Genomic DNA, 142854 nt, shown 5'->3' with positions numbered 1-142854 from the left:
CCGCCCCCCTCGCAGCTGACTGGTGTCACAAGTGTTCCCTGGCAGGGGGAATTCCGCTAATTACCTCCCCTGTCCCGGCGGAGGCACTAGATGCTACCTGCATTTCCAGCCCAACCCCCGCCTTTCCCCGGCAGCCCGCACTGGGAGGCACTCGGGGAAGACACGCGAAGGGCTCCTAGGTGATCCCGGGTGCAGCAGACAGATGACGGAACCTCCCCACACTCAGAATTCCGGAAGACGTCTGACTGTGTGGGGGAGGTTTGGGGCCGCCCCCCTCGCAGCTGCCTGTTGTCACAGGTGTGCCCTGGCAGGGGGAAGTCCGCTAATTACCTCCCCTGTCCAGGGGGAGGCACAAGATGCTACCTGCATTTCCAGCCCAACCCCCGCCTTTCCCCTGCAGCCCGCACTGGGAGGCACTAGGGTAAGACACGCGAAGGGCTCCTAGGAGATCCCGGGTGCTGCAGTCCGAAGACGGAACCTCCCCACACTCAGAATTCCGGAACACGTCTGACTGTGTGGGGGAGGTTTGGGGCCGCCCCCCTCGCAGCTGCCTGTTGTCACAGGTGTTCCCTGGCAGGGGGAAGTCCGCTAATTACCTCCCCTGTCCAGGGGGAGGCACTAGATGCTACCTGCATTTCCAGCCCATCCCCCGCCTTTCCCCGGCAGCCCGCAATGGGAGGGACTCGGGGAAGACACGCGAATGGTTCCTAGGTGATCCCGGGTGCTGCAGACAGATGACGGTAACTCCCCACACTCAGAATTCCGGAACACGGCTGACTGTGTGGGGGAGGTTTGGGGCCACCCCCCACGCAGCTGACTGCTGCCACAGGTGTTCCCTGGCAGGGGGAAGTCCGCTAATGGCCTCCCCTCTCCAGCTGGAGGCACTAGAAGTTACCTGCATTTCCAGCCCAACCCCCGTATTTCCCCGGCAGCCCGCACTTTGAGGCACTCGGTTAAGACACGCGAAGGGCTCCTAGGTGATCCCGGGTGCTGCAGACCGAAGACGGAACCTCCCCACACTCAGAATTCCGGAACACGCCTGTCTGTGTGGGGGAGGTTTGGGGCCGCCCTCCACGCAGCTGCCTGGTGTCACAGGTGTTCCCTAGCAGAGGGAAGTCCGCTAATTACCTCCCCTGTCCAGGGGGAGGCACAAGATGCTACCTGCATTTCCAGCCCAACCCCCGCCTTTCCCCTGCAGCCCGCACTGGGAGGCACTCGGGTAAGACACGCGAAGGTCTCCTAGGTGATCCCGGGTGCTGCAGACAGATGACGGTAACTCCCCACACTCAGAATTCCGGAACACGGCTGACTGTGTGGGGGAGGTTTGGGGCCACCCCCCACGCAGCTGACTGGTGCCACAGGTGTTCCCTGGCAGGGGGAAGTCCGCTAAATACCTCCCCTCTCCAGCTGGAGGCACTAGAAGTTACCTGCATTTCCAGCCCAACCCCCGCCTTACCCCGGCAGCCCGCACTGGGAGGCACTCGGTTAAGACACGCGAAGGGCTACTAGGTGATCCCGGGTGCTGCAGACCGAAGACGGAACCTCCCCACACTCAGAATTCCGGAACACGTCTGACTGTGTGGGGGAGGTTTGGGGCCGCCCCCCTCGCAGCTGACTGGTGTCACAGGTGTTCCCTGGCAGGTGGAAGTCCGCTAATTACCTCCCCTGTCCAGGGGGAGGCACTAGATGCTACCTGCATTTCCAGCCCAACCCCCGACTTACCCCGGCAGCCCGCAAAGGGATGGACTCGGGGAAGACTCGCGAATGGCTCCTAGGTGATCCCGGGTGCTGCAGACAGATGACGGTACCTCCCCAAAGTCAGAATTCCGGAACACGGCTGACTATGTGGGGGAGGTTTGGGGCCGCCCCCCTCGCAGCTGACTGGTGTCACAGGTGTTCCCTGGCAGGGGGAAGTCCGCTAATTACCTCCCCTGTCCAGGGGGAGGCACTAGATGCTACCTGCATTTCCAGCCCAACCCCCGCCTTACCCCGGCAGCCCGCAATGGGATGGACTCGGGGAAGACTCGCGAATGGCTCCTAGGTGATCCCGGGTGCAGCAGACAGATGACGGAACCTCCCCACACTCAGAATTCCGGAAGACGGCTGACTGTGTGGGGGAGGTTTGGGGCCGCCCTCCACGCAGCTGACTGGTGTCACAGGTGTTCCCTGGCAGGGGGAAGTCCGCTAATTACCTCCCCTGTCCAGGGGGAGGCACTAGATGCTACCTGCATTTCCAGGCCAAACCCCGCCTTTCGCCGACAGCCCGCACTGGGAGGGACACGGGGAAGACACGCGAAGGGCTCCTAGGAGATCCCGGGTGCTGCAGACCGAAGACGGAACCTCCCCATACTCAGAATTCCGGAACACGTCTGACTGTGTGGGGGAGGTATGGGGCCGCCCGCCTCGCAGCTGCCAGATGTCACAGGTGTTCCCTGGCAGGGGGAAGTCAGCTAATTACCTCCCCTGTCCAGGGGGAGGCACTAGATGCTACCTGCATTTCCAGCCCAACCCCCGCCTTTCCCCGGCAGCCCGCAATGGGAGGGACTCGGGGAAGACACGCGAATGGTTCCTAGGTGATCCCGGGTGCTGCAGACAGATGACGGTAACTCCCCACACTCAGAATTCCGGAACACTGCTGACTGTGTGGGGGAGGTTTGGGGCCACCCCCCGCGCAGCTGACTGGTGACACAGGTGTTCCCTGGCAGGGGGAAGTCCGCTAATTACCTCCCCTCTCCAGCGGGAGGCACTAGATGTTACCTGCATTTCCAGACCAACCCACGTATTTCCCCGGCAGCCCGCACTGGGAGGCACTCGGTTAAGACACGCGAAGGGCTCCTAGGTGATCCCGGGTGCTGCAGACCGAAGACGGAACCTCCCCACACTCAGAATTCCGGAACACGCCTGACTGTGTGGGGGAGGTTTGGGGCCGCCCTCCACGCAGCTGCCTGGTGTCACAGGTGTTCCCTGGCAGGGGGAAGTCCGCTAATTACCTCCCCTGTCCAGGGGGAGGCACTAGATGCTACCTGCATTTCCAGCCCAACCCCCGCATTTCCCCGGCAGCCCGCATTGGGAGGCTCTCGGGGAAGACACGCGAAGGGCTCCTAGGTGATCCCGGGTGCAGCAGACAGATGACGGAACCTCCCCACACTCAGAATTCCGGAAGACGGCTGACTGTGTGGGGGAGGTTTGGGGCCGCCCTCCACGCAGCTGCCTGGTGTCACAGGTGTTCCCTGGCAGGGGGAAGTCCGCTAATTACCTCCCCTGTCCAGGGGGAGGCATTAGATGCTACCTGCATTTCCAGCCCAACCCCCGCCTTTCCCCGGCAGCCCGCAATGGGAGGAACTCGGGGAAGACACGCGAATGGTTCCTAGGTGATCCCGGGTGCTGCAGACAGATGACGGTAACTCCCCACACTCAGAATTCCGGACACGGCTGACTGTGTGGGGGAGTTTTGGGGCCGCCCCACACGCAGCTGACTGGTGCCACAGGTGTTCCCTGGCAGGGGGAATTCCGCTAATTACCTCCCCTCTCCAGCTGGAGGCACTAGATGTTACCTGCATTTCCAGCCCAACCCCCGTATTTCCCCGGCAGCCCGCACTGGGAGGCACTCGGTTAACACACGCGAATGGCTCCTAGGTGATCCCGGGTGCTGCAGACAGATGACGGTACCTCCCCAAACTCAGAATTCCGGAACACGGCTGACTATGTGGGGGAGGTTTGGGGCCGCCCCCCTCGCAGCTGACTGGTGTCACAAGTGTTCCCTGGCAGGGGGAATTCCGCTAATTACCTCCCCTGTCCCGGCGGAGGCACTAGATGCTACCTGCATTTCCAGCCCAACCCCCGCCTTTCCCCGGCAGCCCGCACTGGGAGGCACTCGGGGAAGACACGCGAAGGGCTCCTAGGTGATCCCGGGTGCAGCAGACAGATGACGGAACCTCCCCACACTCAGAATTCCGGAAGACGGCTGACTGTGTGGGGGAGGTTTGGGGCCGCCCTCCACGCAGCTGACTGGTGTCACAGGTGTTCCCTGGCAGGGGGAAGTCCGCTAATTACCTCCCCTGTCCAGGGGGAGGCACTAGATGCTACCTGCATTTCCAGGCCAAACCCCATCCTTCGCCGACAGCCCGCACTGGGAGGGACACGGGGAAGACACGCGAAGGGCTCCTAGGAGATTCCGGGTGCTGCAGACCAAAGACGGAACCTCCCCACACTCAGAATTCCGGAACACGTCTGACTGTGTGGGGGAGGTTTGGGGCCGCCCCCCTCGCAGCTGCCTGTTGTCACAGGTGTGCCCTGGCAGGGGGAAGTCCGCTAATTACCTCCCCAGTCCAGGGGGAGGCACAAGATGCTACCTGCATTTCCAGCCCAACCCCCGCCTTTCCCCTGCAGCCCGCACTGGGAGGCACTAGGGTAAGACACGCGAAGGGCTCCTAGGAGATCCCGGGTGCTGCAGTCCGAAGACGGAACCTCCCCACACTCAGAATTCCGGAACACGTCTGACTGTGTGGGGGAGGTTTGGGGCCGCCCCCCTCGCAGCTGCCTGTTGTCACAGGTGTTCCCTGGCAGGGGAAGTCCGCTAATTACCTCCCCTGTCCAGGGGGAGGCACTAGATGCTACCTGCATTTCCAGCCCAACCCCCGCCTTTCCCCGGCAGCCCGCAATGGGAGGGACTCGGGGAAGACACGCGAATGGTTCCTAGGTGATCCCGGGTGCTGCAGACAGATGACGGTAACTCCCCACACTCAGAATTCCGGAACACGGCTGACTGTGTGGGGGAGGTTTGGGGCCACCAACCACGCAGCTGACTGCTGCCACAGGTGTTCCCTGGCAGGGGGAAGTCCGCTAATGGCCTCCCCTCTCCAGCTGGAGGCACTAGAAGTTACCTGCATTTCCAGCCCAACCCCCGTATTTCCCCGGCAGCCCGCACTTTGAGGCACTCGGTTAAGACACGCGAAGGGCTCCTAGGTGATCCCGGGTGCTGCAGACCGAAGACGGAACCTCCCCACACTCAGAATTCCGGAACACGCCTGTCTGTGTGGGGGAGGTTTGGGGCCGCCCTCCACGCAGCTGCCTGGTGTCACAGGTGTTCCCTGGCAGGGGGAAGTCCGCTAATTACCTCCCCTGTCCAGGGGGAGGCACAAGATGCTACCTGCATTTCCAGCCCAACCCCCGCCTTTCCCCTGCAGCCCGCACTGGGAGGCACTCGGGTAAGACACGCGAAGGTCTCCTAGGTGATCCCGGGTGCTGCAGACAGATGACGGTAACTCCCCACACTCAGAATTCCGGAACACGGCTGACTGTGTGGGGGAGGTTTGGGGCCACCCCCCACGCAGCTGACTGGTGCCACAGGTGTTCCCTGGCAGGGGGAAGTCCGCTAAATACCTCCCCTCTCCAGCTGGAGGCACTAGAAGTTACCTGCATTTCCAGCCCAACCCCAGCCTTACCCCGGCAGCCCGCACTGGGAGGCACTCGGTTAAGACACGCGAAGGGCTCCTAGGTGATCCCGGGTGCTGCAGACCGAAGACGGAACCTCCCCACACTCAGAATTCCGGAACACGGCTGACTATGTGGGGGAGGTTTGGGGCCGCCCCCCTCGCAGCTGACTGGTGTCACAAGTGTTCCCTGGCAGGGGGAATTCCGCTAATTACCTCCCCTGTCCCGGCGGAGGCACTAGATGCTACCTGCATTTCCAGCCCAACCCCCGCCTTTCCCCGGCAGCCCGCACTGGGAGGCACTCGGGGAAGACACGCGAAGGGCTCCTAGGTGATCCCGGGTGCAGCAGACAGATGACGGAACCTCCCCACACTCAGAATTCCGGAAGACGGCTGACTGTGTGGGGGAGGTTTGGGGCCGCCCTCCACGCAGCTGACTGGTGTCACAGGTGTTCCCTGGCAGGGGGAAGTCCGCTAATTACCTCCCCTGTCCAGGGGGAGGCACTAGATGCTACCTACATTTCCAGGCCAAACCCCATCCTTCGCCGACAGCCCGCACTGGGAGGGACACGGGGAAGACACGCGAAGGGCTCCTAGGAGATCCCGGGTGCTGCAGACCAAAGACGGAACCTCCCCACACTCAGAATTCCGGAACACGTCTGACTGTGTGGGGGAGGTTTGGGGCCGCCCCCCTCGCAGCTGCCTGTTGTCACAGGTGTTCCCTGGCAGGGGGAAGTCCGCTAATTACCTCCCCTGTCCAGGGGGAGGCACTAGATGCTACCTGCATTTCCAGCCCAACCCCCGCCTTTCCCCGGCAGCCCGCAATGGGAGGGACTCGGGGAAGACACGCGAATGGTTCCTAGGAGATCCCGGGTGCTGCAGACAGATGACGGTAACTCCCCACACTCAGAATTCCGGAACACGGCTGACTGTGTGGGGGAGGTTTGGGGCCAACCCCCACGCAGCTGACTGCTGCCACAGGTGTTCCCTGGCAGGGGGAAGTCCGCTAATGGCCTCCCCTCTCCAGCTGGAGGCACTAGAAGTTACCTGCATTTCCAGCCCAACCCCCGCCTTACCCCGGCAGCCCGCACTGGGAGGCACTCGGTTAAGACACGCGAAGGGCTCCTAGGTGATCCCGGGTGCTGCAGACCGAAGACGGAACCTCCCCACACTCAGAATTCCGGAACACGTCTGACTGTGTGGGGGAGGTTTGGGGCCGCCCCCCTCGCAGCTGACTGGTGTCACAGGTGTTCCCTGGCAGGGGGAAGTCCGCTAATTACCTCCCCTGTCCAGGGGGAGGCACTAGATGCTACCTGCATTTCCAGCCCAACCCCCGACTTACCCCGGCAGCCCGCAAAGGGATGGACTCGGGGAAGACTCGCGAATGGCTCCTAGGTGATCCCGGGTGCTGCAGACAGATGACGGTACCTCCCCAAACTCAGAATTCCGGAACACGTCTGACTATGTGGGGGAGGTTTGGGGCCGCCCTCCTCGCAGCTGACTGGTGTCACAGGTGTTCCCTGGCAGGGGGAAGTCCGCTAATTACCTCCCCTGTCCAGGGGGAGGCACTAGATGCTACCTGCATTTCCAGCCCAACCCCCGCCTTACCCCGGCAGCCCGCAATGGGATGGACTCGGGGAAGACTCGCGAATGGCTCCTAGGTGATCCCGGGTGCAGCAGACAGATGACGGAACCTCCCCACACTCAGAATTCCGGAAGACGGCTGACAGTGTGGGGGAGGTTTGGGGCCGCCCTCCACGCAGCTGACTGGTGTCACAGGTGTTCCCTGGCAGGGGGAAGTCCGCTAATTACCTCCCCTGTCCAGGGGGAGGCACTAGATGCTACCTGCATTTCCAGGCCAAACCCCGCCTTTCGCCGACAGACCGCACTGGGAGGGACACGGGGAAGACACGCGAAGGGCTCCTAGGAGATCCCGGGTGCTGCAGACCGAAGACGGAACCTCCCCATACTCAGAATTCCGGAACACGTCTGACTGTGTGGGGGAGGTATGGGGCCGCCCGCCTCGCAGCTGCCAGATGTCACAGGTGTTCCCTGGCAGGGGGAAGTCAGCTAATTACCTCCCCTGTCCAGGGGGAGGCACTAGATGCTACCTGCATTTCCAGCCCAACCCCCGCCTTTCCCCGGCAGCCCGCAATGGGAGGGACTCGGGGAAGACACGCGAATGGTTCCTAGGTGATCCCGGGTGCTGCAGACAGATGACGGTAACTCCCCACACTCAGAATTCCGGAACACTGCTGACTGTGTGGGGGAGGTTTGGGGCCACCCCCCGCGCAGCTGACTGGTGACACAGGTGTTCCCTGGCAGTGGGAAGTCCGCTAATTACCTCCCCTCTCCAGCGGGAGGCACTAGATGTTACCTGCATTTCCAGCCCAACCCACGTATTTCCCTGGCAGCCCGCACTGGGAGGCACTCGGTTAAGACACGCGAAGGGCTCCTAGGTGATCCCGGGTGCTGCAGACCGAAGACGGAACCTCCCCACACTCAGAATTCCGGAACACGGCTGACTATGTGGGGGAGGTTTGGGGCCGCCCCCCTCGCAGCTGACTGGTGTCACAAGTGTTCCCTGGCAGGGGGAATTCCGCTAATTACCTCCCCTGTCCCGGCGGAGGCACTAGATGCTACCTGCATTTCCAGCCCAACCCCCGCCTTTCCCCGGCAGCCCGCACTGGGAGGCACTCGGGGAAGACACGCGAAGGGCTCCTAGGTGATCCCGGGTGCAGCAGACAGATGACGGAACCTCCCCACACTCAGAATTCCGGAAGACGGCTGACTGTGTGGGGGAGGTTTGGGGCCGCCCTCCACGCAGCTGACTGGTGTCACAGGTGTTCCCTGGCAGGGGGAAGTCCGCTAATTACCTCCCCTGTCCAGGGGGAGGCACTAGATGCTACCTGCATTTCCAGGCCAAACCCCATCCTTCGCCGACAGCCCGCACTGGGAGGGACACGGGGAAGACACGCGAAGGGCTCTTAGGAGATCCCGGGTGCTGCAGACCAAAGACGGAACCTCCCCACACTCAGAATTCCGAAACACGTCTGACTGTGTGGGGGAGGTTTGGGGCCGCCCCCCTCGCAGCTGCCTGTTGTCACAGGTGTTCCCTGGCAGGGGGAAGTCCGCTAATTACCTCCCCTGTCCAGGGGGAGGCACTAGATGCTACCTGCATTTCCAGCCCAACCCCCGCCTTTCCCCGGCAGCCCGCAATGGGAGGGACTCGGGGAAGACACGCGAATGGTTCCTAGGTGATCCCGGGTGCTGCAGACAGATGACGGTAACTCCCCACACTCAGAATTCCGGAACACGGCTGACTGTGTGGGGGAGGTTTGGGGCCAACCCCCACGCAGCTGACTGCTGCCACAGGTGTTCCCTGGCAGGGGGAAGTCCGCTAATGGCCTCCCCTCTCCAGCTGGAGGCACTAGAAGTTACCTGCATTTCCAGCCCAACCCCCGCCTTACCCCGGCAGCCCGCACTGGGAGGCACTCGGTTAAGACACGCGAAGGGCTCCTAGGTGATCCCGGGTGCTGCAGACCGAAGACGGAACCTCCCCACACTCAGAATTCCGGAACACGTCTGACTGTGTGGGGGAGGTTTGGGGCCGCCCCCCTCGCAGCTGACTGGTGTCACAGGTGTTCCCTGGCAGGGGGAAGTCCGCTAATTACCTCCCCTGTCCAGGGGGAGGCACTAGATGCTACCTGCATTTCCAGCCCAACCCCCGACTTACCCCGGCAGCCCGCAAAGGGATGGACTCGGGGAAGACTCGCGAATGGCTCCTAGGTGATCCCGGGTGCTGCAGACAGATGACGGTACCTCCCCAAACTCAGAATTCCGGAACACGGCTGACTATGTGGGGGAGGTTTGGGGCCGCCCCCCTCGCAGCTGACTGGTGTCACAGGTGTTCCCTGGCAGGGGGAAGTCCGCTAATTACCTCCCCTGTCCAGGGGGAGGCACTAGATGCTACCTGCATTTCCAGCCCAACCCCCGCCTTACCCCGGCAGCCCGCAATGGGATGGACTCGGGGAAGACTCGCGAATGGCTCCTAGGTGATCCCGGGTGCAGCAGACAGATGACGGAACCTCCCCACACTCAGAATTCCGGAAGACGGCTGACAGTGTGGGGGAGGTTTGGGGTCGCCCTCCACGCAGCTGACTGGTGTCACAGGTGTTCCCTGGCAGGGGGAAGTCCGCTAATTACCTCCCCTGTCCAGGGGGAGGCACTAGATGCTACCTGCATTTCCAGGCCAAACCCCGCCTTTCGCCGACAGACCGCACTGGGAGGGACACGGGGAAGACACGCGAAGGGCTCCTAGGAGATCCCGGGTGCTGCAGACCGAAGACGGAACCTCCCCATACTCAGAATTCCGGAACACGTCTGACTGTGTGGGGGAGGTAAGGGGCCGCCCGCCTCGCAGCTGCCAGATGTCACAGGTGTTCCCTGGCAGGGGGAAGTCAGCTAATTACCTCCCCTGTCCAGGGGGAGGCACTAGATACTACCTGCATTTCCAGCCCAACCCCCGCCTTTCCCCGGCAGCCCGCAATGGGAGGGACTCGGGGAAGACACGCGAATGGTTCCTAGGTGATCCCGGGTGCTGCAGACAGATGACGGTAACTCCCCACACTCAGAATTCCGGAACACTGCTGACTGTGTGGGGGAGGTTTGGGGCCACCCCCCGCGCAGCTGACTGGTGACACAGGTGTTCCCTGGCAGGGGGAAGTCCGCTAATTACCTCCCCTCTCCAGCGGGAGGCACTAGATGTTACCTGCATTTCCAGCCCAACCCACGTATTTCCCTGGCAGCCCGCACTGGGAGGCACTCGGTTAAGACACGCGAAGGGCTCCTAGGTGATCCCGGGTGCTGCAGACCGAAGACGGAACCTCCCCACACTCAGAATTCCGGAACACACCTGACTGTGTGGGGGAGGTTTGGGGCCGCCCTCCACGCAGCTGCCTGGTGTCACAGGTGTTCCCTGGCAGGGGGAAGTCCGCTAATTACCTCCCCTTTCCAGGGGGAGGCACTAGATGCTACCTGCATTTCCAGCCCAACCCCCGCATTTCCCCGGCAGCCCGCATTGGGAGGCTCTCGGGGAAGACACGCGAAGGGCTCCTAGGTGATCCCGGGTGCAGCAGACAGATGACGGAACCTCCCCACACTCAGAATTCCGGAAGACGGCTGACTGTGTGGGGGAGGTTTGGGGCCGCCCTCCACGCAGCTGCCTGGTGTCACAGGTGTTCCCTGGCAGGGGGAAGTCCGCTAATTACCTCCCCTGTCCAGGGGGAGGCACTAGATGCTACCTGCATTTCCAGCACAACCCCCGCCTTTCCCCGGCAGCCCGCAATGGGAGGAACTCGGGGAAGACACGCGAATGGTTCCTAGGTGATCCCGGGTGCTGCAGACAGATGACGGTAACTCCCCACACTCAGAATTCCGGACACGGCTGACTGTGTGGGGGAGGTTTGGGGCCGCCCCACACGCAGCTGACTGGTGCCACAGGTGTTCCCTGGCAGGGGGAAGTCCGCTAATTACCTCCCCTCTCCAGCTGGAGGCACTAGATGTTACCTGCATTTCCAGCCCAACCCCCGTATTTCCCCGGCAGCCCGCACTGGGAGGCACTCGGTTAACACACGCGAATGGCTCCTAGGTGATCCCGGGTGCTGCAGACAGATGACGGTACCTCCCCAAACTCAGAATTCCGGAACACGGCTGACTATGTGGGGGAGGTTTGGGGTGCCCCCCTCGCAGCTGACTGGTGTCACAAGTGTTTCCTGGCAGGGGGAATTCCGCTAATTACCTCCCCTGTCCCGGCGGAGGCACTAGATGCTACCTGCATTTCCAGCCCAACCCCCGCCTTTCCCCGGCAGCCCGCAAAGGGATGGACTCGGGGAAGACTCGCGAATGGCTCCTAGGTGATCCCGGGTGCTGCAGACAGATGACAGTACCTCCCCAAACTCAGAATTCCGGAACACGGCTGACTATGTGGGGGAGGTTTGGGGCCGCCCCCCTCGCAGCTGACTGGTGTCACAGGTGTTCCCTGGCAGGGGGAATTCCGCTAATTACCTCCCCTGTCCAGGGGGAGGCACTAGATGCTACCTGCATTTCCAGGCCAAACCCCGCCTTTCGCCGACAGCCCGCACTGGGATTGACACGGGGAAGACACGCGAAGGGTTCCTAGGAGATCCCGGGTGCTGCAGACCGAAGACGGAACCTCCCCACACTCAGAATTCCGGAACACGTCTCACAATGTGGGGGAGGTTTGGGGCCGCCACCCTCGCAGCTGCCTGTTTTCACAGGTGTTCCCTGGCAGGGGGAAGTCCGCTAATTACCTCCCCTGTCCAGTGGGAGGCATAAGATTCTACCTGCATTTCCAGACAAACCCCCGCCTTTCCCCTGCAACCCGCACTGGGAGGCACTCGGGTAAGACACGCGAAGGGCTCCTAGGTGATCCCGGGTGCTGCAGACCGAAGACGGAACCTCCCCACACTCAGAATTCCGGAACACGTCTGACTGTGTGGGGGAGGATTGGGGCCGCCCTCCACGCAGCTGACTGGTGTCACAGGTGTTCCCTGGCAGGGGGAAGTACGCTAATTACCTCCCCTGTCCAGGGGGAGGCACTAGATGCTACCTGCATTTCCAGCCCATCCCCCGCCTTTCCCCGGCAGCCCGCAATGGGAGGGACTCGGGGAAGACACGCGAATGGTTCCTAGGTGATCCCGGGTGCTGCAGACAGATGACGGTAACTCCCCACACTCAGAATTCCGGAACACGGCTGACTGTGTGGGGGAGGTTTGGGGCCACCCCCCACGCAGCTGACTGCTGCCACAGGTGTTCCCTGGCAGGGGGAAGTCCGCTAATGGCCTCCCCTCTCCAGCTGGAGGCACTAGAAGTTACCTGCATTTCCAGCCCAACCCCCGTATTTCCCCGGCAGCCCGCACTTTGAGGCACTCGGTTAAGACACGCGAAGGGCTCCTAGGTGATCCCGGGTGCTGCAGACCGAAGACGGAACCTCCCCACACTCAGAATTCCGGAACACGCCTGTCTGTGAGGGGGAGGTTTGGGGCCGCCCTCCACGCAGCTGCCTGGTGTCACAGGTGTTCCCTGGCAGGGGGAAGTCCTCTAATTACCTCCCCTGTCCAGGGGGAGGCACAAGATTCTACCTGCATTTCCAGCCCAACCCCCGCCTTTCCCCTGCAGCCCGCACTGGGAGGCACTCGGGTAAGACACGCGAAGGTCTCCTAGGTGATCCCGGGTGCTGCAGACAGATGACGGTAACTCCCCACACTCAGAATTCCGGAACACGGCTGACTGTGTGGGGGAGGTTTGGGGCCACCCCCCACGCAGCTGACTGGTGCCACAGGTGTTCCCTGGCAGGGGGAAGTCCGCTAAATACCTCCCCTCTCCAGCTGGAGGCACTAGAAGTTACCTGCATTTCCAGCCCAACCCCCGCCTTACCCCGGCAGCCCGCACTGGGAGGCACTCGGTTAAGACACGCGAAGGGCTCCTAGGTGATCCCGGGTGCTGCAGACCGAAGACGGATCCTCCCCACACTCAGAATTCCGGAACACGTCTGACTGTGTGGGGGAGGTTTGGGGCCGCCCCCCTCGCAGCTGACTGGTGTCACAGGTGTTCCCTGGCAGGGGGAAGTCCGCTAATTACCTCCCCTGTCCAGGGGGAGGCACTAGATGCTACCTGCATTTCCAGCCCAACCCCCGACTTACCCCGGCAGCCAGCAAAGGGATGGACTCGGGGAAGACTCGCGAATGGCTCCTAGGTGATCCCGGGTGCTGCAGACAGATGACGGTACCTCCCCAAACTCAGAATTCCGGAACACGGCTGACTATGTGGGGGAGGTTTGGGGCCGCCCCCCTCGCAGCTGACTGGTGTCACAGGTGTTCCCTGGCAGGGGGAAGTCCGCTAATTACCTCCCCTGTCCAGGGGGAGGCACTAGATGCTACCTGCATTTCCAGCCCAACCCCCGCCTTACCCCGGCAGCCCGCAATGGGATGGACTCGGGGAAGACTCGCGAATGGCTCCTAGGTGATCCCGGGTGCAGCAGACAGATGACGGAACCTCCCCACACTCAGAATTCCGGAAGACGGCTGACTTGTGGGGGAGGTTTGGGGCCGCCCTCCACGCAGCTGACTGGTGTCACAGGTGTTCCCTGGCAGGGGGAAGTCCGCTAATTACCTCCCCTGTCCAGGGGGAGGCACTAGATGCTACCTGCATTTCCAGGCCAAACCCCGCCTTTCGCCGACAGCCCGCACTGGGAGGGACACGGGGAAGACACGCGAAGGGCTCCTAGGAGATCCCGGGTGCTGCAGACCGAAGACGGAACCTCCCCATACTCAGAATTCCGGAACACGTGTGACTGTGTGGGGGAGGTATGGGGCCGCCCGCCTCGCAGCTGCCAGATGTCACAGGTGTTCCCTGGCAGGGGGAAGTCAGCTAATTACCTCCCCTGTCCAGGGGGAGGCACTAGATGCTACCTGCATTTCCAGCCCAACCCCCGCCTTTCCCCGGCAGCCCGCAATGGGAGGGACTCGGGGAAGACACGCGAATGGTTCCTAGGTGATCCCGGGTGCTGCAGACAGATGACGGTAACTCCCCACACTCAGAATTCCGGAACACTGCTGACTGTGTGTGGGAGGTTTGGGGCCAACCCCCGCGCAGCTGACTGGTGACACAGGTGTTCCCTGGCAGGGGGAAGTCCGCTAATTACCTCCCCTCTCCAGCGGGAGGCACTAGATGTTACCTGCATTTCCAGCCCAACCCACGTATTTCCCCGACAGCCCGCACTGGGAGGCACTCGGTTAAGACACGCGAAGGGCTCCTAGGTGATCCCGGGTGCTGCAGACCGAAGACGGAACCTCCCAACACTCAGAATTCCGGAACACGCCTGACTGTGTGGGGGAGGTTTGGGGCCGCCCTCCACGCAGCTGCCTGGTGTCACAGGTGTTCCCTGGCAGGGGGAAGTCCGCTAATTACCTCCCCTGTCCAGGGGGAGGCACTAGATGCTACCTGCATTTCCAGCCCAACCCCCGCATTTCCCCGGCAGCCCGCATTGGGAGGCTCTCGGGGAAGACACGCGAAGGGCTCCTAGGTGATCCCGGGTGCAGCAGACAGATGACGGAACCTCCCCACACTCAGAATTCCGGAAGACGGCTGACTGTGTGGGGGAGGTTTGGGGCCGCCCTCCACGCAGCTGCCTGGTGTCACAGGTGTTCCCTGGCAGGGGGAAGTCCGCTAATTACCTCCCCTGTCCAGGGGGAGGCACTAGATGCTACCTGCATTTCCAGCCCAACCCCCGCCTTTCCCCGGCAGCCCGCAATGGGAGGAACTCGGGGAAGACACGCGAATGGTTCCTAGGTGATCCCGGGTGCTGCAGACAGATGACGGTAACTCCCCACACTCAGAATTCCGGACACGGCTGACTGTGTGGGGGAGGTTTGGGGCCGCCCCACACGCAGCTGACTGGTGCCACAGGTGTTCCCTGGCAGGGGGAAGTCCGCTAATTACCTCCCCTCTCCAGCTGGAGGCACTAGATGTTACCTGCATTTCCAGCCCAACCCCCGTATTTCCCCGGCAGCCCGCACTGGGAGGCACTCGGTTAACACACGCGAATGGCTCCTAGGTGATCCCGGGTGCTGCAGACAGATGACGGTACCTCCCCAAACTCAGAATTCCGGAACACGGCTGACTATGTGGGGGAGGTTTGGGGCCGCCCCCCTCGCAGCTGACTGGTGTCACAAGTGTTCCCTGGCAGGGGGAATTCCGCTAATTACCTCCCCAGTCCCGGCGGAGGCACTAGATGCTACCTGCATTTCCAGCCCAACCCCCACCTTTCCCCGGCAGCCCGCACTGGGAGGCACTCGGGGAAGACACGCGAAGGGCTCCTAGGTGATCCCGGGTGCAGCAGACAGATGACGGAACCTCCCCACACTCAGAATTCCGGAAGACGGCTGACTGTGTGGGGTAGGTTTGGGGCCGCCCTCCACGCAGCTGACTGGTGTCACAGGTGTTCCCTGGCAGGGGGAAGTCCGCTAATTACCTCCCCTGTCCAGGGGGAGGCACTAGATGCTACCTGCATTTCCAGGCCAAACCCCATCCTTCGCCGACAGCCCGCACTGGGAGGGACACGGGGAAGACACGCGAAGGGCTCCTAGGAGATCCCGGGTGCTGCAGACCAAAGACGGAACCTCCCCACACTCAGAATTCCGGAACACGTCTGACTGTGTGGGGGAGGTTTGGGGCCGCCCCCCTCGCAGCTGCCTGTTGTCACAGGTGTGCCCTGGCAGGGGGAAGTCCGCTAATTACCTCCCCAGTCCAGGGGGAGGCACAAGATGCTACCTGCATTTCCAGCCCAACCCCCGCCTTTCCCCTGCAGCCCGCACTGGGAGGCACTAGGGTAAGACACGCGAAGGGCTCCTAGGAGATCCCGGGTGCTGCAGTCCGAAGACGGAACCTCCCCACACTCAGAATTCCAGAACACTTCTGACTGTGTGGGGGAGGTTTGGGGCCGCCCCCTCGCAGCTGCCTGTTGTCACAGGTGTTCCCTGGCAGGGGGAAGTCCGCTAATTACCTCCCCTGTCCAGGGGGAGACACTAGATGCTACCTGCATTTCCAGCCCAACCCCCGCCTTTCCCCGGCAGCCCGCAATGGGAGGGACTCGGGGAAGACACGCGAATGGTTCCTAGGTGATCCCGGGTGCTGCAGACAGATGACGGTAACTCCCCACACTCAGAATTCCGGACCACGGCTGACTGTGTGGGGGAGGTTTGGGGCCACCCCCCACGCAGCTGACTGCTGCCACAGGTGTTCCCTGGCAGGGGGAAGTCCGCTAATGGCCTCCCCTCTCCAGCTGGAGGCACTAGAAGTTACCTGCATTTCCAGCCCAACCCCCGCCTTACCCCGGCAGCCCGCACTGGGAGGCACTCGGATAAGACACGCGAAGGGCTCCTAGGTGATCCCGGGTGCTGCAGACCGAAGACGGAACCTCCCCACACTCAGAATTCCGGAACACGTCTGACTGTGTGGGGGAGGTTTGGGGCCGCCCCCCTCGCAGCTGACTGGTGTCACAGGTGTTCCCTGGCAGGGGGAAGTCCGCTAATTACCTCCCCTGTCCAGGGGGAGGCACTAGATGCTACCTGCATTTCCAGCCCAACCCCCGCCTTACCCCGGCAGCCCGCAATGGGATGGACTCGGGGAAGACTCGCGAATGGCTCCTAGGTGATCCCGGGTGCAGCAGACAGATGACGGAACCTCCCCACACTCAGAATTCCGGAAGACGGCTGACAGTGTGGGGGAGGTTTGGGGCCGCCCTCCACGCAGCTGACTGGTGTCACAGGTGTTCCCTGGCAGGGGGAAGTCCGCTAATTACCTCCCCTGTCCAGGGGGAGGCACTAGATGCTACCTGCATTTCCAGGCCAAACCCCGCCTTTCGCCGACAGACCGCACTGGGAGGGACACGGGGAAGACACGCGAAGGGCTCCTAGGAGATCCCGGGTGCTGCAGACCGAAGACGGAACCTCCCCATACTCAGAATTCCGGAACACGTCTGACTGTGTGGGGGAGGTATGGGGCCGCCCGCCTCGCAGCTGCCAGATGTCACAGGTGTTCCCTGGCAGGGGGAAGTCAGCTAATTACCTCCCCTGTCCAGGGGGAGGCACTAGATGCTACCTGCATTTCCAGCCCAACCCCCGCCTTTCCCCGGCAGCCCGCAATGGGAGGGACTCGGGGAAGACACGCGAATGGTTCCTAGGTGATCCCGGGTGCTGCAGACAGATGACGGTAACTCCCCACACTCAGAATTCCAGAACACTGCTGACTGTGTGGGGGAGGTTTGTGGCCACCCCCCGCGCAGCTGACTGGTGACACAGGTGTTCCCTGGCAGGGGGAAGTCCGCTAATTACCTCCCCTCTCCAGCGGGAGGCACTAGATGTTACCTGCATTTCCAGCCCAACCCACGTATTTCCCTGGCAGCCCGCACTGGGAGGCACTCGGTTAAGACACGCGAAGGGCTCCTAGGTGATCCCGGGTGCTGCAGACCGAAGACGGAACCTCCCCACACTCAGAATTCCGGAACACACCTGACTGTGTGGGGGAGGTTTGGGGCCGCCCTCCACGCAGCTGCCTGGTGTCACAGGTGTTCCCTGGCAGGGGGAAGTCCGCTAATTACCTCCCCTGTCCAGGGGGAGGCACTAGATGCTACCTGCATTTCCAGCCCAACCCCCGCATTTCCCCGGCAGCCCGCATTGGGAGGCTCTCGGGGAAGACACGCGAAGGGCTCCTAGGTGATCCCGGGTGCAGCAGACAGATGACGGAACCTCCCCACACTCAGAATTCCGGAAGACGGCTGACTGTGTGGGGGAGGTTTGTGGCCGCCCTCCACGCAGCTGCCTGGTGTCACAGGTGTTCCCTGGCAGGGGGAAGTCCGCTAATTACCTCCCCTGTCCAGGGGGAGGCACTAGATGCTACCTGCATTTCCAGCCCAACCCCCGCCTTTCCCCGGCAGCCCGCAATGGGAGGAACTCGGGGAAGACACGCGAATGGTTCCTAGGTGATCCCGGGTGCTGCAGACAGATGACGGTAACTCCCCACACTCAGAATTCCGGACACGGCTGACTGTGTGGGGGAGGTTTGGGGCCGCCCCACACGCAGCTGACTGGTGCCACAGGTGTTCCCTGGCAGGGGGAAGTCCGCTAATTACCTCCCCTCTCCAGCTGGAGGCACTAGATGTTACCTGCATTTCCAGCCCAACCCCCGTATTTCCCCGGCAGCCCGCACTGGGAGGCACTCGGTTAACACACGCGAATGGCTCCTAGGTGATCCCGGGTGCTGCAGACAGATGACGGTACCTCCCCAAACTCAGAATTCCGGAACACGGCTGACTATGTGGGGGAGGTTTGGGGCCGCCCCCCTCGCAGCTGACTGGTGTCACAAGTGTTCCCTGGCAGGGGGAATTCCGCTAATTACCTCCCCTGTCCCGGCGGAGGCACTAGATGCTACCTGCATTTCCAGCCCAACCCCCGCCTTTCCCCGGCAGCCCGCAAAGGGATGGACTCGGGGAAGACTCGCGAATGGCTCCTAGGTGATCCCGGGTGCTGCAGACAGATGACGGTACCTCCCCAAACTCAGAATTCCGGAACACGGCTGACTATGTGGGGGAGGTTTGGGGCCGCCCCCCTCGCAGCTGACTGGTGTCACAGGTGTTCCCTGGCAGGGGGAATTCCGCTAATTACCTCCCCTGTCCAGGGGGAGGCACTAGATGCTACCTGCATTTCCAGGCCAAACACAGCCTTTCGCCGACAGCCCGCACTGGGATTGACACGGGGAAGACACGCGAAGGGTTCCTAGGAGATCCCGGGTGCTGCAGACCGAAGACGGAACCTCCCCACACTCAGAATTCCGGAACACGTCTCACAATGTGGGGGAGGTTTGGGGCCGCCACCCTCGCAGCTGCCTGTTTTCACAGGTGTTCCCTGGCAGGGGGAAGTCCGCTAATTACCTCCCCTGTCCAGTGGGAGGCACAAGATTCTACCTGCATTTCCAGACAAACCCCCGCCTTTCCCCTGCAACCCGCACTGGGAGGCACTCGGGTAAGACACGCGAAGGGCTCCTAGGTGATCCCGGGTGCTGCAGACCGAAGACGGAACCTCCCCACACTCAGAATTCCGGAACACGTCTGACTGTGTGGGGGAGGTTTGGGGCCGCCCTCCACGCAGCTGACTGGTGTCACAGGTGTTCCCTGGCAGGGGGAAGTCCGCTAATTACCTCCCCTGTCCCGGGGGAGGCACTAGATGCTACCTGCATTTCCAGCCCAACCCCCGCCTTTCCCCGGCAGCCCGCACTGGGAGGCACTCGGGGAAGACACGCGAAGGGCTCCTAGGTGATCCCGGGTGCAGCAGACAGATGACGGAACCTCCCCACACTCAGAAATCCGGAAGACGGCTGACTGTGTGGGGGAGGATTGGGGCCGCCCTCCACGCAGCTGACTGGTGTCACAGTGTTCCCTGGCAGGGGGAAGTACGCTAATTAACTCCCCTGTCCAGGGGGAGGCACTAGATGCTACCTGCATTTCCAGCCCAACCCCCGCCTTACCCCGGCTGCCCGCAATGGGATGGACTCGGGGAAGACTCGCGAATGGCTCCTAGGTGATCCCGGGTGCTGCAGACAGATGACGGTACCTCCCCAAACTCAGAATTCCGGAACACGGCTGACTATGTGGGGTAGGTTTGGGGCCGCCCCCCTCGAAGCTGACTGGTGTCACAGGTGTTCCCTGGCAGGGGGAATTCCGCTAATTACCTCCCCTGTCCCGGGGGAGGCACTAGATGCTACCTGCATTTCCAGCCCAACCCCCGCCTTTCCCCGGCAGCCCGCACTGGGAGGCACTCGGGGAAGACACGCGAAGGGCTCCTAGGTGATCCCGGGTGCAGCAGACAGATGACGGAACCTCCCCACACTCAGAAATCCGGAAGACGGCTGACTGTGTGGGGGAGGTTTGGGGCCGCCCTCCACGCAGCTGACTGGTGTCACAGGTGTTCCCTGGCAGGGGGAAGTCCGCTAATTACCTCCCCTGTCCAGGGGGAGGCACTAGATGCTACCTGCATTTCCAGCCCAACCCCCGCCTTTCCCCGGCAGCCCGCAATGGGAGGGACTCGGGGAAGACACGCGAATGGTTCCTAGGTGATCCCGGGTGCTGCAGACCGAAGACGGAACCTCCCCACACTCAGAATTCCGGAACACGTCTCACTGTTTGGGGGAGGTTTGGGACCGCCACCCTCGCAGCTGCCTGTTGTCACAGGTGTTCCCTGGCAGGGGGAAGTCCGCTATTTACCTCCCCTGTCCAGGGGGAGGCACTAGATGCTACCTGCATTTCCAGCCCAACCCCCGCCTTTCCCCGGCAGCCCGCAATGGGAGGGGCTCGGGGAAGACACGCGAATGGTTCCTAGGTGATCCCGGGTGCTGCAGAGAGATGACGGTAACTCCCCACACTCAGAATTCCGGAACACGGCTGACTGTGTGGGGGAGGTTTGGGGCCACCCCCCACGCAGCTGACTGGTGCCACAGGTGTTCCCTGGCAGGGGGAAGTCCGCTAATTACCTCCCCTCTCCAGCTGGAGGCACAAGATGTTACCTGCATTTCCAGCCCAACCCCCGTATTTCCCCGGCAGCCCGCACTGGGAGGCAGTCGGTTAAGACACGCGAAGGGCTCCTAGGTGATCCCGGGTGCTGCAGACCGAAGACGGAACCTCCCCACACTCAGAATTCCGGAACACGCCTGACTGTGTGGGGGAGGTTTGGGGCCGCCCTCCACGCAGCTGCCTGGTGTCACAGGTGTTCCCTGGCAGGGGGAAGTCCGCTAATTACCTCCCCTCTCCAGCTGGAGGCACTAGATGTTACCTGCATTTCCAGCCCAACCCCCGTATTTCCCCGGCAGCCCGCACTGGGAGGCACTCGGTTAAGACACGCGAAGGGCTCCTAGGTGATCCCGGGTTCTGCAGACCGAAGACGGAACCTCCCCACACTCAGAATTCCGGAACACGCCTGACTGTGTGGGGGAGGTTTGAGGCCGCCCTCCACGCAGCTGCCTGGTGTCACAGGTGTTCCCTGGCAGGGGGAAGTCCGCTAATTACCTCCCCTGTCCAGGGGGAGGCACAAGATGCTACCTGCATTTCCAGCCCAACCCCCGCCTTTCCCCTGCAGCCCGCACTGGGAGGCACTCGGGTAAGACACGCGAAGGGCTCCTAGGTGATCCCGGGTGCTGCAGACAGATGACGGTAACTCCCCACACTCAGAATTCCGGAACACGGCTGACTGTGTGGGGGAGGTTTGGGGCCACCCCCCACGCAGCTGACTGGTGCCACAGGTGTTACCTGGCAGGGGGAAGTCCGCTAAATACCTCCCCTCTCCAGCTGGAGGCACTAGATGTAACCTGCATTTCCAGCCCAACCCCCGTATTTCCCCGGCAGCCCGCACTGGGAGTCACTCGGTTAAGACACGCGAAGGGCTCCTAGGTGATCCCGGGTGCTGCAGACCGAAGACGGAACCTCCCCACACTCAGAATTCCGGAACACGTCTGACTGTGTGGGGGAGGTTTGGGGCCGCCCCCCTCGCAGCTGACTGGTGTCACAGGTGTTCCCTGGCAGGGGGAAGTCCGCTAATTACCTCCCCTGTCCAGGGGGAAGCACTAGATGCTACCTGCATTTCCAGCCCAACCCCCGACTTACCCCGGCAGCCCGCAAAGGGATGGACTCGGGGAAGACTCGCGAATGGCTCCTAGGTGATCCCGGGTGCTGCAGACAGATGACGGTACCTCCCCAAACTCAGAATTCCGGAACACGGCTGACTGTGTGGGGGAGGTTTGGGGCCACCCCCCACGCAGCTGACTGGTGCCACAGGTGTTCCCTGGCAGGGGGAAGTCCGCTAAATACCTCCCCTCTCCAGCTGGAGGCACTAGATGTTACCTGCATTTCCAGCCCAACCCCCGTATTTCCCAGGCAGCCCGCACTGGGAGGCACTCGGTTAAGACACGCGAAGGGCTCCTAGGTGATCCCGGGTGCTGCAGACCGAAGACGGAACCTCCCCACACTCAGAATTCCGGAACACGTCTGACTGTGTGGGGGAGGTTTGGGGCCGCCCCCCTCGCAGCTGACTGGTGTCACAGGTGTTCCCTGGCAGGGGGAATTCCGCTAATTACCTCCCCTGTCCAGGGGGAGGCACTAGATGCTACCTGCATTTCCAGGCCAAACACAGCCTTTCGCCGACAGCCCGCACTGGGATTGACACGGGGAAGACACGCGAAGGGTTCCTAGGAGATCCCGGGTGCTGCAGACCGAAGACGGAACCTCCCCACACTCAGAATTCCGGAACACGTCTCACAATGTGGGGGAGGTTTGGGGCCGCCACCCTCGCAGCTGCCTGTTTTCACAGGTGTTCCCTGGCAGGGGGAAGTCCGCTAATTACCTCCCCTGTCCAGTTGGAGGCACAAGATTCTACCTGCATTTCCAGACAAACCCCCGCCTTTCCCCTGCAACCCGCACTGGGAGGCACTCGGGTAAGACACGCGAAGGGGTCCTAGGTGATCCCGGGTGCTGCAGACCGAAGACGGAACCTCCCCACACTCAGAATTCCGGAACACGTCTGACTGTGTGGGGGAGGATTGGGGCCGCCCTCCACGCAGCTGACTGGTGTCACAGGTGTTCCCTGGCAGGGGGAAGTACGCTAATTACCTCCCCTGTCCAGGGGGAGGCACTAGATGCTACCTGCATTTCCAGCCCAACCCCCGCCTTACCCCGGCTGCCCGCAATGGGATGGACTCGGGGAAGACTCGCGAATGGCTCCTAGGTGATCCCGGGTGCTGCAGACAGATGACGGTACCTCCCCAAACTCAGAATTGCGGAACACGGCTGACTATGTGGGGTAGGTTTGGGGCCGCCCCCCTCGAAGCTGACTGGTGTCACAGGTGTTCCCTGGCAGGGGGAATTCCGCTAATTACCTCCCCTGTCCCGGGGGAGGCACTAGATGCTACCTGCATTTCCAGCCCAACCCCCGCCTTTCCCCGGCAGCCCGCACTGGGAGGCACTCGGGGAAGACACGCGAAGGGCTCCTAGGTGATCCCGGGTGCAGCAGACAGATGACGGAACCTCCCCACACTCAGAAATCCGGAAGACGGCTGACTGTGTGGGGGAGGATTGGGGCCGCCCTCCACGCAGCTGACTGGTGTCACAGTGTTCCCTGGCAGGGGGAAGTACGCTAATTACCTCCCCTGTCCAGGGGGAGGCACTAGATGCTACCTGCATTTCCAGCCCAACCCCCGCCTTACCCCGGCTGCCCGCAATGGGATGGACTCGGGGAAGACTCGCGAATGGCTCCTAGGTGATCCCGGGTGCTGCAGACAGATGACGGTACCTCCCCAAACTCAGAATTCCGGAACACGGCTGACTATGTGGGGTAGGTTTGGGGCCGCCCCCCTCGAAGCTGACTGGTGTCACAGGTGTTCCCTGGCAGGGGGAATTCCGCTAATTACCTCCCCTGTCCCGGGGGAGGCACTAGATGCTACCTGCATTTCCAGCCCAACCCCCGCCTTTCCCCGGCAGCCCGCACTGGGAGGCACTCGGGGAAGACACGCGAAGGGCTCCTAGGTGATCCCGGGTGCAGCAGACAGATGACGGAACCTCCCCACACTCAGAAATCCGGAAGACGGCTGACTGTGTGGGGGAGGTTTGGGGCCGCCCTCCACGCAGCTGCCTGGTGTCACAGGTGTTCCCTGGCAGGGGGAAGTCCGCTAATTACCTCCCCTCTCCAGCTGGAGGCACTAGATGTTACCTGCATTTCCAGCCCAACCCCCGTATTTCCCCGGCAGCCCGCACTGGGAGGCACTCGGTTAAGACACGCGAAGGGCTCCTAGGTGATCCCGGGTTCTGCAGACCGAAGACGGAACCTCCCCACACTCAGAATTCCGGAACACGCCTGACTGTGTGGGGGAGGTTTGGGGCCGCCCTCCACGCAGCTGCCTGGTGTCACAGGTGTTCCCTGGCAGGGGGAAGTCCGCTAATTACCTCCCCTGTCCAGGGGGAGGCACAAGATGCTACCTGCATTTCCAGCCCAACCCCCGCCTTTCCCCTGCAGCCCGCACTGGGAGGCACTCGGGTAAGACACGCGAAGGGCTCCTAGGTGATCCCGGGTGCTGCAGACAGATGACGGTAACTCCCCACACTCAGAATTCCGGAACACGGCTGACTGTGTGGGGGAGGTTTGGGGCCACCCCCCACGCAGCTGACTGGTGCCACAGGTGTTCCCTGGCAGGGGGAAGTCCGCTAAATACCTCCCCTCTCCAGCTGGAGGCACTAGATGTAACCTGCATTTCCAGCCCAACCCCCGTATTTCCCCGGCAGCCCGCACTGGGAGTCACTCGGTTAAGACACGCGAAGGGCTCCTAGGTGATCCCGGGTGCTGCAGACCGAAGACGGAACCTCCCCACACTCAGAATTCCGGAACACGTCTGACTGTGTGGGGGAGGTTTGGGGCCGCCCCCCTCGAAGCTGACTGGTGTCACAGGTGTTCCCTGGCAGGGGGAAGTCCGCTAATTACCTCCCCTGTCCAGGGGGAGGCACTAGATGCTACCTGCATTTCCAGCCCAACCCCCGACTTACCCCGGCAGCCCGCAAAGGGATGGACTCGGGGAAGACTCGCGAATGGCTCCTAGGTGATCCCGGGTGCTGCAGACAGATGACGGTACCTCCCCAAACTCAGAATTCCGGAACACGGCTGACTGTGTGGGGGAGGTTTGGGGCCACCCCCCACGCAGCTGACTGGTGCCACAGGTGTTCCCTGGCAGGGGGAAGTCCGCTAAATACCTCCCCTCTCCAGCTGGAGGCACTAGATGTTACCTGCATTTCCAGCCCAACCCCCGTATTTCCCCGGCAGCCCGCACTGGGAGGCACTCGGTTAAGACACGCGAAGGGCTCCTAGGTGATCCCGGGTGCTGCAGACCGAAGACGGAACCTCCCCACACTCAGAATTCCGGAACACGTCTGACTGTGTGGGGGAGGTTTGGGGCCGCCCCCCTCGCAGCTGACTGGTGTCACAGGTGTTCCCTGGCAGGGGGAATTCCGCTAATTACCTCCCCTGTCCAGGGGGAGGCACTAGATGCTACCTGCATTTCCAGGCCAAACCCCGCCTTTCGCCGACAGCCCGCACTGGGAGGGACACGGGGAAGACACGCGAAGGGCTCCTAGGAGATCCCGGGTGCTGCAGACCGAAGACGGAACCTCCCCACACTTAGAATTCCGGAACACGTCTCACTGTGTCGGTGAGGTTTGGGGCCGCCACCCTCGAAGCTGCCTGTTGTCACAGGTATTCCCTGGCAGGGGGAAGTCCGCTAATTACCTCCCCTGTCCAGGGGGAGGCACAAGATGCTACCTGCATTTCCAGACCAACCCCGGCCTTTCCCCTGCAACCCGCACTGGGAGGCACTCGGGTAAGACACGCGAAGGGCTCCTAGGTGATCCCGGGTGCTGCAGACAGATGACGGTAACTCCCCACACTCAGAATTCCGGAAGACGGCTCACTGTGTGGGGGAGGTTTGGGGCCGCCCTCCACGCAGCTGACTGGTGTCACAGGTGTTCCCTGGCAGGGGAAAGTCCGCTAATTACCTCCCCTGTCCAGGGGGAGGCACTAGATGCTACCTGCATTTCCAGCCCAACCCCCGACTTACCCTGGCAGCCCGCAATGGGAGGGACTCGGGGAAGACACGCGATTGGCTCCTAGGTGATCCCGGGTGCTGCAGACCGAAGACGGAACCTCCCCACACTCAGAATTCTGGAACACGTCTGACTGTGTGGGGGAGGTTTGGGGCCGGCCTCCACGCAGCTACCTGGTGTCACAGGTGTTCCCTGGCAGGGGGAAGTACGCTAATTACCTCCCCTGTCCAGGGGGAGGCACTAGATGCTACCTGCATTTCCAGCCCAACTCCCGCCTTACCCCGGCAGCCCGCAATGGGATGGACTCGGGGAAGACTCGCGAATGGCTCCTAGGTGATAACGGGTGCTGCAGACAGATGACGGTACCTCCCCAAACTCAGAATTCCGGAATACGGCTGACTATGTGGGGGAGGTTTGGGGCCGCCCCCCTCGCAGCTGACTGGTGTCACAGGTGTTCCCTGGCAGGGGGAATTCCGCTAATTACCTCCCCTGTCCCGGGGGAGGCACTAGATGCTACCTGCATTTCCAGCACAACCCCCGCCTTTCCCCGGCAGCCCGCACTGGGAGGCACTCGAGGAAGACAGGCGAAGGGCTCCTAGGTGATCCCGGGTGCAGCAGACAGATGACGGAACCTCCCCACACTCAGAAATCCGGAAGACGGCTGACTGTGTGGGGGAGGATTGGGGCCGCCCTCCACGCAGCTGACAGGTGTCACAGGTGTTCCCTGGCAGGGGGAAGTCCGCTAATTACCTCCCCTCTCCAGCTGGAGGCACTAGATGTTACCTGCATTTCCAGCCCAACCCCCGTATTTCCCCTGCAGCCCGCACTGGGAGGCACTCGGTTAAGACACGCGAAGGGCTCCTAGGTGATCCCGGGTGCTGCAGACCGAAGACGGAACCTCCCCACACTCAGAATTCCGGAACACGCCTGACTGTGTGTGGGAGGTTTGGGGCCGCACTCCACGCAGCTGCCTGGTGTCACAGGTGTTCCCTGGCAGGGGGAAGTCCGCTAATTACCTCCGCTGTCCTGGGGGAGGCACTAGATGCTACCTGCATTTCCAGCCCAACCCCCGCCTTTCCCCGGCAGCCCGCACTGGGAGGCACTCGGGGAAGACAAGCGAAGGGCTCCTAGGTGATCCCGGGTGCAGCAGACAGATGACGGAACCTCCCCACACTCAGAATTCCGGAAGACGTCTGACTGTGTGGGGGAGGTTTGGGGCCGCCCCCCTCGCAGCTGCCTGTTGTCACAAGTGTTCCCTGGCAGGGGGAAGTCCGCTAATTACCTCCCCTGTCCAGGGGGAGGCACTAGATGCTAAATGCATTTCCAGCCCAACCCCCGCCTTTCCCCGGCAGCCCGCAATGGGAGTTACTCGGGGAAGACACGCGAATGATTCCTAGGTGATCCCGGGTGCTGCAGACAGATGACGGTAACTCCCCACACTCAGAATTCCGGAACACGCCTGACTGTGTGTGGGAGGTTTGGGGCCGCCCACCACGCAGTTGCCTGGTGTCACAAGTGTTCCCTGGCAGGGGGAATTCCGCTAATTACCTCCCCTGTCCAGGGGGAGGCACAAGATGCTACCTGCATTTCCCGCCCAACCCCCGCCTTTCCCCTGCAAACCGCACTGGGAGGCACTCGGGTAAGACAAGCGAAGGGCTCCTAGGTGATCCCGGGTGCTGCAGACCGAAGACGGAACCTCCCCACACTCAGAATTCCGGAAGACGGCTGACTGTGTGGGGAAGTTTTGGGGCCGCCCTCCACGCAGCTGACTGGTTTCACAGGTGTTCCCTGGCAGGGGGAAGTCCGCTAATTACCTCCCCTGTCCAGGGGGAGGCACAAGATGCTACCTGCATTTCCAGCCCAACCCCCGCCTTACCCTGGCAGCCCGCAATGGGAGGGACTCGGGGAAGACACGCGAATGGCTCCTAGGTGATCCCGGGTGCTGCAGACCGAAGACGGAACCTCCCCACACTCAGAATTCCGGAACACGTCTGACTGTGTGGGGGAGGTTTGGGGCCGCCCCCCTCGCAGCTGCCTGTTGTCACTGGTGTTCCCTGGCAGGGGGAATTCCGCTAATTACCTCCCCTGTCCAGGGGGAGGCACTAGATGCTACCTGCATTTCCAGGCCAACCCCCGCATTTCCCCGGCAGCCCGCAATGGGAGGCACTCGGTTAAGACACGCGAAGGGCTCCTAGGTGATCCCGGGTGCTGCAGACCGAAGACGGAACCTCCCCACACTCAGAATTCCGGAACACGCCTGACTGTGTGGGGGAGGTTTGGGGCCGCCCCCCTCGAAGCTGACTGGTGTCACAGGTGTTCCCTGGCAGGGGGAATTCCGCTAATTACCTCCGCTGTCCTGGGGGAGGCACTAGATGCTACCTGCATTTCCAGCCCAACCCCCGCCTTTCCCCGGCAGCCCGCACTGGGAGGCACTCGGGGAAGACAAGCGAAGGGCTCCTAGGTGATCCCGGGTGCAGCAGACAGATGACGGAACCTCCCCACACTCAGAATTCCGGAAGACGTCTGACTGTGTGGGGGAGGTTTGGGGCCGCCCCCCTCGCAGCTGCCTGTTGTCACAAGTGTTCCCTGGCAGGGGGAAGTCCGCTAATTACCTCCCCTGTCCAGGGGGAGGCACTAGATGCTAAATGCATTTCCAGCCCAACCCCCGCCTTTCCCCGGCAGCCCGCAATGGGAGTTACTCGGGGAAGACACGCGAATGATTCCTAGGTGATCCCGGGTGCTGCAGACAGATGACGGTAACTCCCCACACTCAGAATTCCGGAACACGCCTGACTGTGTGTGGGAGGTTTGGGGCCGCCCACCACGCAGTTGCCTGGTGTCACAAGTGTTCCCTGGCAGGGGGAATTCCGCTAATTACCTCCCCTGTCCAGGGGGAGGCACAAGATGCTACCTGCATTTCCCGCCCAACCCCCGCCTTTCCCCTGCAAACCGCACTGGGAGGCACTCGGGTAAGACAAGCGAAGGGCTCCTAGGTGATCCCGGGTGCTGCAGACCGAAGACGGAACCTCCCCACACTCAGAATTCCGGAAGACGGCTGACTGTGTGGGGAAGTTTTGGGGCCGCCCTCCACGCAGCTGACTGGTGTCACAGGTGTTCCCTGGCAGGGGGAAGTCCGCTAATTACCTCCCCTGTCCAGGGGGAGGCACAAGATGCTACCTGCATTTCCAGCCCAACCCCCGCCTTACCCTGGCAGCCCGCAATGGGAGGGACTCGGGGAAGACACGCGAATGGCTCCTAGGTGATCCCGGGTGCTGCAGACCGAAGACGGAACCTCCCCACACTCAGAATTCCGGAACACGTCTGACTGTGTGGGGGAGGTTTGGGGCCGCCCCCCTCGCAGCTGCCTGTTGTCACTGGTGTTCCCTGGCAGGGGGAATTCCGCTAATTACCTCCCCTGTCCAGGGGGAGGCACTAGATGCTACCTGCATTTCCAGGCCAACCCCCGCATTTCCCCGGCAGCCCGCAATGGGAGGCACTCGGTTAAGACACGCGAAGGGCTCCTAGGTGATCCCGGGTGCTGCAGACCGAAGACGGAACCTCCCCACACTCAGAATTCCGGAACACGCCTGACTGTGTGGGGGAGGTTTGGGGCCGCCCCCCTCGAAGCTGACTGGTGTCACAGGTGTTCCCTGGCAGGGGGAATTCCGCTAATTACCTCCCCTGTCCCGGGGGAGGCACTAGATGCTACCTGCATTTCCAGCCCAACCCCCGCCTTTCCCCGGCAGCCCGCACTGGGAGGCACTCGGGGAAGACACGCGAAGGGCTCCTAGGTGATCCCGGGTGCAGCAGACAGATGACGGAACCTCCCCACACTCAGAAATCCGGAAGACGGCTGACTGTGTGGGGGAGGATTGGGGCCGCCCTCCACGCAGCTGACTGGTGTCACAGGTGTTCCCTGGCAGGGGGAAGTACGCTAATTACCTCCCCTGTCCAGGGGGAGGCACTAGATGCTACCTGCATTTCCAGCCCAACCCCCGCCTTACCCCGGCTGCCCGCAATGGGATGGACTCGGGGAAGACTCGCGAATGGCTCCTAGGTGATCCCGGGTGCTGCAGACAGATGACGGTAACTCCCCACACTCAGAATTCCGGAAGACGGCTGACTGTGTGGGGGAGGTTTGGGGCCGCCCTCCACGCAGCTGACTGGTGTCACAGGTGTTCCCTGGCAGGGGAAATTCCGCTAATTACCTCCCCTGTCCAGGGGGAGGCACTAGATGCTACCTGCATTTCCAGCCCAACCCCCGCCTTACCCTGGCAGCCCGCAATGGGAGGGACTCGGGGAAGACACGCGAAGGGCTCCTAGGAGATCCCGGGTGCTGCAGACCGAAGACGGAACCTCCCCACACTCAGAATTCCGGAACACGTCTCACTGTTTGGGGGAGGTTTGGGACCGCCACCCTCGCAGCTGCCTGTTGTCACAGGTGTTCCCTGGCAGGGGGAAGTCCGCTATTTACCTCCCCTGTCCAGGGGGAGGCACTAGATTCTACCTGCATTTCCAGCCCAACCCCCGCCTTTCCCCGGCAGCCCGCAATGGGAGGGACTCGGGGAAGACACGCGAATGGTTCCTAGGTGATCCCGGGTGCTGCAGACAGATGACGGTAACTCCCCACACTCAGAATTCCGGAACACGGCTGACTGTGTGGGGGAGGTTTGGGGCCACCCCCCACGCAGCTGACTGGTGCCACAGGTGTTCCCTGGCAGGGGGAAGTCCGCTAATTACCTCCCCTCTCCAGCTGGAGGCACAAGATGTTACCTGCATTTCCAGCCCAACCCCCGTATTTCCCCGGCAGCCCGCACTGGGAGGCACTCGGTTAAGACACGCGAAGGGCTCCTAGGTGATCCCGGGTTCTGCAGACCGAAGACGGAACCTCCCCACACTCAGAATTCCGGAACACGCCTGACTGTGTGGGGGAGGTTTGGGGCCGCCCTCCACGCAGCTGCCTGGTGTCACAGGTGTTCCCTGGCAGGGGGAAGTCCGCTAAATTCCTCCCCTCTCCAGCTGGAGGCACTAGATGTAACCTGCATTTCCAGCCCAACCCCCGTATTTCCCCGGCAGCCCGCACTGGGAGTCACTCGGTTAAGACACGCGAAGGGCTCCTAGGTGATCCCGGGTGCTGCAGACCGAAGACGGAACCTCCCCACACTCAGAATTCCGGAACACGTCTGACTGTGTGGGGGAGGTTTGGGGCCGCCCCCCTCGCAGCTGACTGGTGTCACAGGTGTTCCCTGGCAGGGGGAAGTCCGCTAATTACCTCCCCTGTCCAGGGGGAGGCACTAGATGCTACCTGCATTTCCAGCCCAACCCCCGACTTACCCCGGCAGCCCGCAAAGGGATGGACTCGGGGAAGACTCGCGAATGGCTCCTAGGTGATCCCGGGTGCTGCAGACCGAAGACGGAACCTCCCCACACTCAGAATTCCGGAACACGTCTGACTGTGTGGGGGAGGTTTGGGGCCGCCCCCCTCGCAGCTGACTGGTGTCACAGGTGTTCCCTGGCAGGGGGAAGTCCGCTAATTACCTCCCCTGTCCAGGGGGAGGCACTAGATGCTACCTGCATTTCCAGCCCAACCCCCGACTTACCCCGGCAGCCCGCAAAGGGATGGACTCGGGGAAGACTCGCGAATGGCTCCTAGGTGATCCCGGGTGCTGCAGACAGATGACGGTACCTCCCCAAACTCAGAATTCCGGAACACGGCTGACTGTGTGGGGGAGGTTTGGGGCCACCCCCCACGCAGCTGACTGGTGCCACAGGTGTTCCCTGGCAGGGGGAAGTCCGCTAAATACCTCCCCTCTCCAGCTGGAGGCACTAGATGTAACCTGCATTTCCAGCCCAACCCCCGTATTTCCCCGGCAGCCCGCACTGGGAGGCACTCGGTTAAGACACGCGAAGGGCTCCTAGGTGATCCCGGGTGCTGCAGACCGAAGACGGAACCTCCCCACACTCAGAATTCCGGAACACGTCTGACTGTGTGGGGGAGGTTTGGGGCCGCCTCCCTCGCAGCTGACTGGTGTCACAGGTGTTCCCTGGCAGGGGGAATTCCGCTAATTACCTCCCCTGTCCAGGGGGAGGCACTAGATGCTACCTGCATTTCCAGGCCAAACCCCGCCTTTCGCCGACAGCCCGCACTGGGAGGGACACGGGGAAGACACGCGAAGGGCTCCTAGGTGATCCCGGGTGCTGCAGACAGATGACGGTAACTCCCCACACTCAGAATTCCGGAAGACGGCTCACTGTGTGGGGGAGGTTTGGGGCCGCCCTCCACGCAGCTGACTGGTGTCACAGGTGTTCCCTGGCAGGGGAAAGTCCGCTAATTACCTCCCCTGTCCAGGGGGAGGCACTAGATGCTACCTGCATTTCCAGCCCAACCCCCGACTTACCCTGGCAGCCCGCAATGGGAGGGACTCGGGGAAGACACGCGATTGGCTCCTAGGTGATCCCGGGTGCTGCAGACCGAAGACGGAACCTCCCCACACTCAGAATTCCGGAACACGTCTGACTGTGTGGGGGAGGTTTGGGGCCGCCCTCCACGCAGCTACCTGGTGTCACAGGTGTTCCCTGGCAGGGGGAAGTACGCTAATTACCTCCCCTGTCCAGGGGGAGGCACTAGATGCTACCTGCATTTCCAGCCCAACCCCCGCCTTACCCCGGCAGCCCGCAATGGGATGGACTCGGGGAAGACTCGCGAATGGCTCCTAGGTGATAACGGGTGCTGCAGACAGATGACGGTACCTCCCCAAACTCAGAATTCCGGAACACGGCTGACTATGTGGGGGAGGTTTGGGGCCGCCCCCCTCGCAGCTGACTGGTGTCACAGGTGTTCCCTGGCAGGGGGAATTCCGCTAATTACCTCCCCTGTCCCGGGGGAGGCACTAGATACTACCTGCATTTCCAGCACAACCCCCGCCTTTCCCCGGCAGCCCGCACTGGGAGGCACTCGAGGAAGACAGGCGAAGGGCTCCTAGGTGATCCCGGGTGCAGCAGACAGATGACGGAACCTCCCCACACTCAGAAATCCGGAAGACGGCTTACTGTGTGGGGGAGGTTTTGGGCCGCCCTCCACGCAGCTGACAGGTGTCACAGGTGTTCCCTGGCAGGGGGAAGTCCGCTAATTACCTCCCCTCTCCAGCTGGAGGCACTAGATGTTACCTGCATTTCCAGCCCAACCCCCGTATTTCCCCTGCAGCCCGCACTGGGAGGCACTCGGTTAAGACACGCGAAGGGCTCCTAGGTGATCCCGGGTGCTGCAGACCGAAGACGGAACCTCCCCACACTCAGAATTCCGGAACACGCCTGACTGTGTGTGGGAGGTTTGGGGCCGCCCTCCACGCAGCTGCCTGGTGTCACAGGTGTTCCCTGGCAGGGGGAAGTCCGCTAATTACCTCCGCTGTCCAGGGGGAGGCACTAGATGCTACCTGCATTTCCAGCCCAACCCCCGCCTTTCCCCGGCAGCCCGCACTGGGAGGCACTCGGGGAAGACACGCGAAGGGCTCCTAGGTGATCCCGGGTGCAGCAGACAGATGACGGAACCTCCCCACACTCAGAATTCCGGAAGACGTCTGACTGTGTGGGGGAGGTTTGGGGCCGCCCCCCCCGCAGCTGCCTGTTGTCACAAGTGTTCCCTGGCAGGGGGAAGTCCGCTAATTACCTCCCCTGTCCAGGGGGAGGCACTAGATGCTAAATGCATTTCCAGCCCAACCCCCGCCTTTCCCCGGCAGCCCGCAATGGGAGTTACTCGGGGAAGACACGCGAATGATTCCTAGGTGATCCCGGGTGCTGCAGACAGATGACGGTAACTCCCCACACTCAGAATTCCGGAACACGCCTGACTGTGTGTGGGAGGTTTGGGGCCGCCCACCACGCAGTTGCCTGGTGTCACAGGTGTTCCCTGGCAGGGGGAATTCCGCTAATTACCTCCCCTGTCCAGGGGGAGGCACAAGATGCTACCTGCATTTCCAGCCCAACCCCCGCCTTTCCCCTGCAAACCGCACTGGGAGGCACTCGGGTAAGACAAGCGAAGTGCTCCTAGGTGATCCCGGGTGCTGCAGACCGAAGACGGAACCTCCCCACACTCAGAATTCCGGAAGACGGCTGACTGTGTGGGGAAGGTTTGGGGCCGCCCTCCACGCAGCTGCCTGATGTCACAGGTGTTCCCTGGCAGGGGGAAGTCCGCTAATTACCTCCCCTGTCCAGGGGGAGGCACAAGATGCTACCTGCATTTCCAGCCCAACCCCCGCCTTACCCTGGCAGCCCGCAATGGGAGGGACTCGGGGAAGACACGCGAATGGCTCCTAGGTGATCCCGGGTGCTGCAGACCGAAGACGGAACCTCCCCACACTCAGAATTCCGGAACACGTCTGACAGTGTGGGGGAGGTTTGGGGCCGCCCTCCACGCAGCTACCTGGTGTCACAGGTGTTCCCTGGCAGGGGGAAGTACGCTAATTACCTCCCCTGTCCAGGGGGAGGCACTAGATGCTACCCTCATTTCCAGCCCAACCCCCGCCTTTCCCCGGCATCCCGCACTGGGAGGCACTCGGGGAAGACACGCGAAGGGCTCCTAGGAGATCCCGGGTGCTGGAGACCGAAGACGGAACCTCCCCACACTCAGAATTCCGGAACACGTCTGACAGTGTGGGGGAGGTTTGGGGCCGCCCCCCTCGCAGCTGCCTGTTGTCACTGGTGTTCCCTGGCAGGGGGAATTCCGCTAATTACCTCCCCTGTCCAGGGAGAGGCACTAGATGCTACCTGCATTTCCAGGCCAACCCCCGCATTTCCCCGGCAGCCCGCAATGGGAGGCACTCGGTTAAGACACGCGAAGGGCTCCTAGGTGATCCCGGGTGCTGCAGACCGAAGACGGAACCTCCCCACACTCAGAATTCCGGAACACGCCTGACTGTGTGGGGGAGGTTTGGGGCCGCCCTCCACGCAGCTGACTGGTGTCACAGGTGTTTCCTGGCAGGGGGAAGTCCGCTAATTACCTCCCCTGTCCAGGGGGAGGCACAAGATGCTACCTGCATTTCCAGCCCAACCCCCGCCTTTCCCCTGCAGCCCGCACTGGGAGGCACTCGGGTAAGACACGCGAAGGGCTCCTAGGTGATCCCGGGTGCTGCAGACCGAAGACGGAACCTCCCCACACTCAAAATTCCGGAAGACGGCTGACTGTGTGGGGGAGGTTTGGGGCCGCCCTCCACGCAGCTGCCTGGTGTCACAGGTGTTCCCTGGCAGGGGGAATTCCGCTAATTACCTCCCCTGTCCAGGGGGAGGCACAAGATGCTACCTGCATTTCCAGCCCAACCCCCGCGTTTCCCCGGCAGCCCGCAATGGGAGGGACTCGGGGAAGACACGCGAATGGTTCCTAGGTGATCCCGGGTGCTGCAGACAGATGACGGTAACTCCCCACACTCAGAATTCCGGAACACGGCTGACTGTGTGGGGGAGATTTGGGGCCACCCCCCACGCAGCTGACTGGTGCCACTGGTGTTCCCTGGCAGGGGGAAGTCCGCTAATTGCCTTCCCTCTCCAGCTGGAGGCACTAGATGTTACCTGCATTTCCAGCCCAACCCCCGTATTTCCCCGGCAGCCCGCACTGGGAGGCACTCGGTTAAGACACGCGAATGGCTCCTAGGTGATCCCGGGTGCTGCAGACAGATGACAGAACCTCCCCAAACTCAGAATTCCGGAAAACGGCTGACTGTGTGGGGGAGGTTTGGGGCCGCCCCCTCGCAGCTGACTGGTGTCACAGGTGTTCCCTGGCAGGGGGAAGTCAGCTAATTACCTCCCCTGTCCAGGGGGAGGCACTAGATCCTACCTGCATTTCCAGCCCAGCCCCCGCCTTACCCCGGCAGCCCGCAATTGGATGGACTCGGGGAAGACTCGCGAATGGCTCCTAGGTGATCCCGGGTGCTGCAGACAGATGACGGTACCTCCCCAAACTCAGAATTCCAGAACACGGCTGACTATGTGGGGGAGGTTTGGGGCCGCACCCCTCGCAGCTGCCTGTTGTCACAGGTGTTCCCTGGCAGGGGGAATTCCGCTAATTACTTCCCCTGTCCCGGGGGAGGCACTAGATGCTACCTGCATTTCCAGCCCAACCCCCGCCTTTCCCCTGCAACCCGCACTGGGAGGCACTCGGGTAAGACACGCGAAGGGCTCCTAGGTGATCCCGGGTGCTGCAGACAGATGACGGTAACTCCCCACACTCAGAATTCCGGAAGACGGCTCACTGTGTGGGGGAGGTTTGGGGCCGCCCTCCACGCAGCTGACTGGTGTCACAGGTGTTCCCTGGCAGGGGAAAGTCCGCTAATTACCTCCTCTGTCCCGGGGGAGGCACTAGATGCTACCTGCATTTCCAGCCCAACCCCCGAATTACCCTGGCAGCCCGCAATGGGAGGGAATCGGGGAAGACACGCGATTGGCTCCTAGGTGATCCCGGGTGCTGCAGACCGAAGACGGAACCTCCCCACACTCAGAATTCCGGAACACGTCTGACTGTGTGGGGGAGGTTTGGGGCCGCCCTCCACGCAGCTACCTGGTGTCACAGGTGTTCCCTGGCAGGGGGAAGTACGCTAATTACCTCCCCTGTCCAGGGGGAGGCACTAGATGCTACCTGCATTTCCAGCCCAACCCCCGCCTTTCCCCGGCAGCCCGCACTGGGAGGCACTCGGGGAAGACACGCGAAGGGCTCCTAGGTGATCCCGGGTGCAGCAGACAGATGAGGGAGCCTCCCCAAACTCAGAATTCCGGAACACGTCTGACTGTGTGGGGGAGGTTTGGGGCCGCCCCCCTCGCAGCTGACTGGTGTCACAGGTGTTCCCTGGCAGGGGGAAGTCCGCTAATTACCTCCCCTGTCCAGGGGGAGGCACTAGATGCTACCTGCATTTCCAGCCCAACCCCCGCCTTACCCCGGCAGCCCGCAATGGGATGGACTCGGGGAAGACTCGCGAATGGCTCCTAGGTGATAACGGGTGCTGCAGACAGATGACGGTACCTCCCCAAACTCAGAATTCCGGAAGACGTCTGACTGTGTGGGGGAGGTTTGGGGCCGCCCCCCTCGCAGCTGCCTGTTGTCACAAGTGTTCCCTGGCAGGGGGAAGTCCGCTAATTACCTCCCCTGTCCAGGGGGAGGCACTAGATGCTAAATGCATTTCCAGCCCAACCCCCGCCTTTCCCCGGCAGCCCGCAATGGGAGGGACTCGGGGAAGACACGCGAATGATTCCTAGGTGATCCCGGGTGCTGCAGACAGATGACGGTAACTCCCCACACTCAGAATTCCGGAACACGCCTGACTGTGTGTGGGAGGTTTGGGGCCGCCCACCACGCAGTTGCCTGGTGTCACAGGTGTTCCCTGGCAGGTGGAATTCCGCTAATTACCTCCCCTGTCCAGGGGGAGGCACAAGATGCTACCTGCATTTCCAGCCCAACCCCCGCCTTTCCCCTGCAACCCGCACTGGGAGGCACTCGGGTAAGACAAGCGAAGGGCTCCTAGGTGATCCCGGGTGCTGCAGACCGAAGACGGAACCTCCCCACACTCAGAATTCCGGAAGACGGCTGACTGTGTGGGGAAGGTTTGGGGCCGCCCTCCACGCAGCTGACTGGTGTCACAGGTGTTCCCTGGCAGGGGGAAGTCCGCTAATTACCTCCCCTGTCCAGGGGGAGGCACAAGATGCTACCTGCATTTCCAGCCCAACCCCCGCCTTACCCTGGCAGCCCGCAATGGGAGGGACTCGGGGAAGACACGCGAATGGCTCCTAGGTGATCCCGGGTGCTGCAGACCGAAGACGGAACCTCCCCACACTCAGAATTCTGGAACACGTCTGACAGTGTGGGGGAGGTTTGGGGCCGCCCTCCACGCAGCTACCTGGTGTCACAGGTGTTCCCTGGCAGGGGGAAGTACGCTAATTACCTCCCCTGTCCAGGGGGAGGCACTAGATGCTACCTTCATTTCCAGCCCAACCCCCGCCTTTCCCCGGCATCCCGCACTGGGAGGCACTCGGGGAAGACACGCGAAGGGCTCCTAGGAGATCCCGGGTGCTGCAGACCGAAGACGGAACCTCCCCACACTCAGAATTCCGGAACACGTCTGACTGTGTGGGGGAGGTTTGGGGCCGCCCCCCTCGCAGCTGCCTGTTGTCACTGTTGTTCCCTGGCAGGGGGAATTCCGCTAATTACCTCCCCTGTCCAGGGGGAGGCACTAGATGCTACCTGCATTTCCAGGCCAACCCCCGCATTTCCCCGGCAGCCCGCAATGGGAGGCACTCGGTTAAGACACGCGAAGGGCTCCTAGGTGATCCCGGGTGCTGCAGACCGAAGACGGAACCTCCCCACACTCAGAATTCCGGAACACGCCTGACTGTGTGGGGGAGGTTTGGGGCCGCCCTCCACGCAGCTGCCTGGTGTCACAGGTGTTTCCTGGCAGGGGGAAGTCCGCTAATTACCTCCCCTGTCCAGGGGGAGGCACAAGATGCTACCTGCATTTCCAGCCCAACCCCCGCCTTTCCCCTGCAGCCCGCACTGGGAGGCACTCGGGTAAGACACGCGAAGGGCTCCTAGGTGATCCCGGGTGCTGCAGACCGAAGACGGAACCTCCCCACACTCAAAATTCCGGAAGACGGCTGACTGTGTGGGGGAGGTTTGGGGCCGCCCTCCACGCAGCTGCCTGGTGTCACAGGTGTTCCCTGGCAGGGGGAATTCCGCTAATTACCTCCCCTGTCCAGGGGGAGGCACAAGATGCTACCTGCATTTCCAGCCCAACCCCCGCGTTTCCCCGGCAGCCCGCAATGGGAGGGACTCGGGGAAGACACGCGAATGGTTCCTAGGTGATCCCGGGTGCTGCAGACAGATGACGGTAACTCCCCAAACTCAGAATTCCGGAACACGGCTGACTGTGTGGGGGAGATTTGGGGCCACCCCCCACGCAGCTGACTGGTGCCACTGGTGTTCCCTGGCAGGGGGAAGTCCGCTAATTGCCTCCCCTCTCCAGCTGGAGGCACTAGATGTTACCTGCATTTCCAGCCCAACCCCCGTATTTCCCCGGCAGCCCGCACTGGGAGGCACTCGGTTAAGACACGCGAATGGCTCCTAGGTGATCCCGGGTGCTGCAGACAGATGACGGAACCTCCCCACAGTCAGAATTCCGGAAAACGCCTGACTGTGTGGGGGAGGCTTGGGGCCGCCCCCTCGCAGCTGACTGGTGTCACAGGTGTTCCCTGGCAGGGGGAAGTCAGCTAATTACCTCCCCTGTCCAGGGGGAGGCACTAGATCCTACCTGCATTTCCAGCCCAGCCCCCGCCTTACCCCGGCAGCCCGCACTGGGAGGCACTCGGGGAAGACACGCGAAGGGCTCCTAGGTGATCCCGGGTGCAGCAGACAGATGACGGAACCTCCCCACACTCAGAATTCCGGAACACGTCTGACTGTGTGGGGGAGGTTTGGGGCCGCCCCCCTCGCAGCTGACTGGTGTCACAGGTGTTCCCTGGCAGGGGGAAGTCCGCTAATTACCTCCCCTGTCCAGGGGGAGGCACTGGATGCTACCTGCATTTCCAGCCCAACCCCCGCCTTACCCCGGCAGCCCGCAATGGGATGGACTCGGGGAAGACTCGCGAATGGCTCCTAGGTGATAACGGGTTCTGCAGACAGATGACGGTACCTCCCCAAACTCAGAATTCCGGAACACGGCTGACTATGTGGGGGAGGTTTGGGGCCGCCCCCCTCGCAGCTGACTGGTGTCACAGGTGTTCCCTGGCAGGGGGAATTTCGCTAATTACCTCCCCTGTCCCGGGGGAGGCACTAGATGCTACCTGCATTTCAAGCACAACCCCCGCCTTTCCCCGGCAGCCCGCACTGGGAGGCAATCGGGGAAGACAGGCGAAGGGCTCCTAGGTGATCCCGGGTGCAGCAGACAGATGACGGAACCTCCCCCCACTCAGAATTCCGGAAGACGGCTGACTGTGTGGAGGAGTTTTGGGGCCGCCCTCCACGCAGCTGACTGGTGTCACAGGTGTTCCCTAGCAGAGGGAAGTCCGCTAATTACCTCCCCTGTCCAGGGGGAGGCACTAGATGCTACCTGCATTTCCAGGCCAAACCCCGCCTTTCGCCGGCAGCCCGCACTGGGAGGGACTCGGGGAAGACACGCGAATGGTTCCTAGGTGATCCCGGGTGCTGCAGACAGATGACGGTAACTCCCCACACTCAGAATTCCGGAACACGGCTGACTGTGTGGGGGAGGTTTGGGGCCACCCCCCACGCAGCTGACTGGTGCCACAGGTGTTCCCTGGCAGGGGGAAGTCCGCTAATTACCTCCCCTATCCAGCTGGAGGCACTAGATGTTACATGCATTTCCAGCCCAACCCCCGTATTTCCCCGGCAGCCCGCACTGGGAGGCACTCGGTTAAGACACGCGAAGGGCTCCTAGGAGATCCCGGGTGCTGCAGACCGAAGACGGAACCTCCCCACACTCAGAATTCCGGAAAACGCCTGACTGTGTGTGGGAGGTTTGGGGCCGCCCTCCACGAAGCTGCCTGGTGTCACAGGTGTTCCTTGGCAGGGGGAAGTCCGCTAATTACCTCCCCTGTCCAGGGGGAGGCACTAGATGCTACCTGCATTTCCAGACCAACCCCCGCCTTTCCCCGGCAGCCCGCACTGGGAGGCACTCGGGGAAGACACGCGAAGGGCTCCTTGGTGATCCCGGGTGCAGCAGACAGATGACGGAACCTCCCCACACTCAGAATTCCGGAAGACGGCTGACTGTGTGGGGGAGGCTTGGGGCCGCCATCCACGCAGCTGACTGGTGTCACAGGTGTTCCCTGGCAGGGGGAATTCCGCTAATTACCTCCCCTGTCCAGGGGGAGGCACTAGATGCTACCTGCATTTCCAGGCCAAACCCCGACTTTCGCCGACAGCCCGCACTGGGAGGGACACGGGGAAGACACGCGAAGGGCTCCTAGGAGATCCCGGATGCTGCAGACCGAAGACGGAACCTCCCCACACTCAGAATTCCGGAACACGTCTGACTGTTTGGGGGAGCTTTGGGGCCGCCCCCCTCGCAGCTGCCTGTTGTCACAGGTGTTCCCTGGCAGGGGGAAGTCCGCTAATTACCTCCCCTGTCCATGGGGAGGCACTAGATGCTACCTGCATGTCCAGCCCAACCCCCGCCTTTCCCCGGCAGCCCGCAATGGGAGGGACTCGGGGAAGACACGCGAATGGTTCCTAGGTGATCCCGGGTGCTGCAGACAGATGACGGTAACTCCCCACACTCAGAATTCCGGAACACGCCTGACTGTGTGTGGGAGGTTTGGGGCCGCCCTCCACGCAGCTGCCTGATGTCACAGGTGTTCCCTGGCAGGGGGAAGTCCGCTAATTACCTCCCCTGTCCAGGGGGAGGCACAAGATGCTACCTGCATTTCCAGCCCAACCCCCGCCTTTCCCCTGCAACCCGCACTGGGAGGCACTCGGGTAAGACAAGCGAAGGGCTCCTAGGTGATCCCGGGTGCTGCAGACCGAAGACGGAACCTCCCCACACTCAGAATTCCGGAACCCGTCTGACAGTGTGGGGGAGGTTTGGGGCCGCCCTCCACGCAGCTACCTGGTGTCACAGGTGTTCCCTGGCAGGGGGAAGTACGCTAATTTCCTCCCCTGTCCAGGGGGAGGCACTAGATGCTACCTGCATTTCCAGCCCAACCCCCGCCTTTCCCCGGCATCCCGCACTGGGAGGCACTCGGGGAAGACACGCGAAGGGCTCCTAGGTGATCCCGGGTGCAGCAGACAGATGACGGAACCTCCCCAAACTCAGAATTCCGGAAGACGGCTGACTGTGTGGGGGAGGTTTGGGGCCGCCCTCCATGCATCTGACTAGTGTCACAGGTGTTCCCTGGCAGGGGGAAGTCCGCTAATTACCTCCCCAGTCCAGGGGGAGGCACTAGATGCTACCTGCATTTCCAGGCCAAACCCCGCCTTTCGCCGACAGCCCGCACTGTGAGGGACACGGGGAAGACACGCGAAGGGCTCCTAGGAGATCCCGGGTGCTGCAGACCGAAGACGGAACCTCCCCACACTCAGAATTCCGGAACACGTCTGACTGTGTGGGGGAGGTTTGGGGCCCCCCCCCCTCGCAGCTGCCTGTTGTCACTGGTGTTCCCTGGCAGGGGGAAGTCCGCTAATTACCTCCCATGTCCAGGGGGAGGCACTAGATGCTACCTGCATTTCCAGCCCAACCCCCGCATTTCCCCGGCAGCCCGCAATGGGAGGCACTCGGTTAAGACACGCGAAGGGCTCCTAGGTGATCCCGGGTGCTGCAGACCGAAGACGGAACCTCCCCACACTCAGAATTCCGGAACACGGCTGACTGTGTTGGGGAGGTTTGGGGCCACCCCCCACGCAGCTGACTGGTGCCACAGGTGTTCCCTGGCAGGGGGAAGTCCGCTAATTACCTCCCCTGTCCAGGGGGAGGCACAAGATGCTACCTGCATTTCCAGACCAACCCCAGCCTTTCCCCTGCAACCCGCACTGGGAGGCACTCGGGTAAGGCAAGCGAAGGGCTCCTAGGTTATCCCGGGTGCTGCAGACCGAAGACGGAACCTCCCCACACTGAAAAATCCGGAACACGTCTGACTGTGTTTGGGAGGTTTGGGGCCGCCCTCCACGCAGCTGCCTGTTGTCACAGGTGTTCCCTGTCAGGGGGAAGTCCGCTAATTACCTCCCCTGTCCAGGGGGAGGCACTAGATGCTACCTGCATTCCCAGCCGAACCCCCGCTTTTCCCCGGCAGCCCGCACTGGGAGGCACTCGGGGAAGACACGCGAAGGGCTCCTAGGTGATCCCGGGTGCAGCAGACAGATGACGGAACCTCCCCACACTCAGAATTCCGGAAGACGGCTGACTGTGTGGGGAAGTTTTGGGGCCGCCCTCCACGCAGCTGCCTGGTGTCACAGGTGTTCCCTGGCAGGGGGAAGTCCGCTAAATACCTCCCCTGTCCAGGGGGAGGCACTAGATGCTACCTGCATTCCCAGCCCAACCCCCGCTTTTCCCCGGCAGCCCGCACTGGGAGGCACTCGGGGAAGACACGCGAAGGGCTCCTAGGTGATCCCGGGTGCAGCAGACAGATGACGGAACCTCCCCACCCTCAGAATTCCGGAAGACGGCTGACTGTGTGGGGAAGGTTTGGGGCCGCCCTCCACGCAGCTGACTGGTGTCACAGGTGTTCCCTGGCAGGGGGAAGTCCGCTAATTACCTCCCCTCTCCAGGGGGAGGCACTAGATGCTACCTGCATTTCCAGCCCAACCCCCGCCTTACCCTGGCAGCCCACAATGGGAGGGACTCGGGGAAGACACGCGAATGGCTCCTAGGTGATCCCGGGTGCTGCAGACCGAAGACGGAACCTCCGCACACTCAGAATTCCGGAACAAGTCTGACAGTTTGGGGGAGGTTTGGGGCCGCCCTCCACGCAGCTACCTGGTGTCACAGGTGTTCCCTGGCAGGGGGAAGTACGCTAATTACCTCCCCTGTCCAGGGGGAGGCACTAGATGCTTCCTGCATTTCCAGCCCAACCCCCGCCTTTCCCCGGCATCCCGCACTGGGAGGCACTCGGGGAAGACACGCGAAGGGCTCCTAGGTGATCCCGGGTGCAGCAGACAGATGACGGAACCTCCCCAAACTCAGAATTCCGGAAGACGGCTGACTGTGTGGGGGAGGTTTGGGGCCGCCCTCCACGCATCTGACTGGTGTCACAGGTGTTCCCTGGCAGGGGGAAGTCCGCTAATTACCTCCCCTCTCCAGGGGGAGGCACTAGATGCTACCTGCATTTCCAGGCCAAACCCCGCCTTTCGCCGACAGCCCGCAGTGGGAGGGACACGGTGAAGACACGCGAAGGGCTCCTAGGAGATCCCGGGTGCTGCAGACCGAAGACGGAACCTCCCCACACTCAGAATTCCGGAACACGTCTGACTGTGTGGGGGAGGTTTGGGGCGGCCCCCCTCGCAGCTGCCTGTTGTCACTGGTGTTCCCTGGCAGGGGGAAGTCCGCTAATTACCTCCCCTGTCCAGGGGGAGGCACTAGATGCTACCTGCATTTCCAGCCCAACCCCCGCATTTCCCCGGCAGCCCGCAATGTGAGGCACTCGGTTAAGACACGCGAAGGGCTCCTAGGTGATCCCGGGTGCTGCAGACCGAAGACGGAACCTCCCCACACTCAAAATTCCGGAAGACGGCTGACTGTGTGGGGGAGGTTTGGGGCCGCCCTCCACGCAGCTGACTGGTGTCACAGGTGTTCCCTGGCAGGGGGAATTCCGCTAATTATCTCCCCTGTCCAGGGGGAGGCACAAGATGCTACCTGCATTTCCAGCCCAGCCCCCGCCTTACCCCGGCAGCCCGCAATTGGGTGGACTCGGGGAAGACTCGCGAATGGCTCCTAGGTGATCCCGGGTGCAGCAGACAGATGACGGAACCTCCCCACACTCAGAATTCCGAAAGACGGCTGACTGTGTGGGGGAGGTTTGGGGCCGCCCCCCTCGCAGCTGACTGGTGTCACAGGTGTTCCCTGGCAGGGGGAATTCCACTAATTACCTCCCCTGTCCCGGTGGAGGCACTAGATGCTACCTGCATTTCCAGCCCAACCCCCGCCTTTCCCCGGCAGCCCGCACTGGGAGGCACTCGGGGAAGACACGCGAAGGGCTCCTAGGTGATCCCGGGTGCAGCAGACAGATGATGGAACCTCCCCACACTCAGAATTCCGGAAGACGGCTGACTGTGTGGGGGAGGTTTGGGGCCGCCCTCCACGCAGCTGACTGGTGTCACAGGTGTTCCCTGGCAGGGGGAAGTCCGCTAATTACGTCCCTTCTCCAGCTGGAGGCACTAGATGTTACCTGCATTTCCAGCCCAACCCCCGTATTTCCCCGGCAGCCCGCACTGGGAGGCACTCGGTTAAGACACGCGAAGGGCTCCTAGGAGATCCCGGTTGCTGCAGACCAAAGACGGAACCTCCCCACACTCAGAATTCCGGAACACGTCTGACTGTGTGGGGGAGGTTTGGGGCCGCCCCCCTCGCAGCTGCCTGTTGTAACTGGTGTTCCCTGGCAGGGGGAAGTCCGCTAATTACCTCCCCTGTCCAGGGGGAGGCACTAGATGCTACCTGCATTTCCAGCCCAACCCCCGCCTTTCCCCGTCAGCCCGCAATGGGAGGGATTCGGGGAAGACACGCGAATGGTTCCTAGGTGATCCCGGGTGCTGCAGACAGATGACGGTAACTCCCCACACTCAGAATTCCGGAACACGTCTGACTGTGTGGGGGAGGTTTGGGGCCGCCCCCCTCGCAGCTGCCTTTTGTCACAGGTGTTCCCTGGCAGGGGGAAGTCCGCTAATTACCTCCCCTCTCCAGCTGGAGGCACTAGATGTTACCTGCATTTCCAGCCCAACCCCCGTATTTCCCCGGCAGCCCGCACTGGGAGGCACTCGGTTAAGACACGCGAAAGGCTCCTAGGTGATCCCGGGTGCTGCAGACCGAAGACGGAACCTCCCCACACTCAGAATTCCGGAACACGCCTGACTGTGTGGGGGAGGTTTGGAGCCCGCCCCCCTCGCAGCTGCCTGTTGTCACAGGTGTTCCCTGGCAGGGGGAAGTCCGCTAATAACCTCCCCTGTCCAGGGGGAGGCACTAGATGCTACCTGCATTTCCAGCCCAACCCCCGCCTTACCCCGGCTGCCCGCAATGGGATGGACTCGGGGAAGACTCGCGAATGGCTCCTTGGTGATCCCGGGTGCTGCAGACAGATGACGGTACCTCCCCAAACTCAGAATTCCAGAACACGGCTGACTATGTGGGGTAGGTTTGGGGCCGCCCCCCTCGAAGCTGACTGGTGTCACAGGTGTTCCCTGGCAGGGGGAATTCCGCTGATTACCTCCCCTGTCCCGGGGGAGGCACTAGATGCTACCTGCATTTCCAGCCCAACCCCCGCCTTTCCCCAGCAGCCCGCACTGGGAGGCACTCGGGGAAGACACGCGAAGGGCTCCTAGGTGATCCCGGGTGCAGCAGACAGATGACGGAACCTCCCCACACTCAGAATTCCGGAAGACGGCTGACTGTGTGGGGGAAGTTTGGGGCCGACCTCCACGCAGCTGACTGGTGTCACAGGTGTTCCCTGGCAGGGGGAAGTCCGCTAATTACCTCCCCTGTCCAGGGGGAGGCACTAGATGCTACCTGCATTTCCAGGCCAAACCTCGCCTTTCGCTGACAGCCCGCACTGGGAGGGACACGGGGAAGACACGCGAAGGGCTCCTAGGAGATCCCGGGTGCTGCAGACAGATGACGGTAACTCCCCAAACTCAGAATTCCGGAACACGTCTGACTGTGTTTGGGAGGTTTGGGGCCGCCCCCCTCGCAGCTGACTGGTGTCACAGGTGTTCCCTGGCAGGGGGAAGTCCGCTAATTACCTCCCCTCTCCAGCTGGAGGCACTAGATGTTACCTGCATTTCCAGCCCAACCCCCGTATTTCCCCGGCAGCCCGCACTGGGAGGCACTCGGTTAAGACACGCGAAGGGCTCCTAGGTGATCCCGGGTGTTGCAGACCGAAGACGGAACCTCCCCACACTCAGAATTCCGGAACACGCCTGACTGTGTGGGGAAGGTTTGGAGCCCACCCTCCACTCAGCTGCCTGGTGTCACAGGTGTTCCCTGGCAGGGGGAAGTCCGCTAATTACCTCCCCTGTCCAGGGGGAGGCACAAGATGCTACCTGCATTTCCAGCCCAACCCCCGCCTTTCCCCTGCAACCCGCACTGGGAGGCACTCGGGTAAGACACGCGAAGGGCTCCTAGGTGATCCCGGGTGCTGCAGACCGAAGACGGAACCTCCCCACACTCAGAATTCCGGAACAAGTCTGACTGTGTGGGGGAGGTTTGGGGCCGCCCCCCTCGCAGCTGACTGGTTTCACAGGTGTTCCCTGCAAGGGGGAAGTCCGCTAATTACCTCCCCTGTCCAGGGGGAGGCACTAGATGCTACCTGCATTTCCAGCCCAACCCCCGCCTTACCCCGGCTGCCCGCAATGGGATGGACTCGGGGAAGACTCCCGAATGGCTCCTAGGTGATCCCGGGTGCAGCAGACAGATGACGGAACCTCCCCACACTCAGAATTCCGGAAGGCGGCTGACTGTGTGGGGGAGGTTTGGGGCCGCCCTCCACGAAGCTGAATGGTGTCACAGGTGTTCCCTGGCAGGGGGAAGTCCGCTAATTACCTCCCCTCTCCAGGGGGTGGCAGTAGATGCTACCTGCACTTCCAGGCCAAACCCCGCCTTTTGCCTACAGCCCGCACTGGGAGGGACTCGGGGAAGACACGCGAATGGATCCTAGGTGATCCCGGGTGCTGCAGTCAGATGACGGTAACTCCCCACACTCAGAATTCCGGAACACGGCTGACTGTGTGGGGGTGGTTTGGGGCCACCCCCCACGCAGCAGACTGGTGCCACAGGTGTTCCCTGGCAGGGGGAAGTCCGCTAATTACCTCCCCTCTCCAGCTGGAGGCACTAGATGTTACCTGCATTTCCAGCCCAACCCCCGTATTTCCCCGGCAGCCCGCACTGGGAGGCACTCGGTTAAGACACGCGAAGGGCTCCTAGGTGATCCCGGGTGCTGCAGACCGAAGACGGAACCTCCCCACACTCAGAATTCCGGAACACGCCTGACTGTGTGTGGGAGGTTTGGCGCCGCCCTCCACGCAGCTGCCTGGTGTCACAGGTGTTCCCTGGCAGGGGGAAGTCCGCTAATTACCTCCCCTGTCCAGGGGGAGGCACTAGATGCTACCTGCATTTCCAGCCCAACCTCCGCCTTTCCCCGGCAGCCCGCACTGGGAGGCACTCGGGGAAGACACGTGAAGGGCTCCTAGGTGATCCCAGGTGCAGCAGACAGATGACGGAACCTCCCCACACTCAGAATTCCGGAAGACGGCTGACTGTGTGGGGGAGGTTTGGGGCCGCCCTCCACGCAGCTGACTGGTGTCACAGGTGTTCCCTGGCAGGGGGAAGTCCGCTAAATACCTCCCCTGTCCAGGGGGAGGCACAAGATGCTACCTGCATTTCCAGCCCAACCCCCGCCTTTCCCCTGCAGCCCGCACTGGGAGGCACTCGGGTAAGACACCCGAATGGCTCCTAGGTGATCCCGGGTGCTGCAGACCGAAGACGGAACCTCCCCACACTCAGAATTCCGGAAGACGGCTGACTGTGTGGGGGAGGTTTGGGACCGCCCCCCTCGCAGCTGACTGGTGTCACAGGTGTTCCCTGTCAGGGGGAATTCCGCTAATTACCTCCCCTGTCCAGGGGGAGGCACAAGATGCTACCTGCATTTCCAGCCCAACCCCCGCCTTTCCCCGGCAGCCCGCAATGGTAGGGACTCGCGGAAGACACGCGAATGGTTCCTAGGTGATCCCGGGTGCTGCAGACAGATGACGGTAACTCCCCACACTCAGAATTCCGGAACACGGCTGACTGTGTGGGGGAGATTTGGGGCCACCCCCCACGCAGCTGACTGGTGCCACAGGTGTTCCCTGGCAGGGGGAAGTCCGCTAATTGCCTCCCGTCTCCAGCTATAGGCACTAGATGTTACCTGCATTTCCAGCCCAACCCCCGTATTTCCCCGGCAGCCCGCACTGGGAGGCACTCGGTTAAGACACGCGAATGGCTCCTAGGTGTTCCCGGGTGCTGCAGACAGATGACGGATCCTCCCCAAACTCAGAATTCCGGAAAACGGCTGACTGTGTGGGGGAGGTTTGGGGCCGCCCCCTCGCAGCTGACTGGTGTCACAGGTGTTCCCTGGCAGGGGGAAGTCCGCTCTTTACCTCCCCTGTCCAGGGGGAGGCACTAGATGCTACCTGCATTTCCAGCCCAGCCCCCGCCTTACCCCGGCAGCCCGCAATTGGATGGACTCGGGGAAGACTCGCGAATGGCTCCTAGGTGATCCTGGGTGCTGCAGACAGATGACGGTACCTCCCCAAACTCAGAATTCCGGAACACGGCTGACTATGTGGGGGAGGTTTGGGGCCGCCCTCCACGCAGCTGCCTGGTGTCACAGGTGTTCCCTGGCAGGGGGAAGTCCGCTAATTACCTCCCCTGTCCAGGGGGAGGCACTAGATGCTACCTGCATTTCCAGCCCAACCCCCGCCTTTCCCCGGCATCCCGCACTGGGAGGCACTCGGGGAAGACACGCGAAGGGCTCCTAGGTGATCCCGGGTGCAGCAGACAGATGACGGAACCTCCCCAAACTCAGAATTCCGGAAGACGGCTGACTGTGTGGGGGAGGTTTGGGGCCGCCCTCCACGCAGCTGCCTGGTGTCACAGGTGTTCCCTGGCAGGGGGAAGTCCACTAATTACCTCCCCTGTCAGGGGGAGGCTCAAGATGCTACCTGCATTTCCAGCCCAACCCACGCCTTTCCCCTGCAGCCCGCACTGGGAGGCACTCGGGTAAGACACGCGAAGGACTCCTAGGTGATCCCGGGTGCTGCAGACCGAAGACGGAACCTCCCCACACTCAGAATTCCGGAAGACGGCTGACTGTGTGGGGGAGGTTTGGGGCCGCCCTCCACGCAGCTGACTGGTGTCACAGGTGTTCCCTGGCAGGGGGAAGTCCGCTAATTACCTCCCCTGTCCAGGGGGAGGCACTAGATGCTACCTGCATTTCCAGCCCAACCCCCGCCTTTCCCCGGCAGCCCGCACTGGGAGGCACTCGGGGAAGACACGCGAAGGGCTCCTAGGTGATCCCAGGTGCAGCAGACAGATGACGGAACCTCCCCACACTCAGAATTCCGGAAGACGGCTGACTGTGTGGGGGAGGTTTGGGGCCGACCTCCACGAAGCTGCCTGGTGTCACAGGTGTTCCCTGGCAGGGGGAAGTCCGCTAATTACCTCCCCTGTCCAGGGGGAGGCACTAGATGCTACCTGCATTTCCAGCCCAACCCCCGCCTTTCCCCGGCAGCCCGCACTGGGAGGCACTCGGGGAAGACACGCTAAGGGCTCCTTGGTGATCCCGGGTGCAGCAGACAGATGACGGAACCTCCCCACACTCAGAATTCCGGAAGACGGCTGACTGTGTGGGGAAGTTTGGGGCCGCCCTCCACGCAGCTGACTGGTGTCACAGGTGTTCCCTGGCAGGGGGAAGTCCGCTAATTATCTCCCCTGTCCAGGGGGAGGCACAAGATGCTACCTGCATTTCCAGCCCAACCCCCGCATTACCCTGGCAGCCCACAATGGGAGGGACTCGGGGAAGACACGCGAATGGCTCCTAGGTGATCCCGGGTGCTGCAGACCGAAGACGGAACCTCCGCACACTCAGAATTCCGGAACAAGTCTGACAGTTTGGGGGAGGTTTGGGGCCGCCCTCCACGCAGCTACCTGGTGTCACAGGTGTTCCCTGGCAGGGGGAAGTACGCTAATTACCTCCCCTGTCCAGGGGGAGGCACTAGATGCTTCCTGCATTTCCAGCCCAACCCCCGCCTTTCCCCGGCATCCCGCACTGGGAGGCACTCGGTTAAGACACGCGAAGGGCTCCTAGGTGATCCCGGGTGCAGCAGACAGATGACGGAACCTCCCCAAACTCAGAATTCCGGAAGACGGCTGACTGTGTGGGGGAGGTTTGGGGCCGCCCTCCACGCATCTGACTGGTGTCACAGGTGTTCCCTGGCAGGGGGAAGTCCGCTAATTACGTCCCCTGTCCAGGGGGAGGCAGTAGATGCTACCTGCATTTCCAGGCCAAACCCCGCCTTTCGCCGACAGCCCGCACTGGGAGGGACATGGGGAAGACACGCGAAGGGCTCCTAGGAGATCCCGGGTGCTGCAGACCGAAGACGGAACCTCCCCACACTCAGAATTCCGGAGCACGTCTGACTGTGTGGGGGAGGTTTGGGGCCGCCCCCCTCGCAGCTGCCTGTTGTCACTGGTGTTCCCTGGCAGGGGGAATTCCGCTAATTACCTCCCCTGTCCAGGGGGAGGCACTAGATGCTACCTGCATTTCCAGCCCAACCCCCGCATTTCCCCGGCAGCCCGCAATGGGAGGCACTCGGTTAAGACACGCGAAGGGCTCCTAGGTGATCCCGGGTGCTGCAGACCGAAGACGGAACCTCCCCACACTCAAAATTCCGGAAGACGGCTGACTGTGTGGGGGAGGTTTGGGGCCGCCCTCCACGCAGCTGACTGGTGTCACAGGTGTTCCCTGGCAGGGGGAATTCCGATAATTATCTCACCTGTGCAGGGGGAGGCACAAGATGCTACCTGCATTTCCAGCCCAACCCCCGCCTTTCCCCGGCAGCCCGCAATGGGAGGGAATCGGGGAAGACACGCGAATGGTTCCTAGGTGATCCCGGGTGCTGCAGACAGATGACGGTAACTCCCCACACTCAGAATTCCGGAACACGGCTGACTGTGTGGGGGAGATTTGGGGCCACCCCCCACGCAGCTGACTGGTGCCACAGGTGTTCCCTGGCAGGGGGAAGTCCGCTAATTGCCTCCCCTCTCCAGCTGGAGGCACTAGATATTACCTGCATTTCCAGTCCAACCCCCGTATTTCCCCGGCAGCCCGCACTGGGAGGCACTCGGTTAAGACACGCGAATGGCTCCTAGGTGATCCCGGGTGCTGCAGACAGATGACGGAACCTCCCCAAACTCAGAATTCCGGAAAACGGCTGACTGTGTGGGGGAGGTTTGGGGCCGCCCCCTCGCAGCTGACTGGTGTCACAGGTGTTCCCTGGCAGGGGGAAGTCCGCTAATTACCTCCCCTGTCCAGGGGGAGGCACTAGATGCTACCTGCATTTCCAGCCCAACCCCCGCCTTTCCCCGTCAGCCCGCAATGTGAGGGATTCGGGGAAGACACGCGAATGGTTCCTAGGTGATCCCGGGTGCTGCAGACAGATGACGGTAACTCCCCACACTCAGAATTCCGGAACACGTCTGACTGTGTGGGGGAGGTTTGGGGCCGCCACCCTCGCAGCTGCCTGTTGTCACAGGTGTTCCCTGGCAGGGGGAAGTCCGCTAATTACCTCCCCTCTCCAGCTGGAGGCACTAGATGTTACCTGCATTTCCAGCCCAACACCCGTATTTCCCCGGCAGCCAGCACTGGGAGGCACTCGGTTAAGACACGCGAAAGGCTCCTAGGTGATCCCGGGTGCTGCAGACCGAAGACGGAACCTCCCCACACTCAGAATTCCGGAACACGCCTGACTGTGTGGGGGAGGTTTGGAGCCCGCCCCCCTCGCAGCTGCCTGTTGTCACAGGTGTTCCCTGGCAGGGGGAAGTCCGCTAATAACCTCCCCTGTCCAGGGGGAGGCACTAGATTCTACCTGCATTTCCAGCCCAACCCCCGCCTTACCCCGGCTGCCCGCAATGGGATGGACTCGGGGAAGACTCGCGAATGGCTCCTTGGTGATCCCGGGTGCTGCAGACAGATGACGGTACCTCCCCAAACTCAGAATTCCGGAACACGGCTGACTATGTGGGGTAGGTTTGGGGCCGCCCCCCTCGAAGCTGACTGGTGTCACAGGTGTTCCCTGGCAGGGGGAATTCCGCTGATTACCTCCCCTGTCCCGGGGGAGGCACTAGATGCTACCTGCATTTCCAGCCCAACCCCCGCCTTTCCCCAGCAGCCCGCACTGGGAGGCAATCGGGGAAGACACGCGAAGGGCTCCTAGGTGATCCCGGGTGCAGCAGACAGATGACGGAACCTCCCCACACTCAGAATTCCGGAAGACGGCTGACTGTGTGGGGGAGGTTTGGGGCCGCCCTCCACGAAGCTGAATGGTGTCACAGGTGTTCCCTGGCAGGGGGAAGTCCGCTAATTACCTCCCCTCTCCAGGGGGTGGCACTAGATGCTACCTGCACTTCCAGGCCAAACCCCGCCTTTCGCCGACAGCCCGCACTGGGAGGGACTCGGGGAAGACACGCGAATGGTTCCTAGGTGATCCCGGGTGCTGCAGACAGATGACGGTAACTCCCCACACTCAGAATTCCGGAACACGGCTGACTGTGTGGGGGTGGTTTGGGGCCACCCCCCACGCAGCAGACTGGTGCCACAGGTGTTCCCTGGCAGGGGGAAGTCCGCTAATTACCTCCCCTCTCCAGCTGGAGGCACTAGATGTTACCTGCATTTCCAGCCCAACCCCCGTATTTCCCCGGCTGCCCGCACTGGGAGGCACTCGGTTAAGACACGCGAAGGGCTCCTAGGTGATCCCGGGTGCTGCAGACCGAAGACGGAACCTCCCCACACTCAGAATTCCGGAACACGCCTGACTGTGTGTGGGAGGTTTGGCGCCGCCCTCCACGCAGCTGCCTGGTGTCACAGGTGTTCCCTGGCAGGGGGAAGTCCGCTAATTACCTCCCCTGTCCAGGTGGAGGCACTAGATGCTACCTGCATTTCCAGCCCAACCCCCGCCTTTCCCCGGCAGCCCGCACTGGGAGGCACTCGGGGAAGACACGTGAAGGGCTCCTAGGTGATCCCAGGTGCAGCAGACAGATGACGGAACCTCCCCACACTCAGAATTCCGGAAGATGGCTGACTGTGTGGGGGAGGTTTGGGGCCGCCCTCCACGCAGCTGACTGGTGTCACAGGTGTTCCCTGGCAGAGGGAAGTCCGCTAAAAACCTCCCCTGTCCAGGGGGAGGCACAAGATGCTACCTGCATTTCCAGCCCAACCCCCGTCTTTCCCCTGCAGCCCGCACTGGGAGGCACTCGGGTAAGACACGCGAATGGCTCCTAGGTGATCCCGGGTGCTGCAGACCGAAGACGGAACCTCCCCACACTCAGAATTCCGGAAGACGGCTGACTGTGTGGGGGAGGTTTGGGACCGCCCCCCTCGCAGCTGACTGGTGTCACAGGTGTTCCCTGTCAGGGGGAATTCCGCTAATTACCTCCCCTGTCCAGGGGGAGGCACAAGATGCTACCTGCATTTCCAGCCCAACCCCCGCCTTTCCCCGGCAGCCCGCAATGGGAGGGACTCGCGGAAGACACGCGAATGGTTCCTAGGTGATCCCGGGTGCTGCAGACAGATGACGGTAACTCCCCACACTCAGAATTCCGGAACACGGCTGACTATGTGGGGGAGGTTTGGGGCCGCCCTCCACGCAGCTGCCTGGTGTCACAGGTGTTCCCTGGCAGGGGGAAGTCCGCTAATTACCTCCCCTGTCCAGGGGGAGGCACTAGATGCTACCTGCATTTCCAGCCCAACCCCCGCCTTTCCCCGGCAGCCCGCACTGGGAGGCACTCGGGGAAGACACGCGAAGGGCTCCTAGGTGATCCCGGGTGCAGCAGACAGATGACGGAACCTCCCCAAACTCAGAATTCCGGAAGACGGCTGACTGTGTGGGGGAGGTTTGGGGCCGCCCTCCACGCAGCTGCCTGGTGTCACAGGTGTTCCCTGGCAGGGGGAAGTCCGCTAATTACCTCCCCTGTCAGGGGGAGGCACAAGATGCTACCTGCATTTCCAGCCCAACCCACGCCTTTCCCCTGCAGCCCGCACTGGGAGGCACTCGGGTAAGACACGCGAAGGACTCCTAGGTGATCCCGGGTGCTGCAGACCGAAGACGGAACCTCCCCACACTCAGAATTCCGGAAGACGGCTGACTGTGTGGGGAAGTTTGGGGCCGCCCTCCACGCAGCTGACTGGTGTCACAGGTGTTCCCTGGCAGGGGGAAGTCCGCTAATTACCTCCCCTGTCCAGGGGGAGGCACTAGATGCTACCTGCATTTCCAGCCCAACCCCAGCCTTTCCCCGGCAGCCCGCACTGGGAGGCACTCGGGGAAGACACGCGAAGGGCTCCTAGGTGATCCCAGGTGCAGCAGACAGATGACGGAACCTCCCCACACTCAGAATTCCGGAAGACGGCTGACTGTGTGGGGGAGGTTTGGGGCCGCCCTCCACGAAGCTGACTGGTGTCACAGGTGTTCCCTGGCAGGGGGAAGTCCGCTAAATACCTCCCCTGTCCAGGGGGAGGCACAAGATGCTACCTGCATTTCCAGCCCAACCCCCGCCTTTCCCCTGCAGCCCGCACTGGGAGGCACTCGGGTAAGACACGCGAAGGGCTCCTAGGTGATCCCGGGTGCTGCAGACCGAAGACGGAACCTCCCCACACTCAGAATTCCGGAAGACGGCTGACTGTGTGGGGGAGGTTTGGGACCGCCCCCCTCGCAGCTGACTGGTGTCACAGGTGTTCCCTGTCAGGGGGAATTCCGCTAATTACCTCCCCTGTCCAGGGGGAGGCACAAGATGCTACCTGCATTTCCAGCCCAACCCCCGCCTTTCCCCGGCAGCCCGCAATGGGAGGGACTCGCGGAAGACACGCGAATGGTTCCTAGGTGATCCCGGGTGCTGCAGACAGATGACGGTAACTCCCCACACTCAGAATTCCGGAACACGGCTGACTATGTGGGGGAGGTTTGGGGCCGCCCTCCACGCAGCTGCCTGGTGTCACAGGTGTTCCCTGGCAGGGGGAAGTCCGCTAATTACCTCCCCTGTCCAGGGGGAGGCACTAGATGCTACCTGCATTTCCAGCCCAACCCCCGCCTTTCCCCGGCAGCCCGCACTGGGAGGCACTCGGGGAAGACACGCGAAGGGCTCCTAGGTGATCCCGGGTGCAGCAGACAGATGACGGAACCTCCCCAAACTCAGAATTCCGGAAGACGGCTGACTGTGTGGGGGAGGTTTGGGGCCGCCCTCCACGCAGCTGCCTGGTGTCACAGGTGTTCCCTGGCAGGGGGAAGTCCGCTAATTACCTCCCCTGTCAGGGGGAGGCACAAGATGCTACCTGCATTTCCAGCCCAACCCACGCCTTTCCCCTGCAGCCCGCACTGGGAGGCACTCGGGTAAGACACGCGAAGGACTCCTAGGTGATCCCGGGTGCTGCAGACCGAAGACGGAACCTCCCCACACTCAGAATTCCGGAAGACGGCTGACTGTGTGGGGAAGTTTGGGGCCGCCCTCCACGCAGCTGACTGGTGTCACAGGTGTTCCCTGGCAGGGGGAAGTCCGCTAATTACCTCCCCTGTCCAGGGGGAGGCACTAGATGCTACCTGCATTTCCAGCCCAACCCCAGCCTTTCCCCGGCAGCCCGCACTGGGAGGCACTCGGGGAAGACACGCGAAGGGCTCCTAGGTGATCCCAGGTGCAGCAGACAGATGACGGAACCTCCCCACACTCAGAATTCCGGAAGACGGCTGACTGTGTGGGGGAGGTTTGGGGCCGCCCTCCACGAAGCTGACTGGTGTCACAGGTGTTCCCTGGCAGGGGGAAGTCCGCTAAATACCTCCCCTGTCCAGGGGGAGGCACAAGATGCTACCTGCATTTCCAGCCCAACCCCCGCCTTTCCCCTGCAGCCCGCACTGGGAGGCACTCGGGTAAGACACGCGAAGGGCTCCTAGGTGATCCCGGGTGCTGCAGACCGAAGACGGAACCTCCCCACACTCAGAATTCCGGAAGACGGCTGACTGTGTGGGGGAGGTTTGGGGCCGCCCCCCTTGCAGCTGACTGGCGTCACAGGTGTTCCTTGTCAGGGGGAATTCCGCTAATTACCTCCCCTGTCCAGGGGGAGGCACAAGATGCTACCTGCATTTCCAGACCAACCCCCGCCTTTCCCCGGCAGCCCGCAATGGGAGGGACTCGGGGAAGACACGCGAATGTTTCCTAGGTGATCCCGGGTGCTGCAGACAGGTGACGGTAACTCCCCACACTCAGAATTCCGGAACACGGCTGACTGTGTGGGGGAGATTTGGGGCCACCCCCCACGCAGCTGACTGGTGCCACAAGTGTTCCCTGGCAGGGGGAAGTCCGCTAATTGCCTCCCGTCTCCAGCTGGAGGCACTAGATGTTACCTGCATTTCCAGCCCAACCCCCGTATTTCCCCGGCAGCCCGCACTGGGAGGCACTCGGTTAAGACACGCGAAGGGCTCCTAGGTGATCCCGGGTGCTGCAGACCGAAGACGGAACCTCCCCACACTCAGAATTCCGGAACACGCCTGACTGTGTGTGGGAAGTTTGGCGCCGCCCTCCACGCAGCTGCCTGGTGTCACAGGTGTTCCCTGGCAGGGGGAAGTCCGCTAATTACCTCCCCTGTCCAGGGGGAGGCACTAGATGCTACCTGCATTTCCAGCCCAACCCCCGCCTTTCCCCGGCAGCCCGCACTGGGAGGCACTCGGGGAAGACACGTGAAGGGCTCCTAGGTGATCCCAGGTGCAGCAGACAGATGACGGAACCTCCCCACACTCAGAATTCCGGAAGACGGCTGACTGTGTGGGGGAGGTTTGGGGCCGCCCTCCACGCAGCTGACTGGTGTCACAGGTGTTCCCTGGCAGGGGGAAGTCCGCTAAATACCTCCCCTGTCCAGGGGGAGGCACAAGATGCTACCTGCATTTCCAGCCCAACCCCCGCCTTTCCCCTGCAGCCCGCACTGGGAGGCACTCGGGTAAGACACGCGAATGGCTCCTAGGTGATCCCGGGTGCTGCAGACCGAAGACGGAACCTCCCCACACTCAGAATTCCGGAAGACGGCTGACTGTGTGGGGGAGGTTTGGGACCGCACCCCTCGCAGCTGACTGGTGTTACAGGTGTTCCCTGTCAGGGGGAATTCCGCTAATTACCTCCCCTGTCCAGGGGGAGGCACAAGATGCTACCTGCATTTCCAGCCCAACCCCCGCCTTTCCCCGGCAGCCCGCAATGGGAGGGACTCGCGGAAGACACGCGAATGGTTCCTAGGTGATCCCGGGTGCTGCAGACAGATGACGGTAACTCCCCACACTCAGAATTCCGGAACACGGCTGACTGTGTGGGGGAGATTTGGGGCCACCCCCCACGCAGCTGACTGGTGCCACAGGCGTTCCCTGGCAGGGGGAAGTCCGCTAATTGCCTCCCGTCTCCAGCTGGAGGCACTAGATGTTACCTGCATTTCCAGCCCAACCCCCGTATTTCCCCGGCAGCCCGCACTGGGAGGCACTCGGTTAAGACACGCTAATGGCTCCTAGGTGATCCCGGGTGCTGCAGACCGATGACGGATCCTCCCCAAACTCAGAATTCCGGAAAACGGCTGACTGTGTGGGGGAGGTTTGGGGCCGCCCCCTCGCAGCTGACTGGTGTCACAGGTGTTCCCTGGCAGGGGGAAGTCCGCTCTTTACCTCCCCTGTCCAGGGGGAGGCACTAGATGCTACCTGCATTTCCAGCCCAGCCCCCGCCTTACCCCGGCAGCCCGCAATTGGATGGACTCGGGGAAGACTCGCGAATGGCTCCTAGGTGATCCTGGGTGCTGCAGACAGATGACGGTACCTCCCCAAACTCAGAATTCCGGAACACGGCTGACTGTGTGGGGGAGGTTTGGGGCCGCCCTCCACGCAGCTGACTGGTGTCACAGGTGTTCCCTGGCAGGGGGAAGTCCGCTAATTACCTCCCCAGTCCAGGGGATAGGCACTAGATGCTACCTGCATTTCCAGCCCAACCCCCGCCTTTCCCCGGCAGCCTGCACTGGGAGGCACTCGGGGAAGACACGCGAAGGGCTCCTAGGTGATCCCAGGTGCAGCAGACAGATGACGGAACCTCCCCACACTCAGAATTCCGGAAGACGGCTGACTGTGTGGGGGAGGTTTGGGGCCGCCCTCCACGCAGCTGACTGGTGTCACAGGTGTTCCCTGGCAGGGGGAAGTCCGCTAAATACCTCCCCTGTCCAGGGGGAGGCACAAGATGCTACCTGCATTTCCAGCCCAACCCCCGCCTTTCCCCTGCAGCCAGCACTGTGAGGCACTCGGGTAAGACACGCGAAGGGCTCCTAGGTGATCCCGGGTGCTGCAGACCGAAGACGGAACCTCCCCACACTCAGAATTCCGGAAGACGCCTGACTGTGTGGGGGAGGTTTGGGGCCGCCCCCCTCGCAGCTGACTGGTGTCACAGGTGTTCCCTGTCAGGGGGAATTCCGCTAATTACCTCCCCTGTCCAGGGGGAGGCACAAGATGCTACCTGCATTTCCAGCCCAACCCCCGCCTTTCCCCGGCAGCCCGCAAAGGGAGGGACTCGGGGAAGACACGCGAATGGTTCCTAGGTGATCCCGGGTGCTGCAGACAGATGACGGTAACTCCCCACACTCAGAATTCCGGAACACGGCTGACTGTGTGGGGGAGATTTGGGGCCACCCCCCACGCAGCTGACTGGTGCCACAGGTGTTCCCTGGCAGGGGGAAGTCCGCTAATTGCCTCCCGTCTCCAGCTGGAGGCACTACATGTTACCTGCATTTCCAGCCCAACCCCCGTATTTCCCCGGCAGCCCGCACTGGGAGGCACTCGGTTAAGACACGCGAATGGCTCCTAGGTGATCCCGGGTGCTGCAGACAGATGACGGAACCTCCCCAAACTCAGAATTCCGGAACACGTCTGACTGTGTGGGGGAGGTTTGGGGCCGCCCCCTCGCAGCTGACTGGTGTCACAGGTGTTCCCTGGCAGGGGGAAGTCCGCTAATTACCTCCCCTGTCCAGGGGGAGGCACTAGATGCTACCTGCATTTCCAGCCCAACCACCGCCTTACCCCGGCAGCCTGCAATTGGATGGACTCGGGGAAGACTCGCGAATGGCTCCTAGGTGATCCTGGGTGCTGCAGACAGATGACGGTACCTCCCCAAACTCAGAATTCCTTAACACGTCTGACTGTGTGGGGGAGGTTTGGGGCCGCCCTCCACGCAGCTACCTGGTGTCACAGGTGTTCCCTGGCAGGGGGAAGTACGCTAATTACCTCCCCTGTCCAGGGGGAGGCACTAGATGCTACCTGCATTTCCAGCCCAACCCCCGCCTTACCCTGGCAGCCCGCAATGGGAGGGACTCGGGGAAGACACGCGAATGGCTCCTAGGTGATCCCGGGTGCTGCAGACCGAAGACGGAACCTCCCCACACTCAGAATTCCGGAACACGTCTGACTGTGTGGGGGAGGTTTGGGGGAGCCCTCCACGCAGCTGCCTGGTGTCACAGGTGTTCCCTGGCAGGGGGAAGTCCGCTAATTACCTCCCCTGTCCAGGGGGAGGCACTAGATGCTACCTGCATTTCCAGCCCAACCCCCGCCTTTCCCCGGCAGCCCGCACTGGGAGGCACTCGGGGAAGACACGCGAAGGGCTCCTAGGTGATCCCGGGTTCAGCAGACAGATGACGGAACCTCCCCACACTCAGAATTCCGGAAGACGGCTGACTGTGTGGGGGAGGTTTGGGGCCGCCCTCCACGCAGCTGACTGGTGTCACAGGTGTTCCCTGGCAGGGGGAAGTCCGCTAATTACCTCCCCTGTCCAGGGGGAGGCACTAGATGCTACCTACATTTCCAGCCCAACCCCCGCCTTACCCTGGCAGCCCGCAATGTGAGGGACTCGGGAAAGACACGCGAATGGCTCCTAGGTGATCCCGGGTGCTGCAGACCGAAGACGGAACCTCCCCACACTCAGATTCCGGAACACGTTTGACTGTGTGGGGGAGGTTTGGGGCCGCCCTCCACGCAGCTACCTGGTGTCACAGGTGTTCCCTGGCAGGGGGAAGTCCGCTAATTACCTCCCCTGTCCAGGGGGAGGCACTAGATGCTACCTGCATTTCCAGCCCAACCCCCGCCTTTCCCCGGCAGGCCGCAATGGGATGGACTCGGGGAAGACACGCGAATGGTTCCTAGGTGATCCCGGGTGCTGCAGACAGATGACGGTAACTCCCCACACTCAGAATTCCGGAACACGGCTGACTGTGTGGGGGAGGTTTAGGGCCACCCCCCACGCAGCTGACTGGTGCCACAGGTGTTCCCTGGCAGGGGAAGTCCGCTAATTGCCTCCCCTCTCCAGCTGGAGGCACTAGATGTTACCTGCATTTCCAGCCCAACCCCCGTATTTCCCCGGCAGCCCGCACTGGGAGGCACTCGGTTAAGACACGCGAATGGCTCCTAGGTGATCCCGGGTGCTGCAGACAGATGACGGAACCTCCCCAAACTCAGAATTCCGGAAAACGGCTGACTGTGTGGGGGAGGTTTGGGGCCGCCCCCCTCGCAGCTGACTGGTGTCACAGGTGTTCCCTGGCAGGGGGAAGTCCGCTAATTACCTCCCCTGTCCAGGGGGAGGAACTAGATGCTACCTGCATTTCCAGCCCAGCCCCCGCCTTACCCCGGCAGCCCGCAATGGGATGGACTCGGGGAAGACTCGCGAAAGGCTCCTAGGTGATCCCGGGTGCTGCAGACAGATGACGGTTCCTCCCCAAACTCAGAATTCCGGAACACGGCTGACTATGTGGGGGAGGTTTGGGGCCGCCCCCCTCGCAGCTGCCTGTTGTCACAGGTGTTCCCTGGCAGGGGGAAGTCCGCTAATTACCTCCCCTGTCCCGGGGGAGGCACTAGATGCTACCTGCATTTCCAGCCCAACCCCCGCCTTTCCCCGGCAGCACGCACTGGGAGGCACTCGGGGAAGACACGCGAATGGTTCCTAGGTGATCCCGGGTGCTGCAGACAGATGACTGTAACTCCCCACACTCAGAATTCCGGAACACGTCTGACTGTGTGGGGGAAGTTTGGGGCAGCCCTCCACGCAGCTGCCTGGTGTCACAGGTGTTCCCTGGCAGGGGGAAGTCCGCTAATTACCTCCCCAGTCCAGGGGGAGGCACTAGATGCTACCTGCATTTCCAGCCCAACCCCCGCCTTACCCTGGCAGCCCACAATGTGAGGGACTCGGGGAAGACACGCGAATGGTTCCCAGGTGATCCCGGGTGCTGCAGACAGATGACGGTAACTCCCCACAATCAGAATTCCGGAACACGGCTGACTGTGTGGGGGAGGTTTGGGGCCGCCCCCCACGCAGCTGACTGGTGCCACAGGTGTTCCCTGGCAGGGGGAAGTCCGCTAATTACCTCCCCTCTCCAGCTGGAGGCACTAGATGTTACCTGCATTTCCAGCCCAACCCCCGCCTTTCCCCTGCAGCCCGCACTGGGAGGCACTCGGGTAAGACACGCGAAGGGCTCCTAGGAGATCCCGGGTGCTGCAGTCCGAAGACGGAACCTCCCCACACTCAGAATTCCGGAACACGTCTGACTGTGTGGGGGAGGTTTGGGGCCGCCCCCCTCGCAGCTGCCTGTTGTCACAGGTGTTCCCTGGCAGGGGGAAGTCCGCTAATTACCTCCCCTGTCCAGGGGGAGGCACTAGATGCTACCTGCATTTCCAGCCCAACCCCCGCCTTTCCCCGGCATCCCGCAATGGGAGGGACTCGGGGAAGACACGCGAATGGTTCCTAGGTGATCCCGGGTGCTGCAGACAGATGACGGTAACTCCCCACACTCAGAATTCCGGAACACGGCTGACTGTGTGGGGGAGGTTTCGGGCCATCCCCCACGCAGCTGACTGGTGCCACAGGTGTTCCCTGGCAGGGGGAAGTCCGCTAATTACCTCCCCTCTCCAGCTGGAGTCACTAGATGTTACCTGCATTTCCAGCCCAACCCCCGTATTTCCCCGGCAGCCCGCACTGGGAGGCACTCGGTTATGACACGCGAAGGGCTCCTAGGTGATCCCGGGTGCTGCAGACCGAAGACGGAACCTCCCCACACTCAGAATTCCGGAACACGCCTGACTGTGTGGGGGAGGTTTGGGGCCGCCCTCCACGCAGCTGCCTGGTGTCACAGGTGTTCCCTGGCAGGGGGAAGTCCGCTAATTACCTCCCCTGTCCAGGGAGAGGCACAAGATGCTACCTGCATTTCCAGCCCAACCCCCGCCTTTACCCTGCAGCCCGCACTGGGAGGCACTCGGGTAAGACACTCGAAGGGCTCCTAGTTGATGCCGGGTGCTGCAGACCGAAGACGGAACCTCCCCACACTCAGAATTCCGGAACACGTCTGACTGTGTGGGGGAGGTTTGGGGCCGCCCTCCACGCAGCTACCTGGTGTCACAGGTGTTCCCTGGCAGGGGGAAGTCCGCTAATTACCTCCCCTGTCCAGGGGGAGGCACTAGATGCTACCTGCGTTTCCAGCCCAACCCCCGTATTTCCCCGGCAGTCCGCACTGGGAGGCACTCGGTTAAGACACGCTAATGGCTCCTAGGTGATCCCGGGTGCTGCAGACAGATGACGGAACCTCCCCAAACTCAGAATTCCGGAAAACGGCTGACTGTGTGGGGGAGGTTTGGGGCCGCCCCCCTCGCAGCTGACTGGTGTCACAGGTGTTCCCTGGCAGGGGGAAGTCCGCTAATTACCTCCCCTGTCCAGGGGGAGGAACTAGATGCTACCTGCATTTCCAGCCCAGCCCCCGCCTTACCCCGGCAGCCCGCAATGGGATGGACTCGGCGAAGACTCGCGAATGGCTCCTAGGTGATCCCGGGTGCTGCAGACAGATGACGGTTCCTCCCCAAACTCAGAATTCCGGAACACGGCTGACTATGTGGGGGAGGTTTGGGGCCGCCCCCCTCGCAGCTGCCTGTTGTCACAGGTGTTCCCTGGCAGGGGGAAGTCCGCTAATTACCTCCCCTGTCCCGGGGGAGGCACTAGATGCTACCTGCATTTCCAGCCCAACCCCCGCCTTTCCCCGGCAGCACGCACTGGGAGGCACTCGGGGAAGACACGCGAATGGTTCCTAGGTGATCCCGGGTGCTGCAGACAGATGACTGTAACTCCCCACACTCAGAATTCCGGAACACGTCTGACTGTGTGGGGGAGGTTTGGGGCCGCCCTCCACGCAGCTGCCTGGTGTCACAGGTGTTCCCTGGCATGGGAAGTCCGCTAATTACCTCCCCAGTCCAGGGGGAGGCACTAGATGCTACCTGCATTTCCAGCCCAACCCCCGCCTTACCCTGGCAGCCCACAATGTGAGGGACTCGGGGAAGACACGCGAATGGTTCCCAGGTGATCCCGGGTGCTGCAGACAGATGACGGTAACTCCCCACACTCAGAATTCCTGAACACGGCTGACTGTGTGGGGGAGGTTTGGGGCCGCCCCCCACGCAGCTGACTGGTGCCACAGGTGTTCCCTGGCAGGGGGAAGTCCGCTAATTACCTCCCCTCTCCAGCTGGAGGCACTAGATGTTACCTGCATTTCCAGCCCAACCCCCGCCTTTCCCCTGCAGCCCGCACTGGGAGGCACTCGGGTAAGACACGCGAAGGGCTCCTAGGAGATCCCGGGTGCTGCAGTCAGAAGACGGAACCTCCCCACACTCAGAATTCCGGAACACGTCTGACTGTGTGGGGGAGTTTTTGGGCCGCCCCCCTCGCAGCTGCCTGTTGTCACAGGTGTTCCCTGGCAGGGGGAAGTCCGCTAATTACCTCCCCTGTCCAGGGGGAGGCACTAGATGCTACCTGCATTTCCAGCCCAACCGCCGCCTTTCCCCGGCAGCCCGCAATGGGAGGGACTCGGGGAAGACACGCGAATGGTTCCTAGGTGATCCCGGGTGCTGCAGACAGATGACGGTAACTCCCCACACTCAGAATTCCGGAACACGGCTGACAGTGTGGGGGAGGTTTGGGGCCATCCCCCACGCAGCTGACTGGTGCCACAGGTGTTCCCTGGCAGGGGGAAGTCCGCTAATTACCTCCCCTCTCCAGCTGGAGGCACTAAATGTTACCTGCATTTCCAGCCCAACCCCCGTATTTCCCCGGCAGCCCGCACTGGGAGGCACTCGGTTAAGACACGCGAAGGGCTCCTAGGTGATCCCGGGTGCTGCAGACCGAAGACGGAACCTCCCCACACTCAGAATTCCGGAACACGCCTGACTGTGTGGGGGAGGTTTGGGGCCGCCCTCCACGCAGCTGCCTGGTGTCACAGGTGTTCCCTGGCAGGGGGAAGTCCGCTAATTACCTCCCCTGTCCAGGGGGAGGCACAAGATGCTACCTGCATTTCCAGCCCAACCCCCGCCTTTACCCTGCAGCCCGCACTGGGAGGCACTCGGGTAAGACACTCGAAGGGCTCCTAGTTGATGCCGGGTGCTGCAGACCGAAGACGGAACCTCCCCACACTCAGAATTCCGGAACACGTCTGACTGTGTGGGGGAGGTTTGGGGCCGCCCTCCACGCAGCTACCTGGTGTCACAGGTGTTCCCTGGCAGGGGGAAGTCCGCTAATTACCTCCCCTGTCCAGGGGGAGGCACTAGATGCTACCTGCGTTTCCAGCCCAACCCCCGCCTTTCCCCGGCAGCCCGCACTGGGAGGCACTCGGGGAAGACACGCGAAGGGCTCCTAGGTGATCCCGGGTGCAGCAGACAGATCACGGAACCTCCCCAAACTCAGAATTCCGGAACACGGCTGACTGTGTGGGGGAGGTTGGGGGCCACCCCCCCACGCAGCTGACTGGTGCCACAGGTGTTCCCTGGCAGGGGGAAGTCCGCTAATTACCTCCCCTCTCCAGCTGGAGGCACTAGATGTTACCTGCATTTCCAGCCCAACCCCCGTATTTCCCCGGCAGCCCGCACTGGGAGGCACTCGGTTAAGACACGCGAAGGGCTCCTAGGTGATACCGGGTGCTGCAGACCGAAAACGGAACCTCCCCACACTCAGAATTCCGGAACACGCCTGACTGTGTGGGGGAGGTTTGGGGCCGCCCTCCACGCAGCTGCCTGGTGTCACAGGTGTTCCCTGGCAGGGGGAAGTCCGCTAATTGCCTCCCCTCTCCAGCTGGAGGCACTAGATGTTACCTGCATTTCCAGCCCAACCCCCGCATTTCCCCGGCAGCCCGCACAGGGAGGCACTCTGTTAAGACACGCGAATGGCTCCTAGGTGATCCCGGGTGCTGCAGACCGAAGACGGAACCTCCCCACACTCAGAATTCCGGAACACGTCTGACTGTGTGGGGGAGGTTTGGGGCCGCCCCCCTCGCAGCTGCCTGTTTTCACTGGTGTTCCCTGGCAGGGTGAGGTCCGCTAATTACCTCCCCTGTCCAGGGGGAGGCACTAGATGCTACCTGCATTTCCAGCCCAACCCCCGTATTTCCCCGGCAGCCCGCACTGGGAGGCACTCGGGTAAGACACTCGAAGGGATCCTAGTTGATCCCGGGTGCTGCAGACCGAAGACGGAACCTCCCCACACTCAGAATTCCGGAACACGTCTGACTGTGTGGGGGAGGTTTGGGGCCGCCCTCCACGCAGCTACCTGGTGTCACAGGTGTTCCCTGGCAGGGGGAAGTCCGCTAATTACCTCCCCTGTCCAGGGGGAGGCACTAGATGCTACCTGCATTTCCAGCCCAACCCCCGCCTTTCCCCGGCAGCCCGCACCGGGAGGCACTCGGGGAAGACACGCGAAGGGCTCCTAGGTGATCCCGGGTGCAGCAGACAGATCACGGAACCTCCCCAAACTCAGAATTCCGGAACACGGCTGACTGTGTGGGGGAGGTTTGGGGCCACCCCCCCACGCAGCTGACTGGTGCCACAGGTGTTCCCTGGCAGGGGGAAGTCCGCTAATTACCTCCCCTCTCCAGCTGGAGGCACTAGATGTTACCTGCATTTCCAGCCCAACCCCCGTATTTCCCCGGCAGCCCGCACTGGGAGGCACTCGGTTAAGACACGCGAAGGGCTCCTAGGTGATACCGGCTGCTGCAGACCGAAAACGGAACCTCCCCACACTCAGAATTCCGGAACACGCCTGACTGTGTGGGGGAGGTTTGGGGCCGCCCTCCACGCAGCTGCCTGGTGTCACAGGTGTTCCCTGGCAGGGGGAAGTCCGCTAATTACCTCCCCTGTCCAGGGGGAGGCACTAGATGCTACCTGCATTTCCAGCCCAACCCCCGACTTACCCTGGCAGCACACAATGTGAGGGACTCGGGGAAGACACGCGAATGGTTCCTAGGTGATCCCGGGTGCTGCAGACAGATGACGGTAACTCCCCACAGTCAGAATTCCGGAACACGGCTGACTGTGTGGGGGAGGTTTCGGGCCGCCCCCCACGCAGCTGACTGGTGCCACAGGTGTTCCCTGGCATGGGGAAGTCCGCTAATTACCTCCCCTCTCCAGCTGGAGGCACTAGATGTTACCTGCATTTCCAGCCCAACCCCCGCATTTCCCCTGCAGCCCGCACTGGGAGGCACTCGGGTAAGACACGCGAAGGGCTCCTAGGAGATCCCGGGTGCTGCAGTCCGAAGACGGAACCTCCCCACACTCAGAATTCCGGAACACGTCTGACTGTGTGGGCGAGGTATGGGGCCGCCCCCCTCACAGCTGCCTGTTGTCACAGGTGTTCCCTGGCAGGGGGAAGTCCGCTAATTACCTCCCCTGTCCAGGGGGAGGCACTAGATGCTACCTGCATTTCCAGCCCAACCCCCGCCTTTACTCTGCAGCCCGCACTGGGAGGCACTCGGGTAAGACACTCGAAGGGATCCTAGTTGATCCCGGGTGCTGCAGACCGAAGACGGAACCTCCCAACAATCAGAATTCCGGAACACGTCTGACTGTGTGGGGGAGGTTTGGGGCCGCCCTCAACGCAGCTACCTGGTGTCACAGGTGTTCCCTGGCAGGGGGAATTTCGCTAATTACCTCCCCTGTCCAGGGGGAGGCACTAGATGCTACCTGCATTTCCAGAACAACCCCCGACTTTCCCCGGCAGCCCGCACTGGGAGGCACTCGGGGAAGACACGCGAAGGGCTCCTAGGTGATCCCGGGTGCAGCAGACAGATCACGGAACCTCCCCAAACTCAGAATTCCGAAAGATGGCTGACTGTGTGGGGGAGGTTTGGGGCCGCCCTCCACGCAGCTGACTGGTGTCACAAGTGTTCCCTGGCAGGGGGAAGTCCGCTAATTACCTCCCCTGTCCAGGGGGAGGCACTAGATACTACCTGCATTTCCAGGCCAAACCCCGCCTTTCGCCGACAGCCCGCACTGGGAGGGATACGGGGAATACACGCGAAGGGCTCCTAGGAGATCCCGGGTGCAGCAGACCGAAGACGGAACCTCCCCACACTCAGAATTCCGGAACACGCCTGACTGTGTGGGGGAGGTTTGGGGCCGCCCTCCACGCAGCTGCCTGGTGTCACAGGTGTTCCCTGGCAGGGGGAAGTCCGCTAATTACCTCCCCTGTCCAGGGGGAGGCACAAGATGCTACCTGCATTTCCAGCCCAACCCCCGCCTTTACTCTGCAGCCCGCACTGGGAGGCACTCGGGTAAGACACTCGAAGGGATCCTAGTTGATCCCGGGTGCTGCAGACCGAAGACGGAACCTCCCCACACTCAGAATTCCGGAACACGTCTGACTGTGTGGGGGAGTTTTGGGGCCGCCCTCCACGCAGCTACCTGGTGTCACAGGTGTTCCCTGGCAGGGGGAAGTTCGCTAATTACCTCCCCTGTCCAGGGGGAGGCACTAGATGCTACCTGCATTTCCAGCACAACCCCCGCCTTTCTCCGGCAGCCCGCACTGGGAGGCACTCGGGGAAGACACGCGAAGGGCTCCTAGGTGATCCCGGGTGCAGCAGACAGATCACGGAACCTCCCCAAACTCAGAATTCCGAAAGATGGCTGACTGTGTGGGGGAGGTTTGGGGCCGCCCTCCACGCAGCTGACTGGTGTCACAGGTGTTCCCTGGCAGGGGGAAGTCCGCGAATTACCTCCCCTGTCCAGGGGGAGGCACTAGATACTACCTGCATTTCCAGGCCAAACCCCGCCTTTCGCCGACAGCCCGCACTGGGAGGGATACGGGGAATACACGCGAAGGGCTCCTAGGAGATCCCGGGTGCAGCAGACCGAAGACGGAACCTCCCAACACTCAGAATTCCGGAACACGTCTGACTGTGTGGGGGAGGTTTGGGGCCGCCCCCCTCGCAGCTGCCTGTTGTCACAGGTGTTCCCTGGCAGGGGGAAGTCCGCTAATTACCTCCCCTGTCCAGGGGGAGGCACTAGATGCTACCTGAATTTCCAGCCCAACCCCCGCCTTTACCCGGCAGCCCGCAATGGGAGGGACTCGGGGAAGACACGCGAATGGTTCCTAGGTGATCCCGGGTGCTGCAGACAGATGACGGTAACTCCCCACACTCAGAATCCCGGAACACGGCTGACTGTGTGGGGGAGGTTTGGGGCCACCCCCCACGCAGCTGACTGGTGCCACAGGTGTTCCCTGGCAGGGGGAAGTCCGCTAATTACCTCCCCTCTCCAACTGGAGGCACTAGATGTTACCTGCATTTCCAGCCCAACCCCCGTATTTCCCCGGCAGCCAGCACTGGGAGGCACTCGGTTAAGACACGCGAAGTGCTCCTAGGTGATCCCGGGTGCTGCAGACCGAAGACGGAACCTCCCCACACTCAGAATTCCGGAACACGCCTGACTGTGTGGGGGAGGTTTGGGGCCGCCCTCCACGCAGCTGCCTGGTGTCACAGGTGTTCCCTGGCAGGGGGAAGTCCGCTAATTACCTCCCCTGTCCAGGGGGAGGCACAAGAAGCTACCTGCATTTCCAGCCCAACCCCATCCTTTCCCCTGCAGCCCGCACTGGGAGGCACTCGGGTAAGACACGCGAAGGGCTCCTAGGTGATCCGGGGTGCTGCAGTCCGAAGACGGAACCTCCCCACACTCAGAATTCCGGAACACGTCTGACTGTGTGGGGGAAGTTTGGGGCCGCCCTCCACGCAGCTACCTGGTGTCACAGGTGTTCCCTGGCAGGGGGAAGTCCGCTAATTACCTCCCCTGTCCAGGGGGAGGCACTAGATGCTACCTGCATTTCCAGGCCAAACCCCGCCTTTCGCCGACAGCCCGCACTGGGAGGGATACGGGGAATACACGCGAAGGGCTCCTAGGAGATCCCGGGTGCAGCAGACCGAAGACGGAACCTCCCCACACTCAGAATTCCGGAACACGTCTGACTGTGTGGGGGAGGTTTGGGGCCACCCCCCACGCAGCTGACTGGTGCCACAGGTGTTCCCTGGCAGGGGGAAGTCCGCTAATTACCTCCCCTCTCCAACTGGAGGCACTAGATGTTACCTGCATTTCCAGCCCAACCCCCGTATTTCCCCGGCAGCCCGCACTGGGAGGCACTCGGTTAAGACACGCGAAGTGCTCCTAGGTGATCCCGGGTACTGCAGACCGAAGACGGAACCTCCCCACACTCAGAATTCCGGAACACGCCTGACTGTGTGGGGGAGGTTTGGGGCCGCCCTCCACGAAGCTGCCTGGTGTCACAGGTGTTCCCTGGCAGGGGGAAGTCCGCTAATTACCTCCCCTGTCCAGGGGGAGGCAATAGATGCTACCTGCATTTCCAGCCCAACCCCCGACTTACCCTGGCAGCACACAATGTGAGGGACTCGGGGAAGACACGCGAATGGTTCCTAGGTGATCCCGGGTGCTGCAGGCAGATGACGGTAACTCCCCACACTCAGAATTCCGGAACACGGCTGACTGTGTGGGGGAGGTTTCGGGCCGCCCCCCACGCAGCTGACTGGTGCCACAGGTGTTCCCTGGCATGGGGAAGTCCGCTAATTACCTCCCCTCTCCAGCTGGAGGCACTAGATGTTACCTGCATTTCCAGCCCAACCCCCGCATTTCCCCTGCAGCCCGCACTGGGAGGCACTCGGGTAAGACACGCGAAGGGCTCCTAGGAGATCCCGGGTGCTGCAGTCCGAAGACGGAACCTCCCCACACTCAGAATTCCGGAACACGTCTGACTGTGTGGGGGAGATATGGGGCCGCCCCCCTCACAGCTGCCTGTTGTCACAGGTGTTCCCTGGCAGGGGGAAGTCCGCTAATTACCTCCCCTGTCCAGGGGGAGGCACTAGATGCTACCTGAATTTCCAGCCCAACCCCCGCCTTTACCCGGCAGCCCGCAATGGGAGGGACTCGGGGAAGACACGCGAATGGTTCCTAGGTGATCCCGGGTGCTGCAGACAGATGACGGTAACTCCCCACACTCAGAATTCCGGAACACGGCTGACTGTGTGGGGGAGGTTTGGGGCCACCCCCCACGCAGCTGACTGGTGCCACAGGTGTTCCCTGGCAGGGGGAAGTCCGCTAATTACCTCCCCTCTCCAACTGGAGGCACTAGATGTTACCTGCATTTCCAGCCCAACCCCCGTATTTCCCCGGCAGCCCGCACTGGGAGGCACTCGGTTAAGACACGCGAAGTGCTCCTAGGTGATCCCGGGTGCTGCAGACCGAAGACGGAACCTCCCCACACTCAGAATTCCGGAACACGCCTGACTGTGTGGGGGAGGTTTGGGGCCGCCCTCCACGCAGCTGCCTGGTGTCACAGGTGTTCCCTGGCAGGGGGAAGTCCGCTAATTACCTCCCCTGTCCAGGGGGAGGCACAAGAAGCTACCTGCATTTCCAGCCCAACCCCATCCTTTCCCCTGCAGCCCGCACTGGGAGGCACTCGGGTAAGACACGCGAAGGGCTCCTAGGTGATCCGGGGTGCTGCAGTCCGAAGACGGAACCTCCCCACACTCAGAATTCCGGAACACGTCTGACTGTGTGGGGGAGGTTTGGGGCCGCCCCCCACGCAGCTACCTGGTGTCACAGGTGTTCCCTGGCAGGGGGAAGTCCGCTAATTACCTCCCCTGTCCAGGGGGAGGCACTAGATGCTACCTGCATTTCCAGGCCAAACCCCGCCTTTCGCCGACAGCCCGCACTGGGAGGGATACGGGGAATACACGCGAAGGGCTCCTAGGAGATCCCGGGTGCAGCAGACCGAAGACGGAACCTCCCCACACTCAGAATTCCGGAACACGTCTGACTGTGTGGGGGAGGTTTGGGGCCGCCCCCCTCGCAGCTGCCTGTTGTCACAGGTGTTCCCTGGCAGGGGGAAGTCCGCTAATTACCTCCCCTGTCCAGGGGGAGGCACTAGATGCTACCTGCATTTCCAGCCCAACCCCCGCCTTTCCCCGGCAGCCCGCAATGGGAGGGACTCGGGGAAGACACGCGAATGGTTCCTAGGTGATCCCGGGTGCTGCAGACAGATGACGGTAACTCCCCACACTCAGAATTCCGGAACACGGCTGACTGTGTGGGGGAGGTTTGGGGCCACCCCCCACGCAGCTGACTGGTGCCACAGGTGTTCCCTGGCAGGGGGAAGTCCGCTAATTACCTCCTCTCTCCAACTGGAGGCACTAGATGTTACCTGCATTTCCAGCCCAACCCCCGTATTTCCCCGGCAGCACGCACTGGGAGGCACTCGGTTAAGACACGCGAAGTGCTCCTAGGTCATCCCGGGTACTGCAGACCGAAGACGGAACCTCCCCACACTCAGAATTCCGGAACACGCCTGACTGTGTGGGGGAGGTTTGGGGCCGCCCTCCACGAAGCTGCCTGGTGTCACAGGTGTTCCCTGGCAGGGGGAAGTCCGCTAATTACCTCCCCTGTCCAGGGGGAGGCACTAGATGCTACCTGCATTTCCAGCCCTACCCCCGACTTACCCTGGCAGCACACAATGTGAGGGACTCGGGGAAGACACGCGAATGGTTCCTAGGTGATCCCGGGTGCTGCAGACAGATGACGGTAACTCCCCACACTCAGAATTCCGGAACACGGCTGACTGTGTGGGGGAGGTTTCGGGCCGCCCCCCACGCAGCTGACTGGTGCCACAGGTGTTCCCTGGCATGGGGAAGTCCGCTAATTACCTCCCCTCTCCAGCTGGAGGCACTAGATGTTACCTGCATTTCCAGCCCAACCCCCGCATTTCCCCTGCAGCCCGCACTGGGAGGCACTCGGGTAAGACACGCGAAGGGCTCCTAGGAGATCCCGGGTGCTGCAGTCCGAAGACGGAACCTCCCCACACTCAGAATTCCGGAACACGTCTGACTGTGTGGGGGAGGTATGGGGCCGCCCCCCTCACAGCTGCCTGTTGTCACAGGTGTTCCCTGGCAGGGGGAAGTCCGCTAATTACCTCCCCTCTCCAGCTGGAGGCACTAGATGTTACCTGCTTTTCCAGCCCAACCCCCATATTTCCCCGGCAGCCCGCAAAGGGAGCCACTCGGTTAAGACACGCGAATGGCTCCTAGGTGATCCCGGGTGCTGCAGACAGATGACGGTACCTCCCCAAACTCAGAATTCCGGAACAAGGCTGACTATGTGGGGGAGGTTTGGGGCCGCCCTCCACGCAGCTGACTGGTGTCACAGGTGTTCCCTGGCAGGGGGAAGTCCGCTAATTACCTCCACTCTCCAGGGGGAGGCACTAGATGCTACCTGCATTTCCAGGCCAAACCCCGCCTTTCGCCGACAGCCCGCACTGGGAGGGACACGGGGAAGACACGCGAAGGGCTCCTAGGAGATCCTGGGTGCTGCAGACCGAAGACGGAACCTCCCCACACTCAGAATTCCGGAACACGTCTGACTGTGTGGGGGAGGTTTGGGGCCGCCCCCCTCGCAGCTGCCTGTTTTCACTGGTGTTCCCTGGCAGGGGGAAGTCCGCTAATTACCTCCCCTGTCCAGGGGGAGGCACTAGATGCTACCTGCATTTCCAGCCCAACCCCCGCCTTTCCCCGGCAGCCCGCAATGGGAGGGACTCGGGGAAGACACGCGAATGGTTCCTAGGTGATCCCGGGTGCTGCAGACAGATGACGGTAACTCCCCACACTCAGAATTCCGGAACACGGCTGACTGTGTGGGGGAGGTTTGGGGCCACCCCCCACGCAGCTGACTGGTGCCACAGGTGTTCCCTGGCAGGGGGAAGTCCGCTAATTACCTCCCCTCTCCAACTGGAGGCACTAGATGTTACCTGCATTTCCAGCCCAACCCCCGTATTTCCCCGGCAGCACGCACTGGGAGGCACTCGGTTAAGACACGCGAAGTGCTCCTAGGTCATCCCGGGTACTGCAGACCGAAGACGGAACCTCCCCACACTCAGAATTCCGGAACACGCCTGACTGTGTGGGGGAGGTTTGGGGCCGCCCGCCACGAAGCTGCCTGGTGTCACAGGTGTTCCCTGGCAGGGGGAAGTCCGCTAATTACCTCCCCTGTCCAGGGGGAGGCACTAGATGCTAACTGCATTTCCAGCCCAACCCCCGACTTTCCCTGGCAGCACACAATGTGAGGGACTCGGGGAAGACACGCGAATGGTTCCTAGGTGATCCCGGGTGCTGCAGACAGATGACGGTAACTCCCCACACTCAGAATTCCGGAACACGGCTGACTGTGTGGGGGAGGTTTCGGGCCGCCCCCCACGCAGCTGACTGGTGCCACAGGTGTTCCCTGGCATGGGGAAGTCCGCTAATTACCTCCCCTCTCCAGCTGGAGGCACTAGATGTTACCTGCATTTCCAGCCCAACCCCCGCATTTCCCCTGCAGCCCGCACTGGGAGGCACTCGGGTAAGACACGCGAAGGGCTCCTAGGAGATCCCGGGTGCTGCAGTCCGAAGACGGAACCTCCCCACACTCAGAATTCCGGAACACGTCTGACTGTGTGGGGGAGGTATGGGGCCGCCCCCCTCACAGCTGCCTGTTGTCACAGGTGTTCCCTGGCAGGGGGAAGTCCGCTAATTACCTCCCCTCTCCAGCTGGAGGCACTAGATGTTACCTGCTTTTCCAGCCCAACCCCCATATTTCCCCGGCAGCCCGCAAAGGGAGCCACTCGGTTAAGACACGCGAATGGCTCCTAGGTGATCCCGGGTGCTGCAGACAGATGACGGTACCTCCCCAAACTCAGAATTCCGGAACACGGCTGACTATGTGGGGGAGGTTTGGGGCCGCCCTCCACGCAGCTGACTGGTGTCACAGGTGTTCCCTGGCAGGGGGAAGTCCGCTAATTACCTCCACTCTCCAGGGGGAGGCACTAGATGGTACCTGCATTTCCAGGCCAAACCCCGCCTTTCGCCGACAGCCCGCACTGGGAGGGACACGGGGAAGACACGCGAAGGGCTCCTAGGAGATCCCGGGTGCTGCAGACCGAAGACGGAACCTCCCCACACTCAGAATTCCGGAACACGTCTGACTGTGTGGGGGAGGTTTGGGGCCGCCCCCCTCGCAGCTGCCTGTTTTCACTGGTGTTCCCTGGCAGGGGGAAGTCCGCTAATTACCTCCCCTGTCCAGGGGGAGGCACTAGATGCTACCTGCATTTCCAGCCCAACCCCCGCCTTTCCCCGGCAGCCCGCAATGGGAGGGATTCGGGGAAGACACGCGAATGGTTCCAAGGTGATCCCGGGTGCTGCAGACAGATGACAGTAACTCCCCACACTCAGAATTCCGGAACACGGCTGACTATGTGGGGGAGGTTTGGGGCCACCCCCCACGCAGCTGACTGGTGCCACAGGTGTTCCCTGGCAGGGGGAAGTCCGCTAATTACCTCCCCTCTCCAGCTGGAGGCACTAGATGTTACCTGCATTTCCAGCCCAACCCCCGTATTTCCCCGGCAGCCCGCACTGGGAGGCACTCGGTTAAGACACGCAAAGGGCTCCTAGGTGATCCCGGGTGCTGCAGTCCGAAGACGGAACCTCCCCACACTCAGAATTCCGGAACACGTCTGACTGTGTGGGGGAGTTTTGGGGCCGCCCCCCTCGAAGCTGCCTGTTGTCACAGGTGTTCCCTGGCAGGGGGAAGTCCGCTAATTACCTCCCCTGTCCAGGGGGAGGCACTAGATGCTACCTGCATTTCCAGCCCAACCCCCGCCTTACCCCGGCAGCCCGCAATGGGATGGACTCGGGGAAGACTCGCGAATGGCTCCTAGGTGATCCCGGGTGCTGCAGAAAGATGACGGTACCTCCCCAAACTCAGAATTCCGGAACACGGCTGACTATGTGGGGGAGGTTTGGGGCCGCCCCCCTCGCAGCTGCCTTTTGTCACAGGTGTTCCCTGGCAGGGGGAAGTCCGCTAATTACCTCCCCTGTCCAGGGGGAGGCACTAGATGCTACCTGCATTTCCAGCCCAACCCCCGCGTTTCCCCGGCAGCCCGCAATGGGAGGGACTCGGGGAAGACACGCGAATGGTTCCTAGGTGATCCCGGGTGCTGCAGACAGATGACGGTAACTCCCCACACTCAGAATTCCGGAACACGGCTGACTGTGTGGGGGAGGTTTGGGGCCACCCCCCACGCAGCTGACTGGTGCCACAGGTGTTCCCTGGCAGGGGGAAGTCCGCTAATAACCTCCCCTCTCCAGCTGGAGGCACTAGATGCTACCTGCATTTCCAGCCCAACCCCGGCCTTTCCCCAGCAGCCCGCACTGGGAGGCACTCAGGGAAGACACGCGAAGGGCTCCTAGGTGATCCCGGGTTCAGCAGACAGATGACGGAACCTCCCCACACTCAGAATTCCGGAAGACGGCTGACTGTGTGGGGGAGGTTTGGGGCCGCCCTCCACGCAGCTGACTGGTGTCACAGGTGTTCCCTGGCAGGGGGAAGTCCGCTAATTACCTCCACTGTCCAGGGGGAGGCACTAGATGCTACCTACATTTCCAGCCCAACCCCCGCCTTACCCTGGCAGCCCGCAATGGGAGGGACTCGGGGAAGACACGCGAATGGCTCCTAGGTGATCCCGGGTGCTGCAGACCGAAGACGGAACCTCCCCACACTCAGAATTCCGGAACACGTTTGACTGTGTGGGGGAGGTTTGCGGCCGCCCTCCACGCAGCTACCTGGTGTCACAGGTGTTCCCTGGCAGGGGGAAGTCCGCTAATTACCTCCCCTGTCCAGGGGGAGGCACAAGATGCTACCTGCATTTCCAGCCCAACCCCCGCCTTACCCTGGCAGCCCGCAATGGGAGGGACTCGGGGAAGACACGCGAATGGTTCCTAGGTGATCCCGGGTGCTGCAGACAGATGACGGTAACTCCCCACACTCAGAATTCCGGAACACGGCTGACTGTGTGGGGGAGGTTTGGGGCCACCCCCCACGCAGCTGACTGGTGCCACAGGTGTTCCCTGGCAGGGGGAAGTCCGCTCATTGCCTCCCCTCTCCAGCTGGAGGCACTAGATGTTACCTGCATTTCCAGCCCAACCCCCGTATTTCCCCGGCAGCCCGCACTGGGAGGCACTCGGTTAAGACACGCGAAGGGCTCCTACGTGATACCGGGTGCTGCAGACCGAAGACGTAACATCCCCACACTCAGAATTCCGGAACACGCCTGACTGTGTGGGGGAGGTTTGGGGCCGCCCTCCACGCAGCTGACTGGTGTCACAGGTGTTCCCTGGCAGGGGGAAGTCCGCTAATTTCCTCTCCTGTCCAGGGGGAGGCAAAAGATGCTACCTGCATTTCCAGCCCAACCCCCGCCTTTCCCCTGCATCCCGCACTGGGAGGCACTCGGGTAAGACACGTGAAGGGCTCCTAGGTGATCCCGGGTGCTGCAGACCGAAGACGGAACCTCCCCACACTCAGAATTCCGGAACACGTCTGACTGTGTGGGGGAGGTTTGGGCCGCCCTCCACGCAGCTGACTGGTGTCACAGGTGTTCCCTGGCAGGGGGAAGTCCGCTAATTACCTCCCCTGTCCAGGGGGAGGCACTAGATGCTACCTGCATTTCCAGCCCAACCCCCGACTTACCCTGGCAGCCCACAATGTGAGGGACTCGGGGAAGACACGCGAATGGTTCCCAGGTGATCCCGGGTGCTGCAGACAGATGACGGTAACTCCCCACACTCAGAATTCCGGAACACGGCTGACTGTGTGGGGGAGGTTTGGGGCCGCACCCCACGCAGCTGACTGGTGCCACAGGTGTTCCCTGGCAGGGGGAAGTCCGCTAATTACCTCCCCTCTCCAGCTGGAGGCACTAGATGTTACCTGCATTTCCAGCCCAACCCCCGCCTTCCCCGGAAGCCCGCACTGGGAGGCACTCGGGGAAGACACGCGAAGGGCTCCTAGGTGATCCCGGATTCAGCAGACAGATGACGGAACTTCCCCACACTCAGAATTCCGGAAGACGGCTGACTGTGTGGGGGAGGTTTGGGGCCGCCCTCCACGCAGCTGACTGGTGTCACAGGTGTTCCCTTGCAGGGGGAATTCCGCTAATTACCTCCCCTGTCCAGGGGGAGGCACTAGATGCTACCTGCATTTCCAGCCCAACCCCCGCCTTTCCCCGGCAGCCCGCAATGGGAGGGACTCGGGGAAGACACGCGAATGGTTCCTAGGTGATCCCGGGTGCTGCAGACAGATGACGGTAACTCCCCACACTCAGAATTCCGGAACACGCCTGACTGTGTGGGGGAGGCTTGGGGCCACCCCCCACGCAGCTGACTGGTGCCACAGGTGTTCCCTGGCAGGGGGAAGTCCGCTAATTACCTCCCCTCTCCAGCTGGAGGCACTAGATGTTACCTGCATTTCCAGCCCAACCCCCGTATTTCCCCGGCAGCCCGCACTGGGAGGCACTCGGTTAAGACACGCGAAGGGCTCCTAGGTGATCCCGGGTGCTGCAAACCGAAGACGGAACCTCCCCACACTCAGAATTCCGGAACACGCCTGACTGTGTGGGGGAGGTTTGGGGCCGCCCTCCACGCAGCTGCCTGGTGTCACAGGTGTTCCCTGGCAGTGGGAAGTCCGCTAATTACCTCCCCTGTCCAGGGGGAGGCACAAGATGCTACCTGAATTTCCAGCCCAACCCCCGCCTTTACCCTGCAGCCCGCACTGGGAGGCACTCGGGTAAGACACTCGAAGGGATCCTAGTTGATCCCGGGTGCTGCAGACAGAAGACGGAACCTCCCCAAACTCAGAATTCCGGAACACGTCTGACTGTGTGGGGGAGGTTTGGGGCCGCCCTCCACGCAGCTACCTGGTGTCACAGGTGTTCCCTGGCAGGGGGAAGTCCGCTAATTACCTCCCCTGTCCAGGGGGAGGCACTAGATGCTACCTGCATTTCCAGCCCAACCCCCGCCTTTCCCCGGCAGCCCGCACTGGGAGGCACTCGGGGAAGACACGCAAAGGGCTCCTAGGTGATCCCGGGTGCAGCAGACAGATCACGGAACCTCCCCAAACTCAGAATTCCGGAACACGGCTGACTGTGTGGGGGAGGTTTGGGGCCACCCCCCCACGCAGCTGACTGGTGCCACAGGTGTTCCCTGGCAGGGGAAAGTCCGCTAATTACCTCCCCTCTCCAGCTGGAGGCACTAGATGTTACCTGCATTTCCAGCCCAACCCCCGTATTTCCCCGGCAGCCCGCACTGGGAGGCACTCGGTTAAGACACGCGAAGGGCTCCTAGGTGATACCGGGTGCTGCAGACCGAAAACGGAACCTCCCCACACTCAGAATTCCGGAACACGCCTGACTGTGTGTGGGAGGTTTGGGGCCGCCCTCCACGCAGCTGCCTGGTGTCACAGGTGTTCCCTGGCAGGGGGAAGTCCGCTAATTACCTCCCATGTCCAGGGGGAGGCACTAGATGCTACCTGCATTTCCAGCCCAACCCCCGACTTACCCTGGCAGCACACAATGTGAGGGACTCGGGGAAGACACGCGAATGGTTCCTAGGTGATCCCGGGTGCTGCAGACAGATGACGGTAACTCCCCACACTCAGAATTCCGGAACACGGCTGACTGTGTGGGGGAGGTTTCGGGCCGCCCCCCACGCAGCTGACTGGTGCCACAGGTGTTCCCTGGCATGGGGAATTCCGCTAATTACCTCCCCTCTCCAGCTGGAGGCACTAGATGTTACCTGCATTTCCAGCCCAACCCCCGCATTTCCCCTGCAGCCCGCACTGGGAGGCACTCGGGTAAGACACTCGAAGGGATCCTAGTTGATCCCGGGTGCTGCAGACCGAAGACGGAACCTCCCCACACTCAGAATTCCGGAACACGTCTGACTGTGTGGGGGAGGTTTGGGGCCGCCCTCCACGCAGCTACCTGGTGTCACAGGTGTTCCCTGGCAGGGGGAAGTCCGCTAATTACCTCCCCTGTCCAGGGGGAGGCACTAGATGCTACCTGCATTTCCAGACCAACCCCCGCCTTTCCCCGGCAGCCCGCACTGGGAGGCACTCGGGGAAGACACGCAAAGGGCTCCTAGGTGATCCCGGGTGCAGCAGACAGATCACGGAACCTCCCCAAACTCAGAATTCCGGAACACGTCTGACTGTGTGGGGGAGGTTTGGGGCCACCCCCCCACGCAGCTGACTGGTGCCACAGGTGTTCCCTGGCAGGGGAAAGTCCGCTAATTACCTCCCCTCTCCAGCTGGAGGCACTAGATGTTACCTGCATTTCCAGCCCAACCCCCGTATTTCCCCGGCAGCCCGCACTGGGAGGCACTCGGTTAAGACACGCGAAGGGCTCCTAGGTGATACCGGGTGCTGCAGACCGAAAACGGAACCTCCCCACACTCAGAATTCCGGAACACGCCTGACTGTGTGTGGGAGGTTTGGGGCCGCCCTCCACGCAGCTGCCTGGTGTCACAGGTGTTCCCTGGCAGGGGGAAGTCCGCTAATTACCTCCCCTGTCCAGGGGGAGGCACTAGATGCTACCTGCATTTCCAGCCCAACCCCCGACTTACCCTGGCAGCACACAATGTGAGGGACTCGGGGAAGACACGCGAATGGTTCCTAGGTGATCCCGGGTGCTGCAGACAGATGACGGTAACTCCCCACACTCAGAATTCCGGAACACGGCTGACTGTGTGGGGGAGGTTTCGGGCCGCCCCCCACGCAGCTGACTGGTGCCACAGGTGTTCCCTGGCATGGGGAAGTCCGCTAATTACCTCCCCTCTCCAGCTGGAGGCACTAGATGTTACCTGCATTTCCAGCCCAACCCCCGCATTTCCCCTGCAGCCCGCACTGGGAGGCACTCGGGTAAGACACGCGAAGGGCTCCTAGGAGATCCCGGGTGCTGCAGTCCGAAGACGGAACCTCCCCACACTCAGAATTCCGGAACACGTCTGACTGTGTGGGGGAGTTTTGGGTCCGCCCCCCTCACAGCTGCCTGTTGTCAAAGGTGTTCCCTGGCAGGGGGAAGTCCGCTAATTACCTCCCCTCTCCAGCTGGAGGCACTAGATGTTACCTGCATTTCCAGCACAACCCCCATATTTCCCCGGCAGCCCGCACAGTGAGCCACTCGGTTAAGACACGCGAATGGCTCCTAGGTGATCCCGGGTGCTGCAGACAGATGACGGTACCTCCCCAAACTCAGAATTCCGGAACACGGCTGACTATGTGGGGGAGGTTTGGGGCCGCCCTCCACGCAGCTGACTGGTGTCACAGGTGTTCCCTGGCAGGGGGAAGTCCGCTAATTAGCTCCCCTGTCCAGGGGGAGGCACTAGATGCTACCTGCATTTCCAGGCCAAACCCCGCCTTTCGCCGACAGCCCGCACTGGGAGGGACACGGGGAAGACACGCGAAGGGCTCCTAGGAGATCCTGGGTGCTGCAGACCGAAGACGGAACCTCCCCACACTCAGAATTCCGGAACACGTCTGACTGTGTGGGGGAGGTTTGGGGCCGCCCCCCTCGCAGCTGCCTGTATTCACTGGTGTTCCCTGGCAGGGGAAAGTCCGCTAATTACCTCCCCTCTCCAGCTGGAGGCACTAGATGTTACCTGCATTTCCAGCCCAACCCCCGTATTTCCCCGGCAGCCCGCACTGGGAGGCACTCGGTTAAGACACGCGAAGGGCTCCTAGGTGATACCGGGTGCTGCAGACCGAAGACGGAACATCCCCACACTCAGAATTCCGGAACACGCCTGACTGTGTGGGGGAGGTTTGGGGCCGCCCTCCACGCAGCTGACTGGTGTCACAGGTGTTCCCTGGCAGGGGGAAGTCCGCTAATTACCTCCCATGTCCAGGGGGAGGCACTAGATGCTACCTGCATTTCCAGCCCAACCCCCGCCTTTCCCCGGCAGCCCGCAATGGGAGGGACTCGGGGAAGACACGCGAATGGTTCCTAGGTGATCCCGGGTGCTGCAGACAGATGACGGTAACTCCCCACACTCAGAATTCCGGAACACGGCTGACTGTGTGGGGGAGGTTTGGGGCCACCCCCCACGCAGCTGACTGGTGCCACAGGTGTTCCCTGGCAGGGGGAAGTCCGCTAATTACCTCCCCTCTCCAGCTGGAGGCACTAGATGTTACCTGCATTTCCAGCCCAACCCCCGTATTTCCCCGGCAGCCCGCACTGGGAGGCACTCGGTTAAGACACGCGAAGGGCTCCTAGGTGATCCCGGGTGCTGCAAACCGAAGACGGAACCTCCCCACACTCAGAATTCCGGAACACGCCTGACTGTGTGGGGGAGGTTTGCGGCCGCCCTCCACGCAGCTGCCTGGTGTCACAGGTGTTCCCTGGCAGTGGGAAGTCCGCTAATTACCTCCCCTGTCCAGGGGGAGGCACAAGATGCTACCTGCATTTCCAGCCCAACCCCCGCCTTTACCCTGCAGCCCGCACTGGGAGGCACTCGGGTAAGACACTCGAAGGGATCCTAGTTGATCCCGGGTGCTGCAGACCGAAGACGGAACCTCCCCACACTCAGAATTCCGGAACACGTCTGACTGTGTGGGGGAGGTTTGGGGCCGCCCTCCACGCAGCTGACTGGTGTCACAGGTGTTCCCTGGCAGGGGGAAGTCCGCTAATTACCTCCCCTGTCCAGGGGGAGGCACTAGATGCTACCTGCATTTCCAGCCCAACCCCCGCCTTTCCCCGGCAGCCCGCACTGGGAGGCACTCGGGGAAGACACGCAAAGGGCTCCTAGGTGATCCCGGGTGCAGCAGACAGATCACGGAACCTCCCCAAACTCAGAATTCCGGAACACGGCTGACTGTGTGGGGGAGATTTGGGGCCACCCCCCCACGCAGCTGACTGGTGCCACAGGTGTTCCCTGGCAGGGGAAAGTCCGCTAATTACCTCCCCTCTCCAGCTGGAGGCACTAGATGTTACCTGCATTTCCAGCCCAACCCCCGTATTTCCCCGGCAGCCCGCACTGGGAGGCACTCGGTTAAGACACGCGAAGGGCTCCTAGGTGATACCGGGTGCTGCAGACCGAAAACGGAACCTCCCCACACTCAGAATTCTGGAACACGCCTGACTGTGTGTGGGAGGTTTGGGGCCGCCCTCCACGCAGCTGCCTGGTGTCACAGGTGTTCCCTGGCAGGGGGAAGTCCGCTAATTACCTCCCCTGTCCAGGGGGAGGCACAAGATGCTACCTGCATTTCCAGCACAACCCCCGCCTTTACCCTGCAGCCCGCACTGGGAGGCACTCGGGTAAGACACTCGAAGGGATCCTAGTTGATCCCGGGTGCTGCAGTCCGAAGACGGAACCTCCCCACACTCAGAATTCCGGAACACGTCTGACTGTGTGGGGGAGGTTTGGGGCCGCCCTCCACGCAGCTACCTGGTGTCACAGGTGTTCCCTGGCAGGGGGAAGTCCGCTAATTACCTCCCCTGTCCAGGGGGAGGCACTAGATGCTACCTGCATTTCCAGCACAACCCCCGCCTTTCCCCGGCAGCCCGCACTGGGAGGCACTCGGGGAAGACACGCGAATGGCTCCTAGGTGATCCCGGGTGCAGCAGACAGATCACGGAACCTCCCCAAACTCAGAATTCCGAAAGATGGCTGACTGTGTGGGGGAGGTTTGGGGCCGCCCTCCACGCAGCTGACTGGTGTCACAGGTGTTCCCTGGCAGGGGGAAGTCCGCTAATTACCTCCCCTGTCCAGGGGGAGGCACTAGATGCTACCTGCATTTCCAGGCCAAACCCCGCCTTTCGCCGACAGCCCGCACTGGGAGGGATACGGGGAATACACGCGAAGGGCTCCTAGGAGATCCCGGGTGCAGCAGACCGAAGACGGAACCTCCCAACACTCAGAATTCCGGAACACGGCTGACTGTGTGGGGGAGGTTTGGGGCCACCCCCCACGAAGCTGACTGGTGCCACAGGTGTTCCCTGGCAGGGGGAAGTCCGCTAATTACCTCCCCTCTCCAACTGGAGGCACTAGATGTTACCTGCATTTCCAGCCCAACCCCCGTATTTCCCCGGCAGCCCGCACTGGGAGGCACTCGGTTAAGACACGCGAAGTGCTCCTAGGTGATCCCGGGTGCTGCAGACCGAAGACGGAACCTCCCCACACTCAGAATTCCGAAACACGCCTGACTGTGTGGGGGAGGTTTGGGGCCGTCCTCCACGCAGCTGCCTGGTGTCACAGGTGTTCCCTGGCAGGGGGAAGTCCGCTAATTACCTCCCCTGTCCAGGGGGAGGCACAAGAAGCTACCTGCATTTCCAGCCCAACCCCATCCTTTCCCCTGCAGCCCGCACTGGGAGACACTCGGGTAAGACACGCGAAGGGCTCCTAGGTGATCCGGGGTGCTGCAGTCCGAAGACGGAACCTCCCCACACTCAGAATTCCGGAACACGTCTGACTGTGTGGGGGAGGTTTGGGGCCGCCCTCCACGCAGCTGACTAGTGTCACAGGTGTTCCCTGGCAGGGGGAAGTCCGCTAATTACCTCCCCTGTCCAGGGGGAGGCACTAGATGCTACCTGCATTTCCAGCCCAACCCCCGCCTTTCCCCGGCAGCCCGCAATGGTAGGGACTCGGGGAAGACACGCGAATGGTTCCTAGGTGATCCCGGGTGCTGCAGACAGATGACGGTAACTCCCCACACTCAGAATTCCGGAACACGGCTGACTGTGTGGGGGAGGTTTGGGGCCGCCCCCCACGCAGCTGACTGGTGTCACAGGTGTTCCCTGGCAGGGGGAAGTCCGCTAATTACCTCCCCTCTCCAGCTGGAGGCACTAGATGTTACCTGCATTTCCAGCCCAACCCCCGTATTTCCCCGGCAGCCCGCACTGGGAGGGACACGGGGAAGACACGCGAAGGGCTCCTAGGAGAACCCGGGTGCTGCAGACCGAAGATGGAACCTCCCCACACTCAGAATTCCGGAACACGTCTGACTGTGTGGGGGAGGTTTGGGGCCGCCCCCCTCGCAGCTGCCTGTTGTCACAGGTGTTCCCTGGCAGGGGGAAGTCCGCTAAATACCTCCCCTGTCCAGGGGGAGGCTCTAGATGCTACCTGCATTTCCAGCCCAATCCCCGCCTTTCCCCGGCAGCCGGCAATGGGAGGGACTCGGAGAAGACACGCGAATGGTTCCTAGGTGATCCCGGGTGCTGCAGACAGATGACGGTAATTCCCCACACTCAGAATTCCGGAACACGGCTGACTCTGTGGGGGAGGTTTGGGGCCGCCCTCCACGCAGCTGACTGGTGTCACAGGTGTTCCCTGGCAGTGGGAATTCCGCTAATTACCTCCCCTGTCCAGGGGGAGGCACTAGATGCTACCTGCATTTCCAGGCCAAACCCCGCCTTTCGCCGACAGCCCGCACTGGGAGGGACACGGGGAAGACACGCGAAGGGCTCCTAGGAGATCCTGGGTGCTGCAGACAGATGACGGTAACTCCCCACACTCAGCTTTCCGGAACACGGCTGACTGTGTGGGGGAGGTTTGGGGCCACCCCCCACGCAGCTGACTGGTGCCACAGGTGTTCCCTGGCAGGGGGAAGTCCGCTAATTACCTCCCCCCTCCAGCTGGAGGCACTAGATGTTACCTGCATTTCCAGCCAAACCCCCGTATTTCCCCGGCAGCCCGCACTGGGAGGCACTCGGTTAAGACACGCGAATGGCTCCTAGGTGATCCCGGGTGCTGCAAACAGATGACGGTAACTCCCCACACTCAGAATTCCGGAACACGGCTGACTGTGTGGGGGAGGTTTGGGGCCGCCCCCCTCGCAGCTGCCTGTATTCACTGGTGTTCCCTGGCAGGGGGAAGTCCGCTAATTACCTCCCCTCTCCAGCTGGAGGCACTAGATGTTACCTGCATTTCCAGCCCAACCCCCGCCTTTCCCCTGCAGCCCGCACTGGGAGGCACTCGGTTAAGACACGCGAAGGGCTCCTAGGTGATCCCGGGTGCTGCAGACCGAAGACGGAACCTCCCCACACTCAGAATTCCGGAACACGCCTGACTGTGTGGGGGAGGTTTGGGGCCGCCCTCCACGCAGCTGCCTGGTGTCACAGGTGTTCCCTGGCAGGGGGAAGTCCGCTAATTACCTCCCCTGTCCAGGGGGAGGCACAAGATGCTACCTGCATTTCCAGCCCAACCCCCGCCTTTACCCTGCAGCCCGCACTGGGAGGCACTCGGGTAAGACACTCGAAGGGATCCTAGTTGATCCCGGGTGCTGCAGACCGAAGACGGAACCTCCCCACACTCAGAATTCCGGAACACGTCTGACTGTGTGGGGGAGGTTTGGGGCCGCCCTCCACGCAGCTACCTGGTGTCACAGGTGTTCCCTGGCAGGGGGAAGTCCGCTAATTACCTCCCCTGTCCAGGGGGAGGCACTAGATGCTACCTGCATTTCCAGCACAACCCCCGCCTTTCCCCGGCAGCCCGCACTGGGAGGCACTCGGGGAAGACACGCGAAGGGCTCCTAGGTGATCCCGGGTGCAGCAGACAGATCACGGAACCTCCCCAAACTCAGAATTCCGAAAGATGGCTGACTGTGTGGGGGAGGTTTGGGGCCGCCCTCCACGCAGCTGACTGGTGTCACAGGTGTTCCCTGGCAGGGGGAAGTCCGCTAATTACCTCCCCTGTCCAGGGGGAGGCACTAGATGCTACCTGCATTTCCAGGCCAAACCCCGCCTTTCGCCGACAGCCCGCACTGGGAGGGATACGGGGAATACACGCGAAGGGCTCCTAGGAGATCCCGGGTGCAGCAGACCGAAGACGGAACCTCCCAACACTCAGAATTCCGGAACACGGCTGACTGTGTGGGGGAGGTTTGGGGCCACCCCCCACGAAGCTGACTGGTGCCACAGGTGTTCCCTGGCAGGGGGAAGTCCGCTAATTACCTCCCCTCTCCAACTGGAGGCACTAGATGTTACCTGCATTTCCAGCCCAACCCCCGTATTTCCCCGGCAGCCCGCACTTGGAGGCACTCGGTTAAGACACGCGAAGTGCTCCTAGGTGATCCCGGGTGCTGCAGACCGAAGACGGAACCTCCCCACACTCAGAATTCCGGAACACGCCTGACTGTGTGGGGGAGGTTTGGGGCCGTCCTCCACGCAGCTGCCTGGTGTCACAGGTGTTCCCTGGCAGGGGGAAGTCCGCTAATTACCTCCCCTGTCCAGGGGGAGGCACAAGAAGCTACCTGCATTTCAAGCCCAACCCCATCCTTTCCCCTGCAGCCCGCACTGGGAGACACTCGGGTAAGACACGCGAAGGGCTCCTAGGTGATCCGGGGTGCTGCAGTCCGAAGACGGAACCTCCCCACACTCAGAATTCCGGAACACGTCTGACTGTGTGGGGGAGGTTTGGGGCCGCCCCCCACGCAGCTGACTGGTGTCACAGGTGTTCCCTGGCAGGGGGAAGTCCGCTAATTACCTCCCCTGTCCAGGGGGAGGCACTAGATGCTACCTGCATTTCCAGCCCAACCCCCGCCTTTCCCCGGCAGCCCGCAATGGTAGGGACTCGGGGAAGACACGCGAATGGTTCCTAGGTGATCCCGGGTGCTGCAGACAGATGACGGTAACTCCCCACACTCAGAATTCCGGAACACGGCTGACTGTGTGGGGGAGGTTTGGGGCCGCCCCCCACGCAGCTGACTGGTGTCACAGGTGTTCCCTGGCAGGGGGAAGTCCGCTAATTACCTCCCCTCTCCAGCTGGAGGCACTAGATGTTACCTGCATTTCCAGCCCAACCCCCGTATTTCCCCGGCAGCCCGCACTGGGAGGGACACGGGGAAGACACGCGAAGGGCTCCTAGGAGAACCCGAGTGCTGCAGACCGAAGACGGAACCTCCCCACACTCAGAATTCCGGAACACGTCTGACTGTGTGGGGGAGGTTTGGGGCCGCCCCCCTCGCAGCTGCCTGTTGTCACAGGTGTTCCCTGGCAGGGGGAAGTCCGCTAAATACCTCCCCTGTCCAGGGGGAGGCTCTAGATGCTACCTGCATTTCCAGCCCAATCCCCGCCTTTCCCCGGCAGCCGGCAATGGGAGGGACTCGGGGAAGACACGCGAATGGTTCCTAGGTGATCCCGGGTGCTGCGGACAGATGACGGTAACTCCCCACACTCAGAATTCCGGAACACGGCTGACTGTGTGGGGGAGGTTTGGGGCCACCCCCCACGCAGCTGACTGGTGCCACAGGTGTTCCCTGGCAGGGGGAAGTCCGCTAATTACCTCCCCCCTCCAGCTGGAGGCACTAGATGTTACCTGCATTTCCAGCCAAACCCCCGTATTTCCCCGGCAGCCCGCACTGGGAGGCACTCGGTTAAGACACGCGAAGGGCTCCTAGGTGATCCCGGGTGCTGCAGACCGAAGACGCAACCTCCCCACACTCAGAATTCCGGACCACGCCTGACTCTGTGGGGGAGGTTTGGGGCCGCCCTCCACGCAGCTGACTGGTGTCACAGGTGTTCCCTGGCAGGGGGAATTCCGCTAATTACCTCCCCTGTCCAGGGGGAGGCACTAGATGCTACCTGCATTTCCAGGCCAAACCCCGCCTTTCGCCGACAGCCCGCACTGGGAGGGACACGAGGAAGACACGCGAAGGGCTCCTAGGAGATCCCGGGTGCTGCAGACCGAAGACGAAACCTCCCCACACTCAGAATTCGGGAACACGTCTGACTGTGTGGGGGAGGTTTGGGGCCGCCCCCCTCGTAGCTGCCTGTTGTCACAGGTGTTCCCTGGCAGGGGGAAGTCCGCTAATTACCTCCCCTGTCCAGGGGGAGGCACAAGATGCTACCTGCATTTCCAGCCCAACTCCCGCCTTTCCCCGGCAGCCCGCAATGGGAGGGACTCGGGGAAGACACGCGAATGGTTCCTAGGTGATCCCGGGTGCTGCAGACAGATGACGGTAACTCCCCACACTCAGCTTTCCGGAACATGGCTGACTGTGTGGGGGAGGTTTGGGGCCACCCCCCACGCAGCTGACTGGTGCCACAGGTGTTCCCTGGCAGGGGGAAGTCCGCTAATTACCTCCCCCCTCCAGCTGGAGGCACTAGATGTTACCTGCATTTCCAGCCAAACCCCCGTATTTCCCCGGCAGCCCGCACTGGGAGGCACTCGGTTAAGACACGCGAAGGGCTCCTAGGTGATCCCGGGTGTTGCAGACCGAAGACGCAACCTCCCCACACTCAGAATTCCGGAACACGCCTGACTCTGTGGGGGAGGTTTGGGGCCGCCCTCCACGCAGCTGACTGGTGTCACAGGTGTTCCCTGGCAGGGGGAATTCCGCTAATTACCTCCCCTGTCCAGGGGGAGGCACTAGATGCTACCTGCATTTCCAGGCCAAACCCCGCCTTTCGCCGACAGCCCGCACTGGGAGGGACACGGGGAAGACACGCGAAGGGCTCCTAGGAGATCCCGGGTGCTGCAGACAGATGACGGTAACTCCCCACACTCAGCTTTCCGGAACACGGCTGACTGTGTGGGGGAGGTTTGGGGCCACCCCCCACGCAGCTGACTGGTGCCACAGGTGTTCCCTGGCAGGGGGAAGTCCGCTAATTACCTCCCCCCTCCAGCTGGAGGCACTAGCTGTTACCTGCATTTCCAGCCAAACCCCCGTATTTCCCCGGCAGCCCGCACTGGGAGGCACTCGGTTAAGACACGCGAATGGCTCCTAGGTGATCCCGGGTGCTGCAGACAGATGACGGTAACTCCCCACACTCAGAATTCCGGAACACGGCTGACTGTGTGGGGGAGGTTTGGGGCCGCCCCCCACGCAGCTGACTGGTGCCACAGGTGTTCCCTGGCAGGGGGAAGTCCGCTAATTACCTCCCCTCTCCAGCTGGAGGCACTAGATGTTACCTGCATTTCCAGCCCAACCCCCGTATTTCCCCGGCAGCCCGCACTGGGAGGCACTCGGTTAAGACATGCGAAAGGCTCCTAGGTGATCCCGGGTGCTGCAGACAGATGACGGTACCTCCCCAAACTCAGAATTCCGGAACACGGCTGACTATGTGGGGGAGGTTTGGGGCCGCCCCCCTCGCAGCTGACTGGTGTCACAGGTGTTCCCTGGCAGGGGGAATTCCGCTAATTACCTCCCCTGTCCCGGGGGAGGCACAAGAAGCTACCTGCATTTCCAGCCCAACCCCCGCCTTTCCCCTGCAGCCCGCACTGGGAGACACTAGGGTAAGACACGCGAAGGGCTCCTAGGAGATCCCGGGTGCTGCAGTCCGAAGACGGAACCTCCCCACACTCAGAATTCCGGAACACGTCTGACTGTGTGGGGGAGGTTTGGGGCCGCCCCCCTCGCAGCTGCCTGTTGTCACAGGTGTTCCCTGGCAGGGGGAAGTCCGCTAATTACCTCCCCTGTCCAGGGGGAGGCACTAGATGCTACCTGCATTTCCAGCCCAACCCCCGCCTTTCCCCGGCAGCCCGCAATGGGAGGGACTCGGGGAAGACACGCGAATGGTTCCTAGGTGATCCCGGGTGCTGCAGACAGATGACGGTAACTCCCCACACTCAGAATTCCGGAACACGGCTGACTGTGTGCGGGAGGTTTGGGGCCGCCCCCCACGCAGCTGACTGGTGCCACAGGTGTTCCCTGGCAGGGGGAAGTCCGCTAATTACCTCCCCTCTCCAGCTGGAGGCACTAGATGTTACCTGCATTTCCAACCCAACCCCCGCCTTTCCCCTGCAGCCCGCACTGGGAGGCACTCGGGTAAGACACGCGAAGGGCTCCAAGGAGGTCCCGGGTGCTGCAGTCCGAAGACGGAACCTGCCCACACTCAGAATTCCGGAACAAGTCTGACTGTGTGGGGGAGGTTTGGGGCCGCCCCCCTCGCAGCTGCCTGTTGTCACAGGTGTTCCCTGGCAGGGGGAAGTCCGCTAATTACCTCACCTGTCCAGGGGGAGGCACTAGATGCTACCTGCATTTCCAGCCCAACCCCCGCCTTTCCCCGGCAGCCCGCAATGGGATGGACTCGGGGAAGACACGCGAATGGTTCCTAGGTGATCCCGGGTGCTGCAGACAGATGACGGTAACTCCCCACACTCAGAATTCCGGAACACGGCTGACTGTGTGGGGGAGGTTTGGGGCCGCCCTCCACGCAGCTGCCTGGTGTCACAGGTGTTCCCTGGCAGGGGGAAGTCCGCTAATTACCTCCCCTGTCCATTGGGAGGCACTAGATGCTACCTGCATTTCCAGGCCAAACCCCGCCTTTCGCCGACAGCCCGCACTGGGAGGGACACGGGGAAGACACGCGAATGGTTCCTAGGTGATCCCGGGTGCTGCAGACAGATGATGGTGACTCCCCACACTCAGAATTCCGGAACACGACTGACTGTGTGGGGAAGGTTTGGGGCCGACCCCCACGCAGCTGACTGGTGCCACAGGTGTTCCCTGGCAGGGTGAAGTCCGCTAATTACCTCCCCTCTCCAGCTGGAGGCACTAGATGTTACCTGCATTTCCAGCCCAACCCCCGTATTTCCCCGGCAGCCCGCACTGGGAGGCACTCGGTTAAGACACGCGAATGGCTCCTAGGTGATCCCGGGTGCTGCAGACCGATGACGGTACCTCCCCAAACTCAGAATTCCGGAACACGGCTGACTATGTGGGGGAGGTTTGGGGCCGACCCCTCGCAGCTGACTGGTGTCACAAGTTTTCCCTGGCAGGGGGAATTCCGCTAATTACCTCCCCTTTCCAGGGGGAGGCACTAGATGCTACCTGCATTTCCAGCCCAACCCCCGCCTTTCCCCGGCAGCCCGCACTTGGAGGCACTCGGGGAAGACACGCGAAGGGCTCCTAGGTGATCCCGGGTGCAGCAGACAGATGACGGAACCTCCCCACACTCAGAATTCCGGAAGACGGCTGACTGTGTGGGGGAGGTTTGGGGCCGCCCTCCACGCAGCTGACTGGTGTCACAGGTGTTCCCTGGCAGGGGGAAGTCCGCTAATTACCTCCCCTGTCCAGGGGGAGGCACTAGATGCTACCTGCATTTCCAGGCCAAACACCGCCTTTCGCCGACAGCCCGCAATGGGAGGGACACGGGGAAGACACGCGAATGGCTCCTAGGAGATCCTGGGTGCTGCAGACCGAAGACGGAACCTCCCCACACTCAGAATTCCGGAACACGGCTGACTGTGTGCGGGAGGTTTGGGGCCGCCCCCCTCGCAGCTGCCTGTTGTAACAGGTGTTCCCTGGCAGGGGGAAGTCCGCTAATTACCTCCCCTCTCCAGCTGGAGGCACTAGATGTTACCTGCATTTCCAACCCAACCCCCGCCTTTCCCCTGCAGCCCGCACTGGGAGGCACTCGGGTAAGACACGCGAAGGGCTCCAAGGAGGTCCCGGGTGCTGCAGTCCGAAGACGGAACCTCCCCACACTCAGGATTCCGGAACACGTCTGACTGTGTGGGGGAGGTTTGGGGCCGCCCCCCTCGCAGCTGCCTGTTGTCACAGGTGTTCCCTGGCAGGGGGAAGTCCGCTAATTACCTCCCCTGTCCAGGGGGAGGCACTAGATGCTACCTGCATTTCCAGCCCAACCCCCGCATTACCCTGGCAGCCCGCAATGGGATGGACTCGGGGAAGACTCGCGAATGGCTCCTAGGTGATCCCGGGTGCTGCAGACAGATGACGGTACCTCCCCAAACTCAGAATTCCGGAACACGGCTGACTATGTGGGGGAGGTTTGGGGCCGCCCCCCTCGGAGCTGACTGGTGTCACAGGTGTTCCCTGGCAGGGGGAATTCCGCTAATTACCTCCCCTGTCCCGGGGGAGGCACTAGATGCTACCTGCATTTCCAGCCCAACCCCCGCCTTTCCCCGGCAGCCCGCACTGGGTGGGACTCGGGGAAGACACGCGAAGGGCTCCTAGGTGATCCCGGGTGCTGCAGACAGATGACGGTAACTCCCCACACTCAGAATTCCGGAACACGGCTGACTGTGTGGGGGAGGTTTGGGGCCACACCCCACGCAGCTGACTGGTGCCACAGGTTTTCCCTGGCAGGGGGAAGTCCGCTAATTACCTCCCCTGTCCAGGGGGAGGCACTAGATGCTACCTACATTTCCAGCCCAACCCCCGCCTTACCCTGGCAGCCCGCAATGGGTGGGACTCGGGGAAGACACGCGAATGGTTCCTAGGTGATCCCGGGTGCTGCAGACAGATGACGGTAACTCCCCACACTCAGAATTCCGGAACACGGCTGACTATGTGGGGGAGGTTTGGGGCCGCCCCCCTCGCAGCTGACTGGTGTCACAGGTGTTCCCTGGCAGGGGGAATTCCGCTAATTACCTCCCCTGTCCCGGGGGAGGCACTAGATGCTACCTGCATTTCCAGCCCAACCCCCGCCTTTCCCCGGCAGCCCGCACTGGGAGGCACTCGGGGAAGACACGCGAAGGGCTCCTAGGTGATCCCGGGTGGAGCAGACAGATGACGGAACCTCCCCCACACTCAGAATTCCGGAAGACGGCTGACTGTGTGGGGGAGGTTTGGGGCCGCCCTCCACGCAGCTGACTGGTGTCACAGGTGTTCCCTGGCAGGGGGAAGTCCGCTAATTACCTCCCCTGTCCAGGGGGAGGCACTAGATTCTACCTGCATTTCCAGGCCAAACCCCGCCTTTCGCCGACAGCCCGCACTGGGAGGGACACGGGGAAGACACGCGAAGGGCTCCTAGGAGATCCCGGGTGCTGCAGACCGAAGACAGAACCTCCCCACACTCAGAATTCCGGAACACGTCTGACTGAGTGGGGGAGGTTTGGGGCCGCCCCCCTCGCAGCTGCCTGTTGTCACAGGTGTGCCCTGGCAGGGGGAAGTCCGCTAATTACCTCCCCTGTCCAGGGGGAGGCACAAGATGCTACCTGCATTTCCAGCCCAACCCCCGCCTTTCCCCTGCAGCCCGCACTGGGACGCACTAGGGTAAGACACGCGAAGGGCTCCTAGGAGATCCCGGGTGCTGCAGTCCGAAGACGGAACCTCCCCACACTCAGAATTCCGGAACACGTCTGACTGTGTGGGGGAGGTTTGGGGCCGCCCCCCTCGCAGCTGCCTGTTGTCACAGGTGTTCCCTGGCAGGGGGAAGTCCGCTAATTACCTCCCCTGTCCAGGGGGAGGCACTAGATGCTACCTGCATTTCCAGCCCAACCCCCGCCTTTCCCCGGCAGCCCGCAATGGGAGGGACTCGGGGAAGACACGCGAATGGTTCCTAGGTGATCCCGGGTGCTGCAGACAGATGACGGTAACTCCCCACACTCAGAATTCCGGAACACGGCTGACTGTGTGCGGGAGGTTTGGGGCCGCCCCCCACGCAGCTGACTGGTGCCACAGGTGTTCCCTGGCAGGGGGAAGTCCGCTAATTACCTCCCCTCTCCAGCTGGAGGCACTAGATGTTACCTGCATTTCCAACCCAACCCCCGCCTTTCCCCTGCAGCCCGCACTGGGAGGCACTCGGGTAAGACACGCGAAGGGCTCCAAGGAGGTCCCGGGTGCTGCAGTCCGAAGACGGAACCTGCCCACACTCAGAATTCCGGAACACGTCTGACTGTGTGGGGGAGGTTTGGGGCCGCCCCCCTCGCAGCTGCCTGTTGTCACAGGTGTTCCCTGGCAGGGGGAAGTCCGCTAATTACCTCACCTGTCCAGGGGGAGGCACTAGATGCTACCTGCATTTCCAGCCCAACCCCCGCCTTTCCCCGGCAGCCCGCAATGGGATGGACTCGGGGAAGACACGCGAATGGTTCCTAGGTGATCCCGGGTGCTGCAGACAGATGACGGTAACTCCCCACACTCAGAATTCCGGAACACGGCTGACTGTGTGGGGGAGGTTTGGGGCCGCCCTCCACGCAGCTGCCTGGTGTCACAGGTGTTCCCTGGCAGGGGGAAGTCCGCTAATTACCTCCCCTGTCCATTGGGAGGCACTAGATGCTACCTGCATTTCCAGGCCAAACCCCGCCTTTCGCCGACAGCCCGCACTGGGAGGGACACGGGGAAGACACGCGAATGGTTCCTAGGTGATCCCGGGTGCTGCAGACAGATGACGGTGACTCCCCACACTCAGAATTCCGGAACACGACTGACTGTGTGGGGGAGGTTTGGGGCCGACCCCCACGCAGCTGACTGGTGCCACAGGTGTTCCCTGGCAGGGTGAAGTCCGCTAATTACCTCCCTTCTCCAGCTGGAGGCACTAGATATTACCTGCATTTCCAGCCCAATCCCCGTATTTCCCCGGCAGCCCGCACTGGGAGGCACTCGGTTAAGACACGCGAATGGCTCCTAGGTGATCCCGGGTGCTGCAGACCGATGACGGTACCTCCCCAAACTCAGAATTCCGGAACACGGCTGACTATGTGGGGGAGGTTTGGGGCCGACCCCTCGCAGCTGACTGGTGTCACAAGTTTTCCCTGGCAGGGGGAATTCCGCTAATTACCTCCCCTTTCCAGGGGGAGGCACTAGATGCTACCTGCATTTCCAGCCCAACCCCCGCCTTTCCCCGGCAGCCCGCACTTGGAGGCACTCGGGGAAGACACGCGAAGGGCTCCTAGGTGATCCCGGGTGCAGCAGACAGATGACGGAACCTCCCCGCACTCAGAATTCCGGAAGACGGCTGACTGTGTGGGGGAGGTTTGGGGCCGCCCTCCACGCAGCTGACTGGTGTCACAGGTGTTCCCTGGCAGGGGGAAGTCCGCTAATTACCTCCCCTGTCCAGGGGGAGGCACTAGATGCTACCTGCATTTCCAGGCCAAACACCGCCTTTCGCCGACAGCCCGCAATGGGAGGGACACGGGGAAGACACGCGAATGGCTCCTAGGAGATCCCGGGTGCTGCAGACCGAAGACGGAACCTCCCCACACTCAGAATTCCGGAACACGTCTGACTGTGTGGGGGAGGTTTGGGGCCGCCCCCCTCGCAGCTGCCTGTTGTCACAGGTGTTCCCTGGCAGGGGGAAGTCCGCTAATTACCTCCCCTGTCCAGGGGGAGGCACTAGATGCTACCTGCATTTCCAGCCCAACCCCCGCCTTTCCCCGGCAGCCCGCAATTGGAAGGACTCGGGGAATACACGCGAATGGTTCCTAGGTGATCCCGGGTGCTGCAGACAGATGACGGTAACTCCCCACACTCAGAATTCCGGAACACGGCTGACTGTGTGCGGGAGGTTTGGGGCCGCCCCCCACGCAGCTGACTGGTTCCACAGGTGTTCCCTGGCAGGGGGAAGTCCGCTAATTACCTCCCCTCTCCAGCTGGAGGCACTAGATGTTACCTGCATTTCCAACCCAACCCCCGCCTTTCCCCTGCAGCCCGCACTGGGAGGCACTCGGGTAAGACACGCGAAGGGCTCCAAGGAGGTCCCGGGTGCTGCAGTCCGAAGACGGAACCTGCCCACACTCAGAATTCCGGAACACGGCTGACTATGTGGGGGAGGTTTGGGGCCGCACCCCTCGCAGCTGACTGGTGTCACAAGTTTTCCCTGGCAGGGGGAATTCCGCTAATTACCTCCCCTTTCCAGGGGGAGGCACTAGATGCTACCTGCATTTCCAGCCCAACCCCCTCCTTTCCCCGGCAGCCCGCAATGGGAGGGTCTCGGGGAAGACACGCGAAGGGCTCCTAGGTGATCCCGGGTGCAGCAGACAGATGACGGAACCTCCCCACACTCAGAATTCCGGAAGACGGCTGACTGTGTGGGGGAGGTTTGGGGCCGCCCTCCACGCAGCTGACTGGTGTAACAGGTGTTCCCTGGCAGGGGGAATTCCGCTAATTACCTCCCCTGTCCAGGGGGAGGCACAAGATGCTACCTGCATTTCCAGGCCAAACCCCGCCTTTCGCCGACAGCCCGCACTGGGAGGGACACGGGGAAGACACGCGAAGGGCTCCTAGGAGATCCCGGGTGCTGCAGACCGAAGACGGAACCTTCCCACTCTCAGAATCCCGGAACACGTCTGACTGTGTGGGGGAGGTTTGGGGCCGCCCCCCTCGGAGCTGCCTGTTGTCACAGGTGTTCCCTGGCAGGGGGAAGTCCGCTAATTACCTCCCCTGTCCAGGGGGAGGCACAAGATGCTACCTGCATTTCCAGCCCAACCCCCGCCTTTCCCCTGCAGCCCGCACTGGGAGGCACTAGGGTAAGGCACGCGAAGGGCTCCTAGGAGATCCCGGGTGCTGCAGTCCGAAGACGGAACCTCCCCACACTCAGAATTCCGGAACACGTCTGACTGTGTGGGGGAGTTTTGGGGCCGCCCCCCTCGCAGCTGCCTGTTGTCACAGGTGTTCCCTGGCAGGGGGAAGTCCGCTAATTACCTCCCCTGTCCAGGGGGAGGCACTAGATGCTACCTGCATTTCCAGCCCAACCCCCGCCTTTCCCCGGCAGCCCGCAATGGGAGGGTCTCGGGGAAGACACGCGAATGGTTCCTAGGTGATCCCGGGTGCTGCAGACAGATGACGTTAACTCCCCACACTCAGAATTCCGGAACACGGCTGACTGTGTGGGGGAGGTGTTTGGGGCCAACCCCCACGCAGCTGACTGGTGCCACAGGTGTTCCCTGGCAGGGGGAAGTCGGCTAATTGCCTCCCCTCTCCAGCTGGAGGCACTAGATGTTACCTGCATTTCCAACCCAACCCCCGCCTTTCCCCTGCAGCCCGCACTGGGAGGCACTCGGGTAAGACACGCGAAGGGCTCCAAGGAGGTCCCGGGTGCTGCAGTCCGAAGACGGAACCTGCCCACACTCAGAATTCTGGAACACGTCTGACTGTGTGGGGGAGGTTTGGGGCCGCCCCCCTCGGAGCTGCCTGTTGTCACAGGTGTTCCCTGGCAGGGGGAAGTCCGCTAATTACCTCCCCTGTCCAGGGGGAGGCACAAGATGCTACCTGCATTTCCAGCCCAACCCCCGCCTTTCCCCTGCAGCCCGCACTGGGAGGCACTAGGGTAAGACACGCGAAGGGCTCCTAGGAGATCCCGGGTGCTGCAGTCCGAAGACGGAACCTCCCCACACTCAGAATTCCGGAACACGTCTGACTGTGTGGGGGAGGTTTGGGGCCGCCCTCCACGCAGCTGACTGGTGTCACAGGTGTTCCCTGGCAGGGGGAATTCCGCTAATTACCTCCCCTTTCCAGGGGGAGGCACTAGATGCTACCTGCATTTCCAGCCCAACCCCCGCCTTTCCCCGGCAGCCCGCACTTGGAGGCACTCGGGGAAGACACGCGAAGGGCTCCTAGGTGATCCCGGGTGCAGCAGACAGATGACGGAACCTCCCCACACTCAGAATTCCGGAAGACGGCTGACTGTGTGGGGGAGGTTTGGGGCCGCCCTCCACGCAGCTGACTGGTGTCACAGGTGTTCCCTGGCAGGGGGAAGTCCGCTAATTACCTCCCCTGTCCAGGGGGAGGCACTTAATGCTACCTGCATTTCCAGGCCAAACCCCGCCTTTCGCCGACAGCCCGCACTGGGAGGGACACGGGGAAGACACGCGAAGGGCTCCTAGGAGATCCCGGGTGCTGCAGACCGAAGACGGAACCTTCCCACTCTCAGAATCCCGGAACACGTCTGACTGTGTGGGGGAGGTTTGGGGCCGCCCCCCTCGGAGCTGCCTGTTGTCACAGGTGTTCCCTGGCAGGGGGAAGTCCGCTAATTACCTCCCCTGTCCAGGGGGAGGCACAAGATGCTACCTGCATTTCCAGCCCAACCCCCGCCTTTCCCCTGCAGCCCGCACTGGGAGGCACTAGGGTAAGACACGCGAAGGGCTCCTAGGAGATCCCGGGTGCTGCAGACAGATGACGGTACCTCCCCAAACTCAGAATTCCGGAAAACGGCTGACTGTGTGGGGGAGGTTTGAGGCCGCCCCCCTCGCAGCTGACGGGTGTCACAGGTGTTCCCTGGCAGGGCGAATTCCGCTAATTACCTCCCCTGTCCCGGGGGAGGCACTAGATGCTACCTGCATTTCCAGCCCAACCCCCGCCTTTCCCCGGCAGCCCGCACTGGGAGGCACTCGGGGAAGACACGCGAAGGGCTCCTAGGTGATCCCGGGTGCTGCAGACAGATGACGGTAACTCCCCACACTCAGAATTCCGGAACACGGCTGACTGTGTGGGGGAGGTTTGGGGCCAACCCCCACGCAGCTGACTGGTGCCACAGGTTTTTCCTGGCAGGGGGAAGTCCGCTAATTACCTCCCCTGTCCAGGGGGAGGCACTAGATGCTACCTAGATTTCCAGCCCAACCCCCGCCTTACCCTGGCAGCCCGCAATGGGAGGGACTCGGGGAAGACACGCGAATGGTTCCTAGGTGATCCCGGGTGCTGCAGACAGATGACGGTAACTCCCCACACTCAGAATTCCGGAACACGGCTGACTGTGTGGGGGAGGTTTGGGGCCGCCCCCCACGCAGCTGACTGGTGCCACAGGTGTTCCCTGGCAGGGGGAAGTCCGCTAATTACCTCCCCTCTCCAGCTGGAGGCACTAGATGTTACCTGCATTTCCAGCCCAATCCCCGCCTTTCCCCTGCAGCCCGCACTGGGAGGCACTCGGGTAAGACACGCGAAGGGCTCCTAGGAGATCCCGGGTGCTGCAGTCCGAAGACGGAACCTCCCCACACTCAGAATTCCGGAACACGTCTGACTGTGTGGGGGAGGTTTGGGGCCGCCCCCCTCGCAGCTGCCTTTTGTCACAGGTGTTCCCTGGCAGGGGGAAGTCCTCTAATTACCTCCCCTGTCCAGGGGGAGGCACTAGATGCTACCTGCATTTCCAGCCCAACCCCCGCCTTTCCCCGGCAGCCCGCAATGGGAGGGACTCGGGGAAGACACGCGAATGGTTCCTAGGTGATCCTGGGTGCTGCAGACAGATGACGGTAACTCCCCACACTCAGAATTCCGGAACACGGCTGACTGTGTGGGGGAGGTTTGGGGCCGCCCCCCACGCAGCTGACTGGTGCCACAGGTGTTCCCTGGCAGGGGGAAGTCCGCTAATTACCTCCCCTCTCCAGCTGGAGGCACTAGATGTTACCTGCATTTCCAGCCCAAGCCCCGTATTTCCCCGGCATCCCGCACTGGGAGGCACTCGGTTAAGACATGCGAAAGGCTCCTAGGTGATACCGGGTGCTGCAGACAGATGACGGTACCTCCCCAAACTCAGAATTCCGGAACACGGCTGACTATGTGGGGGAGGTTTGGGGACGCCCCCCTCGCAGCTGACTGGTGCCACAGGTGTTCCCTGGCAGGGGGAATTCCGCTAATTACCTCCCCTGTCCCGGGGGAGGCACTAGATGCTACCTGCATTTCCAGCCCAACCCCCGCCTTTCCCCGGCAGCCCGCACTGGGAGGCACTCGGGGAAGACACGCGAAGGGCTCCTAGGTGATCCCGGGTGCAGCAGACAGATGACGGAACCTCCCCACACTCAGAATTCCGGAATACGGCTGACTGTGTGGGGGAGGTTTGGGGCCGCCCTCCACGCAGCTGACTGGTGTCACAGGTGTTCCCTGGCAGGGGGAAGTCCGCTAATTACCTCCCCTGTCCAGGGGGAGGCACAAGATGCTACCTGCATTTCCAGCCCAACCCCCGTATTTCCCCGGCAGCCCGCACTGGGAGGCACTCGGTTAAGACACGCGAATGGCTCCTAGGTGATCCCGGGTGCTGCAGACAGATGACGGAACCTCCCCAAACTCAGAATTCCGGAAAACGGCTGACTGTGTGGGGGAGGTTTGGGGCCGGCCCCCTCGCAGCTGCCTGTTGTCACAGGTGTTCCCTGGCAGGGGGAAGTCCGCTAATTACCTCCCCTGTCCAGGGGGAGGCACTAGATGCTACCTGCATTTCCAGCCCAGCCCCCGCCTTACCCCGGCAGCCCGCAATGGGATGGACTCGGGGAAGACTCGCGAATGGCGCCTAGGTGATCCCGGGTGCTGCAGACAGATGACGGTACCTCCCCAAATTCAGAATTCCGGAACACCGCTGACTATGTGGGGGAGGTTTGGGGCCGCCCCCCTCGCAGCTGACTGGTGTCACAGGTGTTCCCTGGCAGGGGTAATTCCGCTAATTACCTCCCCTGTCCCGGGGGAGGCACTAGATGCTACCTGCATTTACAGGCCAAACCCCGCCTTTCGCCGACAGCCCGCACTGAGAGTTAAACGGGGAAGACACGCGAAGGGCTCCTAGGAGATCCCGGGTGCTGCAGTCATAAGACGGAACCTCCCCACACTCAGAATTCCGGAACACGTCTGACTGTGTAGGGGAGGTTTGGGGCCGCCCCCCTCGCAGCTGCCTGTTGTCACAGGTGTTCCCTGGCAGGGGGAAGTCCGCTAATTACCTCCCCTGTCCAGGGGGAGGCACTAGATGCAACCTGCATTTCCAGCCCAACCCCCGCCTTTCCCCGGCAGCCGGCAATGGGAGGGTCTCGGGGAAGACACGCGAATGGTTCCTAGGTGATCCCGGGTGCTGCAGACAGATGACGGTAACTCCCCACACTCAGAATTCCGGAACACGGCTGACTGTGTGGGGGAGGTTTGGGGCCAACACCCACGCAGCTGACTGGTGCCACAGGTGTTCCCTGGCAGGGGGAAGTCCGCTAATTGCCTCCCCTCTCCAGCTGGAGGCACTAGATGTTACCTGCATTTCCAGCCCAACCCCCGTATTTCCCCGGCAGCCCGCACTGGGAGGCACTCGGTTAAGACACGCGAAGGGCTCCTAGGTGATCCCGGGTGCTGCAGACCGAAGACGGAACCTCCCCACACTCAGAATTCCGGAACACGCCTGACTGTGTGGGGGAGGTTTGGGGCCGCCCTCCACGCAGCTGCCTGGTGTCACAGGTGTCCCCTGGCAGGGGGAAGTCCGCTAATTACCTCCCCTGTCCAGGGGGAGGCACAAGATGCTACCTGCATTTCCAGCCCAACCCCCGCCTTTCCCCTGCAGCCCGCACTGGGAGGCAGTCGGGTAAGACACGCGAAGGGCTCCTAGGTGATCCCGGGTGCTGCAGACCTAAGACGGAACCTCCCCACACTCAGAATTCCGGAACACGTCTGACTGTGTGGGGGAGGTTTGGGGCCGCCCTCCACGCAGCTGCCTGGTGTCACAGGTGTTCCCTGGCAGGGGGAAGTCCGCTAATTACCTCCCCTGTCCAGGGGGAGGCACTAGATGCTACCTGCATTTCCAGCCCAACCCCCGACTTACCCTGGCAGCCCACAATGGGAGGGACTCGGGGAAGACACGCGAATGGCTCCTAGGTGATCCCGGGTGCTGCAGACAGATGACGGTACCTCCCCAAACTCAGAATTCCGGAAAACGGCTGACTGGGTGGGGGAGGTTTGGGGCCGCCCCCCTCGCAGCTGACTGGTGTCACAGGTGTTCCCTGGCAGGGGGAAGTCCGCTAATTACCTCCCCTGTCCAGGGGGAGGCACTAGATGCTACCTGCATTTCCAGCCCAACCCCCGCATTACCCCGGCAGCCCGCAATGGGATGGACTCGGGGAAGACTCGCGAATGGCTCCTAGGTGATCTCGGGTGCTGCAGACAGATGACGGTACCTCCCCAAACTCAGAATTCCGGAACACGGCTGACTATGTGGGGGAGGTTTGGGGCCGCCCCCCTCGGAGCTGACTGCTGTCACAGGTGTTCCCTGGCAGGGGGAATTCCGCTAATTACCTCCCCTGTCCCGGGGGAGGCACTAGATGCTACCTGCATTTCCAGCCCAACCCCCGCCTTTCCCCGGCAGCCCGCACTGGGAGGCACTCGGGGAAGACACGCGAAGGGCTCCTAGGTGATCCCGGGTGCTGCAGACAGATGACGGTAACTCCCCACACTCAGAATTCCGGAACACGGCTGACTGTGTGGGGGAGGTTTGGGGCCAACCCCCACGCAGCTGACTGGTGCCACAGGTTTTAACTGGCAGGGGGAAGTCCGCTAATTACCTCCCCTGTCCAGGGGGAGGCACTAGATGCTACCTACATTTCCAGCCCAACCCCCGCCTTACCCTGGCAGCCCGCAATGGGAGGGACTCGGGGAAGACACGCGAATGGTTCCTAGGTGATCCCGGGTGCTGCAGACAGATGACGGTAACTCCCCACACTCAGAATTCCGGAACACGGCTGACTGTGTGGGGGAGGTTTGGGGCCGCCCCCCACGCAGCTGACTGGTGCCACAGGTGTTCCCTGGCAGGGGGAAGTCCGCTAATTACCTCCCCTCTCCAGCTGGAGGCACTAGATGTTACCTGCATTTCCAGCCCAACCCCCGCCTTTCCCCTGCAGCCCGCACTGGGAGGCACTCGGGTAAGACACGCGAAGGGCTCCTAGGAGATCCCGGGTGCTGCAGTCCGAAGACGGAACCTCCCCACACTCAGAATTCCGGAACACGTCTGACTGTGTGGGGGAGGTTTGGGGCCGCCCCCCTCGCAGCTGACTGGTGTCACAGGTGTTCCCTGGCAGGGAGAATTCCGCTAATTACCTCCCCTGTCCCGGGGGAGGCACTAGATGCTACCTGCATTTCCAGCCAAACCCCCGCCTTTCCCCGGCAGCCCGCACTGGGAGGCACTCGGTTAAGACACGCGAAGGGCTCCTAGGTGATCCCGGGTGCTGCAGACCGAAGACGGAACCTCCCCACACTCAGAATTCCGGAACACGCCTGACTGTGTGGGGGAGGTTTGGGGCCGCCCTCCACGCAGCTGCCTGGTGTCACAGGTGTCCCCTGGCAGGGGGAAGTCCGCTAATTACCTCCCCTGTCCAGGGGGAGGCACAAGATGCTACCTGCATTTCCAGCCCAACCCCCGCCTTTCCCCTGCAGCCCGCACTGGGAGGCAGTCGGGTAAGACACGCGAAGGGCTCCTAGGTGATCCCGGGTGCTGCAGACCTAAGACGGAACCTCCCCACACTCAGAATTCCGGAACACGTCTGACTGTGTGGGGGAGGTTTGGGGCCGCCCTCCACGCAGCTGCCTGGTGTCACAGGTGTTCCCTGGCAGGGGGAAGTCCGCTAATTACCTCCCCTGTCCAGGGGGAGGCACTAGATGCTACCTGCATTTCCAGCCCAACCCCCGCCTTACCCTGGCAGCCCACAATGGGAGGGACTCGGGGAAGACACGCGAATGGCTCCTAGGTGATAACGGGTGCTGCAGACAGATGACGGTACCTCCCCAAACTCAGAATTCCGGAAAACGGCTGACTGTGTGGGGGAGGTTTGGGGCCGCCCCCCTCGCAGCTGACTGGTGTCACAGGTGTTCCCTGGCAGGGGGAAGTCCGCTAATTACCTCCCCTGTCCAGGGGGAGGCACTAGATGCTACCTGCATTTCCAGCCCAACCCCCGCATTACCCCGGCAGCCCGCAATGGGATGGACTCGGGGAAGACTCGCGAATGGCTCCTAGGTTATCTCGGGTGCTGCAGACAGATGACGGTACCTCCCCAAACTCAGAATTCCGGAACACGGCTGACTATGTGGGGGAGGTTTGGGGCCGCCCCCCTCGGAGCTGACTGCTGTCACAGGTGTTCCCTGGCAGGGGGAATTCCGCTAATTACCTCCCCTGTCCCGGGGGAGGCACTAGATGCTACCTGCATTTCCAGCCCAACCCCCGCCTTTCCCCGGCAGCCCGCACTGGGAGGCACTCGGGGAAGACACGCGAAGGGCTCCTAGGTGATCCCGGGTGCTGCAGACAGATGACGGTAACTCCCCACACTCAGAATTCCGGAACACGGCTGACTGTGTGGGGGAGGTTTGGGGCCTACCGCCACGCAGCTGACTGGTGCCACAGGTTTTAACTGGCAGGGGGAAGTCCGCTAATTACCTCCCCTGTCCAGGGGGAGGCACTAGATGCTACCTACATTTCCAGCCCAACCCCCGCCTTACCCTGGCAGCCCGCAATGGGAGGGACTCGGGGAAGACACGCGAATGGTTCCTAGGTGATCCCGGGTGCTGCAGACAGATGACGGTAACTCCCCACACTCAGAATTCCGGAACACGGCTGACTGTGTGGGGGAGGTTTGGGGCCGTCCCCCACGCAGCTGACTGGTGCCACAGGTGTTCCCTGGCAGGGGGAAGTCCGCTAATTACCTCCCCTCTCCAGCTGGAGGCACTAGATGTTACCTGCATTTCCAGCCCAACCCCCGCCTTTCCCCTGCAGCCCGCACTGGGAGGCACTCGGGTAAGACACGCGAAGGGCTCCTAGGAGATCCCGGGTGCTGCAGTCCGAAGACGGAACCTCCCCACACTCAGAATTCCGGAACACGTCTGACTGTGTGGGGGAGGTTTGGGGCCGCCCCCCTCGCAGCTGCCTGTTGTCACAGGTGTTCCCTGGCAGGGGGAAGTCCGCTAATTACCTCCCCTGTCCAGGGGGAGGCACTAGATGCTACCTGCATTTCCAGCCAAACCCCCGCCTTTCCCCGGCAGCCCGCACTGGGAGGCACTCGGGGAAGACACGCGAAGGGCTCCTAGGTGATCCCGGGTGCAGCAGACAGATGACGGAACCTCCCCACACTCAGAATTCCGGAACACGCCTGACTGTGTGGGGGAGGTTTGGGGCCGCCCACCACGCAGCTGCCTGGTGTCACAGGTGTTCCCTGGCAGGGGGAAGTCCGCTAATTACCTCCCCTGTCCAGGGGGAGGCACAAGATGCTACCTGCATTTCCAGCCCAACCCCCGCCTTTCCCCTGCAACCCGCACTGGGAAGCACTCGGGTAAGACACGCGAAGGGCTCCTAGGTGATCCCGGGTGCTGCAGACCGAAGACGTAACCTCCCCACACTCAGAATTCCGGAACACATCTGACTGTGTGGGGGAGGTTTGGGGCCGCCCTCCACGCAGCTGCCTGGTGTCACAGGTGTTCCCTGGCAGGGGGAAGTCCGCTAATTACCTCCCCTGTCCAGGGGGAGGCACTAGATGCTACCTGCATTTCCAGCCCAACCCCCGCATTTCCCCGGCAGCCCGCACTGGGAGGCACTCGGGGAAGACACGCGAAGGGCTCCTAGGTGATCCCGGGTGCAGCAGACAGATGACGGAACCTCCCCACACTCAGAATTCCGGAAGACGGCTGACTGTGTGGGGGAGGTTTGGGGCCGCCCTCCACGCAGCTGCCTGGTGTCACAGGTGTTCCCTGGCAGGGGGCATTCCGCTAATTACCTCCCCTGTCCCGGGGGAGGCACTAGATGCTACCTGCATTTCCAGCCCAACCCCCGCCTTACCCTGGCAGCCCGCAATGGGAGGGACTCGGGGAAGACACGCGAATGGTTCCTAGGTGATCCCGGGTGCTGCAGACAGATGACGGTAACTCCCCACACTCAGAATTCCGGAACACGGCTGACTGTGTGGGGGAGGTTTGGGGCCGACCCCACGCAGCTGACTGGTGCCACAGGTGTTCCCTGGCAGGGGGAAGTACGCTAATTACCTCCTCTCTCCAGCTGGAGGCACTAGATGTTACCTGCATTTCCAGCCCAAACCCCGCCTTTGCCCGGCAGCCCGCACTGGGAGGCACTCGGGGAAGACACGCGAAGGGCTCCTAGGTGATCCCGGGTGCAGCAGACAGATGAAGGAACCTCCCCACACTCAGAATTCCGGAAGACGGCTGACTTTGTGGGGGAGGTTTGGGGCCGCCCTCCATGCAGCTGCCTGGTGTCACAGGTGTTCCCTGGCAGGGGGAAGTCCGCTAATTACCTCCCCTGTCCAGGGGGAGGCACTAGATGCTACCTGCATTTCCAGCCCAACCCCCGCCTTACCCTGGCAGCCCGCAATGGGAGGGACTCGGGGAAGACACGCGAATGGCTCCTAGGTGATCCCGGGTGCTGCAGACAGATGACGGTACCTCCCCAAACTCAGAATTCCGGAAAACGGCTGACTGTGTGGGGTAGGTATGGGGCCGCCCGCCTCGCAGCTGCCAGATGTCACAGGTGTTCCCTGGCAGGGGGAAGTCAGCTAATTACCTCCCCTGTCCAGGGGGAGGCACTAGATGCTACCTGCATTTCCAGCCCAACCCCCGCCTTTCCCCGGCAGCCCGCAATGGGAGGGACTCGGGGAAGACACGCGAATGGTTCCTAGGTGATCCCGGGTGCTGCAGACAGATGACGGTAACTCCCCACACTCAGAATTCCGGAACACTGCTGACTGTGTGGGGGAGGTTTGGGGCCACCCCCCGCGCAGCTGACTGGTGACACAGGTGTTCCCTGGCAGGGGGAAGTCCGCTAATTACCTCCCCTATCCAGCGGGAGGCACTAGATGTTACCTGCATTTCCAGCCCAACCCACGTATTTCCCCGGCAGCCCGCACTGGGAGGCACTCGGTTAAGACACGCGAAGGGCTCCTAGGTGATCCCGGGTGCTGCAGAACGAAGACGGAACCTCCCCACACTCAGAATTCCGGAACACGCCTGACTGTGTGGGGGAGGTTTGGGGCCGCCCTCCACGCAGCTGCCTGGTGTCACAGGTGTTCCCTGGCAGGGGGAAGTCCGCTAATTACCTCCCCTGTCCAGGGGGAGGCACTAGATGCTACCTGCATTTCCAGCCCAACCCCCGCATTTCCCCGGCAGCCCGCATTGGGAGGCTCTCGGGGAAGACACGCGAAGGGCTCCTAGGTGATCCCGGGTGCAGCAGACAGATGACGGAACCTCCCCACACTCAGAATTCCGGAAGACGGCTGACTGTGTGGGGGAGGTTTGGGGCCGCCCTCCACGCAGCTGCCTGGTGTCACAGGTGTTCCCTGGCAGGGGGAAGTCCGCTAATTACCTCCCCTGTCCAGGGGGAGGCACTAGATGCTACCTGCATTTCCAGCCCAACCCCCGCCTTTCCCCGGCAGCCCGCAATGGGAGGAACTCGGGGAAGACACGCGAATGGTTCCTAGGTGATCCCGGGTGCTGCAGACAGATGACGGTAACTCCCCACACTCAGAATTCCGGACACGGCTGACTGTGTGGGGGAGGTTTGAGGCCGCCCCACACGCAGCTGACTGGTGCCACAGGTGTTCCCTGGCAGGGGGAAGTCCGCTAATTACCTCCCCTCTCCAGCTGGAGGCACTAGAAGTTACCTGCGTTTCCAGCCCAACCCCCGCCTTACCCCGGCAGCCCGCACTGGGAGGCACTCGGTCAAGACACGCGAAGGGCTCCTAGGTGATCCCGGGTGCTGCAGACCGAAGACGGAACCTCCCCACACTCAGAATTCCGGAACACGTCTGACTGTGTGGGGGAGGTTTGGGGCCGCCCCCCTCGCAGCTGACTGGTGTCACAGGTGTTCCCTGGCAGGGGGAAGTCCGCTAATTACCTCCCCTGTCCAGGGGGAGGCACTAGATGCTACCTGCATTTCCAGCCCAACCCCCGACTTACCCCGGCAGCCCGCAAAGGGATGGACTCGGGGAAGACTCGCGAATGGCTCCTAGGTGATCCCGGGTGCTGCAGACAGATGACGGTACCTCCCCAAACTCAGAATTCCGGAACACGGCTGACTATGTGGGGGAGGTTTGGGGCCGCCCTCCTCGCAGCTGACTGGTGTCACAGGTGTTCCCTGGCAGGGGGAATTCCGCTAATTACCTCCCCTGTCCAGGGGGAGGCACTAGATGCTACCTGCATTTCCAGGCAAAACCCCGCCTTTCGCCGGCAGCCCGCACTGGGAGGGACACGGGGAAGACACGCGAAGGGCTCCTAGGAGATCCCTGGTACGGCAGACCGAAGACGGAACCTCCCCACACTCAGAATTCCGGAACACGACTGACTGTGTGGGGGAGATTTGGGGCCGCCCTCCACGCAGCTGCCTGGTGTCACAGGTGTTCCCTGGCAGGGGGAAGTCCGCTAATTACCTCCCCTGTCCCGGGGGAGGCACTAGATGCTACCTGCATTTCCAGCCCAACCCCCGCCTTTCCCCGGCAGCCCGCACTGGGAGGCACTCGGGGAAGACACGCGAAGGGCTCCTAGGTGATCCCGGGTGCAGCAGACAGATGACGGAACCTCCCCACTCTCAGAAATCCGGAAGACGGCTGACTGTGTGGGGGAGGTTTGGGGCCGCCCTCCACGCAGCTGACTGGTGTCACAGGTGTTCCCTGGCAGGGGGAAGTCCGCTAATTACCTCCCCTGTCCAGGGGGAGGCACTAGATGCTACCTGCATTTCCAGCCCAACCCCCGCCTTTCCCCGGCAGCCCGCAATGGGAGGGACTCGGGGAAGACACGCGAATGGTTCCTAGGTGATCCCGGGTGCTGCAGACAGATGACGGTAACTCCCCACACTCAGAATTCCGGAAGACGGCTGACTCTGTGGGGGAGGTTTGGGGCCGCCCTCCACGCAGCTGCCTGGTGTCACAGGTGTTCCCTGGCAGGGGAAAGTCCGCTAATTACCTCCCCTGTCCAGGGGGAGGCACTAGATGCTACCTGCATTTCCAGCCCAACCCCCGCCTTACCCTGGCAGCCCGCAATGGGAGGGACTCGGGGAAGACAAGCGAAGGGCTCCTAGGAGATCCCGGGTGCTGCAGACCGAAGACGGAACCTCCCCACACTCAGAATTCCGGAACACGTCTCACTGTTTGGGGGAGGTTTGGGACCGCCACCCTCGCAGCTGCCTGTTGTCACAGGTGTTCCCTGGCAGGGGGAAGTCCGCTATTTACCTCCCCTGTCCAGGGGGAGGCACTAGATGCTACCTGCATTTCCAGCCCAACCCCCGCCTTTCCCCGGCAGCCCGCAATGGGAGGGACTCGGGGAAGACACGCGAATGGTTCCTAGGTGATCCCGGGTGCTGCAGACAGATGACGGTAACTCCCCACACTCAGAATTCCGGAACACGGCTGACTGTGTGGGGGAGGTTTGGGGCCACCCCCCACGCAGCTGACTGGTGCCACAGGTGTTCCCTGGCAGGGGGAAGTCCGCTAATTACCTCCCCTTTCCAGCTGGAGGCACAAGATGTTACCTGCATTTCCAGCCCAACCCCCGTATTTCCCCGGCAGCCTGCACTGGGAGGCAGTCGGTTAAGACACGCGAAGGGCTCCTAGGTGATCCCGGGTGCTGCAGACCGAAGACGGAACCTCCCCACACTCAGAATTCCGGAACACGCCTGACTGTGTGGGGGAGGTTTGGGGCCGCCCTCCACGCAGCTGCCTGGTGTCACAGGTGTTCCCTGGCAGGGGGAAGTCCGCTAATTACCTCCCCTCTCCAGCTGGAGGCACTAGATGTTACCTGCATTTCCAGCCCAACCCCCGTATTTCCCCGGCAGCCCGCACTGGGAGGCACTCGGTTAAGACACGCGAAGGGCTCCTAGGTGATCCCGGGTTCTGCAGACCGAAGACGGAACCTCCCCACACTCAGAATTCCGGAACACGCCTGACTGTGTGGGGGAGGTTTGGGGCCGCCCTCCACGCAGCTGCCTGGTGTCACAGGTGTTCCCTGGCAGGGGGAAGTCCGCTAATTACCTCCCCTGTCCAGGGGGAGGCACAAGATGCTACCTGCATTTCCAGCCCAACCCCCGCCTTTCCCCTGCAGCCCGCACTGGGAGGCACTCGGGTAAGACACGCGAAGGGCTCCTAGGTGATCCCGGGTGCTGCAGACAGATGACGGTAACTCCCCACACTCAGAATTCCGGAACACGGCTGACTGTGTGGGGGAGGTTTGGGGCCACCCCCCACGCAGCTGACTGGTGCCACAGGTGTTCCCTGGCAGGGGGAAGTCCGCTAAATACCTCCCCTCTCCAGCTGGAGGCACTAGATGTAACCTGCATTTCCAGCCCAACCCCCGTATTTCCCCGGCAGCCCGCACTGGGAGTCACTCGGTTAAGACACGCGAAGGGCTCCTAGGTGATCCCGGGTGCTGCAGACCGAAGACGGAACCTCCCCACACTCAGAATTCCGGAACACGTCTGACTGTGTGGGGGAGGTTTGGGGCCGCCCCCCTCGCAGCTGACTGGTGTCACAGGTGTTCCCTGGCAGGGGGAAGTCCGCTAATTACCTCCCCTGTCCAGGGGGAGGCACTAGATGCTACCTGCATTTCCAGCCCAACCCCCGACTTACCCCGGCAGCCCGCAAAGGGATGGACTCGGGGAAGACTCGCGAATGGCTCCTAGGTGATCCCGGGTGCTGCAGACAGATGACGGTACCTCCCCAAACTCAGAATTCCGGAACACGGCTGACTGTGTGGGGGAGGTTTGGGGCCACCCCCCACGCAGCTGACTGGTGCCACAGGTGTTCCCTGGCAGGGGGAAGTCCGCTAAATACCTCCCCTCTCCAGCTGGAGGCACTAGATGTTACCTGCATTTCCAGCCCAACCCCCGTATTTCCCCGGCAGCCCGCACTGGGAGGGACACGGGGAAGACACGCGAAGGGCTCCTAGGAGATCCTGGGTGCTGCAGACCGAAGACGGAACCTCCCCACACTTAGAATTCCGGAACACGTCTCACTGTGTGGGTGAGGTTTGGGGCCGCCACCCTCGAAGCTGCCTGTTGTCACAGGTGTTCCCTGGCAGGGGGAAGTCCGCTAATTACCTCCCCTGTCCAGGGGGAGGCACAAGATGCTACCTGCATTTCCAGACCAACCCCCGCCTTTCCCCTGCAACCCGCACTGGGAGGCACTCGGGTAAGACACGCGAAGGGCTCCTAGGTGATCCCGGGTGCTGCAGACAGATGACGGTAACTCCCCACACTCAGAATTCCGGAAGACGGCTCACTGTGTGGGGGAGGTTTGGGGCCGCCCTCCACGCAGCTGACTGGTGTCATAGGTGTTCCCTGGCAGGGGAAAGTCCGCTAATTACCTCCCCTGTCCAGGGGGAGGCACTAGATGCTACCTGCATTTCCAGCCCAACCCCCGACTTACCCTGGCAGCCCGCAATGGGAGGGACTCGGGGAAGACACGCGATTGGCTCCTAGGTGATCCCGGGTGCTGCAGACCGAAGACGGAACCTCCCCACACTCAGAATTCCGGAACACGTCTGACTGTGTGGGGGAGGTTTGGGGCCGCCCTCCACGCAGCTACCTGGTGTCACAGGTGTTCCCTGGCAGGGGGAAGTACGCTAATTACCTCCCCTGTCCAGGGGGAGGCACTAGATGCTACCTGCATTTCCAGCCCAACCCCCGCCTTTCCCCGGCAGCCCGCACTGGGAGGCACTCGGGGAAGACACGCGAAGGGCTCCTAGGTGATCCCGGGTGCAGCAGACAGATGAGGGAACCTCCCCAAACTCAGAATTCCGGAACACGTCTGACTGTGTGGGGGAGGTTTGGGGCCGCCCCCCTCGCAGCTGACTGGTGTCACAGGTGTTCCCTGGCAGGGGGAAGTCCGCTAATTACCTCCCCTGTCCAGGGGGAGGCACTAGATGCTACCTGCATTTCCAGCCCAACCCCCGCCTTACCCCGGCAGCCCGCAATGGGATGGACTCGGGGAAGACTCGCGAATGGCTCCTAGGTGATAACGGGTGCTGCAGACAGATGACGGTACCTCCCCAAACTCAGAATTCCGGAACACGGCTGACTATGTGGGGGAGGTTTGGGGCCGCCCCCCTCGCAGCTGACTGGTGTCACAGGTGTTCCCTGGCAGGGGGAATTCCGCTAATTACCTCCCCTGTCCCAGGGGAGGCACTAGATGCTACCTGCATTTCCAGCACAACCCCCGCCTTTCCCCGGCAGCCCGCACTGGGAGGCACTCGAGGAAGACAGGCGAAGGGCTCCTAGGTGATCCCGGGTGCAGCAGACAGATGACGGAACCTCCCCACACTCAGAATTCCGGAAGACGTCTGACTGTGTGGGGGAGGTTTGGGGCCGTCCCCCTCGCAGCTGCCTGTTGTCACAAGTGTTCCCTGGCAGGGGGAAGTCCGCTAATTACCTCCCCTGTCCAGGGGGAGGCACTAGATGCTAAATGCATTTCCAGCCCAACCCCCGCCTTTCCCCGGCAGCCCGCAATGGGAGGGACTCGGGGAAGACACGCGAATGATTCCTAGGTGATCCCGGGTGCTGCAGACAGATGACGGTAACTCCCCACACTCAGAATTCCGGAACACGCCTGACTGTGTGTGGGAGGTTTGGGGCCGCCCACCACGCAGTTGCCTGGTGTCACAGGTGTTCCCTGGCAGGGGGAATTCCGCTAATTACCTCCCCTGTCCAGGGGGAGGCACAAGATGCTACCTGCATTTCCAGCCCAACCCCCGCCTTTCCCCTGCAACCCGCACTGGGAGGCACTCGGGTAAGACAAGCGAAGGGCTCCTAGGTGATCCCGGGTGCTGCAGACCGAAGACGGAACCTCCCCACACTCAGAATTCCGGAAGACGGCTGACTGTGTGGGGAAGGTTTGGGGCCGCCCTCCACGCAGCTGACTGGTGTCACAGGTGTTCACTGGCAGGGGGAAGTCCGCTAATTACCTCCCCTGTCCAGGGGGAGGCACAAGATGCTACCTGCATTTCCAGCCCAACCCCCGCCTTACCCTGGCAGCCCGCAATGGGAGGGACTCGGGGAAGACACGCGAATGGCTCCTAGGTGATCCCGGGTGCTGCAGACCGAGGACGGAACCTCCCCACACTCAGAATTCCGGAACACGTCTGACAGTGTGGGGGAGGTTTGGGGCCGCCCTCCACGCAGCTACCTGGTGTCACAGGTGTTCCCTGGCAGGGGGAAGTACGCTAATTACCTCCCCTGTCCAGGGGGAGGCACTAGATGCTACCTTCATTTCCAGCCCAACCCCCGCCTTTCCCCGGCATCCCGCACTGGGAGGCACTCGGGGAAGACACGCGAAGGGCTCCTAGGAGATCCCGGGTGCTGCAGACCGAAGACGGAACCTCCCCACACTCAGAATTCCGGAACACGTCTGACTGTGTGGGGGAGGTTTGGGGCCGCCCCCCTCGCAGCTGCCTGTTGTCACTGGTGTTCCCTGGCAGGGGGAATTCCGCTAATTACCTCCCCTGTCCAGGGGGAGGCACTAGATGCTACCTGCATTTCCAGGCCAACCCCCGCATTTCCCCGGCAGCCCGCAATGGGAGGCACTCGGTTAAGACACGCGAAGGGCTCCTAGGTGATCCCGGGTGCTGCAGACCGAAGACGGAACCTCCCCACACTCAGAATTCCGGAACACGCCTGACTGTGTGGGGGAGGTTTGGGGCCGCCCTCCACGCAGCTGCCTGGTGTCACAGGTGTTTCCTGGCAGGGGGAAGTCCGCTAATTACCTCCCCTGTCCAGGGGGAGGCACAAGATGCTACCTGCATTTCCAGCCCAACCCCCGCCTTTCCCCTGCAGCCCGCACTGGGAGGCACTCGGGTAAGACACGCGAAGGGCTCCTAGGTGATCCCGGGTGCTGCAGACCGAAGACGGAACCTCCCCACACTCAAAATTCCGGAAGACGGCTGACTGTGTGGGGGAGGTTTGGGGCCGCCCTCCACGCAGCTGCCTGGTGTCACAGGTGTTCCCTGGCAGGGGGAATTCCGCTAATTACCTCCCCTGTCCAGGGGGAGGCACAAGATGCTACCTGCATTTCCAGCCCAACCCCCGCGTTTCCCCGGCAGCCCGCAATGGGAGGGACTCGGGGAAGACACGCGAATGGTTCCTAGGTGATCCCGGGTGCTGCAGACAGATGACGGTAACTCCCCACACTCAGAATTCCGGAACACGGCTGACTGTGTGGGGGAGATTTGGGGCCACCCCCCACGCAGCTGACTGGTGCCACTGGTGTTCCCTGGCAGGGGGAAGTCCGCTAATTGCCTCCCCTCTCCAGCTGGAGGCACTAGATGTTACCTGCATTTCCAGCCCAACCCCCGTATTTCCCCGGCAGCCGCACTGGGAGGCACTCGGTTAAGACACGCGAATGGCTCCTAGGTGATCCCGGGTGCTGCAGACAGATGACGGAACCTCCCCAAACTCAGAATTCCGGAAAACGGCTGACTGTGTGGGGGAGGTTTGGGGCCGCCAACTCGCAGCTGACTGGTGTCACAGGTGTTCCCTGGCAGGGGGAAGTCAGCTAATTACCTCCCGTGTCCAGGGGGAGGCACTAGATCCTACCTGCATTTCCAGCCCAGCCCCCGCCTTACCCCGGCAGCCCGCAATTGGATGGACTCGGGGAAGCCTCGCGAATGGCTCCTAGGTGATCCCGGGTGCTGCAGACAGATGACGGTATCTCCCCAAACTCAGAATTCCGGAAGACGGCTGACTGTGTGGGGGAGGTTTGGGGCCGCCCTCCACGCAGCTGACTGGTGTCACAGGTGTTCCCTGGCAGGGGAAAGTCCGCTAATTACCTCCCCTGTCCAGGGGGAGGCACAAGATGCTACCTGCATTCCCAGCCCAACCCCCGCTTTTCCCCGGCAGCCCGCAATGGGAGGCACTCGGGGAAGACACGCGAAGGGCTCCTAGGTGATCCCGGGTGCAGCAGACAGATGACGGAACCTCCCCACCCTCAGAATTCCGGAAGACGGCTGACTGTGTGGGGAAGGTTTGGGGCCGCCCTCCACGCAGCTGACTGGTGTCACAGGTGTTCCCTGGCAGGGGGAAGTCCGCTAATTACCTCCCCTGTCCACGGGGAGGCACTAGATGCTACCTGCATTTCCAGCCCAACCCCCGCCTTACCCTGGCAGCCCGCAATGGGAGGGACTCGGGGAAGACACGCGAATGGCTCCTAGGTGATCCCGGGTGCTGCAGACCGAAGACGGAACCTCCCCACACTCAGAATTCCGGAACCCGTCTGACAGTGTGGGGGAGGTTTGTGGCCGCCCTCCACGCAGCTACCTGGTGTCACAGGTGTTCCCTGGCAGGGGGAAGTACGCTAATTACCTCCCCTGTCCAGGGGGAGGCACTAGATGCTACCTGCATTTCCAGCCCAACCCCCGCCTTTCCCCGGCATCCCGCACTGGGAGGCACTCGGGGAAGACACGCGAAGTGCTCCTAGGTGATCCCGGGTGCAGCAGACAGATTGCGGAACCTCCCCAAACTCAGAATTCCGGAAGACGGCTGACTGTGTGGGGGAGGTTTGGGGCCGCCCTCCACGCATCTGACTAGTGTCACAGGTGTTCCCTGGCAGGGGGAAGTCCGCTAATTACCTCCCCAATCCAGGGGGAGGCACTAGATGCTACCTGCATTTCCAGGCCAAACCCCGCCTTTCGCCGACAGCCCGCACTGTGAGGGACACGGGGAAGACACGCGAAGGGCTCCTAGGGGATCCCGGGTGCTGCAGACCGAAGACGGAACCTCCCCACACTCAGAATTCCGGAACACGTCTGACTGTGTGGGGGAGGTTTGGGGCCGCCCCCCTCGCAGCTGCCTGTTGTCACTGGTGTTCCCTGGCAGGGGGAAGTTCGCTAATTACCTCCCCTGTCCAGGGGGAGGCACTAGATGCTACCTGCATTTCCAGCCCAACCCCCGCATTTCCCCGGCAGCCCGCAATGGGAGGCACTCGGTTAAGACACGCGAAGGGCTCCTAGGTGATCCCGGGTGCTGCAGACCGAAGACGGAACCTCCAAACACTCAGAATTCCGGAACACGGCTGACTGTGTGGGGGAGGTTTGGGGCCAACCCCCACGCAGCTGACTGGTGCCACAGGTGTTCCCTGGCAGGGGGAAGTCCGCTAATTACCTCCCCTCTCCAGCTGGAGGCACTAGATGTTACCTGCATTTCCAGCCCAACCCCCGCCTTTCCCCGGCAGCCCGCACTGGGAGGCACTCGGGGAAGACACGCTAAGGGCTCCTTGGTGATCCCGGGTGCAGCAGGCAGATGACGGAACCTCCCCACACTCAGAATTCCGGAAGACGGCTGACTGTGTGGGGGAGGTTTGGGGCCGCCCTCCACGCAGCTGACTGGTGTCACAGGTGTTCCCTGGCAGGGGGAAGTCCGCTAAATACCTCCCCTGTCCAGGGGGAGGCACTAGATGCTACCTGCATGTCCAGCCCAACCCCCGCCTTTCCCCGGCAGCCCGCAATGGGAGGGACTCGGGTAAGACACGCGAATGGTTCCTAGGTGATCCCGGGTGCTGCAGACAGATGACGGTAACTCCCCACACTCAGAATTCCGGAACACGCCTGACTGTGTGTGGGAGGTTTGGGGCCGCCCTCCACGCAGCTGCCTGATGTCACAGGTGTTCCCTGGCAGGGGGAAGTCCGCTAATTACCTCCCCTGTCCAGGGGGAGGCACAAGATGCTACCTGCATTTCCAGCTCAACCCCAGCCTTTCCCCTGCAACCCGCACTGGGAGGCACTCGGGTAAGACAAGCGAAGGGCTCCTAGGTGATCCCGGGTGCTGCAGACCGAAGACGGAACCTCCCCACACTGAGAAATCCGGAACACGTCTGACTGTGTTTGGGATGTTTGGGGCCGCCCTCCACGCAGCTGCCTGTTGTCACAGGTGTTCCCTGTCAGGGGGAAGTCCGCTAATTACCTCCCCTGTCCAGGGGGAGGCACTAGATGCTACCTGCATTCCCAGCCCAACCCCCGCTTTTCCCCGGCACCCCGCACTGGGAGGCACTCGGGGAAGACACGCGAAGGGCTCCTAGGTGATCCCGGGTGCAGCAGACAGATGACGGAACCTCCCCACACTCAGAATTCCGGAAGACGGCTGACTGTGTGGGGAAGGTTTGGGGCCGCCCTCCACGCAGCTGCCTGGTGTCACAGGTGTTCCCTGGCAGGGGGAAGTCCGCTAATTACCTCCCCTGTCCAGGGGGAGGCACTAGATGCTACCTGCATTCCCAGCCCAACCCCCGCTTTTCCCCGGCAGCCCGCACTGGGAGGCACTCGGGGAAGACACGCGAAGGGCTCCTAGGTGATCCCGGGTGCAGCAGACAGATGACGGAACCTCCCCACCCTCAGAATTCCGGAAGACGGCTGACTGTGTGGGGAAGGTTTGGGGCCGCCCTCCACGCAGCTGACTGGTGTCACAGGTGTTCCCTGGCAGGGGGAAGTCCGCTAATTACCTCCCCTGTCCAGGGGGAGGCACTAGATGCTACCTGCATTTCCAGCCCAACCCCCGCCTTACCCTGGCAGCCCACAATGGGAGGGACTCGGGGAAGACACGCGAATGGCTCCTAGGTGATCCCGGGTGCTGCAGACCGAAGACGGAACCTCCGCACACTCAGAATTCCGGAACAAGTCTGAAAGTTTGGGGGAGGTTTGGGGCCGCGCTCCACGCAGCTACCTGGTGTCACAGGTGTTCCCTGGCAGGGGGAAGTACGCTAATTACCTCCCCTGTCCAGGGGGAGGCACTAGATGCTTCCAGCATTTCCAGCCCAACCCCCGCCTTTCCCCGGCATCCCGCACTGGGAGGCACTCGGTTAAGACACGCGAAGGGCTCCTAGGAGATCCCGGGTGCTGCAGACCGAAGACGGAACCTCCCCACACTCAAAATTCCGGAAGACGGCTGACTGTGTGGGGGAGGTTTGGGGCCGCCCTCCACGCAGCTGACTGGTGTCACAGGTGTTCCCTGGCAGGGGGAATTCCGCTAATTATCTCCCCTGTCCAGGGGGAGGCACAAGATGCTACCTGCATTTCCATCCCAACCCACGCCTTTCCCCGGCAGCCCGCAATGGGAGGGACTCGGGGAAGACACGCGAATGGTTCCTAGGTGATCCCGGGTGCTGCAGACAGATGACGGTAACTCCCCACACTCAGAATTCCGGAACACGGCTGACTGTGTGGGGGAGATTTGGGGCCACCCCCCACGCAGCTGACTGGTGCCACAGGTGTTCCCTGGCAGGGGGAAGTCCGCTAATTGCCTCCCCTCTCCAGCTGGAGGCACTAGATATTACCTGCATTTCCAGCCCAACCCCCGTATTTCCCCGGCAGCCCGCACTGGGAGGCACTCGGTTAAGACACGCGAATGGCTCCTAGGTGATCCCGGGTGCTGCAGACAGATGACGGAACCTCCCAAAACTCAGAATTCCGGAAAACGGCTGACTGTGTGGGGGAGGTTTGGGGCCGCCCCCTCGCAGCTGACTGGTGTCACAGGTGTTCCCTGGCAGGGGGAAGTCCGCTAATAACCTCCCCTGTCCAGGGGGAGGCACTAGATGCTACCTGCATTTCCAGCCCAGCCCCCACCTTACCCCGGCAGCCCGCAATTGGGTTGACTCGGGGAAGACTCGCGAATGGCTCCTAGGTGATCCCGGGTGCAGCAGACAGATGACGGAACCTCCCCACACTCAGAATTCCGAAAGACGGCTGACTGTGTGGGGGAGGTTTGGGGCCGCCCCCCTCGCAGCTGACTGGTGTCACAGGTGTTCCCTGGCAGGGGGAATTCCACTAATTACCTCCCCTGTCCCGGTGGAGGCACTAGATGCTACCTGCATTTCCAGCCCAACCCCCGCCTTTCCCCGGCAGCCCGCAATGGGAGGAACTCGGGGAAGACACGCGAATGGTTCCTAGGTGATCCCGGGTGCTGCAGACCGAAGACGGATCCTCCCCACACTGAGAAATCCGGAACACGTCTGACTGTGTGGGGGAGATTTGGGGCCGCCCTCCACGCAGCTGCCTGTTGTCACAGGTGTTCCCTGTCAGGGGGAAGTCCGCTAATTACCTCCCCTGTCCAGGGGGAGGCACTAGATGCTACCTGCATTCCCAGCCCAACCCCCGCTTTTCCCCGGCACCCCGCACTGGGAGGCACTCGGGGAAGACACGCGAAGGGCTCCTAGGTGATCCCGGGTGCAGCAGACAGATGACGGAACCTCCCCACACTCAGAATTCCGGAAGACGGCTGACTGTGTGGGGAAGGTTTGGGGCCGCCCTCCACGCAGCTGCCTGGTGTCACAGGTGTTCCCTGGCAGGGGGAAGTCCGCTAATTACCTCCCCTGTCCAGGGGGAGGCACTAGATGCTACCTGCATTCCCAGCCCAACCCCCGCTTTTCCCCGGCAGCCCGCACTGGGAGGCACTCGGGGAAGACACGCGAAGGGCTCCTAGGTGATCCCGGGTGCAGCAGACAGATGACGGAACCTCCCCACCCTCAGAATTCCGGAAGACGGCTGACTGTGTGGGGAAGGTTTGGGGCCGCCCTCCACGCAGCTGACTGGTGTCACAGGTGTTCCCTGGCAGGGGGAAGTCCGCTAATTACCTCCCCTGTCCAGGGGGAGGCACTAGATGCTACCTGCATTTCCAGCCCAACCCCCGCCTTACCCTGGCAGCCCACAATGGGAGGGACTCGGGGAAGACACGCGAATGGCTCCTAGGTGATCCCGGGTGCTGCAGACCGAAGACGGAACCTCCGCACACTCAGAATTCCGGAACAAGTCTGAAAGTTTGGGGGAGGTTTGGGGCCGCGCTCCACGCAGCTACCTGGTGTCACAGGTGTTCCCTGGCAGGGGGAAGTACGCTAATTACCTCCCCTGTCCAGGGGGAGGCACTAGATGCTTCCAGCATTTCCAGCCCAACCCCCGCCTTTCCCCGGCATCCCGCACTGGGAGGCACTCGGTGAAGACACGCGAAGGGCTCCAAGGTGATCCCGGGTGCAGCAGACAGATGACGGAACCTCCCCAAACTCAGAATTCCGGAAGACGGCTGACTGTGTGGGGGAGGTTTGGGGCCGCACTCCACGCATCTGACTGGTGTCACAGGTGTTCCCTGGCAGGGGGAATTCCGCTAATTACCTCCCCTGTCCAGGGGGAGGCACTAGATGCTACCTGCATTTCCAGGCCAAACCCCGCCTTTCGCCGACCGCACGCAGTGGGAGGGACACGGGGATGACACGCGAAGGGCTCCTAGGAGATCCCGGGTGCTGCAGACCGAAGACGGAACCTCCCCACACTCAGAATTCCGGAACACGTCTGACTGCGTGGGGGAGGTTTGGGGCCGCCCCCCTCGCAGCTGCCTGTTGTCACTGGTGTTCCCTGGCAGGGGGAAGTCCGCTAATTACCTCCCCTGTCCAGGGGGAGGCACTAGATGCTACCTGCATTTCCAGCCCAACCCCCGCATTTCCCCGGCAGCCCGCAATGGGAGGCACTCGGTTAAGACACGCGAAGGGCTCCTAGGAGATCCCGGGTGCTGCAGACCGAAGACGGAACCTCCCCACACTCAAAATTCCGGAAGACGGCTGACTGTGTGGGGGAGGTTTGGGGCCGCCCTCCACGCAGCTGACTGGTGTCACAGGTGTTCCCTGGCAGGGGGAATTCCGCTAATTATCTCCCCTGTCCAGGGGGAGGCACAAGATGCTACCTGCATTTCCATCCCAACCCCCGCCTTTCCCCGGCAGCCCGCAATGGGAGGGACTCGGGGAAGACACGCGAATGGTTCCTAGGTGATCCCGGGTGCTGCAGACAGATGACGGTAACTCCCCACACTCAGAATTCCGGAACACGGCTGACTGTGTGGGGGAGATTTGGGGCCACCCCCCACGCAGCTGACTGGTGCCACAGGTGTTCCCTGGCAGGGGGAAGTCCGCTAATTACCTCCCCTGTCCAGGGGGAGGCACTAGATGCTACCTGCATTCCCAGCCCAACCCCCGCTTTTCCCCGGCAGCCCGCACTGGGAGGCACTCGGGGAAGACACGCGAAGGGCTCCTAGGTGATCCCGGGTGCAGCAGACAGATGACGGAACCTCCCCACCCTCAGAATTCCGGAAGACGGCTGACTGTGTGGGGAAGGTTTGGGGCCGCCCTCCACGCAGCTGACTGGTGTCACAGGTGTTCCCTGGCAGGGGGAAGTCCGCTAATTACCTCCCCTGTCCAGGGGGAGGCACTAGATGCTACCTGCATTTCCAGCCCAACCCCCGCCTTACCCTGGCAGCCCACAATGGGAGGGACTCGGGGAAGACACGCGAATGGCTCCTAGGTGATCCCGGGTGCTGCAGACCGAAGACGGAACCTCCGCACACTCAGAATTCCGGAACAAGTCTGAAAGTTTGGGGGAGGTTTGGGGCCGCGCTCCACGCAGCTACCTGGTGTCACAGGTGTTCCCTGGCAGGGGGAAGTACGCTAATTACCTCCCCTGTCCAGGGGGAGGCACTAGATGCTTCCAGCATTTCCAGCCCAACCCCCGCCTTTCCCCGGCATCCCGCACTGGGACGCACTCGGTGAAGACACGCGAAGGGCTCCAAGGTGATCCCGGGTGCAGCAGACAGATGACGGAACCTCCCCAAACTCAGAATTCCGGAAGACGTCTGACTGTGTGGGGGAGGTTTGGGGCCGCCCTCCACGCATCTGACTGGTGTCACAGGTGTTCCCTGGCAGGGGGAATTCCGCTAATTACCTCCCCTGTCCAGGGGGAGGCACTAGATGCTACCTGCATTTCCAGGCCAAACCCCGCCTTTCGCCGACCGCACGCAGTGGGAGGGACACGGGGATGACACGCGAAGGGCTCCTAGGAGATCCCGGGTGCTGCAGACCGAAGACGGAACCTCCCCACACTCAGAATTCCGGAACACGTCTGACTGCGTGGGGGAGGTTTGGGGCCGCCCCCCTCGCAGCTGCCTGTTGTCACTGGTGTTCCCTGGCAGGGGGAAGTCCGCTAATTACCTCCCCTGTCCAGGGGGAGGCACTAGATGCTACCTGCATTTCCAGCCCAACCCCCGCATTTCCCCGGCAGCCCGCAATGGGAGGCACTCGGTTAAGACACGCGAAGGGCTCCTAGGAGATCCCGGGTGCTGCAGACCGAAGACGGAACCTCCCCACACTCAAAATTCCGGAAGACGGCTGACTGTGTGGGGGAGGTTTGGGGCCGCCCTCCACGCAGCTGACTGGTGTCACAGGTGTTCCCTGGCAGGGGGAATTCCGCTAATTATCTCCCCTGTCCAGGGGGAGGCACAAGATGCTACCTGCATTTCCATCCCAACCCCCGCCTTTCCCCGGCAGCCCGCAATGGGAGGGACTCGGGGAAGACACGCGAATGGTTCCTAGGTGATCCCGGGTGCTGCAGACAGATGACGGTAACTCCCCACATTCAGAATTCCGGAACACGGCTGACTGTGTGGGGGAGATTTGGGGCCACCCCCCACGCAGCTGCCTGATGTCACAGGTGTTCCCTGGCAGGGTGAAGTCCGCTAATTACCTCCGCTGTCCAGGGGGAGGCACAAGATGCTACCTGCATTTCCAGCCCAACCCCCGCCTTTCCCCTGCAACCCGCACTGGGAGGCACTCGGGTAAGACAAGCGAAGGGCTCCTAGGTGATCCCGGGTGCTGCAGACCGAAGACGGAACCTCCCCACACTGAGAAATCCGGAACACGTCTGACTGTGTTTGGGAGGTTTGGGGCCGCCCTCCACGCAGCTGCCTGTTGTCACAGGTGTTCCCTGGCAGGGGGAAGTCCGCTAATTACCTCCCCTGTCCAGGGGGAGGCACTAGATGCTACCTGCATTCCCAGCCCAACCCCCGCTTTTCCCCGGCAGCCCGCAAAGGGAGGCACTCGGGGAAGACACGCGAAGGGCTCCTAGGTGATCCCGGGTGCAGCAGACAGATGACGGAACCTCTCCACCCTTAGAATTCCGGAAGACGGCTGACTGTGTAAGGAAGGTTTGGGGCCGCCCTCCACGCAGCTGACTGGTGTCACAGGTGTTCCCTGGCAGGGGGAAGTCCGCTAATTACCTCCCCTGTCCACGGGGAGGCACTAGATGCTACCTGCATTTCCAGCCCAACCCCCGCCTTACCCTGGCAGCCCGCAATGGGAGGGACTCGGGGAAGACACGCGAATGGCTCCTAGGTGATCCCGGGTGCTGCAGACCGAAGACGGAACCTCCCCACACTCAGAATTCCGGAACCCGTCTGACAGTGTGGGGGAGGTTTGTGGCCGCCCTCCACGCAGCTACCTGGTGTCACAGGTGTTCCCTGGCAGGGGGAAGTACGCTAATTACCTCCCCTGTCCAGGGGGAGGCACTAGATGCTACCTGCATTTCCAGCCCAACCCCCGCCTTTCCCCGGCATCCCGCACTGCGAGGCACTCGGGGAAGACACGCGAAGTGCTCCTAGGTGATCCCGGGTGCAGCAGAAAGATTGCGGAACCTCCCCAAACTCAGAATTCCGGAAGACGGCTGACTGTGTGGGGGAGGTTTGGGGCCGCCCTCCACGCATCTGACTAGTGTCACAGGTGTTCCCTGGCAGGGGGAAGTCCGCTAATTACCTCCCCAATCCAGGGGGAGGCACTAGATGCTACCTGCATTTCCAGGCCAAACCCCGCCTTTCGCCGACAGCCCGCACTGTGAGGGACACGGGGAAGACACGCGAAGGGCTCCTAGGAGATCCCGGGTGCTGCAGACCGAAGACGGAACCTCCCCACACTCAGAATTCCGGAACACGTCTGACTGTGTGGGGGAGGTTTGGGGCCGCCCCCCTCGCAGCTGCCTGTTGTCACTGGTGTTCCCTGGCAGGGGGAAGTCCGCTAATTACCTCCCCTGTCCAGGGGGAGGCACTAGATGCTACCTGCATTTCCAGACCAACCCCCGCATTTCCCCGGCAGCCCGCAATGGGAGGCACTCGGTTAAGACACGCGAAGGGCTCCTAGGTGATCCCGGGTGCTGCAGACCGAAGACGGAACCTCCCCACACTCAGAATTCCGGAACACGGCTGACTGTGTGGGGGAGGTTTGGGGCCACCCCCCACGCAGCTGACTGGTGCCACAGGTGTTCCCTGGCAGGGGGAAGTCCGCTAATTACCTCCCCTCTCCAGCTGGAGGCACTAGATGTTACCTGCATTTCCAGCCCAACCCCCGCCTTTCCCCGGCAGCCCGCACTGGGAGGCACTCGGGGAAGACACGCTAAGGGCTCCTTGGTGATCCCGGGTGCAGCAGACAGATGACGGAACCTCCCCACACTCAGAATTCCGGAAGACGGCTGACTGTGTGGGGGAGGTTTGGGGCCGCCCTCCACGCAGCTGACTGGTGTCACAGGTGTTCCCTGGCAGGGGGAAGTCCGCTAAATACCTCCCCTGTCCAGGGGAAGGCACTAGATGCTACCTGCATGTCCAGCCCAACCCCCGCCTTTCCCCGGCAGCCCGCAATGGGAGGGACTCGGGGAAGACACGCGAATGGTTCCTAGGTGATCCCGGGTGCTGCAGACAGATGACGGTAACTCCCCACACTCAGAATTCCGGAACACGCCTGACTGTGTGTGGGAGGTTTGGGGCCGCCCTCCACGCAGCTGCCTGATGTCACAGGTGTTCCCTGGCAGGGGGAAGTCCGCTAATTACCTCCCCTGTCCAGGGGGAGGCACAAGATGCTACCTGCATTTCCAGCCCAACCCCAGCCTTTCCCCTGCAACCCGCACTGGGAGGAACTCGGGTAAGACAAGCGAAGGGCTCCTAGGTGATCCCGGGTGCTGCAGACCGAAGACGGAACCTCCCCACACTGAGAAATCCGGAACACGTCTGACTGTGTTTGGGATGTTTGGGGCCGCCCTCCACGCAGCTGCCTGTTGTCACAGGTGTTCCCTGTCAGGGGGAAGTCCGCTAATTACCTCCCCTGTCCAGGGGGAGGCACTAGATGCTACCTGCATTCCCAGCCCAACCCCCGCTTTTCCCCGGCAGCCCGCACTGGGAGGCACTCGGGGAAGACACGCGAAGGGCTCCTAGGTGATCCCGGGTGCAGCAGACAGATGACGGAACCTCCCCACACTCAGAATTCCGGAAGACGGCTGACTGTGTGGGGAAGGTTTGGGGCCGCCCTCCACGCAGCTGCCTGGTGTCACAGGTGTTCCCTGGCAGGGGGAAGTCCGCTAATTACCTCCCCTGTCCAGGGGGATGCACTAGATGCTACCTGCTTTCCCAGCCCAACCCCCGCTTTTCCCCGGCAGCCCGCACTGGGAGGCACTCGGGGAAGACACGCGAATGGCTCCTAGGTGATCCCGGGTGCTGCAGACCGAAGACGGAACCTCCGCACACTCAGAATTCCGGAACAAGTCTGAAAGTTTGGGGGAGGTTTGGGGCCGCGCTCCACGCAGCTACCTGGTGTCACAGGTGTTCCCTTTCAGGGGGAAGTACGCTAATTACCTCCCCTGTCCAGGGGGAGGCACTAGATGCTTCCTGCATTTCCAGCCCAACCCCCGCCTTTCCCCGGCATCCCGCACTGGGAGGCACTCGGGGAAGACACGCGAAGGGCTCCTAGGTGATCCCGGGTGCAGCAGACAGATGACGGAACCTCCCCAAACTCAGAATTCCGGAAGACGGCTGACTGTGTGGGGGAGGTTTGGGGCCGCCCTCCACGCATCTGACTGGTGTCACAGGTGTTCCCTGGCAGGGGGAAGTCCGCTAATTACCTCCCCTGTCCAGGGGGAGGCACTAGATGCTACCTGCATTTCCAGCCCAACCCCCGCCTTACCCTGGCAGCCCACAATGGGAGGGACTCGGGGAAGACACGCGAATGGCTCCTAGGTGATCCCGGGTGCTGCAGACCGAAGACGGAACCTCCGCACACTCAGAATTCCGGAACAAGTCTGAAAGTTTGGGGGAGGTTTGGGGCCGCGCTCCACGCAGCTACCTGGTGTCACAGGTGTTCCCTGGCAGGGGGAAGTACGCTAATTACCTCCCCTGTCCAGGGGGAGGCACTAGATGCTTCCAGCATTTCCAGCCCAACCCCCGCCTTTCCCCGGCATCCCGCACTGGGAGGCACTCGGTTAAGACACGCGAAGGGCTCCTAGGAGATCCCGGGTGCTGCAGACCGAAGACGGAACCTCCCCACACTCAGAATTCCGGAACACGTCTGACTGCGTGGGGGAGGTTTGGGGCCGCCCCCCTCGCAGCTGCCTGTTGTCACTGGTGTTCCCTGGCAGGGGGAAGTCCGCTAATTACCTCCCCTGTCCAGGGGGAGGCACTAGATGCTACCTGCATTTCCAGCCCAACCCCCGCATTTCCCCGGCAGCCCGCAATGGGAGGCACTCGGTTAAGACACGCGAAGGGCTCCTAGGAGATCCCGGGTGCTGCAGACCGAAGACGGAACCTCCCCACACTCAAAATTCCGGAAGACGGCTGACTGTGTGGGGGAGGTTTGGGGCCGCCCTCCACGCAGCTGACTGGTGCCACAGGTGTTCCCTGGCAGGGGGAATTCCGCTAATTATCTCCCCTGTCCAGGGGGAGGCACTAGATGCTACCTGCATTCCCAGCCCAACCCCCGCTTTTCCCCGGCAGCCCGCACTGGGAGGCACTCGGGGAAGACACGCGAAGGGCTCCTAGGTGATCCCGGGTGCAGCAGACAGATGACGGAACCTCCCCACCCTCAGAATTCCGGAAGACGGCTGACTGTGTGGGGAAGGTTTGGGGCCGCCCTCCACGCAGCTGACTGGTGTCACAGGTGTTCCCTGGCAGGGGGAAGTCCGCTAATTACCTCCCCTGTCCAGGGGGAGGCACTAGATGCTACCTGCATTTCCAGCCCAACCCCCGCCTTACCCTGGCAGCCCACAATGGGAGGGACTCGGGGAAGACACGCGAATGGCTCCTAGGTGATCCCGGGTGCTGCAGACCGAAGACGGAACCTCCGCACACTCAGAATTCCGGAACAAGTCTGAAAGTTTGGGGGAGGTTTGGGGCCGCGCTCCACGCAGCTACCTGGTGTCACAGGTGTTCCCTGGCAGGGGGAAGTACGCTAATTACCTCCCCTGTCCAGGGGGAGGCACTAGATGCTTCCAGCATTTCCAGCCCAACCCCCGCCTTTCCCCGGCATCCCGCACTGGGACGCACTCGGTGAAGACACGCGAAGGGCTCCAAGGTGATCCCGGGTGCAGCAGACAGATGACGGAACCTCCCCAAACTCAGAATTCCGGAAGACGTCTGACTGTGTGGGGGAGGTTTGGGGCCGCCCTCCACGCATCTGACTGGTGTCACAGGTGTTCCCTGGCAGGGGGAATTCCGCTAATTACCTCCCCTGTCCAGGGGGAGGCACTAGATGCTACCTGCATTTCCAGGCCAAACCCCGCCTTTCGCCGACCGCACGCAGTGGGAGGGACACGGGGATGACACGCGAAGGGCTCCTAGGAGATCCCGGGTGCTGCAGACCGAAGACGGAACCTCCCCACACTCAGAATTCCGGAACACGTCTGACTGCGTGGGGGAGGTTTGGGGCCGCCCCCCTCGCAGCTGCCTGTTGTCACTGGTGTTCCCTGGCAGGGGGAAGTCCGCTAATTACCTCCCCTGTCCAGGGGGAGGCACTAGATGCTACCTGCATTTCCAGCCCAACCCCCGCATTTCCCCGGCAGCCCGCAATGGGAGGCACTCGGTTAAGACACGCGAAGGGCTCCTAGGAGATCCCGGGTGCTGCAGACCGAAGACGGAACCTCCCCACACTCAAAATTCCGGAAGACGGCTGACTGTGTGGGGGAGGTTTGGGGCCGCCCTCCACGCAGCTGACTGGTGTCACAGGTGTTCCCTGGCAGGGGGAATTCCGCTAATTATCTCCCCTGTCCAGGGGGAGGCACAAGATGCTACCTGCATTTCCATCCCAACCCCCGCCTTTCCCCGGCAGCCCGCAATGGGAGGGACTCGGGGAAGACACGCGAATGGTTCCTAGGTGATCCCGGGTGCTGCAGACAGATGACGGTAACTCCCCACATTCAGAATTCCGGAACACGGCTGACTGTGTGGGGGAGATTTGGGGCCACCCCCCACGCAGCTGCCTGATGTCACAGGTGTTCCCTGGCAGGGTGAAGTCCGCTAATTACCTCCGCTGTCCAGGGGGAGGCACAAGATGCTACCTGCATTTCCAGCCCAACCCCCGCCTTTCCCCTGCAACCCGCACTGGGAGGCACTCGGGTAAGACAAGCGAAGGGCTCCTAGGTGATCCCGGGTGCTGCAGACCGAAGACGGAACCTCCCCACACTGAGAAATCCGGAACACGTCTGACTGTGTTTGGGAGGTTTGGGGCCGCCCTCCACGCAGCTGCCTGTTGTCACAGGTGTTCCCTGGCAGGGGGAAGTCCGCTAATTACCTCCCCTGTCCAGGGGGAGGCACTAGATGCTACCTGCATTCCCAGCCCAACCCCCGCTTTTCCCCGGCAGCCCGCAAAGGGAGGCACTCGGGGAAGACACGCGAAGGGCTCCTAGGTGATCCCGGGTGCAGCAGACAGATGACGGAACCTCTCCACCCTTAGAATTCCGGAAGACGGCTGACTGTGTAAGGAAGGTTTGGGGCCGCCCTCCACGCAGCTGACTGGTGTCACAGGTGTTCCCTGGCAGGGGGAAGTCCGCTAATTACCTCCCCTGTCCACGGGGAGGCACTAGATGCTACCTGCATTTCCAGCCCAACCCCCGCCTTACCCTGGCAGCCCGCAATGGGAGGGACTCGGGGAAGACACGCGAATGGCTCCTAGGTGATCCCGGGTGCTGCAGACCGAAGACGGAACCTCCCCACACTCAGAATTCCGGAACCCGTCTGACAGTGTGGGGGAGGTTTGTGGCCGCCCTCCACGCAGCTACCTGGTGTCACAGGTGTTCCCTGGCAGGGGGAAGTACGCTAATTACCTCCCCTGTCCAGGGGGAGGCACTAGATGCTACCTGCATTTCCAGCCCAACCCCCGCCTTTCCCCGGCATCCCGCACTGCGAGGCACTCGGGGAAGACACGCGAAGTGCTCCTAGGTGATCCCGGGTGCAGCAGAAAGATTGCGGAACCTCCCCAAACTCAGAATTCCGGAAGACGGCTGACTGTGTGGGGGAGGTTTGGGGCCGCCCTCCACGCATCTGACTGGTGTCACAGGTGTTCCCTGGCAGGGGGAAGTCCGCTAATTACCTCCCCAATCCAGGGGGAGGCACTAGATGCTACCTGCATTTCCAGGCCAAACCCCGCCTTTCGCCGACAGCCCGCACTGTGAGGGACACGGGGAAGACACGCGAAGGGCTCCTAGGAGATCCCGGGTGCTGCAGACCGAAGACGGAACCTCCCCACACTCAGAATTCCGGAACACGTCTGACTGTGTGGGGGAGGTTTGGGGCCGCCCCCCTCGCAGCTGCCTGTTGTCACTGGTGTTCCCTGGCAGGGGGAAGTCCGCTAATTACCTCCCCTGTCCAGGGGGAGGCACTAGATGCTACCTGCATTTCCAGACCAACCCCCGCATTTCCCCGGCAGCCCGCAATGGGAGGCACTCGGTTAAGACACGCGAAGGGCTCCTAGGTGATCCCGGGTGCTGCAGACCGAAGACGGAACCTCCCCACACTCAGAATTCCGGAACACGGCTGACTGTGTGGGGGAGGTTTGGGGCCACCCCCCACGCAGCTGACTGGTGCCACAGGTGTTCCCTGGCAGGGGGAAGTCCGCTAATTACCTCCCTTCTCCAGCTGGAGGCACTAGATGTTACCTGCATTTCCAGCCCAACCCCCGCCTTTCCCCGGCAGCCCGCACTGGGAGGCACTCGGGGAAGACACGCTAAGGGCTCCTTGGTGATCCCGGGTGCAGCAGACAGATGACGGAACCTCCCCACACTCAGAATTCCGGAAGACGGCTGACTGTGTGGGGGAGGTTTGGGGCCGCCCTCCACGCAGCTGACTGGTGTCACAGGTGTTCCCTGGCAGGGGGAAGTCCGCTAAATACCTCCCCTGTCCAGGGGAAGGCACTAGATGCTACCTGCATGTCCAGCCCAACCCCCGCCTTTCCCCGGCAGCCCGCAATGGGAGGGACTCGGGGAAGACACGCGAATGGTTCCTAGGTGATCCCGGGTGCTGCAGACAGATGACGGTAACTCCCCACACTCAGAATTCCGGAACACGCCTGACTGTGTGTGGGAGGTTTGGGGCCGCCCTCCACGCAGCTGACTGGTGCCACAGGTGTTCCCTGGCAGGGGGAAGTCCGCTAATTGCCTCCCCTCTCCAGGGGGAGGCACAAGATGCTACCTGCATTTCCAGCCCAACCCCCGTATTTCCCCGGCAGCCCGCACTGGGAGGCACTCGGTTAAGACACGCGAATGGCTCCTAGGTGATCCCGGGTGCTGCAGACAGATGACGGAACCTCCCCAAACTCAGAATTCCGGAAAACGGCTGACTGTGTGGGGGAGGTTTGGGGCCGCCCCCTCGCAGCTGACTGGTGTCACAGGTGTTCCCTGGCAGGGGGAAGTCCGCTAATTTCCTCCCCTGTCCATGTGGAGGCACTAGATGCTGCCTGCATTTCCAGCCCAGCCCCCGCCTTACCCCGGCAGCCCGCAATTGGGTGGACTCGGGGAAAACTCGCGAATGGCTCCTAGGTGATCCCGGGTGCTGCAGACAGATGACGGTACCTCCCCAAACTCAGAATTCCGGAACACGGCTGACTATGTGGGGGAGGTTTGGGGTCGCCCCCCTCGAAGCTGACTGTTGTCACAGGTGTTCCCTGGCAGTGGGAATTCCGCTAATTACCTCCCCTGTCCCGGGGGAGGCACTAGATGCTACCTGCATTTCCAGCCCAACCCCCGCCTTTCCCCGGCAGCCCGCACTGGGAGGCACTCGGGGATGACACGCGAAGGGCTCCTAGGTGATCCCGGGTGCAGCAGACAGATGACGGAACCTCCCCACACTCAGAATTCCGGAAGACGGCTGACTGTGTGGGGGAGGTTTGGGGCCGCCCTCCACGCAGCTGACTGGTGTCACAGGTGTTCCCTGGCAGGGGGAAGTCCGCTAATTACGTCCCTTCTCCAGCTGGAGGCACTAGATGTTACCTGCATTTCCAGCCCAACCCCCGTATTTCCCCGGCAGCCCGCACTGGGAGGCACTCGGTTAAGTCACGCGAAGGGCTCCTAGGAGATCCCGGGTGCTGCAGACCGAAGACGGAACCTCCCCACACTCAGAATTCCGGAACACGTCTGACTGTGTGGGGGAGGTTTGGGGCCGCCCCCCTCGCAGCTGCCTGTTGTAACAGGTGTTCCCTGGCAGGGGGAAGTCCGCTAATTACCTCCCCTGTCCAGGGGGAGGCACTAGATGCTACCTGCATTTCCAGCCCAACCCCCGCCTTTCCCCGTCAGCCCGCAATGGGAGGGATTCGGGGAAGACACGCGAATGGTTCCTAGGTGATCCCGGGTGCTGCAGACAGATGACGGTAACTCCCCACACTCAGAATTCCGGAACACGTCTGACTGTGTGGGGGAGGTTTGGGGCCGCCCCCCTCGCAGCTGCCTGTTGTCACAGGTGTTCCCTGGCAGGGGGAAGTCCGCTAATTACCTCCCCTCTCCAGCTGGAGGCACTAGATGTTACCTGCATTTCCAGCCCAACACCCGTATTTCCCCGGCAGCCAGCACTGGGATGCACTCGGTTAAGACACGCGAAAGGCTCCTAGGTGATCCCGGGTGCTGCAGACCGAAGACGGAACCTCCCCACACTCAGAATTCCGGAACACGCCTGACTGTGTGGGGGAGGTTTGGAGCCCGCCCCCCTCGCAGCTGCCTGTTGTCACAGGTGTTCCCTGGCAGGGGGAAGTCCGCTAATAACCTCCCCTGTCCAGGGGGAGGCACTAGATGCTACCTGCATTTCCAGCCCAACCCCCGCCTTACCCCGGCTGCCCGCAATGGGATGGACTCGGGGAAGACTCGCGAATGGCTCCTTGGTGATCCCGGGTGCTGCAGACAGATGACGGTACCTCCCCAAACTCAGAATTCCGGAACACGGCTGACTATGTGGGGTAGGTTTGGGGCCGCCCCCCTCGAAGCTGACTGGTGTCACAGGTGTTCCCTGGCAGGGGGAATTCCGCTGATTACCTCCCCTGTCCCGGGGGAGGCACTAGATGCTACCTGCATTTCCAGCCCAACCCCCGCCTTTCCCCAGCAGCCCGCACTGGGAGGCACTCGGGAAAGACACGCGAAGGGCTCCTAGGTGATCCCGGGTGCAGCAGACAGATGACGGAACCTCCCCACACTCAGAATTCCGGAAGACGGCTGACTGTGTGGGTGAGGTTTGGGGCCGCCCTCCACGCAGCTGCCTGTTGTCACAGGTGTTCCCTGGCAGGGGGAAGTCCGCTAATTACCTCCCCTGTCCAGGGGGAGGCACTAGATGCTACCTGCATTTCCAGGCCAAACCTCGCCTTTCGCCGACAGCCCGCACTGGGAGGGACACGGGGAAGACACGCGAAGGGCTCCTAGGAGATCCCGGGTGCTGCAGACAGATGACGGTAACTCCCCAAACTCAGAATTCCGGAACACGTCTGACTGTGTTTGGGAGGTTTGGGGCCGCCCCCCTCGCAGCTGACTGGTGTCACAGGTGTTCCCTGGCAGGCGGAAGTCCGCTAATTACCTCCCCTCTCCAGCTGGAGGCACTAGATGTTACCTGCATTTCCAGCCCAACCCCCGTATTTCCCCGGCAGCCCGCACTGGGAGGCACTCGGTTAAGACACGCGAAGGGCTCCTAGGTGATCCCGGGTGCTGCAGACCGAAGACGGAACCTCCCCACACTCAGAATTCCGGAACACGCCTGACTGTGTGGGGAAGGTTTGGAGCCCGCCCTCCACTCAGCTGCCTGGTGTCACAGGTGTTCCCTGGCAGGGGGAAGTCCGCTAATTACCTCCCCTGTCCAGGGGGAGGCACAAGATGCTACCTGCATTTCCAGCCCAACCCCCGCCTTTCCCCTGCAACCCGCACTGGGAGGCACTCGGGTAAGACACGCGAAGGGCTCCTAGGTGATCCCGGGTGCTGCAGACCGAAGACGGAACCTCCCCACACTCAGAATTCCGGAACACGCCTGACTGTGTGGGGAAGTTTTGGAGCCCGCCCTCCACTCAGCTGCCTGGTGTCACAGGTGTTCCCTGGCAGGGGGAAGTCCGCTAATTACCTCCCCTGTCCAGGGGGAGTCACAAGATGCTACCTGCATTTCCAGCCCAACCCCCGCCTTTCCCCTGCAACCCGCACTGGGAGGCACTCGGGTAAGACACGCGAAGGGCTCCTAGGTGATCCCGGGTGCTGCAGACCGAAGACGGAACCTCCCCACACTCAGAATTCCGGAAGGCGGCTGACTGTGTGGGGGAGGTTTGGGGCCGCCCTCCACGAAGCTGAATGGTGTCACAGGTGTTCCCTGGCAGGGGGAAGTCCGCTAATTACCTCCCCTCTCCAGGGGGTGGCACTAGATGCTACCTGCACTTCCAGGCCAAACCCCGCCTTTCGCCGACAGCCCGCACTGGGAGGGACTCGGGGAAGACACGCGAATGGTTCCTAGGTGATCCCGGGTGCTGCAGACAGATGACGGTAACTCCCCACACTCAGAATTCCGGAACACGGCTGACTGTGTGGGGGTGGTTTGGGGCCACCCCCCACGCAGCAGACTGGTGCCACAGGTGTTCCCTGGCAGGGGGAAGTCCGCTAATTACCTCCCCTCTCCAGCTGGAGGCACTAGATGTTACCTGCATTTCCAGCCCAACCCCCGTATTTCCCCGGCTGCCCGCACTGGGAGGCACTCGGTTAAGACACGCGAAGGGCTCCTAGGTGATCCCGGGTGCTGCAGACCGAAGACGGAACCTCCCCACACTCAGAATTCCGGAACACGCCTGACTGTGTGTGGGAGGTTTGGCGCCGCCCTCCACGCAGCTGCCTGGTGTCACAGGTGTTCCCTGGCAGGGGGAAGTCCGCTAATTACCTCCCCTGTCCAGGTGGAGGCACTAGATGCTACCTGCATTTCCAGCACAACCCCCGCCTTTCCCCGGCAGCCCGCACTGGGAGGCACTCGGGGAAGACACGTGAAGGGCTCCTAGGTGATCCCAGGTGCAGCAGACAGATGACGGAACCTCCCCACACTCAGAATTCCGGAAGACGGCTGACTGTGTGGGGGAGGTTTGGGGCCGCCCTCCACGCAGCTGACTGGTGTCACAGGTGTTCCCTGGCAGGGGGAAGTCCGCTAAATACCTCCCCTGTCCAGGGGGAGGCACAAGATGCTACCTGCATTTCCAGCCCAACCCCCGCCTTTCCCCTGCAGCCCGCACTGGGAGGCACTCGGGTAAGACACGCGAATGGCTCCTAGGTGATCCCGGGTGCTGCAGACCGAAGACGGAACCTCCCCACACTCAGAATTCCGGAAGACGGCTGACTGTGTGGGGGAGGTTTGGGACCGCCCCCCTCGCAGCTGACTGGTGTCACAGGTGTTCCCTGTCAGGGGGAATTCCGCTAATTACCTCCCCTGTCCAGGGGGAGGCACAAGATGCTACCTGCATTTCCAGCCCAACCCCCGCCTTTCCCCGGCAGCCCGCAATGGGAGGGACTCGCGGAAGACACGCGAATGGTTCCTAGGTGATCCCGGGTGCTGCAGACAGATGACGGTAACTCCCCACACTCAGAATTCCGGAACACGGCTGACTATGTGGGGGAGGTTTGGGGCCGACCTCCACGCAGCTGCCTGGTGTCACAGGTGTTCCCTGGCAGGGGGAAGTCCGCTAATTACCTCCCCTGTCCAGGGGGAGGCACTAGATGCTACCTGCATTTCCAGCACAACCCCCGCCTTTCCCCGGCAGCCCGCACTGGGAGGCACTCGGGGAAGACACGCGAAGGGCTCCTAGGTGATCCCGGGTGCAGCAGACAGATGACGGTAACTCCCCACACTCAGAATTCCGGAACACGGCTGACTGTGTGGGGGAGATTTGGGGCCACCCCCCACGCAGCTGACTGGTGCCACAGGTGTTCCCTGGCAGGGGGAAGTCCGCTAATTGCCTCCCGTCTCCAGCTGGAGGCACTAGATGTTACCTGCATTTCCAGCCCAACCCCCGTATTTCCCCGGCAGCCCGCACTGGGAGGCACTCGGTTAAGACACGCGAATGGCTCCTAGGTGATCCCGGGTGCTGCAGACAGATGACGGAACCTCCCCAAACTCAGAATTCCGGAACACGTCTGACTGTGTGGGGGAGGTTTGGGGCCCCCCCCTCGCAGCTGACTGGTGTCACAGGTGTTCCCTGGCAGGGGGAAGTCCGCTAATTACCTCCCCTGTCCAGGGGGAGGCACTAGATGCTACCTGCATTTCCAGCCCAGCCCCCGCCTTACCCCGGCAGCCTGCAATTGGATGGACTCGGGGAAGACTCGCGAATGGCTCCTAGGTGATCCTGGGTGCTGCAGACATATGACGGTACCTCCCCAAACTCAGAATTCCGGAACACGTCTGACTGTGTGGGGGAGGTTTGGGGCCGCCCTCCACGCAGCTACCTGGTGTCACAGGTGTTCCCTGGCAGGGGGAAGTACGCTAATTACCTCCCCTGTCCAGGGGGAGGCACTAGATGCTACCTGCATTTCCAGCCCAACCCCCGCCTTACCCTGGCAGCCCGCAATGGGAGGGACTCGGGGAAGACACGCGAATGGCTCCTAGGTGATCCCGGGTGCTGCAGACCGAAGACGGAACCTCCCCACACTCAGAATTCCGGAACACGTCTGACTGTGTGGGGGAGGTTTGGGGGAGCCCTCCACGCAGCTGCCTGGTCTCACAGGTGTTCCCTGGCAGGGGGAAGTCCGCTAATTACCTCCCCTGTCCAGGGGGAGGCACTAGATGCTACCTGCGTTTCCAGCCCAACCCCCGCCTTTCCCCGGCAGCCCGCACTGGGAGGCACTCGGGGAAGACACGCGAAGGGCTCCTAGGTGATCCCGGGTGCAGCAGACAGATCACGGAACCTCCCCAAACTCAGAATTCCGGAACACGGCTGACTGTGTGGGGGAGGTTTGGGGCCACCCCCCCACGCAGCTGACTGGTGCCACAGGTGTTCCCTGGCAGGGGGAAGTCCGCTAATTACCTCCCCTCTCCAGCTGGAGGCACTAGATGTTACCTGCATTTCCAGCCCAACCCCCGTATTTCCCCGGCAGCCCGCACTGGGAGGCACTCGGTTAAGACACGCGAAGGGCTCCTAGGTGATACCGGGTGCTGCAGACCGAAAACGGAACCTCCCCACACTCAGAATTCCGGAACACGCCTGACTGTGTGGGGGAGGTTTGGGGCCGCCCTCCACGCAGCTGCCTGGTGTCACAGGTGTTCCCTGGCAGGGGGAAGTCCGCTAATTACCTCCCCTGTCCAGGGGGAGGCACTAGATGCTACCTGCATTTCCAGCCCAACCCCCGACTTACCCTGGCAGCACACAATGTGAGGGACTCGGGGAAGACACGCGAATGGTTCCTAGGAGATCCCGGGTGCAGCAGACCGAAGACGGAACCTCCCCACACTCAGAATTCCGGAACAGGCCTGACTGTGTGGGGGAGGTTTGGGGCCGCCCTCCACGCAGCTGCCTGGTGTCACAGGTGTTCCCTGGCAGGGGGAAGTCCGCTAATTACCTCCCCTGTCCAGGGGGAGGCACAAGATGCTACCTGCATTTCCAGCCCAACCCCCGCCTTTACTCTGCAGCCCGCACTGGGAGGCACTCGGGTAAGACACTCGAAGGGATCCTAGTTGATCCCGGGTGCTGCAGACCGAAGACGGAACCTCCCCACACTCAGAATTCCGGAATACGTCTGACTGTGTGGGGGAGGTTTGGGGCCGCCCTCCACGCAGCTACCTGGTGTCACAGGTGTTCCCTGGCAGGGGGAAGTTCGCTAATTACCTCCCCTGTCCAGGGGGAGGCACTAGATGCTACCTGCATTTCCAGCACAACCCCCGCCTTTCCCCGGCAGCCCGCACTGGGAGGCACTCGGGGAAGACACGCGAAGGGCTCCTAAGTGATCCCGGGTGCAGCAGACAGATCACGGAACCTCCCCAAACTCAGCATTCCGAAAGATGGCTGACTGTGTGGGGGAGGTTTGGGGCCGCCCTCCACGCAGCTGACTGGTGTCACAGGTGTTCCCTGGCAGGGGGAAGTCCGCTAATTACCTCCCCTGTCCAGGGGGAGGCACTAGATACTACCTGCATTTCCAGGCCAAACCCCGCCTTTCGCCGACAGCCCGCACTGGGAGGGATACGGGGAATACACGCGAAGGGCTCCTAGGAGATCCCGGGTGCAGCAGACCGAAGACGGAACCTCCCAACACTCAGAATTCCGGAACACGTCTGACTGTGTGGGGGAGGTTTGGGGCCGCCCCCCTCGCAGCTGCCTGTTGTTACAGGTGTTCCCTGGCAGGGGGAAGTCCGCTAATTACCTCCCCTGTCCAGGGGGAGGCACTAGATGCTACCTGAATTTCCAGCCCAACCCCCGCCTTTACCAGGCAGCCCGCAATGGGAGGGACTCGGTTAAGACACGCGAATGGTTCCTAGGTGATCCCGGGTGCTGCAGACAGATGACGGTAACTCCCCACACTCAGAATTCCGGAACACGGCTGACTGTGTGGGGGAGGTTTGGGGCCACCCCCCACGCAGCTGACTGGTGCCACAGGTGTTCCCTGGCAGGGGGAAGTCCGCTAATTACCTCCCCTCTCCAACTGGAGGCACTAGATGTTACCTGCATTTCCAGCACAACCCCCGTATTTCCCCGGCAGCCCGCACTGGGAGGCACTCGGTTAAGACACGCGAAGTGCTCCTAGGTGATCCCGGGTGCTGCAGACCGAAGACGGAACCTCCCCACACTCAGAATTCCGGAACACGCCTGACTGTGTGGGGGAGGTTTGGGGCCGCCCTCCACGCAGCTGCCTGGTGTCACAGGTGTTCCCTTGCAGGGGGAAGTCCGCTAATTACCTCCACTGTCCAGGGGGAGGCACAAGAAGCTACCTGCATTTCCAGCCCAACCCCATCCTTTCCCCTGCAGCCCGCACTGGGAGGCACTCGGGTAAGACACGCGAAGGGCTCCTAGGTGATCCGGGGTGCTGCAGTCCGAAGACGGAACCTCCCCACACTCAGAATTCCGGAACACGTCTGACTGTGTGGGGGAGGTTTGGGGCCGCCCTCCACGCAGCTACCTGGTGTCACAGGTGTTCCCTGGCAGGGGGAAGTCCGCTAATTACCTCCCCTGTCCAGGGGGAGGCACTAGATGCTACCTGCATTTCCAGGCCAAACCCCGCCTTTCGCCGACAGCCCGCACAGGGAGGGATACGGGGAATACACGCGAAGGGCTCCTAGGAGATCCCGGGTGCAGCAGACCGAAGACGGAACCTCCCCACACTCAGAATTCCGGAACACGTCTGACTGTGTGGGGGAGGTTTGGGGCCACCCCCCACGCAGCTGACTGGTGCCACAGGTGTTCCCTGGCAGGGGGAAGTCCGCTAATTACCTCCCCTCTCCAACTGGAGGCACTAGATGTTACCTGCATTTCCAGCCCAACCCCCGTATTTCCCCAGCAGCCCGCACTGGGAGGCACTCGGTTAAGACACGCGAAGTGCTCCTAGGTGATCCCGGGTACTGCAGACCGAAGACGGAACCTCCCCACACTCAGAATTCCGGAACACGCCTGACTGTGTGGGGGAGGTTTTGGGCCGCCCTCCACGAAGCTGCCTGGTGTCACAGGTGTTCCCTGGCATGGGGAATTCCGCTAATTACCTCCCCTGTCCAGGGGGAGGCACTAGATGCTACCTGCATTTCCAGCCCAACCCCCGACTTACCCTGGCAGCACACAATGTGAGGGACTCGGGGAAGACACGCGAATGGTTCCTAGGTGATCCCGGGTGCTGCAGACAGATGACGGTAACTCCCCACACTCAGAATTCCGGAACAAGGCTGACTGTGTGGGGGAGGTTTCGGGCCGCCCCTCACGCAGCTGACTGGTGCCACAGGTGTTCCCTGGCATGGGGAAGTCCGCTAATTACCTCCCCTCTCCAGCTGGAGGCACTAGATGTTACCTGCATTTCCAGCCCAACCCCCGCATTTCCCCTGCAGCCCGCACTGGGAGGCACTCGGGTAAGACACGCGAAGGGCTCCTAGGAGATCCCGGGTGCTGCAGTCCGAAGACGGAACCTCCCCACACTCAGAATTCCGGAACACGTCTGACTGTGTGGGGGAGGTATGGGGCCGCCCCCCTCACAGCTGCCTGTTGTCACAGGTGTTCCCTGGCAGGGGGAAGTCCGCTAATTACCTCCCCTGTCCAGGGGGAGGCACTAGATGCTACCTGAATTTCCAACCCAACCCCCGCCTTTACCCGGCAGCCCGCAATGGGAGGGACTCGGGGAAGACACGCGAATGGTTCCTAGGTGATCCCGGGTGCTGCAGACAGATGACGGTAACTCCCCACACTCAGAATTCCGGAACACGGCTGACTGTGTGGGGGAGGTTTGGGGCCACCCCCCACGCAGCTGACTGGTGCCACAGGTGTTCCCTGGCAGGGGGAAGTCCGCTAATTACCTCCCCTCTCCAACTGGAGGCACTAGATGTTACCTGCATTTCCAGCCCAACCCCCGTATTTCCCCGGCAGCCCGCACTGGGAGGCACTCGGTTAAGACACGCGAAGTGCTCCTAGGTGATCCCGGGTACTGCAGACCGAAGACGGAACCTCCCCACACTCAGAATTCCGGAACACGCCTGACTGTGTGGGGGAGGTTTGGGGCCGCCCTCCACGAAGCTGCCTGGTGTCACAGGTGTTCCCTGGCAGGGGGAAGTCCGCTAATTACCTCCCCTGTCCAGGGGGAGGCACTAGATGCTACCTGCATTTCCAGCACAACCCCCGACTTACCCTGGCAGCACACAATGTGAGGGACTCGGGGAAGACACGCGAATGGTTCCTAGGTGATCCCGGGTGCTGCAGACAGATGACGGTAACTCCCCACACTCAGAATTCCGGAACAAGGCTGACTGTGTGGGGGAGGTTTCGGGCCGCCCCCCACGCAGCTGACTGGTGCCACAGGTGTTCCCTGGCATGGGGAAGTCCGCTAATTACCTCCCCTCTCCAGCTGGAGGCACTAGATGTTACCTGCATTTCCAGCCCAACCCCCGCATTTCCCCTGCAGCCCGCACTGGGAGGCACTCGGGTAAGACACGCGAAGGGCTCCTTAGAGATCCCGGGTGCTGCAGTCCGAAGACGGAACCTCCCCACACTCAGAATTCCGGAACACGTCTGACTCTGTGGGGGAGGTATGGGGCCGCCCCCCTCACAGCTGCCTGTTGTCACAGGTGTTCCCTGGCAGGGGGAAGTCCGCTAATTACCTCCCCTCTCCAGCTGGAGGCACTAGATGTTACCTGCTTTTCCAGCCCAACCCCCATATTTCCCCGGCAGCCCGCAAAGGGAGCCACTCGGTTAAGACACGCGAATGGCTCCTAGGTGATCCCGGGTGCTGCAGACAGATGACGGTACCTCCCCACACTCAGAATTCCGGAACACGGCTGACTATGTGGGGGAGGTTTGGGGCCGCACTCCACGCAGCTGACTGGTGTCACAGGTGTTCCCTGGCAGGGGGAAGTCCGCTAATTACCTCCCCTGTCCAGGGGGAGGCACTAGATGCTACCTGCATTTCCAGCCCAACCCCCGCCTTTCCCCGGCAGCCCGCAATGGGAGGGATTCGGGGAAGACACGCGAATGGTTCCAAGGTGATCCCGGGTGCTGCAGACAGATGACGGTAACTCCCCACACTCAGAATTCCGGAACACGGCTGACTGTGTGGGGGAGGTTTGGGGCCACCCCCCTCGCAGCTGACTGGTGCCACAGGTGTTCCCTGGCAGGGGGAAATCCGCTAATTACCTCCCCTCTCCAGCTGGAGGCACTAGATGTTACCTGCATTTCCAGCCCAACCCCCGTATTTCCCCGGCAGCCCGCACTGGGAGGCACTCGGTTAAGACACGCGAAGGGCTCCTAGGTGATCCCGGGTGCTGCAGACCGAAGACGGAACCTCCCCACACTCAGAATTCCGGAACACGCCTGACTGTGTGGGGGAGGTTTGGGGCCGCCCTCCACGCAGCTGCCTGTTGTCACAGGTGTTCCCTGGCAGGGGGAAGTCCGCTAATTACCTCCCCTGTCCAGGGGGAGGCACAAGATGCTACCTGCATTTCCAGCCCAACCCCCGCCTTTATTCTGCAGCCCGCACTGGGAGGCACTCGGGTAAGACACTCGAAGGGATCCTAGTTGATCCCGGGTGCTGCAGACCGAAGACGGAACCTCCCCACACTCAGAATTCCGGAGCACGTCTGACTGTGTGGGGGAGGTTTGGGGCCGCCCTCCACGCAGCTACCTGGTGTCACAGGTGTTCCCTGGCAGGGGGAAGTCCGCTAATTACCTCCCCTGTCCAGGGGGAGGCACTAGATGCTACCTGCATTTCCAGCACAACCCCCGCCTTTCCCCGGCAGCCCGCACTGGGAGGCACTCGGGGAAGACACGCGAAAGGCTCCTAGGTGATCCCGGGTGCAGCAGACAGATCACGGAACCTCCCCAAACTCAGAATTCCGAAAGATGGCTGACTGTGTGGGGGAGGTTTGGGGTCGCCCTCCACGCAGCTGACTGGTGTCACAGGTGTTCCCTGGCAGGGGGAAGTCCGCTAATTACCTCCCCTGTCCAGGGGGAGGCACTAGATGCTACCTGCATTTCCAGGCCAACCCCCGTATTTCCCCGGCAGCCCGCACTGGGAGGCACTCGGTTAAGACACGCGAAGTGCTCCTAGGTGATCCCGGGTGCTGCAGACCGAAGACGGAACCTCCCCACACTCAGAATTCCGGAACACGGCTGACTGTGTGGGGGAGGTTTGGGGCCACCCCCCACGCAGCTGACTGGTGCCACAGGTGTTCCCTGGCAGGGGGAAGTCCGCTAATTACCTCCCCTCTCCAACTGGAGGCACTAGATGTTACCTGCATTTCCAGCCCAACCCCCGCCTTTACCCGGCAGCCCGCAATGGGAGGGACTCGGGGAAGACACGCGAATGGTTCCTAGGTGATCCCGGGTGCTGCAGACAGATGACGGTAACTCCCCACACTCAGAATTCCGGAACACGGCTGACTGTGTGGGGGAGGTTTGGGGCCACCCCCCACGCAGCTGACTGGTGCCACAGGTGTTCCCTGGCAGGGGGAAGTCCGCTAATTACCTCCCCTCTCCAACTGGAGGCACTAGATGTTACCTGCATTTCCAGCCCAACCCCCGTATTTCCCCGGCAGCCCGCACTGGGAGGCACTCGGTTAAGACACGCGAAGTGCTCCTAGGTGATCCCGGGTGCTGCAGACCGAAGACGGAACCTCCCCACACTCAGAATTCCGGAACACGCCTGACTGTGTGGGGGAGGTTTGGGGCCGCCCTCCACGCAGCCGCCTGGTGTCACAGGTGTTCCCTGGCAGGGGGAAGTCCGCTAATTACCTCCCCTGTCCAGGGGGAGGCACAAGAAGCTACCTGCATTTCCAGCCCAACCCCATCCTTTCCCCTGCAGCCCGCACTGGGAGGCACTCGGGTAAGACACGCGAAGGGCTCCTAGATGATCCGGGGTGCTGCAGTCCGAAGACGGAACCTCCCCACACTCAGAATTCCGGAACACGTCTGACTGTGTGGGGGAGGTTTGGGGCCGCCCTCCACGCAGCTACCTGGTGTCACAGGTGTTCCCTGGCAGAGGGAAGTCCGCTAATTACCTCCACTGTCCAGGGGGAGGCACTAGATGCTACCTGCATTTCCAGGCCAAACCCCGCCTTTCGCCGACAGCCCGCACTGGGAGGGATACGGGGAATACACGCGAAGGGCTCCTAGGAGATCCCGGGTGCAGCAGACCGAAGACGGAACCTCCCCACACTCAGAATTCCGGAACACGTCTGACTGTGTGGGGGAGGTTTGGGGCCGCCCCCCTCGCAGCTGCCTGTTGTCACAGGTGTTCCCTGGCAGGGGGAAGTCCGCTAATTACCTCCCCTGTCCAGGGGGAGGCACTAGATGCTACCTGCATTTCCAGCCCAACCCCCCCTTTCCCCGGCAGCCCGCAATGGGAGGGACTCGGGGAAGACACGCGAATGGTTCCTAGGTGATCCCGGGTGCTGCAGACAGATGACGGTAACTCCCCACACTCAGAATTCCGGAACACGGCTGACTGTGTGGGGGAGGTTTGGAGCCACCCCCCACGCAGCTGACTGGTGCCACAGG

The sequence above is a fragment of the Camelus dromedarius genome, chromosome 25 (genome assembly GCF_036321535.1).
Source record: "Camelus dromedarius isolate mCamDro1 chromosome 25, mCamDro1.pat, whole genome shotgun sequence".
Taxonomy (NCBI): Eukaryota; Metazoa; Chordata; class Mammalia; order Artiodactyla; family Camelidae; genus Camelus; species Camelus dromedarius.
This window is presented reverse-complemented; position numbering follows the sequence as displayed.